Source organism: Strigops habroptila, chromosome 12 (assembly GCF_004027225.2).
Source record: "Strigops habroptila isolate Jane chromosome 12, bStrHab1.2.pri, whole genome shotgun sequence".
NCBI lineage: Eukaryota > Metazoa > Chordata > Aves > Psittaciformes > Psittacidae > Strigops > Strigops habroptila.
In genome coordinates, this window is record NC_044288.2 from 762,658 (window position 1) to 902,727 (window position 140,070).

Sequence of the window (140,070 nt, forward strand, 5' to 3'; positions counted from 1 at the left end):
CCACAAGGGCTGTGCAGAGCCAGCTGCTTCTGCACAGGGCACCATGGTCCTGTCTGAGGAGCTGGGAGCCGGGCAGTTCTATTCCTAAGACAAAATAAACAGTATCTGCATCTTTATATTTAAATGTTATTTTAATGTTTAGCTCTTTTTATGTCATACTTAAAGTTTTCTGAGATGTTTTATCCAGTGCTATGAAAATTAACATCTTCATCTGTTGACCTTCATGAGCAAAGCATTTATCTACTCTAGCTATCTGCTAGGATTTGAGAAGAAGTACACTCCCAAGTTTCTTGTGCACTAAAGCTCCGTTGTGAACTGCCTCAGTGTGGTTGGGGCGCTCAGGAGAAAATTGGATCAGATCCAAGGGAAACATCCAAAATACCTTCCTTTAATGACAGTGCCAGATACTGAAGCAATTACTGTGAAAGCACTGGATTTAAATATGATATTCAAGTGAAAGCAGCTCTGTGGTTATAAAAAGAGAGATAGTAATAGAAAAAAGCCTCCCATGAGTATCCACGAACAATAGAAAGCAGCCCAGGCTCAGATGTTATCCAAGGTATGGTACAAACAGAACACAAAAGCTCAAGAAGTAGCCTGTTGTCCTCATGTCAGCGTTCACCTCACAATAAAAACAACCTGATTGCTTTGGCTGCCTCTTTGTTCAGAGATCTAAAGGAAGCTCTGTCTTCCTCTGGGTGCAAGGGCTCTGCCTACCAGACAGCCCTAGTGGAGTGAGAGGCTGCAGGGTAATGTCACATCTGGAAGCTGCTGCTAGGGCTTTGGAAGCACAGTTGCTGCTGCCAGATGTTGGCCCCATTCTGGCTGGGCATATAGCTTTACTTTGCTTTTGATGGAGTGGACTTTAGAACAACTAGTCAAATTATGGGCACGTTTCTAAGCACATGAACCATTAGCTCACAGCTGGGTCTGAAGTGTGAACTGGAAGAGGAGAGCGGGCTGATGCCCCTTCTTTGTGTTGCATGTTCTTCTATGAGACTTGCCCTTCCCTGGTAGTTTGCTATGAAGGGGTCTTGCCTTGAGCAAGAGGTTGAACTAGAGACCTCCAGGGACTCCTTCCAGTTATTCTGTGATTCAACTTGTTTTTCCTTACACAGGGGCTATTTCAGAGCCTATGACACTTGTGACCATAGCAGCAGAGCTGAGATGCCACCATCACAGCAGACATCTCTGCTTTGTGCTCATGTGCCCTGTCACATTGCCTGGCACAGTCTTGTGTGCTGCAGCTCTTTCTTGGAGGGTAATGGAACATGCCCTTCCCATGGGCTGCTTTTTCTCCCAGCTTTGAATATTTGGATTTCTCTTAGTAAAGCAAACTGTTAGTGATATAACGGGAGTTGACAGGCACAAGTGGTTTTGTAAAGAAAATCAAAGTGTATTGTGCTTCAGTATTCAGGGTTTTCTCTTGCTCTTCTCTCCACACACCTAATTTCATAATAGACAAGGCAAACAACAGACACAGGTCTATCACTTTCAATCAACAGCACAAATATTTAGTCAATAACATTCACATTAATGAGCACCTGGGGCAGAAGCACATTTCAATGTTGACTCAGCCTCTTTATAGCCCTTTGCTTTCTCTGCTGTGACTGATGATTGCTTTCTGTGCTCTGAGCCCAGACCTAGTGTCATGGTTTAAGCCCAGCTGACAGGTAGGTACCACACAGCTGCTCGCTCACTCCCTACATCCCCAGTGGGATGCAGATGAGAATCAGGAAGAAGGTAAAGACCCCTGGGTTGAGAGAAGAACAGTTTAATCATTGAAATACAAGTAAAATATAATAACAATAATAATGACGATGATGATAATAGTGAAATAGAGAGGAACAAACCCCACGAAAGACAAGAGGTGCACAATACAATTGCTCACCAACTGCTGACTGATATCCAGCCTGACCCAAGCAGGTAACTACCCCGGTTTCTATCCCAGCAAGAGGTGCTGTGGGATGGAATACCCCTTTGGCTAGTTTGCGCCAGGTGTCCTGTCTCTGCTCCATCCCAGCTTCTTGTGCCCCTCCTCACTGGCAGAGCATGAGACTGAAAAGTCCTTGATCAGGGTAAGTGCTACTGAGCAACAGCTAAACCATTGGTGTGTTACCAGCATTATTCCCAGAATAAAGCCACAAGACAGCACTGCACCAGATACTGGGAAGAGAATTAACTCTATCCCAGCCAAAACCAGGTCACCCAGCCAGTAACAGATATGGCAATAACATGTTGCACAGGCTCTGGGTACTCCTCTGTGTCAGTTCTCAACATCTCTTTCAGAGACACCGCATGCAATCTCTGTCTCACTGAACGTGGGGTGCAAGGGATGTGCTGCTCTGTTCCTGGACAAGTTTTACCTGAGGGGATTCAGGCATTACAATGACAGCTCATGACAGGTTTAATTTAAAACTATATCAATTCAGTGAATCAGGAGTACTTTGTCCTTGATTCCTGGTGGGCTGCTGCCTTGACCTTTGGCTCTGAGCTGCCAGAACGCAAGAACTCAAGTGCTGTTAACCTAGAAACAGGACCCCATATATCTTGGGAGTTCAGCATGGACACCGAGAGTTGACAGTCCATCTGTGTGAGAGCTGGGGAAGGCTCCCAGGGTACATGACTGCAGAACAGCTCTGCCACAGGCATTTGTCATGGAGAATTAAACTGCTGCGTGCTACTGATGTGCCAGCATCTTTATAGCTGTTCATCATGGCATCCCCCCTGAAGAGTGAAAGAAAGTTTATTTCCCCAAATCTATTTTTCCATGGAGCTTTTTTCCTGGCATTGGGTTGACTGAGTCTCTTTACTGGACCTGTTACAAGGTGAGCATCAGAGCTCCTTTCCAATCCTTTCCAATGTTTAATATCCACTTTTCAAGTGTGAACATGAGAGCACAGAGACTCAGCCAGATGTGTTTGACAGAGCTTGGCATGTATCACTTTGTTCCTGGGACATCAGCCACAGGACAAACAGAAAAGCTTATGTGAATGTCAATAAATGGCCAGGATTAACTGGCCGTTACTGGGGACCCAAGAGAAGGACCCTGTCTGGGAGCTCATGCATGAGTCTGCTCTCATGTCATGAATCATTCAATGCTGTTGCTATGCCAAGTGATGCTTCTGCTCTTCTTCCTCTGACTGCATGCTGCAGCTTTTCACACGGCTGGTTACAGATTAAGGATACTTGCAGCGTGCCTCCAAGTCCAGATACCTGCTTCCATCACTTAATGAGTTGACCTGCACCATTCTGTCCTCACCATACACCCGAGACTTCCCAGAGCTGTAATAAATTCCCACCTTTGATTGTTTTACTCCTTTATGACAACTGGAAGCTTTGCAATGAGATTGTGGGATGGGCAGGAGCTGCCGTTCTCCCTGCATTCTAGTTGGGATTTCCCTTGCTTCATTGTGCGTCTGTTGCCCTTTCACTGTGCACAGCTGAGAAGAGTCTGGCTTCATGTTCTCTATAACCCTGTCAGTTAGCTGAAGACTACACTTAGATCCCTCTTTCCCTTACCTTTTCCAAGATGAGCCCTTCAGCCTCTCCTAAGCAATGTGCTCCAGCGCCCTCATTGCCTTAGTGCCCTCCAGTGGGTTGTCTCCATCCCTGATGCCAGCACCACATGCACTGGCCAGAAAAACACCACCCAACCAGTGGAAGAACAGTGCTGACAGGGGCTTCCTCTCCCCTGCGGGAGGAAATTGCTGCTTACCTGCAACAGAATTATTCTTCTATGTGTCAATAAGACCTGTGACCTCATGGAGCTTCAGTGACTAAACACAGCTTCTTGGAAGCTGGCTGTCCTCCTCAGCCATCTTCTCATTCAGAACGTTCAGACAGGTTCAAGTCACTCTTTGGGAAAGGCATCTCCAGCAAAGCAGCTCCAGGCTCTGGTATGAGTTACCTTAGCAATGATAAGACAGGTTTTGTGTTTTGATACTGGAGAATAAACCTTTGTAAAGGCAAAATAAACCTTCTGTAGAGAAGCGGTGCCTGAAGAACTAACTCTCCATATGCCAGCATCTGCCTGTGGGATTTGGAATGTGACAAAAACGTGGAATTCAGAGGAAAATGACTCATGTGGGAAGAGCAAGTACTGTGAGTTGCCTTCTTTTTTGGAATGTCTGGGTCTTTAATTCCATTTCTAATGTTGAAAGTGAGATGACATCAAATACCAAAGAGCAGAAAGGATTCCTGAGCCAAAAGGAGGGACCTCACTTGATGCATCTGCCTTCCTTAGCCAAAGTGAATTTCTTTGACAAGAAGCCAGTACATTTTGCTGTTGGTTGGTTAACCTCAAAGAAGGATACTGCTAGGCTCAGAGGAAATAGACGTAAATTAGCAATGGGCAAATTTAGGTTGAAAATGAGGAGGGTTCTATCTATTAGTGTTCTGACCATAGCAGTGAGCAAAAGCAGTTTTGAGGTACTTCTTGTACCAGGATGACATCAGCCTCCCCTGTTCTCCTCTAGTCTAGGCTTGGCAAGATTTACAGAGGGAAAAAGCATGTTCCCTGTGCCCTGTCGAAAGAGTAAAAAGATAACATATCTCAGAAAAGAATAGTTACATTCTTTTTCTAAGCAGGACATCCAACACAGGATATTAAATAAAACACTGATTTTGACCTTATAAAGCAGGAGTGAAATGAGCTATATCTGTTATTAAGCAAGAGAGTGTCTGGATGATCAAAGCCAGAGGGAGAACACCCAAAGGCCAGTTTTCATCCCAAAAATTCCCTTTGGTTTTCCCAGTCAGACTAAGGAAAAGCCACCAGGCACTTCATTTCTCTGCATGGAATTCATGTTCCTGAACAGTATCTAGCATTCTAAGGTTCTCCCCCTCTACTTGACCCTGGTGAGGCCACATCTGGAGCACTGTGTCCAGTACAAGAAAGACAAGGAACTACTGGGAGGGGTTCAGCGGAGGCCACAAGGATGCTCAGGGGTCTGGAGCATCTCTCTTATGAGGAGAGACTGCGGGAGCTGGGCCGGGTTAGCCTAGAGAAGAGCAGCCCGAGAGGGGATCCCATCAATGCAGATCAATACCTCAAAGGTGGGTGCCATAAGGATGGTGCCAGATTCTTTCCCTGTGTTGTGAGGGGTCTGTCCTCTGTGTACAGCATGAGGGGTCCCTGCTCCAGCTGAGTGACTGGCCTGGGGTGGCCACAGCCCACAGAGCAGCATCCACTCTGCTGCTGCACTGCAAGATTCCCTTGAGTATCTCTTGCCCCGAGGGTGGAATTCATTCCTCAGCTGGAGATATGAAAAAGCCAACTTCTTCCCTTGCACATTGTATCACACCAAACACATGCTCACCCACGGCACAACACCCACATTGTTTGGAAGGAAAATAAACTAAGAGGCATCTTCTCCAGGCTTTCGAAGAACATCTATTGTAGCTACACTTGTCTCTAGGAAATTCGAGACGCTCAAAAGATTCACCACATCTCCTCTCCCAGCCTGGAAGTGAAGTGAAGCTGCAAGGGATTGGGGGGGGGGGGGGGTTGGTATAAGATGCATACTTTCGTGGTGCACTTTGAAGAGCGCCCGTTTTCCTCTCATTCTGAAGTGACGCTGCAGCTTTATGACCTTCACAATACCTGTGAAGGCCTTCTTTGGCTTCAAAACATCTTCTAAGTCCTAAATGGCATTGGGGAATCGATGAAATGCTGCTGTTCCTGGAAGTAGCTCTTAGAGGTGGTGAAGTTGGGAACAAACCCTCTGAAATATGTGGACAAAACACGACCTCAGGGCAGCTGCAGCAGACTAGTGAGTATGAAGGGCATCCCACTGGTGCAGGGTGGTGCGGGCAGCAAAGCCTGGCTATCCGCAGTAGGAAGTGTGCAGGAATCATGAGAGGATCTAGTGTTTTGAAATGAGTCCAATATGTAAATTGCTGCCAGAGGGATCTGGAGGCAGCTGCTTGGCAATGGCTCATTTAAAACCTGCTGAAGGCCAAATGACAACGCAAAGGTGCCATTGCTTCTTCCAAGACCTTGGCTCTATTGGAATTGCTTCTATAGAAATGTTTTGTGGAGGGTTTGAACAAAGTTATTGCTTCCCTGAAAAAACAAACCCCACCAAACCAGCTTTCGTTTCTCAATAGAGACTAAAACCAGTTAAAACCCACTAACTGCATCTCTCTGAAGAGCTGGAATCAGCACTCGGTGTCTCCTAGGTTTGGATGCAGGAGGTCTGTGCTGCTAGAGGGACTACAAGGCTGCAGTTAGAGGTAAGCTGATGGTCAAGCCCACCCATCCACGCTCTCAGCCCACCTCCATGCCTGACCATCGGTGCTGCCTGCGCGGCCTTTCAGGGCATCACCATTATCTCACTGGCTTATTTGTCTAAAACCCACTAGAAATAACGACCCCGTGGCCCGCCCGGGTGATGTGTCACGGCACCGGGGACACGGCACAGGCGGTGGAGCCCTGTCCCTATCCCTGCGCTCCACTTCTCCCGCCTGTGCCGTATCCCTGGTACCAGGATCACCGAGGGGGGTGAGTGCAGGCTCGATCCCCATCCCCATCCCCGGCCCGGGGCTCCCCTCGCAGGCATCGTGGGCGCCTCCGGTGTCGGTGCCGGTCCCCGGCTTCCCATGGGCAGCGCCGCGGCCGGCCCCGGGGCTGAGCGAGAAGCCGCCGCCGCGCCCGGTGCGGAGCGGAGCGGAGCGGGACGCAGGGGCTGGCGCTGCGAGCCCCGCCGGGGCCGCCGGTATTTAGGGCGGGCGCCGCCAGAGCCGGGCGAGAGCGGGACGGCGGGGACGGCAGGTGAGTGTCGACCGGTGGCTGATGCCGGCTCCGACGGAGCGGGTCCCGGGCGCGGGGTTGGGGGGAGCCCCGGTTGAAGTTGGGTCCCGCGGCCGCCCCGTGCCCCGGCGGCTCCGGGGAGCAGAGAAGCTGCCGCCGCTCCGGAGCCGGTGCCGGAGCCGGGGTGGGGAGAGAGGTGGAGGCCGGGGCCTGCGGCGGCTTCGCTTCGGCTCGGTGGGTGCCGGTGGATGCGGTTCCTCGCCGGCATCGCCCAACCGATCCGCGGCCGGGTGCGCGGAGTCGAGCGGCGCCGGACACGGGCACCCGTCGTGAGAGTTTATCTGCCAGGGAGGCTTCGCTTTCCTGGGCAGTTTAGAGTCTGACATGGGTATTGCGGGTCTGTTCTCCAGGCGTGGGGCGGTTCTGGGTTAATGAAGTGACCACTTTAAAAGTGGGGTTTTATGTGGATTGCCCGGGGGAAGCTCCGGGGCAGCACGGCTCTGAGAGGGGTCTGGCTGCGATTGTCCCAGCATTATTGCACACCGTTGGGGTTTGTTTACCATGAGTGACCCGGCTGCCTGGCTTCACCCTCACTCCTGCTTCAGGTATGATGGTGACCCAGTGTCACCTCCATTCAGGTGCCAGCACAAAGCCAGGTGTCCTCACCAATCCATGCTCATGTACCTGCTTGTATGCAAGCAGGATTCCCAGGGCAAAGCCCACCATTTTCTCCCTTGGAGGCAATGGACTGTCACCATGCCACGTGCCTGCAACAAATGATGAACATGGACCACTTCTGGGATGAGCTTTAGTACTGCAGCAAAGAGAAGGAGCCAGCCAAGGACAAGGACAAGGACAAGGACTGCCAGCATTACCCTGCCATCATGAGATGGTCCTGATTCTTCCAGGATACTGTAGGAAGCAATACATGACAAGGACTTCAAGGAGAATAACGTTTTCCAGAGAGACAGTCCTTTTCCCAGTTGTGAGACTGACATAAACCCCAAGGAAGAAACTTCCTTCACAAAACTAAGTAGCCAACTGACTTGAGAGTGATGGGAATTACTTTACCAGTCATTGTAACTTCCTCATCACAGGAACTGTTGTCAATGGAGTGTTAAACAGATTATTCCAGGAAGCAGTGGCTGGGATCTGTGAGGTTTCTCAAGGCAAATTTACTTTTCTTTTTCATGTTAAGGTGGCATCATAAGAAAGGATTTAGGCTGTACATCACGAATGCTTCTCAAGTATTAAAAGGAACAAACATCAGACAAATTGTCAATCTGTTGTTTTTCATTTTGCCTGTAACATGGTTTCCCATTTACCCCCAAATCCTGACAGTCTTGAGTAGCATCCTCACCAGTCATCCCTCACCTCTGATTGTTCTAGCTCCTTTGCAGCTGATGGCTGCTGCCTTGGTTTCTATAGCTGGAGAAATCCGGATGGGTCCTATGTGGGAATGCTACTTCATAGTGCCTTACAAATATTCAAGAATCAAAGTTACAAGTATTGTATATCAGGGGACCTTGTGTCTGTATCCTAGAAAATGAGTAAGAAGGCAGAGGACTATACCAAAGTTCAGTGCAGTGAGAAAGGAGGGTAGAGAATGAGTAGGGAGCAACACTCAGAAAGCCAGAGACACATGTAAACCACTGCCGAGATTGATGCTGTAGTCTGTCAAGAGAACATTTTGGTACCTTCTGCCTCACACAGTCATGGGGCTTCTTTCCTCCTGTCCGTGCTCTGCAATGGTGGAGGCTAGGGCTCTGGTGCCCCAATGGCAGCCAGTGACAGTTATTATCAGCAACCGTGTACCCTTACCATCTGCAAGCTATTCCTAAAGGCTCAGTCTTCCTTGCTTTGGTTAAATCCCTCTCCTTTCAGAGGTATTAGTCACATCCACGGGGAACGGATATTTCTTCCTGTTCTGCAGCAAGCTTTCATGCATATACTGTTGAGCATCTCCCTCAGCTGTGTCCTTTCTAGCCCAGACATCCCTGTTCATTCTCTTCCCTGCTGAATGCAGAGCTCTCATCTTATTCCTCGTTACACACTTGCCAAGGTCTTTGCCCTTTTGCCAAGGTACAAGATCAATGACACCGCTGACAGTGCAAGCTGGTCCTACGCTACATGGAGCTTTTACCTAGCTGATTATTCTCCATCACACAATAGGGCAGCTGCTCATTCCTACCTGAACTAAATACCTTGTACTTGTTCTTAAACTCGAGTTTAATCTTAATCCTGTTCCCTAGCATGCTGATAGCCCTCCAGTGTCATTTCACTGGATGAAGGATGCCACTGACTTCATCACCCAAACCATTACTGACAGTCTCAGCTACTGGGCCTCCTTGTTCCCATCACGGTAGAATTGCTGTGTGTTTCTTTCTGCATGTGTAGGTTAAATCCCTGTGCGTTCTCTGACACATTTAGCCGCCAGCTTGAGGTCATTCAAGCAAAAGTTGATCCCAGTTTTCTCCTGAATTGCCTTCGGGACAGAGGGTGGATGAGTTCCTTCTTCCAAGAAGTGTAAGACTGTGTTTCAAAGCGCATTCTGAATTTATTTACTAGGTTAGGAAGTGCTGCCTTCTGAAGCTGCTTCATTCTCTGTGTTGGCAATAAGGGGATATGCTCTGATTACATGTCTGCAGAACAATTCTACCACCCTATCTCGTCTTTTTAAGGCTTGGCTGTGTATTTACATGCAAGTATTAGCACCCCAAGCAATGCTTTCCAAGCCCCTCCACAGGCAAAGTTGTAGGATACTTTCTGGGGAAAAAAATGTAATTGTTCTTGACTTCTGGGCTGGAGAAAAGGTCAGGCAAGGAAAAATGGCTACAGCACAAATGTGAAACTTGGTGCTTGTGGATGGCCCTGAGAAATCCTAGTGGACCACTGTGCTCAGAGATGAAGTTGCATGGGAATGCCTGAGCACACTGATACCAAGCTAAACCCAGCTTCAGCAAGGGACCTGCAGAGCACAGTGCGGTGCTGAACTGAGCAGGAATAGTTTGGATGAGACCTGTGAGAACTTTTCCTTCTGTCATCTCTTTCCAGCATTTATGTTTATCTTTACAAGTGCCAAGCTTTGAACACTGAGGACTTTGAATGCGCTGGGCTTGTCCAGAACACTCTGTAGGAGCCTAATTCCCATTGCTCCATTGAATGAACGCTAACATTTTGTCAACTTAAAGAGAAAGGAATTAGAACATCATTAAACACTTGGAAAAATCCCTGAGTCTGAAAACAGCCCAGAGCACTCTGTAGGGAGTTGTAACAGTGATGCCCCACCCTTTTCTAAGTGGGCTCCATGCTTCATGGCAGGTACTCAGGAGACCCCTGCCTGATCTCCCATCTTTGCTCCAGCTCTCCTGCTGTCCTCCACAGACTCCAGGCAAGGCTGGCAGGTTCAAGTTGGACTTTGAAGTGCTGGAATGACTCCAGGTTTCCTTTGCAGGTCATGGAAAGAAGCGAGCACCAGCTAAAACAGGCTTCTAGGACAGAAGGGAAAAAGAATCTCCATAGAGGGAGCCTGAGAGGTTTGACCACTCTTTAGATGTCAGACGTGCCAGGTCAGGCCTTCTGTATCAGACCATCCAGATCAGAGTTAGTGTCACTCTTCTTGTCCCGTATTCCCCCTTGCAGGCATTTGGGCACAGTCTGCATTACAATCTCACATCCCACAGTATTTCATTTGCCCTTACAGTTCCACTTATTATATGACATCAAATTATAGTGGGAAAGGAAACATGAGAAAGAAAAAGCTTGTTGGAGATTTTGCACTGTGCATGTTTGTCATCAGGGAGTTTATGAGAGTTTAGGTAATGCCAGAGCTAAGAGCTCCAGCCCCTGCTCCCTCCAAAGAAATGATCAGTAACGTTGCAGTGTTGTATTTGCCAGCATCACTGCCCACTAAATCCCAACCTTTCTCTTTGATAAGTAATCATAGAATAGTTAGGGCTGGAGAGGACCTGAAGGTCATCTAGTTCCATCACCCCTGCCATATGAGGTGTAACAGCAGTTGTAACTTGGTAGTTAGCAACACGTTGGATAGCTAATGCATATTGGTGTGTATAAACACAAGAGAGAAAAAATATCAATACTTTCTTGAAAGCTGATCAAAACTAGAAGGTGGGAGAAGGGAGAGAAGGAGTTAAACATTGCCAGTATTTGCTTGCCAGTTATCACAGTTGCTTATTTAACATGGGAAATGTTTTATATACAATTTATCATAGAGTACTGTTCTCTGTACCAAAAAATAAACCCAAAGCAGGCATACCTGATTTACTTTGAAATAGTCACTATAAGCCTAGCATTAGAGATTTAGTTGTGCTGCACGAACTATGCTGGAGTGACTGTATGCAGTGTCATGTATACTCTCCTAGAAACATGAACTCTTTTGCACCAGCTCCCCTTACAGTCAGGGAAGAGAGATGCTCAGCCCTACAGGGCTCAGCTGCCTGCCGGGGCTGACCAGCTCACAGTGAGTTTTTACCTGTCTAAATGGACTGTGAAGAATTCACCTTAAGTTTGGCACTTTCTGATGCATCCCGAAGTAGGGGGCAAGGAGAAGAACATTGAAAACACTGCTCATCTTACTGATTTTATAACCAGTGCAAAACGTACATACATACCAAACAGAACTGATGCATCAGTATAGACCTAAGCAAAGCACAGCTGTTTTTTTTCCTAATAAAAAGTTTAGAAAATGTACAGTTCATTGTATCATGACTAACCCCATACAGTGTTATCCGTCAACAGTTGATCTATACTTAGGTTTGAAGTTTGTTGTTTTGATTTGTGATGAGCTGGACAACTCCTGAAGTGCAACAGCCCTGCAGAATTCAGCTATAGTGAGGCAGACAGAGCACAGAAAGGTCAGGAGGGGGCAAACTAGCTATGAGTGGAGTATGACAGCTCTGCTTCTGGAAACACGGTGTAGTATTAAAGAATTGTTTGGTGTTGATGCGAAGTACACCTGAGATCTCAAAAACATCCTGGATAATCAGAATAACCAGTCTAACCAGTTACTTGCTACTGCCTAAACACATGAGAAATTCAGGTGCAAACTCATGCTCATGGTTTCAGGTCAGAGCCTGAATTTTTAATCATTTTTTTCTCCTAACACAGATACCTGCAAAAATCAGGAGATAGGATCCCGTGTAAAATGTCAGGGTGGGATGAGTAAGTGAAAACTAGTCCCCAGGCGCACAGAGGTGTGAGTAGAGCTGGGTATGTGTCTGGACGCACTGCCTGGTGCCTACAGGCATATGCAATACCTGCCTGGCACCAACCCAGGAGGAATTCACCCTTCAGCCTGTGCTGAGAGAGGCACCCACTGAGCAGTGGCCAAATGAGAGCCTGGACTGGGGCAGGACCCTGTGCTCTCAGCCTGAGACTGGGAGCAGTCCCTGTTTCCTCCTGCCAAACAAAGTGGTCCTGAAAAGCTGAACCTTGCTCAGTCCTCCCTGCTTGGAGCAAGAGACAGTGGAGGAGCTGGAGCCAGAGCTGTAGGAAATGTCACTCTGCCATGCACATCACTGGGTGAGAACAGAGGAGCAAAGAAAGACCTTGCATGAGGGCTGCACGTTGCCACTTCCTAGAGATGCTCTGGGCTTCTCCCAAAACCTGTGATGTCCTTCCAGCTCACCGTCCTTGCTCGAGCAGAAAACAGAGGAGCAATTGCAGTAGTGCCCATCCCTCTCTCCCAGGGACCTGGCAGCTTGTCTTAGGGACACTTTGGTAGATTCCCCACATTTTGCTCTGAGTTTAGCTTGTGTGGGCGATGCTGAAATCTCCTCGTCATATGACAACACTCACTTCTATTCTAGATTACTCTGCTGTCTTTTCAAGGAGCTGACTCGAAGTCCAAATGGCACATCAGCTTGTAAGCAAGCTCCCGTTACAGTTCTTAAACCAGTCCACCCAATAACTTCTTTATTTCTGACGGCAATGTGGCAGTCTTTTCAGTACACAGTGCAGCCTACGCCTACTTTATTGTACAGGGGACGTATAGATTTTATTTCCTGTCAGTTTTAGTGTATCTTATTTATAGCTTTTGCAAAATGGCAGGTACTTCAGGCAGCTTAATCCAAAGTCAGAAAATGTGGTTACTTTTGCAGCTCACTGATGCATGCAAACATTGTACAGATTTCACACTATATTTTACAGATTTTCCTCATTTTTTACTTTTACACAGGCTTCATCTTTTCTGCAGATCCTATTTTTCAGTGCAGAACACTCTGTCATTGCTTTGTTTTTGTCCTAGAAGCTGCATCCTGATTTGATTGGGATCTATGGACTGGCAGATTCCTATAGCTTATTCTAAACATATTCCATGATGTTTGAACAGGGTTCTCATCTCCAAGTTGGACTCCACAGATACCCTCATGCTGCATGCTTGAGTCAATTGTCCTAAATACACAAGAACTTGCTTTAAAATCTCCCCCTCTTTTGAGTTCTCCCACGAACTGTCTCTTTCTAGAGTGTGATTCCCGTTTGGACTGCCATCTGGTGTCTGTCAGCTCACTCTGGGAGCAGCTTTATTACTGCTCAAGGTTTCAGCATGAGAGAATAGACCTGTTTTCTTTAGACAAGATAGCGGGTTATACCTCCACATGAAAAATCAGAATCGATTGCAAAAAGATGGGAGAGCAAATGGATTTTCAGTAGTTTGCTGAACTTCAGCTCTCTTCTCAGCCAACCCTTTGCAATTCCCCTGGTTGTTACCCAGCTACAAGGGGAGAGAATGAATTCCCTAATTCCTCTCACTTCAGTGTGACCTTGGAACGTTCCACTTATTAAAAGACATTTCATCTTGTTCTCCATTTTCCATATTCTATTCAGTGAAAGAGCAAATTCTGTATTTTCATTTCAACATACTTATTGGTGTATCCATTACTTACCTCACGCCAGCACAGATCTGCAGGGGTTCACCAAAGCGTTCTCTTACTGTGGAGCCAGCTGCACCATTCCATGCCTGGCTGGATGTGGTTCTGAGCAGCCTGATCTAGGGGAAGATGTTCCTGCTCATTGCAGGGGGGTTGGACTAGATGACCTTTGACGGTCCCTTCCAACCCAAACTATTCTGTGATTCTGTAATTCCATGAAATTGTTGTCTAAAAGACTCACCCCATTCTCCAGAAATGGCATCTGTGTTCCAGAAGGGACAGAAATGGGTCATGACTTCCTTTACTGGACTGGATATCCTTGGCCTCTCTTGGCGCAGAGCTGCAGCTCCATGTCAGCACAGCCCACATGATGGCACTTGGTCGTAACTCAGCCTCCTGCTTTTGAGGTTACCTGCCCTGCTGCAGTTTGGTTTCTCCTCCAACCTAACCAGGCTGGAGACCCTGCCCTGCTGCCTTGCCTTCACTATGTTAGTTTAACTGCAGAGCTGGAACAGCAGACAAAATCAGAAAACAACGGAGAAGATAAAGAAAATGTCTCACAGAGAAATCAGTTGAACTTTACCATCACTGTTCACTAAAGAGAATTTGGAGGATGTTTACAAGTGGAACCTTTATTTCAGGCCAAAGTGAACATCACATCTCCACTGTCAGACAGTGCTCAGCTAAAGAGTTCAATGCAACTCAAGATCCAAAATGCAATGGTATCAGCGAGGGTGTTCAGCCTCCACTTAAAACTCCTTTGGCACCCGTCATCTGCAAGACAGCTTCTGTGGTACCAGTTTCCAAAGAGATCTGGGCAACTGCTTATCCATAGGCCTGATGTCTGTACCTAGCCAGTTTGCAAAGACTAGAATAAACAATAGTATTACTGTACACATAGTAAATATGGTGTTTTGGGGAACAGTAAAAGCTCAGGCTTTTGGAAAGGTAAGTTATACCTCACCAATCTGTTGAAGTAATTACAAAAAGCTGATGTGGACTGAGTAAAGTCCAACTGGTATAATCACTTGGACTCTCAAGAGACTTTAAGTGATCTGGGAAGTACATGAATAGTGAGGTGGTGACATCTGCTGATGAAACAAAGCTCTTCGGGGTAATAAAGACAAGGACTGAATGTGCAGAGCTGCAAAGACCCTTAGTTAAAAGTGTGAGAAGGAATACAAGACAGATAGATGCAAAAAGTGAGCAAAGCAAACAGGAAAAAATGCTGATGTCACCACTCGTGGCTTTGGAATTATATTAATTGGGACTGTTCTGTGGAAATGTCAGATCAGGCTATGGAATGATTAAAAAAAAGGCAAAGTAAATCTCAGAAATCATTAGGCAAGAAATTGAGAAGAGAGCAGAAACTATTATTATGCTGCAGTAAAATCAATGGTGTATCCACATCTTCAACACTTCGTGGTTCTGGTCCCTCTGTCTCAAAAAGAACATATCAGAATTGTGAAAGCATCAGAAAAAGGCAACAGGGTTGAGCCATTGTCAGAGAAAGGTGACTGGATTTGATGGACTTTGGTCAATGTGGTCATTCTTACGTTCAAAAGTTGAACCTTTGCTCAGTGTCACAAAAATGGTCATTAGAAAGCTGGGTTAGCCTTCCTGCTAAAAAATCCAAGGCATTTAGTGTGAAATAGGAGACTCTTCAAGGTCCCTTTATTGGAAAAACACACCTCAGAAGAAAAAGCATCTTTAAAAATGTTTGACTCACAGAAGGTGGTTGCTTATAACAAAATCAAACACTCAAACCTGACAAGTGTTGTTTCTTATGTCAGGATTCAGGAGCTCAAGAAAGGCTGTTTGACACTGAAGTGTTAATGTTTCATGTAAGTATATGATGCTCTTGCTCCACAGATTCCTAACTGAGTGACTCTCAGCTCTGTTTCAGATGTACCAGTTATGAGTTACAGAGGTGTTTCTTCTCGATGGTTCGGAGGAGGCTGGCCTGGTGACTATCTTCGTCGAGAAGTTCAGTGTCTCTCTTTTTAGCCCTCACAGAATGTTTCAAAGCTGTTCAAGGACCATATTCACGATCTCTTTCAAGAAAGCTTGGGCTGGCATAACGTAAGTGACATTCTGGTACTCGTGGGGGGATCTGAGTCAGAGGTCTCAAGGAAATCTGTCTTAGGATGTTTTCTTCAGGTTTGTAAAGATTTCAAGTTACACTAAGTGAATCTAAAGAAACGCATGGAAAGCCTGTAGATTGCAGACTGTGATACCTCAACGACCGCAACTCTTATATCACCATTCTGTACTAAAAAATTTGCTTTCTTTTTCCAGAACCCCTTCACCAGCCTATTCTTCCTCTTTTGAGGGGATCACTACTCCAGAAGTCATTACAGTCATTCACCATGTGCATGATCAGGAGCATCTCAGTTCTTGGAACATGTTGTGAGATTCACTGCCAACGGATTGAGTTCTGGTACCCAACACCTGACTTCAGCATTTGAAGACTGAATGTTGAAGAGAAAACCTCACTGGTCTGCAGGAATAAATGAAAACCGAGCTCTGAGCTTTTCAAAAAGAGGTCTTGATTTACAATTCTGGCAGAAATGATGGTTACAGAAGGAATGCAGACAGTATTGGTTTATATCTTGGGTACTCTACTAATAAAGGGTCCCTTATAAATATCAAAAACGTGACATTCAGCTAACAGAGAGGAAGAGAAAATACTCTTGAGGGTAGCTTTGTCCCAAGCACAGGGGCATCAATTACATGCCCAGATGTTTCTTTTTCGACATCTCACTCTTCAGTATTGATTGATGCAGCTTTGCAGAAGATGAGTTGAGAAAGGAGGTGTGAATAAAAGGTAATAAAGAATGATTTAGTCACCTGCAAGATGAAAATGAAAAACACCTAAGTTCCCACCACTTACAGTACTCATGTTGTGGTAGTGCTTGTATTGTCAGACACCAGAATCATGTCTGGATGATTACGTTAACATTTTGCTTTAACAATGATGTCATTGATGTGATGTGATGGAAAATGTAACTTAGGAGAGTACCTGAAGTTTTCAACAAGTTAATATTTCTTCAGTGTTGGGCTCTAGTATGAAAAGTTCTATTTCAGCAAAAAAATAAGCATCTTCCTTCATCGTCCCAGAAAGATTACACTGGAAGGTGAGAAGTGAAATCAGAGCAGAGGATGACTCAGTATAACCACTCAGCAGAGCTCTCTCTCCAGAGCTCAGCAAATAAGTCATTAAATTTCACTGAAGCGCCACTGGCTTTGGATGAAAGGACACTATTAGGGCTGAAGATTTCCTTGTCAGTCCTTCTGTCTGTTCTAACTTTGGCAACGGTCCTTGCAAATGTTTTTGTTGTTATTACCATTTTTGTGACTCGAAAGCTCCACACACCTGCGAATTACCTCATTGGCTCCTTGGCAGTGACTGATCTTTTAGTGTCTGTCCTAGTAATGCCCATCAGTATTGCTTACACTGTCACCCACACATGGGCCTTTGGCCAAGTGCTGTGTGATATCTGGTTATCGTCAGACATCACATGCTGCACAGCCTCAATCCTACACCTCTGTGTCATTGCACTCGACAGATATTGGGCTATCACAGATGCTTTGGAATATGCCAAACGCCGGACGACTGGCCGAGCAGCGCTCATGATTGCTGTGGTCTGGATGATCTCTATTAGCATTTCTGTGCCACCATTTTTCTGGAGGCAAGTGAAAGCTCCTGAAGAAATTGCAAAGTGTAGTGTGAACACAGATCAAATTTCCTACACAATTTATTCCACTTGTGGAGCTTTTTACATCCCAACTGTGCTCCTCCTCATCTTGTACGGGAGAATCTATATAGCGGCTCGATCCAGGATCCTGAGGCCACCCTCATTATATGGGAAACGTTTTACTACAGCACACCTGATTACTGGCTCTGCTGGGTCTTCCCTCTGCTCCATTAATGCTAGTCTTCATGAAGGGCATTCCCATTCAGGTGGATCCCCAATATTTATCAATAATGTTAAAATAAAGCTTGCAGATAGTGTCCTGGAAAGGAAGAGAATTTCTGCTGCAAGAGAAAGGAAAGCCACCAAAACTTTAGGCATTATTCTGGGAGCTTTCATTTTCTGCTGGCTTCCTTTTTTTGTCATGTCACTAGTCCTGCCAATCTGCCAAGATGCTTGTTGGTTTCATCCCATCCTCCTGGACTTCTTTACATGGTTAGGTTATTTAAACTCACTGATCAATCCAGTCATTTATACAGCTTTTAATGAAGAATTTAAACAGGCTTTCCAAAAACTAATACATTTCAAGAAGTGTTCATCTTGAGCCTCTCTTGTCGTGTTACTGACCCTTGTGCAACCTTGCAACCTACCTGGAACCTTCCTGTGCTTTTATTCCTGAGGCAGAGAGTCATAATTGCCATCTCTGCTGCTACCCTGCGCTGTGCATTTAACTGGGAACTTCCTGCCAATTTGGTACTTTCTGTCTGGAACTCTCTATCCCATAACAGAACGTGTCTGTGGTCTCTGCAGTGATCATCTGTGTATATAAGATCAACACATGAAGTAAGCTTTGCAACAAGTGATGGAGAGTGAACCAGAGAGCTGAGTTTGTGTGACGAAATGACACGTTATCCAATTCTGCCACGCCTTTGTACCCTGATGGGAGGAAAATGTGTGTATAGTTCCAGGACAGTATTCCTGCTGTATTTTATTAACAATTTACGTAGGCTGAGAAAGCATCTGGAGAGCAGGCTCTGATGTCTGCGTTTCCCATGGCATGTACCCTAGCCATTTGCAACTGATCAGACCTGTAACTTGGTGTGATACAGCCTGGCTGTAAGCAGCAGAGCATAGAAGGCATGGCATGTGCGTAAGTTCTGTGGGTATTTGACAAATACTGCATTTTAAGCTCTGCTTTTGGTGAACTGTAGAAAGAAGGTTCATTTATCTGAAATAATTTTGACACCTTTTATCATTAATAAAAGAGCCAGTGCAGAAACACTACAAAATAAATAGCATGAAAATTATGGAAAAGTATTTCAATCTTGTATTTCTGTTACTTAACTTTTTTGCATGCACAAACTGAAACAGGAAAATATATAGTTAGTGCCAATGTGGAATAACTGGGACCTAAAAAAGAGTCGGAAGGTTCACTCCTTGGTGACAAGAAATGGAGAGGTAGAGACGCGAGAATTAAGCGACATGTCCAGGTCCGCCACAGCTCGTCAGCCTCTCATTTGTGTTTGTTGCACAGTCTTGCAGCTTCCTCCTGTTGCTGGTGCCTCTGCTGAGGACTGGACCATGAAGTGCGTGCCCCAGGAACACCCACATGCTGCAGAATCAGGCAGAGCAGTTGTGTAAAAGTCCCAGGATTGTAGTCCTCTCTCTCACAGTACACGCTGAGGGCAGTTGAAGCTGCCCTGTTTGGGACACAGCTGCTCTCCCCTCCTAAGAGAGAGCTGATCTAGCTCAGTCCAGCTCAGAACTTTTGATGGTGGCACTACCTGGCCATGTCCACCCTGTCTGCTTCCAGAGAGGGTCCACAGTTCCCACTGGCAGGGGTGGTTCTCTCACCCATGCTCACTCCTTGTGCGTTGCCTGGGGACACGTGAGCTGACACGCGCCACAGCCGTACTGCGGGCACTGTGGACACTCTCCTCCTTTCAACTCAGGGATTATGGGGTGTTATCTATGTTTCGTAGGAAGATGATCCACTACTATTCTTTGGGCTTTTATTTATAAGACACTGTTCGATTCAAGAGCAAACAGAATTCACAGCTCAATTCAAGAGGCCCTGTCTTTAATTAGATCATAGGCTAATTAAAAAAGGCACATGGTCTAATATTACACCATTCTTAATGCTGGTAAATATTTGATAAAGTGCTTCAGGAACTCATATTGGAAAAAATAGTAACATGGAACTGGCACAGGAAAACATCAGCTAAGGATCATAAATGAAAGATAAATAACACCCAATAATCTCAGAGTTGAAAGGAGGAGGTTATCATGTCCCAGAGATCAATGTCCATATTTATCATGTCATTAATGCTCTGTGGATCGCAGTCAGCAGTACACAAATGTACTTCACAGAAGGCACATGAGGGCTGCATGATTTCTAAGTGCCTCTCTGGTGAAGCTCTTGCAATATTGAGCACGTAGGTAAGTTAAAAGACCTTTTTTTTTCATTTGTATAGACACTATTGTGGTTGTCCCAGCAGAGAGCTATTTCAATGATAATTCAATTCAATGATAATATGGATTTTATTGAAAACACAAGAAATAGCTAAATAAAAGTCAAAGCATGTCTGTGTGTTCACTGCAGCACCCCACAATTACATTTCAGTGCGGGTTATTCCTACAACTGGGGAAGGGGATGAGTGTTAGCAACGAGGAGTCACCATGGCTGAAGGCTGGCAAGACAATGGAAGTGGAAGCTGCTCACTCCTCCTGGGCCAAGCCTGAATCTTGCAATGTGAAGGAAAGATGGCCATGGGAAGTGTGAGGGTTGAAGCAATACTGCCACACTTACCAATCCAGAGATGGAGGAACAAATGTTGTATGTGTAAGACTACTCTCTCTGCAGTAAACCTTAAGAGCCCTTGAAGGAATGCCAGGAGGGGTGGTTGGAGGTATGGATCCCAAGCAATTTCTATTATGACAATCTGGCTACAGGCGCTCAGTAGCTCTTGTCACTCAAAGGTGAGGAATTCCCAATAGCTTTAGCAAAATTCATTTAACTTTTCTGAGTTCTGTTTTAATGCAGCCAAGATGCTTCTGCCAAAAATGCCAATGACCAGGCACATATTCCACACACTTGTCAATAACAGGTTCTGCATTTAGATTTCAGCACCAGCGAAACAGGAGGAGGAAATGTAGGTTACTAGGTAATGAAGTCAAGAGCCCTCTCAACCAGATTTCCTCCAAGCCGCCTTATTCACATACACACCACCTCCAGCTTCTGGTGGCAACAGTCACATTTTCACAGCAGCTGTGTTGCCAGCATCTTGTAACCGAGAGGGAGGCCCCTTTCCTGAAGGATCCCATAGTAACTAATTGCCAGTTGGACTTCATATAGTTGATATGACCCTTCAGCCCAACCATCCACCCAGTTTCTCACTCACTTCACACTCCACTTACCCAGTCCAAATCTCACCAACTTGGCTACAAGTAAACTGCTGAGAGACCATGTCAAAGGCCTTGATAAGTCAAGGCTATTACCAAGCAATACAACACCAAGTGCCCTCCTGTTGTCCACACAGGCTGTTGCCTCATTGTAGAAGGTAATGAGGTTGGTCATTGGTAAATCCCTGATGGCTGCTCCCAGTCCTTCTTGCCCTTCATGTGCTTCGAAATAGCTTCCAGGAGGATGTGCTGTCCACTCTTCCCAGGGACTGAGTTAAGGCTGACCAGCTGGTAGTTGTGTGGATCCTCCTTGCCATTTCTGACAACAGGTATGACATTTGTCCTTTTTCAAATCATCAGGAACTTTTACCAATTACCAGGACCTTTCAAAGATGAGAGAAACCAGTCTTGAGTTTTGGCAAGTATCCTTGGCACCCTCAAATGCATCCCTTCTGGTCCCATGTGTAGGCCTAATTCAGCTGACATTTTTAAGATGTCTGCTGCAGGAAGGAGTGAAACACGCTCTAAACTCAACTGAATTTAATGACAAAAAAAAGCATATGCTTTTTGACCAAGAGGAAGAGAGCAGCAATGTGAACAGAATAAGACAACTACCTGCTTCTGATGTTGCTGCTTGCTCCTGAGTGCCTTTGTTACTAACCTTGAGATGGCTGCAGGATCCTAGGGGTGGTAATAGTAGTAATGGTAATGGTGGTATCTCACTGATCCTAGGAACAAGAAACAGTTACACACACACACACACACACATACAAAAAACAACAAACCAAACAAAACTTATGTTGGTTGCCAAATAGAGTCCTGATAATGATGTGACTAGCAAGCTAGACTGCAGTGCTGCCCACGCAGGCATACATCTATTTCTTCTTCCTGCTTACTGCATTTAGTAATGTTCCTAAACCATGTGTGGCACCTAGCACAGCTAAGGCTTCGGCTCTGTCAGGAGCTTTTAGAAACTAGTTTAATAAATATCAGGATCTTACCATGACTCTGATGTTATAAACACTTAAAGCCTGTATACCTGGGATCACGTAATAACAGAAGAGTCTCCACTTCCATTAAAAAATGATAATAAAAATAAATCTAGTCTTACTCTGTAGAGAGAAGCAAGAGATTTTGATGTGATGGATAGCACTGGCTCAGACAACAGTGGGCTGATTCAGCTCACTAAACTGGCAGAAAAGTATTCACTCTGCCTTAATTTTCTGCCAATTTGATGAACTGAACAGATGCCAGAACTGGTGCAACAGAAGCAGCACAGACACTTCTGTGTCCTGAAACAAGCAGTTTCAGGAGGGAAGCAGCACTGCGTGTATCGTCACCAGCAAGCTGCTAGATTAACTTAGACACCTCATTTAAATTCACCATAGAAACAGCAAGTACAGAATAGCAAGAATATCTGAAGAGTCAGTTCAGGACTTTGTGAACTGGAAGATGACTCAGACAGACATTTTTCATAGCCACTGAGAAATCTGTTCCCCGTGAGCTTGTTTAATCCCTTTTCAACCTCATGCCTCTGGTGTTCATGGCATCCTGCAGCCATCCGCTTCTCACGTTATCAAGCTGTGCACAAACTGCAGGAGATACTTTTGTTTGTTTAAACCTACTACACCTCCATGGGTCCCCTGTTATCATACACGCTGACAGCTTCTGTTGCTTCCCCATATTATTCATGATTTTATGGGTGTTTGTCATCTCTCCTCACCCATCATCTCTGGTCACATCTGCCCATATTACCCACACCCTGCACCCTTGGAAATAAACCACCTTTCTAACAAGTACCATGAGAAGAGGAGGCTGCCACTCCACAGTGATATCTTCCAAGTAAGAAAGAGATTGCTGCTTCCCCCCCCAGCTTCAACCCACCCTGCTATTGCTGTCTGCCCACAAGCAGAGTGGTCCTCTCCAGCCCACCCTACACCAGTGCACCACCTCTGGCACACCTCCTCCTCCACTCCCCCATGCCTCTGCCCCCTCCTCCCCTCCCAGTCCCTGGGTTGTAGTTTTTCCCCCTCCTGGTCCCCTTTACTCTTGAGGGTGAGTTGGGCTCCCCTACTTTGCTCCTATTTGTATGCCTACAAAAGGTACCTCCCAGTCCAGCCAAAAGCTGGATCTGCCTCTTCCCCTTGTTACATCCCCCATTCCACTTGTCCCTTTCTGTCCTTTTGTCTGGTGCTTCCACTGACTGCACTAAGTCCCCATGAAGAAAACCCAAAACACTTGCTCCTTCCCCTCAGAGCAGCCAGAGCTTCCTTCTTTCTCCTCTCTCCATCTAGGTCACGTATCGCGTTTCCTTCCCTGGGACAGAACTTGCCCATTCCCTAACCTCACACCACCGAGTTCCTTTCTCCGGGGTATCTGCCTCGGCAGCTGCAGCCCTGTCGCCACAGCCACTGTATCACCAGATGCAGCCGTGCCACTTCCAACAGCTCCACGTCCCTCTGGTGCTGCTGCCCCACAGCTGGACCAGGACTGCAGGGGGGGAGCATCCCCGCCATGACCTGCTGCTTGAGGAGGAAAGCCGGTAACAAAGGCAGATTCAGTGAAGGCCCTGGAAGACAAACCCCTCTGTGCCACCCCACCTCCGCTTCTCTGCTCTGTCCTCCTGTGCCGGGCAGGGCGGCAGCACCCGCGGAGGCACCAGCCCCTCCAGAGCCCCGAGGCGGCGGCCACCGGTGGGGCTCGTTCGGGGGACACAAACCCACCGCGACAACAGTCCCGCAGCACCCGCTCCCAGCCTCTCAACCGTGTCCCTCCCGCCACCGCTCCCCTCCGGGCAGCCCTCAGAAGGCAGCAGCGAGCGAAACCCAACCCCGCCCCGGTCCCCCCCAAAATGGCCGCCGCGCCCTCCCGTCTCCCCGCGGAGCCGCCCCGCTCCCGCTGACGTCAAAGCACCGCCCGGTACCGCGTCCCTCCCCTCATTGTCAGCGCCCGCACCCGCCGCCGAGCCCGGAGCCCCCCGCGGGCTGCGGCTGCCCAAGCCCGGGCTGCCCCGCCGGCTGCAGCGCGCCGCGGGCGGCAGGGAGGGAGGGAAGGCAGGAAGGAAGGAAGGAGGGAGGCCCGGCCGGCTCCCGCTGCACAGGTAAGCAGAGGTGGGCGACCACGGGGCGGGCGGGGGGTGCCGGAGACCGGCGGGGCGGGGAGGAATTTGAGGCATCCGCTTTGTCTCCGCGGACCCAACGCCGCCTTCCGCGCACGGGCGGGCGCCGCTGGGCCGGGGCTGACCCGGAGGCTCCGCCGCCGCCGCACCGCGGGTCGCCCCGGCCCAGCGGCGCCCGCAAAGGGCCTTTCGGATCCCGCTCGGAAATGGAGCCGCCGTCGGGCTCCTTCCGACGTGACCGGAACAGCCGCTTTCCTGACCGGAGAGCGGCGCGGTCCCCGCCCGGGAAGGTCGCGGTCCTTCGGGGGCTGTTGCGGGCTGCCTTCGGGGGAAGGTCGTAAGCACCGTCGGGGTTTGATGGAGCTGAGATTTTGGAGGTTTACAGGCGCACAAAGCATGTGATTTCTGCGAATAACCTTTTCCATATACTCCTTTTCCTGTTGCTTATTTTTCTCTGAATTCCTCTTTTTTCTTCTCCCCAGCCCACCCACATTTATCATTATAACGTTCTTTTTATTTGCGAGCTTTCCCGATGCGCTGCCTTTGTTAGTTTTTAGCCTTCTTTGGTCGTGTCCCCCCCCCGTCACGAGGGAATTAAATGATGAAGGATCATGAAACCCTTAGTTTTCTCATCATAAAACTGCTTAGAAGTGCCACTTTTGGCTTTGCCGGGTGTCGCACGTGCTGGCACGCAAAGCAAGTGGGATACCAGACCTTTGGTGGTTGTCCTTGGTGACCGCGCTTCCATTGCAAATCTGCGTTTTCTAATGCTACATCTGAAGCCTTTAAACCAATTAAACACAAGTTAAAGCGACCGTCCCAACTAATTGGCACATTCAAGTTAGGCGCAGGGGGATTAGGTTTTAATTCTGTTAAAATCGCCAACAAAAATCACGGGCAGGAGTGCTCAGCGTTGCAGCGTGTGTCAGGGTGGTTTCTTCCTGAGCCGCCTGGGTGGGTGAGCACCTCTCCAAGCGGTGCCACACAGCAATGACAGTGAAAGGGGGAAGTATTTTTACAACCCTGGAGTAGTCTCAGGCATTCAGAGTTTAGGGGAAAAAATGCACTTACTTACCACATCCCTACAGTCTCTTGGCAGCGATACGCATCTCCTGGCCTGCTGGATAGCGAGGAGGGACAGTGTTCCTCAATGTTTCTGCTCTCTATGCAAGTACAAAGCCAACAGCTATGTGCTCTGGTCAGTTACCTGGCCAGCCAGTATGTTTCAGAGGGGCAGCACCTTCCAGGACTTCTCTATGTCCATGGCACTTGCAGAAGCATAATTCCTCCATTGTGTTGACTCTGTGGCAATAAGGACAGCAAAAAACCATCGGCGCTGCCTGTCGTGCTGACCCCCCTCCCAGGGGCTCCGATTCCCAATGGGGAGGGCTGGGGTGCAGGACCCTCCCTGGGCAAGGGACCCCCTTGCTGGGGTTGCATTCTGGCTGCCCCAGCCGGTCCCTTGCACCAGGCCAGCAGGGAGGAGGAGGAGGCCGTGGAGAGTTGGTCGCTGTGTTTCTTTTGGATGTGTGGCTGAAAGTTCTGAAGGGAGTGAATCGGGGTAATGGGGTGTGGGAGAGCAATTCAAGAGTAGGCAGGTCCCCATTAACTAACCTCTGTTCTGCTCTGAGCAGCTCCTCAGCCTCAGCTTCCTCGTAATCCTATAAATGGTATAGTTTCTTCACTCCAGTACAGGGCAGTCTGACCGATTTCTAAGTTTTAGGAAGTTAAGGTAAGTTCTGGCAGCATGGGATCTTTGCTCGCCCTCTGGCTTTGTCGGTGCTCTGAAAACTTAGCCCAACTGAGAATAAGTTACTGAATTTCTTCATTTAACGTGAGTTAAGAAGTGCAGACAATAATAGCTCTCATTAAAAAAGAATACTCTTGGATGTGGCCATTACCAGAAATGGTAATGTTTAAAAGCCCAGTATGCCTTTCAATCTTGACCACATTATTTTGTTTGTTCAGATGGGTTGGTGATTACATCTGTGAGCATGACCTTACCATAGGCACGCTGAGGTTGTGCTCATCCTCTGTGAAACCTTTCCTTCCCACCGAAGGCTGTGGTCTGTGAGGTACCAGATGATATGTGCCTGCTTCCTCATGGAAGCTGTTCAAGAAGTGTGGCTGGTGTGACTGAGCCACATGACAAAATAGGACACTTTTATACAATTGTTACCTGAAAATGAAGCAAATAAGCTTTTTAGGAAGCCATTTGGATTAGAAGATTCACATGATCTAGCAGCAGTAGTATGTTTTGCACTAACTAGTGCAATGAAGGTGATGGGAACCCTTAAAACATTTTGGAAGGGAGAGCACTAGTTGTGGTGGTTATGGCTTTGTTAGCTGTGTCTTCAGTCTCAGTCTTTTTGCCTTGGGTGATGTTTGGATCTGCACATGTGAAGTAGAAAGCACAAGTGTTTTCAAATGCTTGGTGACAGCTGATGAGCAAGTGTTGCTTACCAGCACTTCCCGCATCCCTGCTGCTGGTGGTCTGCTTCATCCTTCCATACTGTTACTCCCTCTGCTTCAGGCAGGTTGCATCTTTGAAGGGCTTTGAGTCCTTTGAATTTGATCTCCTCTTCTCTCCATAGTCACCAAAGGAGGGATTCATCTCCCTGTCCAAGCTTAGCGGTCTGCCAGGGTAAGAGGGGAAGGCAGCCTTCTGCTGGTGGTGACTGTGGCCACCCACTGCAGACGCTGTGGACAGTCACATCCCTCTGGATTTGAGGCTTTAGAGCTGGTGACAGAATCAGTTTGGTGGAAAACCCACAAACCATTTGCCTTAAATTGTCCAGGTCTAGGAGCCTTCATAACCACCCTGACGTGGAGAGGGCCTGTGGGTGTGCCTTTCCCATGGACCCAGTGGGGTTTGGGTTGATTCAGCAGCCTGAAAATCCAAGTGCTTTTTGATATGATCAAATATGAGGCGTGGCATTGCATGTCAGCCACCAAAACGCGGCGGTTTAGGCCTTAATCTTTTTGTGTCTCTGGCTTTGTCTTTTTAGGTTTTGACAGTGATGTTCCCCTGCCGAGGTCCTAATCTTGGCAGATAAAGGGTTATAAGGCACCGTTCAGCCTCGTGTTCTTTAACCTCACCAGGGTGGAGTAAGATACGCAGGTGCAACAACCAGCCTTACCCAAGCGCATCAGCTGTGTGCACGCAGGGGCATAAACACTATGCACAGGCAGTTCATGTTTCCTTCTCTGTAAAACAGAGCTGAGGCTATTTTGGTGCTTTCCCACAATGGCTTGTGTAGCAAATTGAACATTTGCATTCCTGAGCATTTGAGATTCTTGTAGGAGCACAATCCAGAAAGGTGAATGCACGATTACAGTAAAGGGCTGAAAGGGGAGAGGGTGTTTAGAAAAAATGAGTTTTCATGTTATACGTAGTGATCAGCCTCCTCTGCGGCCTTTTGCTGTAAGAGCTGGGTAAGCTCTGCCAATGGTGGAACCCGCTAGGATCCACACTGAGAGTCCCAGGAGTGAAATGGGTCATTTATTCGCTTAGGAACAAAGTTGCCAAAATAGACAGCTATAAAGTGCAAGGAAACATCAGCTGATAAGTTCGTTTCTATGTGACAGTGAGCAGATGAGTGCTGCTGCTTCCTGCTGCAACCGTCAACTTGGAGGAGAGACAGGGATTTTCACATCCTCTCAGTCATGGTTTTGGGAAGCACTGCATCTGTGAGGGTGGGCACTGTGGCTGGAGGAGGTGGGTTTGTCTTTCCCCTCATCCTGGCTGCTTCTCATAGAATCACAGAGTGGTTTGGCTTGAAGGAGACCTTAAGATCATCCAGTTCCAACCCCTGCCACGGGCAGGGACACCTTCCACTAGAGCAGGTTGCTCCAAGCCCCTGTGTCCAAGCTGGCCTTGAACGCTGCCAGGGATGGGGCAGCCACAGCTTCTCTGGGCACCCTGTGCCAGCGCCTCAGCACCCTCACAGGGAAGAGCTTCTGCCTAAGAGCTCATCTCAATCTCCCCTCTGGCAGATTAAAGCCATTCCCCTTGTCCTGTCCCTACAGGCCCTTGTCCAAAGCCCCTCTCCAGGTTTCCTGGAGCCCCTTTAGGCACTGGAGCTGCTCTAAGGTCTCCCCTTCAGGAGCCTTCTCTTCTCCAGGCTGCCCCAGCCCAGCTCTCTCAGCCTGGCTCCAGAGCAGAGCTGCTCCAGCCCTCGCAGCAGCTCCGGGGCCTCCTCTGGACTCGCTCCAACAGCTCCATGTCCCTCTTGTGCTGTTGCCCCAGAGCTGGATCAGGACTGCAGGGGGGGTCTCCCCAGAGCACAGCAGAGGGGCAGAATCCCCTCCCTGGACCTGCTGCTCACGCTCTGGGGGTGCAGCCCAGCACACGGGGGGGTTCTGGGCTCAAGCACACACTGAAGCCGGGTCATGGAGAGCTTCTCATTGACCAACACCCCCAGGTCCTTCTCCTCCTTGTGCCCTTTCCAGCCCTGCCCCAGCCAACACAAAGTCTGTGGTCATGTGGAGGGAGCTGATCTGGGTGAAAATTAACCATCAGCCTCCCCTTGCCCCCCACCCTCTTTAACCCTGCCCAATTCCCAGCCTGGTTGCAGGGTTGCTTTTGTGTGGCCAGGAGAGAGGAGCACAGGGCTAGGAGGGGGCAGGTGCAGTGCAGGGCCACCTAAAATGACCATAAACTTCAGTTTGAGGATCTGGTCCAAAGTCTGTGAGGTTACTTGTGCAGTGCTAGCATCCCCTGAGCACATTAAGTATCGCCACCTGTGTTTTTATCTCTCCACCAACTTGCTTTCATGGTGATTTTGGACATGCTGCCTTTGCAAACTTCCTTCTCACACAAAGCGCTGCCCAGGTTTGGGCAGCAGGAGTAGACACCGAGTTTAGGGGACTTGAGTGGAAATGTTTCTGTATTTATTAAGTCCCAATAATTTTGGCACTTTTGGTCCAGAGCTTCACTGGATTGGGCAAACCTCAAGTATCTTCTTCTCAAAGGTACTTCAGAGCGGTATTATCCGGGCTCTGATCAACTGTACTCGACTTGGGGCAGCAAAGTTCACTGCACTTGCGTGTGTCAATACGTTGTGTGAGCTGGATGCTTCTGTGTTGCTGCTTCTTGGCCTGCCACGGCATAACACCACGAGCCACCTCATCCCCTGTGCTGCCCTGGCCCTTGGGGAGCCACTTGTCCGCAGCTCAGGTTTGTGATTTCAGATTGCAAACTTGATGGCTGGGGGAGTGTTGGTGAATATAAATAAGATTTATATTAACTCCTGTTCCTTGCATGGATTTGTGATTGTTTGGCTCAGAAGTAGCAGGACAGATTTCGTTTGGGCACCTTGCAAACAGCGCTGTGGCCAAGACTGGACATGCATCCTGGAGTGTGAACTGCACAGCTCTGAGAAAGAAGGAGATGAAAACTTCTTAGCTCTGGGAGGAGTTGGCTCTGATGGTTAATGTTACAAACCCCCTGAAGCTTGGGGCTCATGTGTCAGGCTGCATGGTAGGAGAGAAAAGCATCTGCTCCTGCAGGCAGGTGATGTGAGAGGGCTGCACCATGCAGAGTGGTCCTCCTGGGCAGCCAGGGGCATGTCACCTTTGCTGCAGGACAGCAGCTCTGCCACTCTGGGAGCCAGCAGGCAGCAGGTCATCCCACCACTGCTCATATCTGCTCCAGGGGTGGAGGAACAGGCAACAGCAAGGGCACTGCGCACAGTAGGAAAAAGATGGAGTTAGGGACAAAAGAGTGAGCATGTTGCTGTGACATGGTCGGACCTGTGTCTGTGCTTATGGAATCAGAGAATGGTTTGGATTGGAAGGCACTATAAAGATCATCTAGTTCCAACCCCTGCCACAGGCTGGGACATGATCATATTGGGTTCAAACTTAAACAGGGGAAGTTTAGGTTAGATATAAGGAAGAAGTTCTTTACTGTGAGGGCAGTGAGGCACCGGAATGGGTTGCCCAGGGAAGTTGTGAATGCTCCATCCTTGGTGGTGTTCAAGGCCAGGTTGGATGGAGTCTTGGGTGACATGATTTAGTGCGAGGTGTCCCTGCCCATGGGAGGGGGCTTGGAACTGAATGATCTTAAGGTCCTTTCCAACCCTAACTATTCTATGATTCTATATAAACGTTGCAGTGTTCTAACTGACCTCTGAAGTGGTAGCTTCATCCTAAGCTGAAAATGTGCCTTTTTATGAGACTGGTTATGATGAACATAAGCTCAGGCAACTTTTTAATTAGCTTGACCACGTTTCTCTTTACCTCGAACATTTACTTTTCACGTTCTCCTCTGTTTTCTCATGAGATCCAGATGCTTGCATGAAGGTAAAACAGCTTGAGGCTGCAGAGTGTGGGCTCCTGGATCACGGGTCTCTATGCTTCCTGGTGTCATCAGCTCTGCCACTCCGTGCTGCATGCAGCACAGCATCGGACAGCCGGGAATGACAGATTTTGCTGCAGTGCTACACCCTCATTACGTGCTGCAGCAGGATCTGTCAGACTTCGTTTTCACGGTCATTCTCAAAATTGCTTTCATAGAGATTACTTGTTATATGCATTTTCTGGGGGTTGAGCTACAGCACTGGCCTGTGGCTTCCTGGTTGGGTTGGTTTGAAAATCAGAGGATATGTTTCCAAAGCTGAAAGGAGGCTGCAGAGGTTCCAAGCTTGCACTGATCATCTGATTCCACTGCAGCACTTTCAGCTGCTTGTGCCTTTGAGGTGCCTGTACCTCACGTGGGAGTGCAGTGGGTTACCTTAAAGGGAAAATCTGATGAAACTGCTTCAAGAACTTGTTGTTACATGTGATATCTTAGTGGAATTTACCAGAATAGAAAGGAGATTCCTGACCTAGGATCTGGAACATTGCTGCAAAAACGTTAATTCCTCAGGTAGTGTGAATCATTTGGAAATACGTCTGTTTTTACTGGAGAACAATAATTCCTGTGTGATAATAAATGTTAGTACTGCATTGTGGTGAGAATTTGAACTTGGCACAATGAGAAGTCCTAATGAATCTTCTCCCTCCATTGTTTGTATACCATTCTGTGTAGCTACTGTTTGGGATTGTTTTTGGTGGTGTTGAATGTGATTAATGTCTTAGCATAAAGGTATCCTGTGCAACACGTGGGTGTTGATGTTTCTATGCGAAATTTTGCTGTAGTATATTATAAACTGCCTGCATATGCTCTTAAATCCGCTGGATGTTGCCTTCAGATAGCTTTTTGCATTGGGCAGAGCATAGCAACGAGCATCACAGTTTGGAATAGGGCGTTTCTTTTTGTCTGAAATGAACTGTCACAGAGGTACTGTGAAGGGGAGGGTGAATATCCTCAGTGTTTTGGGAAAACTATGGAACTGTGTGTGAAGGTGAATGTGGGAGCGATGCTGTGGAGGTGGAGAGACGGCTCTTTGGGTGCTGAGTCTCTGCAGAGCGTAGACGGCAGATGAGCTCCTGAGAACTGAGTGTGAAATAGCTGTGATGGATGAATGTGAAATGGAGGTGAGGCTGGCAAAACAGCAGCTGCTGAGTGCAGAAAAGCAGTCATGCCCTGTTGACTGCCTTGATTGCTGTGTGGCACTCCTTGAGCCTGGGTCGCTTTCCCTGCATCTCCCCCCAGCAGCAGTAGTGGCAAGCCCCAACTCTCTAGCTTGCTTTCGCAGACTGCCTCACAAAAGGAACATGCTCCCAAGCCCTTACCAACAGATCATCTCTATTCTCATTTTCCTCATTGAGCTGATTTGCAGAGTGGGGCTGTCTTCCTCCACCCCTCTCTTTCTTCTTTTTTTAGAGATCTCTGGCCTGGGTGCCTCCAGTGGCTGCTGCAGCATCTAGCTGAGAGTGCTCAGCACGTTCCTTGCCTCAGAGCCCAGCTGTGCTGTGTGAGCTGGTGGGACACAGAGGGCACCCCTCCTGTGCAAAAGCAGGTCTGGTGGCAACAAGCTGGACAGGGTCAGCAAAGTTTTGGTGGTCTGGCAGTGCCTGCATCTGGGGCTGCGTGAGTGGCAGCACAGTGGGCAGATCAAGGGGGAAGGTTGGTCTCTTCTGCTCAGTAGTGGTGAGGTGGTATCTGAAGTGCCATGAGAGGTAGATCTTCCGCTAGCGCAGGTTGCTCCAAGCCCCTGTGTCCAACCTGGCCTTGAACACTGCCAGGGATGCGGCAGCCACAGCTTCTCTGGGCACCCTGTGCCAGCGCCTCAGCACCCTCACAGTGAAAAATATGTCTTTATGTCCAACCTAAGTCTGCCGTGTTTCAGTTTAAAACAATTGTCCCTTGAACTGTCACTACAGGCTGTAGTGAAAAGTCTCTTTATATCTTTCTTATAACCCCTCCTTTATATATTGAAAGGCCACAAGAAGGTCTCCCCAGACCCTTCTCTTTTCCAGGCTGCACAACCCCAACTGTCTTAGTCTTTCTTCATAGGAGAGATGTTCCAGACCTCAGACCACTTCTGTGGCCTCCTGTAGACCTGCTCTAGTCTTTCCGTGGACCCCATAGCTGGATGCAGTACTCCAGGTGGGGTCTCATGAGAGCAGAGTAGAATGGAAGATTCACCTCCCTTGACCTGATGGCCACACTTCTTCACACTAATGCAGCCCAGGACACAGTTGGCTTTCTGGGCTGCAAGCGCGTGTAGCTGGTTCATGTCTAATTTCTTATCCACCAGGACCCCCATCTCCTCCTCTGCAGGGCTGCTCTCGATCCATCCGTGCCCCAGTCAATACTGATGCTGGGGATGGCCCCGACCAAGGTGCAGCAAGTTGAAACATGGTAAATTCTGACTGCACATAAAGGAAAATAATCTTCACTTCAAGCTTGGTCTGACCTGGGAGCAGGGCTCCAGGGCTTGTGGTATCTCTGACCTTGGAGATATTCAGAACTTGATGCAGTCCTGAGCTACCTGCTCCAGCTTTTGATGTTAACCCCACTTGGAGTGGGAGCTGGGTGAGGTTCTGTGACACTTGTGGTTAATTTCCCCCCCGCCCTTACTAGCAATGGAGATAGAAAATGTGGATTTCCCACTCCTTCCCTCCTCTGTAGAAAGGAACAGTGTGTTGGGGGAAGCGGTGTGGTCCTGTCTCAGAACAGCCAAGCCAGTCCTTCCTTCCTGTGAAACATCCTTCCTTTCTTCAGGGAGTACAAGGGGGAAAAGGACACATAAATAACAGCATGAGGGAGTGAGGTTAGCCAGCCATGCTTGGAAAAGGACTGGAGGGAGACCCTCTGTTGCTATTTGTGACTTATGCTCTATTTTTGCACTCTTCACTTGTTAAACATGTTGTGAGAAAAGCATATGCCCTCTTTGCTCTGATTTTCATTTAGGATGGGATTCAGATAAATTAATGCTTGGCATTAAGCCTGCAGGTTTCCTCATTAGCATCTTGTGTAATGCTTGCAGGAGTACACGTGCTCCAAGAGCAATAGCATTTGTCTGTTTTCTGTCCAGAGTACCTGTGGTCCGTTAGATACCAGCAGACTTAAAAGCAAATGCAGGCTGCCCGGCAGAACTGCCTCTTTCTTGTTAATAAGGGTATTTCAAGATATTGGACTTCTAGCAGTGTGTAACTGAGAATTTGGAACAAAGTTCTCCCATGATAGTCATGAGTTGGTTGGCATCTTTAACCCTTTCATGCCCTAAGGGCAAGAGGCTGGTAGGAGCTGGATGAACTGAAGTTGGTGAAGAGGACAAGGAGTAACGGATTCAAACTTAAACAGGGGAGATTTAGGTTAAACATAAGGAAGAAGCTCTTCCCTGTGAGGGTGCTGAGGCGCTGGCACAGGCTGCCCAGAGAAGCTGTGGCTGCCCCATCCCTGGCAGTGTTCAAGGCCAGGTTGGACACAGGGGCTTGGAGCAACCTGCTCTAATGGAAGGTGTCGCGGCCCGTGGCAGGGGGTTGGAGCTGGATGATCTTAAGGTTCTTTCCAACCCAAACCGTTCTATGATTCAGCCCTGTCTGTGGGAGAAGTACGGATCAGCACCTTCCTTACGGAAATCCTGTCCCACACTTCTTAGTCCCCAAACAGCTTCTTAGTTGCATAATGAAGGAGGCAGCTGGATGCTCAGGATGATTTTCTCCCTTGGATATTATGGCTATTCTTCTCCTGTGTCAGTGCCCACCATAGTCAAAAGAGTCACTTTAGGCAAGCAAATGGGGAATAACTTCATCCCATTTCTGGGAAGAGGGAGCAGAAGCCGGGTATCCCTCTGCAATCTGCGTTAAGGAGAATAGCAATAGTGGCTACTGGATTCCCTGGCCAGTCATCAGACCTTGGACCTCCAACTTCTGGAGGGCACCCAGTGTTTAAGTCCCCACAGCTACAAGTGTGCTCTCACAAAGGCAGCACGTTCCTTAAAAGATCCAAGCTGTGATCTGTTTGTCAATGTTTTATTTACTTTTTTGATACCTGAGGGTATTGTCAGCAATAAATTGAACACAAAAGACTCCTGTTAGAGTCTTCCAATCCACCCAGCTCTCTTCATTGAATAAATCACATTTAAGAGAGTGACATAAGCTCCTGAATACCTCCTTTCATTTGACTTTGCACTTACCAGTGAACAAAAAGGATAGATTCTGAAGCCGCAGGGTGGGGGCCCGGAGGGGAAAAAACCGCCTGTTGTTATAAGGGAGTTGAAGATCACAGTGAATATTTGTGTCACAGCCAGGGGACAGGGAGAGTTTGTGTTGGGAGGCTCTGGAGGGTAGTGGCAGTGGGTTAGCCAGCCAGCCTGCAGTTACCTGTACCTGTGAAACGCTGTAGCTGAGGTCCAGCTCGTTCCGATGGCTTTGGGGAGCAATCACCATGTGAGTCAGTGCGGGTGGGTGGGGTGGCTGCTAGCACAGGGCTCCGCACTGTGGCATCGTGCCTCATCTTGCCTGCCTGCTGCCTGCAGAGCATCCTGAGCACCCATGGAAGGGACCCCGAGCTGGCAACAGAGCCTCAGTTTAGTAACAACACCCAAGGCCTTGCTCTAGAGCAGAGTGTGAATTTCATGGATTGCAAAAGAAGCGGACAGGAGATGGTCTTCTCCCTGCAGCAAAGGGTTCGCTTGGAGCCCTCAAGGATGATTCTGCTGGTGCAGGGGCTGCATGGTGTAACCCAAGCCACCAGCCTTCATACCAGAGGCATTTCAAATGGCTGATTCCTCCTGGGCTCTTCCTGCCAGTAGCGTTAATCCCTGATGTTCCCCAGCCGGCTGAGCAGAGGGATGCTGTTAGCCACAGAATCAAAGAATGTTAAGGGTTAGAAGGGACCGTAGAGATCATCTCATCTCTCCCCTCTGTGACAAATGCTTGTCCAAGAGCTGCAGTTGCACAGCTGCTGGGCTCCAGCACACATGCGAGCTGCTGCAGTGCTGCCACTGCCTGCATGTGTGCATGTGTGCGCTGCAGGATCCCATAAAGACACAGCCCTGCCACTGGAAGTGTACAGTTCAAGTCTAAACCATGGTTTGCTCCGGGAGCAACAGCAGTGGCACCTGTAACCTGATTCATCTTCCCTGGCTTCCTTGGGGGCCCTTCCACAAGTCTGAATTGCTACTAATTGCAGCCTTCCTTCAGTCCCGTGCGTGTTGGCTGCAAGCGCAGGGCAGGGTGGGCTGCTGGGCGCGCCTGTGAACCCATACACCCAGTGCAGTGTCCTGCAACAGGGCAGCAGTTCCATCTTCTGCATCTGTACGAAGCAGGGCAAGTGCCGAATTTGCATCGGGGAGGCTTCAGATGTCAGCTTCTCACAGCTGAGCCAAGGGAAGCAGCAGCAGCAGCAGCGTACCCTACCCTGAAGAGGGGTCACTCAAGCAAGAACCATCCAGAGCCTTGGGGTAAAACTCTTACTGATTTTGAGGGTTTTGATGAGTGTGTTTGTTCCTAGTGTCAGGGTTGTTCTGTTCAGTGGGTGGGTAGAATGCGAATGGTTTATAAAGTAGACCTACAAGAGAGCAGTTAAAGCAACGCCTGTGCTTGACTATTGAATTTTATCAGAGTAATTAGTCCTAGATATCTGCTGAGGGTTATTAAGTTAAAGAGCTATTAGTAAAGATTAATGAAAAGTTAAAATTTAGACATTTATTTGAATCTGAATGATCATTTTGAATTCAGGTCCCAGTTTATTTCCTCGTGCTGCTGGGCCTGTTAAGGACGAGTTCCTGCATGCACGGAGCGGAAGGAAGTACAGAGTGAAGTATGCAGAGAGGACAGGGCGCCTTTCCCGGAATGGAGCTAACAGTTGGCTGTTTGTTTAAGCTGTTCCCAGATCCAAAAGATTTTCCTTACTTAGTGCTAAGAAGTCCTAGAGGACAATCCTGAGCCATGGATCACCATCATCCATGCAGCTTTATGTTTCTATGGTTCTTGGCGTGGCTTGGGCTGGACCTTCCTGGACAGCTCCTGGAGATGGCTCATGAGTTAGCAAGGACTGTCTCATTTGGAGGCAGAGCAGGTTTAAGAGGGCAAGGGGGGCTTGTTCCATTCTAGTTGGCCTCGGTGCAGAGGACAGACCTAAGCAAGGCTCACATATTGATAGAGGTGTACCCCTAAGTGCTGTCTTTGGTCAGCAGGATGGCAATGCAGTCTCCAAGGGCCCATTCCTCCACCCACCCTTAGGCAGCAAACTGCGATCAGGGTGAAGGATTAGACCTTTAAGACCATCAAGTCCAACCATTTCCCCAGGACTTCCAAGTCCGCCACTAAACCGTGTCACTTCCAGGGCAGCCTGTTCCATTGCCTGAGCACCCTTTGGGGAAGGAATTGTTCCTAATCTTCATCTAAACCTCCCCTGGTGCAGCTTGAGGCCGTTTCCTCTTGTCCCATCCCTTGTTCCGTGGGAGCAGAGACCAGCCCCCTCCTGGCTCCATCCTCCTGTCAGGCAGTTGGAGAGAGCGATCAGGTCCCCCCTGAGCCTTCTCCAGACTAAACCCCCCCAGGTCCCTCAGCCGTTCCTCATCACACTTGTGCTCCAGGCCCTGCACCAGCTCCGGTGCCCTTCTCTGGCCCCGCTCCAGCACCTCAATGTCTCTCTTGTAGTGAGAGGCCCAGAACTGAACACAGGATTAGCTGACAGTGCTGCCTACTTTCTTCTTTTTATCTGTGGAGTATGCCTGGACCCTCTTATAGCAAATGCACAGATTTAGGAGGCTGAATTTTGGGGGCACTGGTACTGTCCAAGGAGGTGGACCATTCAAACAGAGAGCTAAGCCAGTTCTTTCCTCAAACCAAATAAAGGTAGGGCTGAGTAGGACCTTGAGGTCAGGCAGTTGGATTTCCCAGTGTCGAAGAGCGGGGAGGGATGCCAGAGGGCTGCCCTGCTCACCTGCAGTGTTCAGCAGCCCCTTGGCTACCTGTGATGTTGGCACTGCAGCTGAGCTGGGTGCTGAGGTTTTGCTCCCTGCTGTGGTGGAATGAGCCAGCACAGGCAGCTTCTGAGGAGCCTGCTGTCCCTGGCCAATTCCTTGATACCATGGCAGTGCTCCACTGATCCCTCCCTTTGTGTGGCTGGGTACTTCAGTCCTGGAGCTGAGCCCTGAAGGCAGTATAGTGTCTCAGGCCCCAAAGTCCTCAGAAAAACTACTTCACCTGCTGTATGTACAGCTCTTGTCTTAATGTGTCCAGAGCATGACTTGCCTTTTTCACTAAAGATGGCCTTGTAGATAAGTGGAAGCTCACTTTTACCCCTCTGTATTTGCTTTCTGCTGCGAGTCCACCCATTCTCTGTGTAGGTGGTTCACTGGCTTGTTCTGCAGGACTTGGCCTGGGGTCAGTTTTGGTCTGGATTCTGAAGTATTTTTCCTGTGTGTCAGGATTGTTTTGGGCTTGCCGTTGCTCTCAGCTTGGTGGCATCTGCATTGTCTTGGACTCCTTTCTGCTCCATTACCCATGCTGCTCAACAGGCCCAATGGAGGGGTTGTGCTAAGATAGCGTAGGAGAGGAAAGATCGCTGGCTGTCGTGTTTATTCTATGCTTCCCAACAACCATTGCTAGCGGTGTCCAGTGACAGATTTTGGGCTACGCAGGCCTTTGTCTGACTTCCCATAGGAGTTCTTACCATCTCTTTATTACTGAAAAGGCTTCTCATTTTTACACTGAACCAGGGGACAATTTCAGCCAGTTGTGGTTTCATGTAGCCATGTGTTTCCCTACTCTGCTTATTGGAATCCATGTGTGAGGCAGTGTCAAAAGTGTTAATAAAGTCAAGGTACCTTAGGTCTGCTGCTTCTTCAGCTATTCAGTGTGGCTTTATCCAGTTTAACAAGGGTTAAAGTAGTTACCAGCACAGCTATGAATTTCAATATCCCAGTTCTTTTTCCATTTTCACACACTTCTGTTCTTCATGCTTCAGACTCTGCCTTCAGCTTGGTTTTAGAGATGAGAACCCTCCTAACCTGGTATCGGTCTCCTTTATCAGAGTTTAGGCTAGCTAGCAGGATTATGTGTTGCTCTTGGTGTTGAGCAGAGTCTTGTTCAATTGAGGCTGGTACAAAACTACCTACTTAAAAAACAAAACCGAACCAAACCAGATTGTTAAATAATCTGTTGACAGCTCTGTGTTGGGTTGTGACATGAGACCAGAACACTCCCTCTGTGAAATCACGTGTGGCTGCCTCTTTGCAGAGCCTCCGCCTCTGGGCAAGTGTGGAGCCAAAGCCCTTCTTAAACATCAGATGCTGAACAACACGGAAGTGAGCATGGAGCTACCCGTGTCCAGCCCCAGACCATGCATTTGAGATGTCTAGCCGTGCATAGTCCTCTTGGGATTTAAAACGCCAAGGACAGGAGCAGGGCAGCTGTGTGTCAGCTTCAGGATCGTAGGATTTACCAGCAGACTTGGATGCTGGGTTTGCTTGGCTTCACCTTGTGGCTCTGCCCACCTCCAGGAGTGTGCTGAAGGCTGATGTGTGGGTGAGATGAACCCGTTCCTTACCCTTTTGGTTAAGCCATGCTGTTGTGCAGTGTGGGATCCAAGGTTTTTACATCTGGTTGAAGACATAAGGCAGAGACCTGTCAATGAAGAGTCTATCCGTGGTTTCCATTTGGGCCATAATTCTTGTTTCACCCAGTTCCTGATGGAAATCTAGCAGGACAGCTCTTTTCCTTCTGTTGTGATTATAAGCTGGGCTTGACTTTCCTGCCCAAGGCCATTACGTTTGTCCTGCATCAGGCCACTAGTGTCTCCAGCTCAGGATTTTTGCAGTCACTGCTGTGGCAACAGATTTATCAAATGCTGCTTTATTTCTAAATAAAACAACTAAATAAAAATATCTCTAAACAACTAAATAAAAATATTTCTAAATCAAAACTTTGTATAAAACAAAGTTGAACACAGGCCATGGGACTAGCTGTGCAGCAGAGCATCAACAGACCAGTCAGGACTGCTGAGGAAGCTCAGTAGCAGTGAGTTTGCATTCAGCGTGATGCCCCAGAGAATCAAACCACTGGGCTGCCAGGTCTTGGCAGCAGCAGGCAGCCAGGGACTTGCACTTGAGGATGATGAGCAGAGCTACTGAATCCTTCTGAAAACACTTCAAACTATGAGGACAGCAGCTCTGCTGGCCCTAGAGGAGAAAAAAAAGTGGGGGGGATGCTTTGCCCTACAGCCACATTGCTGCATTGGCCTCCAAACACTGGTGCGGGCTTGGAGTGTAGCCTTGTTGGGGTCTATATGCTTCCTTTTTTCTTCAACTCTGCTCTGTCCCAGCTTTTGAGATCTGCTGAGAGGTTGCTGACTTCTCTGCTAAGGCTGAGCAGGCACCCACACACAGGCTGCTTGCCTGCCTGATCTTTCAGTTCTGTCCAAGGCAGAAAACAGATGGTTCAGTAGCTGTAGTAGTTGAGGGCAGTCAGTAGCTATGGCAGCTCCCCAAGCTGCTCTTGTGATGGGTGTGAGTGAGCTGAAAAGCTTTCATTTTAGCACTTCCAAACTTCATTGACTGAGTTCTTCCAGGAAGAAAGTCACAAAAATAACCAGTTTTCTGTGCTACTGGGTCCATGAGCTCATTTTTTTTATGGTTTGTAGGAATCCATGTGGAAACATCAGCATGGCTGAGCCAGACTTTTGGCCAGCAAAGTTCACAGCAGTCAAAGGAGTGCTCCTGTGAAGGAGCTGGCTTGGATGTTAGGAGCATGGAGTACACCCTGTGTCAAACGGGGTGCAGAAACATACAATACCCTATAATTTTCATGCCAACAGGGGTGTATCCAAGCCAGTGTGGCTCTCGGGTGTAATGGTAGGAAGGATGTGCAGGTTAAAGCTGCCTACACCTGATGTGCAAAAGGATTCATGGGCAGGTAAGAGTATTTGAAGCTGATCTTATTAGGTGTGTTGTACCAGGCATGCCTTTCCCAGCTCTGTTGATGTTCCTGGACAATAAATTTTGTGGCTTTATGCTTTTGGGTACTTAGCCCATTTGTAGTGTGACACTTGTCAGATGTGCAGTGTTAGTCCAGTCTGACCTGGATAGGTGTTTGGGACAGGACGATACAAGAGCCCAAGAAGATGAGAAGAGCTCTAGTGGATGACAGCAAAGATTTACCTGCCCCATATGCCATCTAGAAATGAGCTTCCAGGAAGGAAGATGGGGACGAGGGAAGAGTGCACTGATGCAGGCCAGAGGGTTCTTCCAACCTCCAAGTTTTGGCTCAGAGACTTGCTGAGCTAGGAGTGGGTCCTTGTCCCTGTATGTATGACCTTGAGGAATTTTTCATCCGTGAATTTGTCTAGTTGCTGCTTTATGAACCCATGAGGACTTCTAGGTTCCCCGACATCCTGCATCATGGAGTTCCCCAGCATAACACAAGCAGAAGCAGAGCGCTGAAGAGAGTGAGCCCAACCAGTGAGCGAAGGCAGCAGGATGGAAAGAAGGAGTGAAAACACCAGCAGGAACTAAGGGGACATTACTGTCCCAGCCCTCAGTACAAGCATGACAGAAGAGGGTGGAGAGAATAGAGCTGCGCTTGAAGGGTAAGATTTGTGATGGCCAGATGAAGAGGTTATAAGAGCAAGTGTAGAAGGCAAGCTTGCTGTGACAGTGTGGAAGATAGGTGTGAAAAGAGCTTTTACCGTATGCTAAATCCCTGGGTAAAATGAAAGGTTGAGAAGCAGAGAGAGGCAGACTGAAGTGATGCAGGAGAGAAAAAACAGGAACAGAGAGGGCACTGTAGGTGAGACCAAGGTGCCTGTCTCCTCAGCATCCTAGCTGCAGCAGTGGCCAAAAGCAGATGTTGGGGAGGAGCATGAGAATAGCTAATATACGATATGATTCCCCCCCGCCCGCTTCCAGGGACCTCCTGAGTCATAGGGCTTTGTGTTCTTTGCATTCAGTAATCTCCTTACATGTAGCCTTTCTGAGATGGACAAGCCAGAAGCCCACAGCACTTGAGACTAAGCAGTAGTTTTCCCTCTGGGTTCACATTCCTCCTCTAATACTCTAGTTTTTGTACTACTCTTAACATTGAACCAATGTCTTCATCAATACTGCAGTATCCCTGGGGAGGCCAAGGCCCCTTTCCTCAACAGGCGCAATGCTGGAGAAGTACGGGTAAAACCCAGTGAGAACTGGGTACAAAGTCGACAGCATTAACACACAAAATGCTGGCCTCATGACAGGACAGTTGGGAAACTTCAGCTGGTCTGAGGCATTCCTGAAGTTTGGATCCTGTGGCATTCAGCCAGCTCATGAGTGGTTCAGCTCAGGCAGCACCTTGATGATAGCAGGTGTTATGGGGGGTGAAGAGAAGTGATGGTGACAGCCATGGTCCCTGAAGCCCTTGCAGTGCTGAGCCTGACAGAGGTGGCACGGAGGGGTGAAGGACGTGGAATACCTCCATGTCCAACAAATATTACAAAGGCACCACTGAGCTGGGGCTGCTTTTTCCCATGCTGTCCGCAAGATGCTGCCAAGTTTGTGACTTGCTGGAGAGATGCCTGCATAGTGTTTGTGAAATCAAATGTGACAGTAAAATCTGCTTCTGAGGACAGTACAAGTAGCAGCATGGGACAACATGGGAGTGAAAGAAGGAAAACATCTTCCTGAGCTTTGATTCTAGTGCAGGATGGGGCATTTTTCTTGAAACAGCATGAAGAAGGCAGGAAGGTAATTCTTGAGCTCTGTGATGTGATGAGGTGCCGAGCTGTCCCGCCAACTCCTCTGCTTGCCTACAATACATAAAAATGTGTCACTGAATTCAAATATAAGGCAAATGTAGAGCTTGTCAAAAGAGGTGACGTGTCTGTTGCATGTACCAAGCATTTTTTGATACCTGACAGATAAGAGCAGCACTCTGAGAGGCTTTGAAAGTATCAATCCATTTTTGATCAAGAGCTCCAGAGCACAGGTAACATCCTCCTTGCTATGGGGTTCTCAGGGCAAGGATGCCACCAGCCCCAGGGTTCTATTTGGCACTTGTGCAGGTGAACACCATTGTGCATTGCTGGAAAGTGCTGCGCCTAGTCATCAAATGCTCAGACCTGGTCTCAGTGAGCCTTTACTTGCGACTCTTTCCAGTGCAAGCCAAGCAGCGATGTTAAAGGGGAGCCAGAGGAGAGTGGTAGCAGCTTTGTAGAGAAAACCATAATCTCTGCTGTGCACAAGTAAAGCATCAGCGACTGCCTCTGCTCAAACCCTAGTGCTCAGGGCATCTGCTGTGAGCAACCAGGGGTGGCTTTTTATGTTCTGCTGCTTTTACACTGGCACTGCCAGCTCTGTCTGGAGAAGTTCCTTTTATAATGCTGGGAGCAGAGCAGCACTGGGGAGTTTGGTGCGCGATCAGAGTTGGCGTAGGGTCCGTGTGAGTTGGTGATGTGCCAGATCCTCTCCAGCATCTGCAGAGCCTGCTGCAGTCTCCCACACTTGCCCTAGATGCTGTTTGGTGTCTTTGTTTTAGTCTCCTTGATCGTTGTGGTCGCTGTGGTTATTTTTGGCTGCTGTCTCATTATTTCACATGTCTCTAGACTAGCATTGTATTAGTCAATATTCAAACCACTTCCAGATTGTTTAGCTTGTTCTGACTTTGAGAATTTCCTCTCCCTCTGGATGCAGACATTTCTGAGACGGTTCATCCTTCAACATACAGACACCCCAACAAGTCACTTGGCATTTTGTCTTTGTGTTCAGCCCCTTACCCCACCCCGTGTAAAACAACACATTGTCTGCCTATCTTCAGCTGCCCCAGGAGGTTGTTAGGCATCTGTGGGTTTTGTGTGGGGTTGATGACACACAGTGGGCTGTGGCTCTTATTTAGTCTGAATATCTTGGTTTATTTCCTTTTTCTTCTGGAATATTTTCCTCCTGTTCCCATGACTATATATCACTGTGTGCAGTCAAGAACCAGGAGCTGGAAGGAGCTTATAAAAGGCAAAATCAAAGTAAGAAAGATTTTCCTTTCTTTTCTTTTTAACTGACTGAAGGCTCTGGCCACAGTTTCCTCATCTGCTGCAATTTGTGACACCCATGTCCTTTTTCTACATAAATGGCAGAGAAATTTTGCTTTACAAATGAAGAATGACATGCTGGACTCCTCCCAGCTCATTCCACCTTGGGGTAGGGAAGAAAAATCCCACTGTTGTTCTCACCATGTTGAGCTGTGATACAGGCATGAATCGTCAGCAGCATTACTGTGTTTGAGCATGACACGTTCACACTCCCTTGCATACGTATGCAACACCAGAAGCCTTTTAATTAAAACTGCAGATGTATATGCACACGGGGCAGAACCCAACCAATACACCTAACCTATACTTCAGGTGGAAGAGTATGTATTGGAACCAGAGCGTCGTCTAGTCAACTCTCCCCTGATCTGCTTGGCCATCTGGGACTGGTACGAGGAATATCCTTGTTACCCCAGGTTGTGCTGGTGTACGTGTCCAGAGCTGATCAAGTGACTGTCAGCCTCCTAATGCCATCTGAATACAGTCTGGAGACCCGTGTTGCCCAAGGCTCACTTTCCCCAGGTGTGTGCAAACACTCCCAGCGTTGTGCTCCACGCAAAAATCCAGTTCCCACGGGTATTCTGAGTAATAACTTAGCAGAAAACAGAACAGGGAGGATCTAAGCTCACCCCAGCATTGGGGGAGGTCGAGGGAGTAGTACCAGGTGTACGCCCCATCCACAAGAACATGGACAATAGCCCCATTCTGCTCCTCCCCTGAAACCAGGTCACCTGGCAGCTGAGGAATGCAAAACTCAGCCTGTGTGGATCTGACAGTGTGGAGGATCTCTAGGGCTCCAACCACAATGGGGCAAATGGCTATTCTTATCTCTGTGTTTAGCTGTGTTTGAATCTATTGATTTTCTGTTGCCTGTGATGAGTGCTGCTCTCTAGGGTCTACTGGAAACCCATACAGCTTCAGGAGCAAAAGAAGAAATTAATAAAAAGTGGCTGTAGGCCAAGGCATTAATAATTCTCATTCATCTTTAGGACTGGGTTGAGACTGAAACTTAACATATATGATGTGACATTGCCCTTTTGATGATGGGTACTGTGGAAGACCAGCAATGCTGTCACTGGGGGCCCAGGCTCCCCCAACCATAGTGAGGGCTGTTGCATTATCAGTATAAAAGCACATGTAAAAAGATTTAAAAACCCCAAAGATTAAGTGCAGAACGTGCTCGTGAGATAGCAGAGTCTTCTAGTTCTCGACAGACACATATGGCATCTGGCAGCATTTTTATCTTGGTGTAGCAGAGAGCGCAGTAGGAGTGGGTGCCAAAAGTTATTCCCACATGGGCATGTTGGGGACATCCTGAAACCCAGAGCAGTAGGTGCTGGTGGGACTCTTACCAACAACCAGATCAGAGCAAGGAACACAACATGTGGGGTAAGATGCTTCTGTGCATCTCTAGAGGAATAGCATCATGGTCCTAAGGACTTCTGGCAGAGTTTATCTGCGTAGGTCTCAAGTAGTAGTCACTTAATTGCTGTTCCTGAAATAGCAGATGGTTAGCTGCCAATTCATAAAGTGTCTCAGCTAGCACAAATGTTTCTAGCTAGAGGGTTTTTGCCTCCATGCACAGCTGTGAACTGACTCTGTTTTGTGCAGAAAGGTAATATAGTCCCAGGGGAAGGTTTTATCTAATGATGCTGCTGAAAAAGTGTTCTCATAAAATCGTAGATAATGATGAGCAAAACTGAGTGTGCAGGAAACTTAAATTTAAGACTATGAAGGGTAACTGAGAGTTATGAAAGTATTCTAGGAAATGTCCCAAATAGTGAATTCTCACAGCTGTTTTACAGGATGCTGTGGCCAAAACCACACAGAGTCTGAACAGCCTTGAAAGACAATGTGTGCTAAACAGGAGGAGAATGGAATTGATGATAGCAAATATTTGCTCAGGACATACATGCACTTGTGAGGAAGACCAGCAAACCCAATGAAAAGTCCATGGGGAAAAAGTAGAATCAGAACGAGTCATTAAAATAGTGAATCCTGGTAAATTCACTGCAGTGTTAGTAAGTTACCACTTTGAATTGGTTGTGTGCCGCATTTCTCTTGTGAAATTGGGTTTGGCTTCATGTGCTACAGTAAAGAACCTTTTAGATCAGACAACATCTTCTTTCCCTGTAGGTATTTACTGGCCACACATTTTGCCTTGATATTTGCTTTGTAAAATAGATAGTTTGAGATTCCCCAAGCTTCCTACATGTCTCATCAGAAGCATTTTTTTCAAGAACTCAAATCCAAAGGGATGTGACTGTGGCTCTTGGCTTAATGCAGGATTGCCCTTGTTGTTCAGGTGAAATTAGTGGTTTCTTTGTGTTTTAAAGGGTAAAAAAGGATTCATGACCACTTTTCTGAGCTTTCCCAAAACCTTTCTGAGCTTTTACCAAATTCTGTGGTTTTGATGGCCCCTGGAGAGAGCAGGGCATCATTCCTAGGTGAGACAACTGCCATCCAGGTATCTGTGCCTGAGCCCACATCTAGTTTCCCTTCATCATCAGTGGGCAGAGTATGATCCCTCAAAGAGTGATTGCTCTCCTGTGGAAAGTTCTGTCTCCCTGGGAAGGTCAGATGAAGAAGATGCTTAAACATTCTGTAGGTGTCTCCCTTGCTCCGTGTCACTAGTTAAGCACAGTGAGATGTGTCAGACTTGGGTGTGTAAATACACAGCCCAGCACTGCGTACAAAATAATGTCATTTCTCCTGTGACACTTCTGCTCAGTATTTCCTGCTGATACAGCCAAGAGGCTCTGCCTGTGAGCTGCAGCAGGACGTCAGCTGCTGCTGTAGATAAGATTGCTGCTGTGTCCATTTAAGCTTTTTCAGTGTTTCCAGGATACAGGCCTTCAGAGTCTTTGATCACACTTTATCAGTGACTCAGATGGCTCTGTTTAACCAAGCTCTCCTTATTACATTTGCCATTGTCACAGGTTTGGTTTGGTTTTTTGCTATTTGTGAAAATTATCATCCTCTTTTCTTCCTGGTTTTTTTTTTCTTTTTCTAAAAATGTAAAATAGAGCTGGGGTGAGAACTGCTCACTTTCCAAAAAGAGAGAGGGAAATCTGCAGTCCATACATCCCCTGTCAGATTGTTCAGTACCTTTACAAGCTGAGCAAATTATTGCCTTATCAGGTTTAGCAAGTCCCATTTAAACATCCCCCAGCAATATCAATTAGTATTACTAACAGTCCCAGTGTTTGCATCCTGCACCATTCCTTCTGATACTTTGATACCAGTGGCAGACTGGTATTACATCTGGCATGAACAGCCAGAGTAATTTAGGTTGGAAGTACCCCTAGAAGCCTCTGGTTGAACCTCTCACTCAGAAGCATGACAGCCTTAAAGCAGACGCTACATCCAAGGTCATGTTTTATATTGGCCAATTCACCTCAATCTTGAATAGATGCGCTTTATTTTTAATACTAATGTGTTCAGGTTCTGTTGCCAAGCATTGGGGTTAATTCTGGCTATGCCACGAATTCAAAGGGCCTTCTGCTAGGAGACTTCTCGTGGATGCTTCCTCTGGACATACTTGTTTGTAGAAGATGTTGCTGTATGTCTCCTTCTTCTCCTTAGATTAGATCGAGCCTCTTTCATCTCTTGCAGTAAATTATGTCAGCTGGGGAGGTACTGGGAAGTTCCAGGGCTCCCTCTGGTAGGTCTTTGAGTACCTCCATGGACGGAGGTCCCACAGCTTCTCTGGGACCCTGTGCCAGTGTTTGACCACTCTCACGGGGATGGGGGAAGAGTCCTAATATCTACTTGGAAGATTTCTTCTTGCAGCTTTTGCTTCTTGTATCTTTTGCTTCTTTCATTGTGTGCCTCTGTCTTTTCTGCACCCTCCTGTTCAGCAGCTGCAGGCAGCGAAAGGTCTTTGCCTTCTCTTCTACAGGCTGAGTAAACCCAATTCCTTTAGTGTCTCCTTGTATGTCCGTATGGTCATTGTAGTGGCATCCGCTGCATGCCCAGTCTGTCTGTGTCTTTCTTGTGATGGGCAGTCCCAAACTAGATGCTGCATTTGAGATGTGGCTTCACAAGAGCCGAACAGAGAGAAAGGATCACCTCCCTCAGCCTGCTGGCTGCACACTTGCTGACACAGCCCAGCCTGTGGTTGGCCTTCTTAGCCAGAAGGGCACACTGCTGACCTCTGTTCAACTCTTCATCCTCCTGGACTCCCCAAATCATCTTCTGTGAAGCTGCTTTGTAGCCAGCATCCCTAACCTGTCCTGATGACACACGAGCAAGACTCAGACTCATTTTTGCTGGGGCTGCTGTCTACCCCTTCCTCCAGCTTTTCAAGGTCCCCCTGAATTGCAGCCATGCCCTCCAGTGTATCAGCCATGCTTCAGCCATTCTGAAGAAGAGGAAGGAAAGGGAAGAGCAGCCCCTCTGCCTACCTGGCTGTGGAGGTAGCTCTCCATTCCCCACCTCTTCCCACGGAAGCGGGCTGTGGAGCTTTCTGAGCAAATTGGTCTCTCTGCGGTGAAGAGCCTGCCCCCAGGAAGCCAGAGCTACCCCCTTCCCACTGACACAATGCTCAGGGCCACACATAACTTTCTGCCCTGAGCTCTGTCGGAGCTCACCAGCCCTGGTGTGTGCCTGCCCTGGGATGAGGCCAGCCAGCAAAGCAGGGTTAACCATTAACTCCCTATGCACGGCGGAGCTGCTCGCTTTGGCCTTCCCAGGGACACCCTGGTGATGTTGTGACCTACGGGCAACACAAGGGAGGGTGGCCCAGGAGCGGGGTGTGGTGATGGTGCTGAGGGAGGGACGGGCACATGGCGAAGGCCAGGCACAGCGCCGCTGGTGCTCCTCTTGGTGTGGGGACCAAGCAAATAGGTTGTCACTCTGCCGAGGGAGATCCTTCAAGAGAGGTGGCGGGGCACCCAGTGTGTGCTGTGTTGCCCGCTGGCAGCCGGCACTGTCTCCTCCCCACATCCTGCTCTTTGCTTTTTGGTGCTATGAAATGGGAAACTCCTAAGAGTTTCCTCTGCAGAGAGCTCCACAAAAATGCTGTTTCCTCCTTCCCCTCAAGTTTGTTGTAGCCCTTGCATACATTGGGACATGCCTCAGGCCCAGGATGATGCTAATTCTGAGCACCAGAGAGGGACTCCCAGCAGCCATTCTGCCATCCCTGGAGACATCCAAGGCCAGGCTGGATGTGGTTCTGAGCAACCTGATCTAAATGAAGGTGTCCCTGCTCATTGCAGGAGGTTTGGACTAGATAGCCTGTGTAGGTATCTTCCAACACAAACCATTCTATGATTCTGGTCCACTCAGGTCTCCTCCCAGATGCTCCCTGCCAAGCACAGAGGGGCTTTTTACTCCATGGAGCGTGTCAGAGCGTGCCTGGGTGTTACAATCACTGCTCACTGTCAGTGGCAGCAAGGAGTAATGGTGTAACCATTCGCAACTGCTCATCTCCGGGGTGGGCAAGTGGGTGGCAGCCACGGGTGACAACAGCTTTTGAAACAGGAGGGAGAACCTTGAAACTCTACTGGCACTGGTGCATGTGAGGACAAACCAGGCAAAGAGCTTTGCTGAGCAGCCTGTGCTGCAGGAGGAATGTTGGCAGCAATGAACAGTGCCGACTGGCATGGCTCTCACACCCGCCGTCTGTGAGCTAGGGATGAGGGGGCTTGCCCCCATCTCAGTGGCTACCAAATGGAGGGGGGTCGCATTTTCTATTTTCCAGGTCTTGTTTATGGTTTCTGAATCTTCATCTCTAAGGCATCTTCAGGAGACAGTGCTGAATAGAGAGGTGTCTGCTGCACAGGCTTGTCTGTCTGCAGGGACCTGAGTCTTGCACGTGCATCAACTTCCACAACCCAAAACCTGCATGTGGGCAGCATGTGCTGCCTGCTGAGCGCTGGGGTGAGGGTCTGCTGTTTGCTGTGCACACGCTGCCTGTGGAGGGCACTTCCTTCCCTCAGCGACTGGGAACGGGCTATTTTTGGAAACCCTGTATAAGCAAATTAAATGGACTGTGGCTCTTCTATGCAGTTTCTTTTCCCCTAATTTAGCACTCAGAAATGTATTTAATTAAAAAGTTATTTATAGAAACATTTATAGTTAACTTATCCAGTGAGAACATTTATATTCTGAGCTCTTACCATGATTTTAAATATTTCTTCTTTCAGGGTGAGATTGCCTCTGTCCAAAGAAACGGGAACATACCAGGAATATACAAGGTGTTCAAGACCACACCATTCACCCAGACAAAGCAAAGCTTTCACCTAAAAGGAATAAAAAAGAAACATGGCAGAATTCACAGGTTACAAGGAAACCTCGAATCGGCACCTGCGATTCAAATTGCAGAGTCTTAGTCGCCGCCTTGATGAACTGGAGGAAGCAACCAAAAATCTGCAGAAAGCAGAGGATGAGCTGCTTGACCTCCAGGACAAAGTTATCCAGGCAGAAGGCAGCAACTCCAGCATGCTGGCTGATGTTGAAGCCCTGCGGAAAAGGGTGCTGAAGATTGAAGGCAAGGATGAAGAAATTAGGAAGGCTGAAGAGCTTTGCCGGTTAATGAAAGAAAAACTTGAGCAGGAAGAGAGCCTCACCCGAGAGCTGAAGTCAGAAATTGAACACCTGCAGAGGAGAATGGCAGAGCTGGAGAAGCTGGAGGAGGCCTTCGGCAGGAGCAAGAATGACTGTACGCAGCTGTGTCTTAGCCTCAATGAAGAAAAGAACTTGACCAAGAAGATATCGACAGAACTAGAAGTACTTCGAGTGAAAGTGAAAGAACTGGAAGCATCTGAGGACAGGCTGGATAAGACCGAGCAGAGTTTAACGGGCGAGTTAGAAAAACTGAAATCCTTAGCGCTGAGCTTTATCACGGAAAGAAAACACTTTAATGAAAGAGAAAAGCAGAATGAAAAAATCATCCAGGAGCTAACACAGAAACTAGAACAAAACAATAAACTAAATAGGGCAGATCAAACTAGGAATGCATCCAACTTGCTAGAAAGGTCATCAAATAATCTTCTAGACAGAAATGATTTGAGAATTGAAGATGACTTGACTTCCGCATTGCCCTCGAAGGAGACCAGGAGGAAGGGAAGTGTGGATTACCTGAAACATGTAGAAAATGAAACCAGGAATAAGTCAGAAAACCAAAAGAATAAAAATCAGGAAGACAACAAAGTGAAAGATCTCACCCAAGAAATTGAGAAACTTAAAACTCAGATAAAACGTTTTGAATCTTTAGAAGAAGAACTTAAAAAAATGAGAGCCAAAAATAATGACCTCCAGGACAGTTACTTGAGTGAACAGAATAAAAACAAACTCTTAGCGGGTCAGCTAGAAGAAATAAAAATGCAAATAAAGAAACAGAAAGATCTGGAGAATGGAGAGGTTGAAAATGAAGATACAGGCTTTGCTAGCAGGGGAAAACATGACAGACCTAAATATAGGGGTGTCATAGCTGATTTGACAGCTGCCAAGCACAAGCCAAGGGAGCTCTCACCGCAGCAGCGCCGGGAAAGAGCAAGGAACAGAGATTTCTCTGTCAGCAATGACAGCTATACCCACGGTGGTAAGCAGGTGCCCAGTCCAAGCTTAACAAGCAGAAAAGCAGGAAAAGCATCTGGTGCATCTGCCCTTTCAGACACTGCCGTGACAGATACAAAAAGACTGGAAGAGAAATCTTCAGTTTCCACTTTTTCTTCTGTTCAGAGGGAAGGCTGCGTCCCTCAGAATGAGGGGAAGAGATCAAAAGAGCAGCCATCTGTCCTGAGCCGATACCCTCCTGCTGCACAGGAGCAGAAATCTTGGAAAGCACCTTCCAAACCTGTTGGTGACACAGGCCTGAGATCCAAAACTGAGAAGCCATCTCAGGTGCTCCGTGGCAATGGAGCTGAGGCACGGGATGAGAAGTCAAACAAAGGAGAATCAGTGGCTTCTTTGGCCGAGAAGCTGAAAACAAGTCAGGCAGAAGTCAGTGACTGCTCGGGGGACGCACTGCTCACCAGGGGTAACCACACTTCTTCCAATGGCACAGCTTCAGCATACAAGTACCAGCTCTCCTCCCATGTGTCAGCATCTGACTCTAAAGTAGAAGCAGTGAACACTTCTGCTGCATCACATAGACAGCCTTCGGAGGGGAGGGCTAAAAGAGCAATCATCTCCCAGGAAAAAGAATTTGCAGACACATCACTTGAATGTGCGAAGCCGTCGACACTAACAAAGCGTTCCCATCACTCCAGGAGTCAGGAGGACATGCTGCAGGTTGTCACAGGTCTCGATAAAGAAGACACGGAGCAGTCTTCAACTTCAGTGACGGATCGTGTAAATGCTGGTTTAAAAATGGACTCCAAAACCATCCAGAGTAACCAAGAAAAGCTTAATTCAGACGAAGAATCGGGAAGAAGCAAAAAACCAACCACTCAATCAGATTTTGAAACAAGAAGGAAAGTAAGTTCCAAGCAGTTCTCCAATTCCAGGGGAGTTTTTAGAGCATCACTTTTTGAAAATGACGAAAACACTGTAAATGATGAAGACCCCACCAAGTGTATAAAACCTTCCGATGCCAGCACTGGAGGACTTAAATCTAGAAGGTCATTCAGCCCAAGAGAAGCTCTGAGATCAAAAGCTGTCATTAAACCTGCAATTGTTGAAAAGGATATGAAGGCAGTCATGGGAGGAACTGTTTCTGAGGCTGAGTCAGAAAAACAAAAGTCCGTTTTTAAAACAGTAACAAATAAAATGACAAGCAGCATCACAATCTTCCCTTCTGAGCCAACAGCTCCAAGAACCAGTGCAGATACAGCAGCAAAGGAAAGACATGTTACCACCAGCAACATCAGGGTTGCTCCAAATGAACCTTCACCAGTAACAAACAATATCCCCACGCCAGTTGAGATATCGATTAATAAAAGTGCTCTGAAATCATCTGAGACAGACAGAACTGGAGAGACAGCGCCGAGAAGTAAAGCAGAAACAGTGGTCTCCAGGAGCAGCATTATGATAAAGACTTCTGAGCTCACCGAGAAGAACAGTGAGCCACCTTCAGAGACAATCAGCTGGAAGAGCCATGGCTCTTCGGATGCAGTTTCATGCGAAACAAAACATGTCACTGTGAGAAGTTCCTGGAGAACAAGACAAGGCTTACATTCCCTGGAGCACGCTCAGCCCAAAGTGGAGAGAAGTGCAGCTTCCAGTACTACAAACAGGTGTATGTCCTCAGTGGACCTCTCAGAAATGGAAGGGAACAATGCAAGAACAAACTCCCTGGAGCAGACCTCAGCAAGGACCAATGCCACGGCTGACTCCTGGAGTGTCCCTGAACTGGGATCCCGAAGGACCAAAAGTAACTTAAGTGCATCTGAGCTGCTAACACGCAGGAGCTGCGCGAGTGATCCTCCAGCAGCTTCTGCTTGGCACCGGACCACACTACCTGTAAGTATCCTGTGTTAAACGCTCTTGTCTGTCAGTTGATGAGGTTTTCCAAGCTGCCTGTTAGTTGTAGGGTGCCTGATTTGAAATTCTTACAGCTTATTTCCTGAAGTGCTTCCATCTTCCAGCTCCTGCTATCTTCAGTGGAGTATTTCATCTGTGAAGTACCTGATTTAGACTTCTTGAAATTAGATCCATCTGTTTGGGTCTTGTAATGCCATATGAATAACTATATAGTAGCATTTGGTCTTGCCAGAAAACACAGTTACATGCAGGACATGGTCTGCTTTTCAGAGTGGCTTTGCATGGCACTTTCAACTTGTAGTAGTAGTGAAAAGATTATGAAAAAGAGCAGATTTTAATAGGGTTGTGCCTCAGGCAGAGCTGTAGCTGTGACGACAGCTGTAGACATACAGCTCCTTTTGGTAAGAGCTGCATGGTTTCTCCATGTGAAACCAGACTCCGGTCTGGAAATGCTTCCCAGGCATCTCCTAAACAGATGAGTGCTGGCTGGTTACACAGGGCTGCTCCCTCCTTGATCCGTGTCAACATGCCACCTGAAAAGCAGCAAGAGACATGGGGATGGCTGTGCTCTTTTCCTGTTCCTTTGGCTGGTACCAGTGAGGGGAGTCCCTCAAAGCAGGGCTGACACACACAGATGGTTGGAGCTATGATTGCCACTGGAGCTGCAGGCTCAAGCTTATTTCAAGTGAGCTCATGGGCACCAAGTGCCCCTTCAGGCCATTAAGCCACATGCCAGTTCCTGCTGCAACTCCTGCCTCTGCTCTTCACTTAGAGCTGCTCTAAGCAGCTGCTGCCATCGCCAGTCTGCAGGAGGAGCCCAGCTAAGCAACCTGAAAGGGCTGGTGATAGAGGGGACGGATTCGTAACTGAGTGACTCTGGCATTGACAAAGAGGAGGTGGTGGAGATGTGAAAGAAGTTTTACATTTGCCAAACTTCTCTTCCACTTCTTTGGCAATGAGAAGCACAGAAGAATTTGCTCCATTGCTTTGCTTTGTAGAGAGTCTATTGCCTGGGGTGTTACAAGGCACAGGTTGGCCTTCCAGCTACATTTGGACACAGAACACATCATCTCTCTGGCCAGGGTCACTCGTGGTCACAGCCAGTGTGTAATTCTTTCATGAATCCAGGCAGAACTGGCATGGCTGAGGTTGTCCTTTTGCCTAACAGCAGCTTATGTGTTTGGGAAATGGGAGATCCATCCCTGGGCCTCCCTTTATCCCAGGAGTTTAAATTCCCAGCACCCACAGCATTGAGACTCACAGAGGACACCACTTGCAGCAGAGCTCATGTAGGGTCGGTCATGGAGCCTGACAGCGTGGCACTCACATATTTCTTTCCTGTGTTCCCCCTAGCAGCCCACCCAGGGCTGAGTGTAGCTCTGCAGTATGTTCTACAGGTGGTCTTGAGGTAACTGTCATGTGAAATGTGCCTACAGCAGCAGCTGAAGGGTACCTGGCAGGGCAGCCTGATCTCTGTGTGGTCATCCTGGGTATCAGGGTTAGCTGGCTTCCAGCCTTGCCCCTGTCTGCAGCGACAAGCAGTCAGGAAGGTGACTGTGTGGTTAGTTCATGCAGGGCTGGCGAGTACCGAGTTGGGTATCTCTCTGTATCATCCTTTCAAATAAAATAACCCTGACACCGTAGTCACAAATTTGAATTCTTGGTCATAAATTAAGTATATTTTTAACTTGTAAATAAGGAGCACAAAATTACCCTGAAAGACTGCAGATACACAGATAGACCAGATATACCAAATTTTATGTGTTTGGGCAGCTCAAATTATTGCATATGGCCTTGTAAAAAAACCCAAAGCATCTGCATTTGAAGAGCATCTTCAGGCTTACAGTATGCCTCATATCACAAGCAGCTAGTTTCTGCTGGGATCTGTGTTTCAGTTAAAGACGTAGCTATTGCTCTGGCAGAAGGCTTGGCACTGATCTATGCTGACTTTGCACATTTGGCTTTCCTGTAAAGGCGTCACTTGTCGCCTCTTCCCAGCTCCACTGTCCAAAGTCTGAGATTGCCTTAAGAATCCTATCTGGAAACTAACTGTGCTGGTTTTGCCAAAATACATCTTCCTCTCCTCCACGAAACACAATATCTGATAGCAGGAGGTATCAGCAGCTCTTAACAGCACTTGGGCTACGGAAGCAGCAGCTCTTCGGAGCACTGCTTTGGGAGACCCAGAAGGCAGTAGTTGCTGATGGATGGATGCTGCAGGCTGAGGACCAGCTCCCTCTAGTGCCTGCAGGCAGGCTCTCAAAGAAGACTGGAGGAAATGCAAGACCTCAAGCTGCACAAATTAGCTAGAACCCTAAAGGCAGGCTTATCTTCAAGCGAGGCTATGCTTACCTGCTTGGGCTGGGTGGGTCTCATGGAAAAGTCTCCCTGACAGTATCCTGCTATGTGCTGCCTCTTGCCCCTTCTCTCCTCTGCTTTAGGGACTAATGTAAAGTGCATCCATCACCATTTTTTCACCCTTGCTGACTCCACATAAGCATCTACTTAAGCAGCTAGCCACACACTCTGTCAGAGCAGCTTCCCATGGGCCTGTCAGTGACCAGCTGATTGTTCTTTGTGGTGCCATGAAGCACCCCCAAGCTCCATGATGACCTGGCTCTGGGGCAGTACCTGGAGGTGCTGGCCTGCATCAGCAACACGTGGAGGGTGGCCAGCCTGATGGCCCTGGCTCAACTCTTTACCTATGAAACTCTCTGAGACCAGTGTTTCTGAGTTGACAGTCACAAAGTCAGGCTGCCTGACAGCTGAGATGGACTGACACTGTGAGATGCCCAGGGGCATGGAACTCATATATGCTCAACCAGTGGCCTCACCTCTAAAGACAACTGCTGTATCAGAAATACAGCAGTGCCTAGCATTTGCTAAGATGTCCAGGTCCATCAATCATAGAATCACAGCCTGGTTTGGGTTGGAAGGGACCTTAAAGCTCATTCAGCTCCAACCCCCTGCCACGGGCAGGGACACCTTCCACTAGAGCAGGTTGCTCCAAGCCCCTGTGTCCAACCTGGCCTTGAACACTGCCAGGGATGGGGCAGCCACAGCTTCTCTGGGCACCCTGTGCCAGCGCCTCAGCACCCTCCCAGGGAAGAGCTTCTGCCTCAGAGCTCATCTCAATCTCCCCTCTGGCAGGTTAAAGCCGTTCCCCTTGTCCTGTCCCTACAGGCCCTTGTCCAAAGCCCCTCTCCGGGTTTCCTGGAGCCCCTTTAGGCACTGGAGCTGCTCTAAGGTCTCCCCTTAAGGAGCCTTCTCTTCTCCAGGCTGAACAAGCTCAACTCTCACCAACCAGATCCCTAAAGAGGCCAAAGTCTGATCTCTTGCAGTCCAGGGTAGTGACCTTGCTGCACACCCTTCTTGCTGCCCTAAGAATCTCAAACTCCACCATTTCATGGTCACTCCAGGCAAGGCTGCCCTCCAGCTTCACACTCCCCACCAGCCCCTCCCCGTTGGTGAGGACAAGGTCCAACATAGCCCTTCTCCCTGATGGTTCCTCTATTGCTTGGAGATCAAAGTTATCATCAACAATTCCAGCAACCTCCTGGTTTGCTTGTGCAGTGCTGTGGTGTCCCTCCAACAGAAATTGGGGTGGATGAAGTCCTCCTTGAGGACCAGGGCTTGTGAATGTGAGGCTGCATCTATCTATCTACCATCAAGATGAATGCCATTCATTAAATTACAATTATCACCCCACTTTTACAAGCAGACTGTCTCGTCATGGTTACCTCTGGCCCGTGGTTGGTTGGAAGTCCCTGTGGGACCTGTCCCTGTGCTGTGCCTATTCACCAAGGTGCTACTGCTGCTCACATCTCACTTCTGTTGTAGGGCTTGGATCACAAGGGGAGGGGTCGGATCCAGCATTTGCTGGATGTCATCCACAACAGGGCCAGCTCAGGGCAGATGTTTGTCCAACCAGACCCATCAGCTGCCTCAGCTTCTTTCTGAGAGCCCACCAAAGCCTGGTGTCCATCTCAGAGATGCTTTTGTGCCAGCCACCTCTCCCTTGCCTGCTGTCCCTTTTGCCACAGGGCAGGGACTAAATCTGTCCTGCCACTGCCCACATCCCCTTCACAGGGTTGTGCACTGCGTGGTTCAGCAGACACGATGCCAGAGCGTCGGGGCTTCAGGAGTGCAGTGCAGCCACTGGGCTTTGCCCAGTTCACCAGTATAATGATTTGTTCTGCTTCCCCAACCAGCCATAAGGCAGACTGTAGGCATCTGAATCCCAGGGTGTGATCCCATAAGTGTCTCTACAGACATTCAGGAAAACATTAGTGAGTTTAAAAGTGCCATTTAGATGCCTCTAGCAGGAAAACAGTGCAGAACTGTTTAACTGATAACTCCCACATCATGTTCTCATTGACAAGAAAATGGGAGATTCAGGTTGCTGACCACTCTTCACTCATGGTAGTTAAAACTCAGAGTTAATAGTTAAAAGAAACTCCTTCAGTCACTAAACCGTGGGGGTTTCTGCTGATAGTCCCTCATGGATACAAGCACTGTATCCATGCAGTGAGCCATGCAGACTGAACACAGGTTTGTGCACAGGGCACTCAGCTCACCAGAAGACTCTGCATCTACAACTTGGGTTAAAATTACTGGAGAGTTTAAAAAGAAATAGCACATAAGTGAGGACATGCCAGAGCTGGGCTGGTGCCTCCAGTCCCTCCTTGCCAAAGGGACTCAAGCCAGCAGCTCGCACTGATAACCTTGGACCAGGAACCCAATGCTATTCCCCTTCCCAGTCCCCCAGTTCCAACCCTCTTTGTTTTCCTTCACACAGGATGAAAGCAAAGATTTTGTGCTCAGTTCCAGAAGAAGACAGTATGGCTCTTCTGAGTATCTCTCACAGGTTGACACAGCAGGGAAAAGGCCAACCACCAAGATGGAGCTGCAGGACCCTGAATCCAACCCCCACGCACCACTGAGTCTCCAAGGAGAGGAGCAGGTATGTGAGTTGAAGGACCATCCAGAAAAGAGAGTTACAAGGCAAGAAGCCAATATCTGAACTGACTTCCCAGTAACATAACTTAGAGAACTTGTCCAAAATGAATGTAAACCTTTTAGGAGAAATCCAGTCTGAAATTAGCACTGCTGAGAGGTGGGGTGTCTCCTGCATGGTTTCCATCAATTATTCTTCTCATTCCCTGTAACATTAAAAATTACTGCCTTATTTTTTTGTTCTAAACTTGTTTCAGCTAGTTTTATGGCTAAAAATAGTCTCTAGGGAATAAGAGGCACTGCTTCTAGTCATCCTCTGGCACACACTGGACAATCAGGGATGGGAAGAACAACCCATTTGGAGAGACAAAATCAGAGCCCCTGACTTACCTGCTTCAGCTGGCTGCTGTGCCACTAGGGTGCTTGGCTGCTGCTACATACCTGCTGCTCTGCCTCCTGAGACACATCTTTCTGGAGACATGAAGAAGTGGAAAATGGGCCACATTATAGTGACTGTGACTTATTGCATGAAATAAGCTCCCTTCAGAACAGACAGGGATCTAGGACTTTCATTCCTAGGTGCACAGCCATGCTTATGTCTGTACAAAAGACTTTGTCTCCTGGAATTCCCTATTGGCCTGTGCAGCTGCCCAGAGCAGAGTGCATCTTTCCATTTATGGATCAGCCACAGCAGGAAATACCTTAAGACCTCAAACCTGTTGTCAGTGTATCTTACTGGATGTGCACAGGAGTTGCTGAGTCTTGCTGTGAGAGCAGCAGAACTGCAGTGAGGCAGCCCTGTATAGTCATACCTCTGGGTGAAGCTACAGAAAACAAAGAGCCCAGAGGGATGTGGTCCCAGCTGAGGTTTGCAGACTGCCATTTACAGACAGGTAATGTTTGCAATAGAGAGTAGTGAACTTACACTGTCCTTGTTGGTAGCCAAGGAAACGGACACCATAGTGATGCTCTCTGTGGTCACTGAGAAGTGTTACCCAGATGCAGACTCCTGTACCTGAGGCTGTGCTGTGCTTGCTTTGTCTGCACAGGCTGGGTCAACAACAAATAGAAACTGGGCTAAAGTCAGGTCCCCATAACACACACACTGTCATTTTGAGCTTCTGTCTTTGCCCAGACCTCCACCAACTGTAACAGGATCCTGAACACCTTGCACATGGAAGATGTGCTCTGACATTAGATCAGCTCCATCTCCTCTGTGTTGTCAGGTGTTGTGCATCTTACTTGTAAGAACCACACGCTGGGTGTGAAGTGGGTACACTGTATGCTACAGCATTAAAAAAGCTAATAGGTCCTGCCTGTGCAGGGCAGGGCTGGGTCATTCTGCTTTGGGCTTACTGCTCTGTAAACACTGACAGGACCTGTATCTTCCAAACTGATCGTGCCACTGCCCTCCCCTGCCCCAGCACTGGGCTAGGATCCTGATGGGCTTTGGGATGGCTGCCTATGGGCTATCACGATACTCTTCCCCAGAGCAAAATTGCTGCCAGAGGCAGCTGCAGGTCCTGGCCAGTCTGTGATGCTGCAGGGTTGTGTCTTACAGGGTGCTTCCCGTGCCTGCCGGACAACATCCCGGAGATGAGCTGTATTCCCTTCCACCCAAAGAACACGCTGCACAGTGGAGCAAGAGGCAGGACAGTACCAAGCTCATGGGTGTCCCACCTATTTGTAACCTCTGCACAGGCTTCAGCAAGCCTGAAACCAGTTTTCTAATGCGATTTGCAAGGTACAGGAGCTTTACCAGTGAATTCATTTTCTTCTTTGCTGAAGAGGCAGCTGCAGAGACTTTGCTCAGGGGACTCCCACTTCTCATCTCTGTACCTGCAATCTTACGTCTTCTCCATAGGATGATAGGTCTGTCTCCATATGGAAGTCTCGACTGCACAGCCACTCTGAACGATGGTACTCCCTGGACAAGAGAAAACTTCTTAATCATTTGCATTTAGACAAGATCCCAGAAGTATCCCTGTGGCTACAGTCCACCAGCCCATGACAGCTGTCCTGCATGGCTCTACATCCAAAAGCTTTCTGTTTCTAGGGAGAGTCTGCATTCTCCTAATACACCCTTGTTGGCTTGGGTTGTGGTCACCTCAGTACCTGTGTTCCCAGCACCCTGTCATAAGGCAGGAGGAAACCATTCCCCACTGGTTGCTTTACACATTAAGAGTGAAGGACAGCAGAAAATATTGTTTAGAAGCAGTTTCTTCCCTATTGCTGTCAGTCTCTGCAACAAGCTTTGCATGACCTACTCATCACAAGCTGAGATCTTGCACCAAGAAGTCAACCACTGAGCCAAACCAGCATCAATTCGAGCAGCAGTGAAACTCCCTCACGACTTGGACTTGGATGCTTTTTTACCTGAAGCTTTATGTCTCTTGTGCTCTGCAGGCAACAGCTCTGCTGCACTTTCTCAGCAGTTGCACTCTAAGGGAAAAAAGAAACACAGACAAGCAGAATGTCCTTGTTCCTTTCAAAAACAGGGTGGAGACAGTGGGATCGGAACCTAAGGTGAGCCCCAGTAAGGCTATCTAGCCAGCTTCGGTCAGTGCACCTCTTCAGGACCACCCCATCTGCCGTGTCTGGGACTCGGGTATGGTCAGAGACTGCTTCAAATAGAGGTACGTTACCCTGCCAGTGCCCACGGGCCACTGAGTGCAGATGATGTTGCTGTTGGGGGAGACACCGACCCCACAGCTCCAGGAGATGCTCAGGTGTTGGAGCAGCATCTGCCCTGAGCAAGGCAATTGCATCTGGCTCACACAGCCAGAGCTCTGCCGGCCCTTCCTTCACATCCCGCCACCCCGCTGCAGGACCGGCCCATGGTTCTCCTGTCCTGTGCCCAACCACCACCGACCTCCCCCGGTGCTGCCTGTTGGGAACAGCCACCCCTCTTTGCTGAGGGACAAGGACAACTCTGCAGAAGGGAAAAGGTCCCTTGTTTGGTTTGGAGGTGCTGCAGGAATAGCTGTGCCCCAGCAGCTCCCATGTGCGCCCTGCTCTCATTCCTACAGCTCGCCTTCCAGACGAGCAGCTACCACAGCAGTGGCACAGGCACATCTGTGCCACTTCTCCTCCCCGTCCCTTTGAATTATGCCTCAATTCTGAGAGGCAAATGAATTAAGAAAACCAGAGCTGGTTGGAAAATGTCTATGAAAGCATTTATACAAAAAAGGAAAGTGCTTCAATGACATGACTTTTCTTCTAACAAAGATTGTTTGGAGGAAGGGAAAAATTATTTTTGGAAAAAAAAAAGAAGTTTCATTTTGCAATTTTTAAATGGTTTCCCAAATTTATATTTTTAACCCTTTAGTTTTTATTTCATGACATGTCCAAGTGTCAAATTAACAAGACAAAGAGATAATGCTATCTCCTACCATTTCATGTCATGGCAGTGCTTGTAGAGAAGGGGATAAATAGATCGTCATCTATAATGGGAAAGAATTTTCAACTCAAAATCCAAACTGAAAGTAACTGAAGTTCTGAAGTTCAATTCAGATTTCTGCACTGCCTCCCCCTGCTCCATGTTTCTGGGAAGTGACAAATCAGTGCAGATCTGGCAAACTGAAACCACAAGGGGTTGGGCTTTATTTTTCAACTAGCCTGTGGAATTGCAATCTCCACCCTGAGCACCCTGCTCTGCTCAGAGGTTTCTGTATGGCAGGATCACCACCACCACACAAAAAGACATCACTGAGATCGATGGCTTGAACAGCATCAGCTTCCCTCAGCTTCTCATGCATCCCTGCAGACTTTCCAGAGAAACAGAACTGCAGCCTGACCAGAAGTGCTACATCTCAGCAGTGCTCTCAGGACTGGCTTGCTACCCTCTGCCAGCCTCAAGATGCCACCTTCTGACTCTTTCATGTTAAAGAAAATATTTCCCTTCAAACTAAATGTGCTGTCTCAGGGCCTCTTCCACCCGTTGCATGGGAGATGCTGCTGCAAACCCCTTCCAAGTCAGTGGAGCTGTTCTGCACCAAGTGGCCCAACTGCCTCCTGCATCACCTGCTTGCTTAACCTGGGAGGTCACATCTTGATGTGTACGTGCCTCTTCAGACATCACAGCAATCATTTACCTCCATTTACACTCCCAAACCTGCTGCTAAGCAGCTCTCCAGCCATATAACATATACCCAGTTAGTCACTGTGGAAGAGCCGCCGCTGAAGACCTGCTTGGCATTGCAGTTCAGTCCCACAGAGCATATTTCAGATCTCCCCCCTGCCCCGTGTCACTGCTGCCCAGGACTTCCAGCTTAGTCCTACAAACATCTGGACAGCACACTGAAGAACAAGAGTTGCTTTGAGCAGTGACTTCCAGTGACGAGCCCCGTCCTGCTGCAGGACAGTGGTCCACATCCTGTGTGCCTGCACACATCCAGCAGCCCTCTCCTCCTCAAGTTCATGGATCTGGCTTAGCATGGTGCTTCCAAAGCTCCTTCCAAGGGAACTGGCTTCAGTTCTGTCCAGGAATGCTCTGCATCTCTATGACATTACATGCTGGGTTAACACAGGCTTCCCTGTACTTCTCCACAAAACTCTGCTTCTCCATCAGCTTTTCACCCCCACAGCTCATCCCAACAACACAATCCCCTGTCTAAAGTGCAAGGGAAAAACCACCAGCAGCAAGAGCTGTTGGTTTTCCCCTTCTGTCAGCCAGGACCAGGTTTTTCCTTACCCATGGGCAAGTGGAGGGCTTCACACTGCTCTTGACTGGCTCAAGGCACGCAGCAGGAGCCCCAGCTGCTGTCCCAGGCCTGGCACTGTGCTCTCCTCAGTTGCTGCTCACAGGTAATGTCTCTCCTTTCTCTAGCTGCATCAGTCATTGGGTCAATATTTTACAGCACATACCTTGAACTCCTGCTCTAGACTCAGTCTCACTGCTTGTAAATAGTGAACACAGATGTCACTCAGTAACTGTACACCAGGTTGGTTTTACCACAACCGAGATTAAATCTAAGAAAGAAAAACCCTCTTTAAAATGGAAAGGGGCCATGCCCTGTAATCTTGAGTGCAATAGGAGCTGATTGTAACTTATAGCAATGACTTCAGGAAACACAATGTGTTTTACTCAAATTGCACACTTTTTTTGAACAGCTGTAAAATAGAGTATATGTGTAAATATTGCCATCACTGAAGAAGTATTTGTAATTTTAGCATATAAATATAACAGGCTTTTCAGTGGGCTTGATGATGCCACAGGGCCGCGCATCAAGCTCTCGGGTAATTCCAAAGTTGTAAATGTATTTGCTGTACAGAGGAAGTGTGTCAGTGCTCGCTTCTCCCAAGGGAATGGAGGCACTGGTCCCTTTTGGAGGGCCATCGGCTCTTCCCGGAATGGCTGGCACCAGCCCGAGGGCTCAGCAGCTTCCTTTGTGCCCAGTGACACCCCTGCAGCGCGCAGCACAACGCTCCCGCAGTGCAGCCACCGGTGCCATGCGCTGACAGACACAGCCACGAGGAGACCTGTGGGCCTCCTGCACACCGGACCTCCAGGAAAGGGAAAGGGCGGGAAGCAGTGGGCAGGGTGGCACACCTTGGTGCTTCAAGAGACACTTGACATGAGCAATTTTCTAGCTACAGATCAAAGCAATAGTCACACTGATGTCATCTCTAATATAGTAGACCTCATCTGCCATCCTTGCACATCATTGGAGTGGTCAAAGCACTGCTCCAAGGCCAGCCTCCAGTGGACTGCACTGTATGTGATGAATGAAGCCATTGTTTGCAGATGCCTCTGATGGTCAGTAACCCACGGACCCAAAGGATCATCTCCCTGGGCTGCCCAGCATCCAGTGCAGGTTCCTGCCTTGGAGAAGCAGCATTCCAGGCTGCATGGAATGTATTTTTAAGAAAATAAATCTATTTTTTTGTATTTGCAGACATATATTTGGGCTGGGGCAGCTTAGTTAGAAGACAAATAATGCAAGAAATCTTTTCATAATCACAGACTCATCCAAGTTAAGCAAATTTTCCAGGGTTACAGTATTGCCTATTTCCCTAAACAGACTGTGTCCAATAGCTCTATCAGCACTGTTTCACCCTCTCACAACTCCCTGTCTCAGCATGCTCAGAAGAGGGAAGCCAGCTCTTTCCTCCCCAGGCTGCCCATGCAGTGGATACAGATGGTGCTCACCTCCTTCCAGTTACACAGTGCTCTTTGCATGCCAAATGTAAACACACACTTTATCTGCATGTCTCTCCTGACTCAAACACAGTCAGCTCTACAGTATATAACCAATAAAACTCTTCTCTTTTTACACCTTTGTGATGTGGTGTTTATAGCTCTGGCTGAATCCCTGCACAGGGGCCATTACTGAGAGGTACTGATGCCCCTTGGTGAAGTGCTGCAGCAGCTTCAGGCTGCAGCAGCGTGTTGGTGCTGAGTCTGCCTGCCTTGTGCTTAGGTTTTTGCCTGTATCCAGGCAGATCTCACTCATCCATTCCTAGGCTGCAGTTAATTCATGGGCAGTGCACACACATGACACATCAAGCTGAACACAGCCACTCTCTGCTTACATGACCTGGATTCGGCATTGGTGAGAGCAGGTTGGAGGGTGATCCTTCAGAGGGAAACAAGTCACCCTTTCATTTCCTCCATAGAATCACAGAATGGTTTGGGTTGGAAAGGACATTAAGATGACCCAGTTCCAGCCCCCTGCCACAGGCAGGGACACCTCACACCAGACCATGTCACCCAAGGCTCTGTCCAACCTGGCCTTGAACACTGCCAGGGATGGGGCAGCCGCAGTTTCTCTGGGCACCCTGTGCCAGCACCTCAGCACCCTCACAGGGAAGAGCTTCTACCTTATATTCACCCTGAACTACTCTGTTTAAGTTTGAACCCATCACCCCTTGTCCTATCGCTACAGTCCCTGATGAAGAGTCCCTCTCCAGCATCCTTGTAGCCCCCTTCAGACACTGGAAGCTGCTCTGAGGTCTCCACGTAGCTTCTCTTCTCCAGGCTCAACAGCCCCAATGTTCTCAGCCTGGCTCCATGCGGGAGGTGCTCCAGCCCCTGCTTGTCCTTGTGGCCTCCTCTGGACTTGCTCCAGCAGCTCCATGTCCTTCTTACGTCAAGGACACCAGCACTGCACACAGTGCTGCGAGTGGGGTCATTGGATCCAAGATCCATTGGCCATTTCCTGGAAGAATCACAGGCTGGTTTGGGTTGGAAGGGACCTTAAAGCTCATCCAGTTCCAAGCCCCTGCCACAGGGGGCACTAGAACAGGTTGCTCCAAGCCCCTGTGTCCAACCTGGCCTTGGAACACTGCCAGGGATGGGAAGGAACTTCCAAGGGGACAGAGCAAGTGGTCAGCTGCTCTGCCTGTATCTATGTGTGTATCTAAGAATGTGATGGTGCTGCACACCCAGAAGGGCAGATCTGTGAAGCCTGGGCTGCGTTCCTGATGTGAATATTTACAGTGGATATTTTATTGCATTTGCCAGCCTCTGTGATGTTTTCCAGGGAACTTCTAACCACAACATTGACTTGATGCCTATTAGCACCTACAGGTAATGGACAGACTCCATTACTTTGTATAGAATCATAGAATCCTAGAATGGTTTGGGTTGGAAAGGACAAGATCATCCAGTTCCAACCCCCCTGCCATGGGCAGGGACACCTCGCACTAAACCATGTCACCCAAGGCTCTGTCCATCCTGGCCTTGAACACTGCCAGGGATGGAGCATTCACAACATCCTTGGGCAACCTGTGCCAGGGCCTCACCGCCACAATGCCACCAGCATTGCTCTCCGTCCTTGCTTTCCCACCTAAAACTCCGTGTACTGCCTGCATAAACCAGGTCCCTAAGTGCAAATGTCCGGACCCTGTACTTAAATGTTCTGCTGACAGGCAGGGTACGCCACAAAGTGACCACACACTAGCTGTGTAACATGCAGAGTTTATTAAACAAGCACACTAAAGCCAATAAGCACACTAAAGTGAGCACACTGATGTGGATTAGGTAAATACATATATATAGCAAATAAGTACAATAAAGCAAATCAGAGATACAGGTATATAAGTAAAGTACCGAAGAAAGTTATCAATGCATTGTCATTACTGTATAGAGAGAACAGAGATTAAGAAGAAATACATCACCAATTACCACTGAATCACCCTCCAGGCCCACACTTCAGCTGGGAAGCCCCATTGCAGCCGATGCCGGGAGTCTCAGGTAACTGGGAAAATACCTACGCTGCGCATCCACCCATAGGTGAGGCTTCTCTCATGGCCACAAGAGGGTCCCGCTTTCATACCCTTATCAAAACAACCAGCTTTATGCCAGATCTCTGACCGTTTGCTCGTGGGACTGTGCAGTTTCTCATGATCTCACTGTTGTCCGCTCTGAGAGCATTGGGCAGGCGCCCCAGTGCGGCCACGTACAGAACAGCTGCACCCTCATGTTAGGATTCCTGTCTCTTTCCAACAGTCACCATGAACATACACATATATACTCTACCCAATACACTGTGACACAAAAACATCCTGTGCTATGTCTCTCATGAGAGGGAATCAACTCTCAGCTAGGTTCCCATCCATTACACTCAACCTAATGTGTTAGGACAAAAACAAATAGCTGGGCATGTTCTACTCAGGGTGCCCTCCGGAATAGTGCCACTAACATAGATATCCTCCCTTACTCAGCCACCTAAAACTCCATCTGTGTAAAGCCTCGCTGGACAGAACTCTTCGCTGACCACAAACCAGCTCCCAAAGTGCAAACATCCAGACCCTGATGCTAAGCCTAATGTGTCAGGAGAGAAACCAGGAGCTGGGCATCACCTACACATGGTGCCCTCTGGAATAGTGCCACCAACATGGATATCCTCACTTACTTACCCACCTAAGACTCCATCTGTGTGTGACCGTGCAGGGCAGCACTCTCAGATGCCCCATAAACCAGGTCCCTAAGTGCCAATGTCCAGACCCTGTTCCTAAACCTAATGTGTTAGGACAAAAACAAATAGCTGGGCATGTTCTACAGAGGGTGCCCTCCGGAACAGTGCCACCAACATGGATATCCTCACTTACTCACCCACCTAAAACTCCATCTGTGTAAAGCCTCACTGGACAGCACTCTACAGTGACTGAGATACTACCTCCCTAAGTACTAATGTCCAGACCCAGCTCCTAAGCCTAATGCATTAGGGTACAAGCCAGGAGCTGGGCATGTCCTACACATAGTGCCCTTCGGAATAGTGCCACCCATATGGATATCCTCACTTCCTTACCCATCCAAAACTCATCTGTGTAAAGGCTCACTGGACAGTGCTCTCAGGCATCCCAGAACCCAGCTCTCAGAGTGCACACTTCCAGCCCCTCTCACCCTTCCTATACAACCAGTGCTAAACTGCTAACCTGAAATTAAAATGTTTCATATAGACATACTCTCTGTTATGTATGTTGCTGAGATTAAAGTCTTCCAGAAACAATCTCTGGAGAAACCTCAGCTGCTGTAAAAGTGAAAACTCTAACCAAAAAGCTGAGAGAGCTCAAACCACCTAAAAAGTAAAGGAACGGCACAGAACTAACTGCAGAACAGCCCAAGAGCTAAATGAGGGCCCTAACAACCAAAGTCCAAACGTCCAGCCCGTGTTCCCACACATAATGAGCCAGGACAGGAAACTGGTGCTGGGCATCTTCCACACACAGAGAGTTCCGCAATGGTGCCACCAGCATCGCTCTCACTCCTCGCTTTCCCACATACAACTCCATCTGCGTACTATCTCTTCTGCCTGGTGCCCACTCTCGGACATCCTGGAGAATGGATCATAGAGTGCCAATGTCCGGCCCCTACTCCCACAGCCAAAGAGCTAGGACAGAAAACTGATGCTGGGCGTCTTCTACATATGGTAGCGCCGCAACGGTGCCAACAGCATTGCTCTTGCTCCTCGCTTGTCCTCCTAAAACTACATCTGTGCACTGCCTCTCTGGTGCCCCTTCTTGAGCGTCCTTGAGCATGGCTCACAGAGTGCGAACATCTTGCATCTGCTCCCTCAGCCGAAGACACAGGACAGAGAGTTGGTGCTGGGCATCTTCTACACATGGTGAGCTCTGCAATGGTGCCACCAGCATTGCTGTCGCTCCTTGCTTTGCCAACTAAGATTAAAACTCCATCTGCGTACTGCCTCTCCTCTCAAGTGCCCACTCTTGGGTGTAAAGGAGCACAGCTCCCACAGTGCTAACATCTGGCCCCTGATCCCACAGCCAAAGAGCCAGGACAGAGATCTGGTGCCGGGCATCCTCTACATGCGGTGAGCCCCGCAATGTTGCCACCAGCATTGCTCTCACTCCTCGCTTTCCCACCTAAAACTAAAACTCAATATGCCTACTGCCTCTCTGGTGTCCGCTCTCAGGCACCCCGGAACACAGCTCACAGAGTGCCAACGTCCAGCCCCTACTCCCACAGCCGAAGAGCCAGGACAGAAAGCTGGTGCTGGGCATCTTCTACACGTGCAGAGCTCCGCAACGGTGCCACCAGCGTTGCTCCCACTCCTCTCTTTACCACCTAAAACTCCATCTGCATACTGCCTCGCCTCTCTAGTGCCTGCTCTCAGGCATCCTAGAGCACGGCTCACAGAGTGCGAACGTCCGGCCCCTGCTCCCAGAGCTGAAGAGCCACAACAGAAAGCTGGTGCTGGGCATCTTTCACACGTGGTGAGCTCTGCAATGCTGCCACCAGCATTGCTCTCGCTCCTCGCTTTCCCACACAAAACTAAAACTCCATCTGTGTACTGCCTCTGTTCCCTAGTGCCCGCTCTCAGGCGTGCTGGAGCACAGTTCAGAGTGTGAACATCCGGCCCCTGCTCCCACAGCTGAAAAGCCAGGACAGAGATCTGGTTCTGGGCATCTTCTACATGTAGTGAGCTCCGTAACGGTGCCACCAGCATTGTTCTTGCTCCTCGCTTTCCCACCTCAAACTAAAACTCCATCTGCGTACTGCCTCTAGTGCCCGCTGTCGGACATTCTGGAGCAAAGCTCACAGAGCGCGAACATCCGGCCCCTGCTCCCGCAGCCAAAGAGCCAGGACAGAAAGCTGGTGCTGGGCATCTTCTGCACATGGTGAGTTCTGCAACGGTGCCACCGGCATGGCTCTCGCTCCTCACTTTCCCACCTCAAACTAAAACTCCACTGCGTACTGCTTCTGTTGTCTGGTGCCTGCTCTCGTGCCTCGGAGCACAGCCCACAGCGTGCGAACGTCCAGCCCCTGCTCTAACAGCCGACAAGCCAGGACAGAAAGCTGGTGCTGGGCATCTTCTAGACACAGCGAGCTCTGCAACAGTGCCACCAGCATCGCTCTCGCTCCTCGCTTTCCCACCTAAAACTCCAACCGCGTACTGCCTCTCTTCCCCAGTGCCTGCTCTCAGGCGTCCTGGAGCACAGACTGGTTTTTTTATTGAAGAATCAGTTTCTCTTCTTGACCCTTTCTGTGCTACAGACATCAGACAGAAAATATAATGGACTATTGTTTGTCCTGCCTCTTCTATCCCAGCTGGTGGTTTTCCCCACCCCTGCCCCAGGGCATTGAGGGAGGGGTTGTGGGTGTTGCCTGGGGTACATAAGGCACAGTGTTTCACTAGGGAGTTCATTCAGCTCTTGGGCTTTAGCAAGGGGAGTGTTCTGGTGTTTGTTTTGTCTTTTGTAGGTTTTTAATCTTGTCCTGTTTTGTGTTGTTGTGCTTTGATATTTACTGAAATGGAATCAGCTAAGTGCATAGTATCAGGACTTGTCAAGCTTTACCAGTGTATGCATTAATAAGTATTTCTGTAAACTTTTCTTTTTAAGGTCTTATAGAAAGTGTTTAGGTTTCTTAATATGGTTTATGAGTATGCCCTATTATTTTTGTTACTGGGTGCTTAATGTTTTTTTCACTCAAGACAGAGTGAGATTACTTTTTACTGCTTTTGTTCTGTACTGGATTATTAGTTGCAGTATTTACTGTTAAGAGAACCCAAGTAGACCAGTGACAAAAAGGTGGAATGAGTCATTTTTCAGGTGTTAGTAGCTTGGTGAAGGAAGAACCATGCCTGATTGTTGTTGCTCATCACCTATATGTGGCGATCTCTTGAACAGCTCCCCCAACATGGCGATTCATCCATGCTTTGCCACCTAAAACTCTTATCTCTGTACTACTTCTCCTTAAAGCACAGTCAGGTGCCCTGGAGCACGGCTTACAGAGTGCAAATATTCAGTCCCTGCTCCTAAACCTGAGGTGCCAGTATGGAAAGCTGCTGCTGGTTAGCCCTTACACCTGGACACCTCTAGAACGGTGCCATCAACAAGGCAGTTCACCCTAGCTTAAACTGTAACAGCACGTAAAGCTCTGTTTGTTTGTATACTGCCCTTGTGTTGAGTGCTCTCAAGTGTCCTGGAGCACACAATGCAGATTGCAAACGTTCCGTCCCTGCTCCCACAGCCGAGGAGCCAGAACACAAAGCTGGTGCTGGGCATCACCTACACATGGAGACTTCCACAGCGGTGCCACCAACATGGCAACCAAATTTGTGTACAAGATGCCCAGCAGCAGCTTTCTCTCCTGGCTCTCGGGCTGTGGGAGCAGGGCCCGGACGTTCGCACTCTGTGAGCCATGCTCCAGGACGCTGGAGTGCGGGCACTGGAGAGGAGAGGCGGTACGCAGACGAGTTTTAGGTGGGAAAGTGAGGGTGGATTGCCGTCCTGCGTGTGACACTGAAGCGGCCGCCGCCATGGCTGGCGAAGCAAGGTCGCCCCCATTGCTCCTGTGGCAATGCAGCCGACGTATTTTCCATCGCGACGCCACCGCCGTCATTGTTACCGAGGCATGTCGCCGCTTTTGCTGCTGAGGGAACGTGCCCGCCCCAATTACAATATCGCCGCCATTATTAGCGTGGCAATGTAGCCGCCATAACTACCAAGCACGTCGCCGCCATTGTTACCGAGGCAACGTCCCCGCCATTGTTACCGAGGCAGCTTGGCCGCCATAATTAGCGAGGCAACGTCGCCGCCATTGCTGCCGAGGCAGGGGTTGCTTTTTCGCAGGTATCGTGCCGCCGAAACTATCGGAGCAACGCCGGAACCGTAGTTATCGTGGCAAGCCGCCGCCATGGGTACCGAGCAACATCCCCGCCTCCATGTGTCCTACGGAGCACCGCCCGCTGAGCGCAGCGGCGCTGCTGGGCCGTGTTTGCGCTTGTCCCGGCGAGGCCGTGCCCTGTGAGCTGTCCTGCGGGAGACACGCCCCTGCTCGCTCCTGTGTGGTGAGGCGGGCTGAGGGCGGAAGTGGCTTCCCTGCTGATCGGATTTGAAACAGGCATGTTGTTGAAACGGGCTGAAGGTTCCTGCAGGCTTTGTGACTCAGTGCTGGTGTGGGTTTGAACAGGGAGCTGTGGGACAGAAAAGGGGCAGGGTGTGACTCGGCAGTCATGCCTAGATGTGTTTTATTGACACAAGGTTAGGGCATCAGCTGCTGTGAGGCTGCTTCAGCACAAGCCCTTTAACACCCCCCCACGCCCCCCATAAGGCTCAGGGCTTTGGTGGCTGCTCCTCAATCAGCTCTGTGTGTGTCCATCCATGTGTTTTCACTCTTGGTGCTAAGTCTGTTGTGTTCTGTACGTACATCCATACCCGAAGGTGCATGCTGTGATCATGCACAGGAGGTATGTGCTCACAGACATTCCTAAGCATGGGACTGGCTCCAGCAGTGCAGAGGAGCAAAATCTCATTCTGGAGATGATCCAACTCAGGTCCTGGTGGACACTCACCTAATTCATAACTACAGCTTATACAGAAAGTATCTTCATGTCATGCTTCTGCTTTATTTAACAACAAAGTTGTAAGGAGCTTTAAGCAGCTACAGTCCATAGTTGTATTGGACTGCTGGGGTGTTTGCTTTGTACCTCTTCTTTAGTTACTCTGGAGAGATTCAACTATCCCCCTGGTAGATCACTGCTGTTCCCATAGGTCACTGCTGCGAATTTCCTGAGCTTTATTTGATTGAGAAACAGGAGTCCTCTGCCAGACAGAATAAAGGATATTGTAAATGTTACTGTATACTTAATCCTTTTGTGCAGATTTTTTTAGAAAATACAAACTCAACATATTTCCCACCTAAGGAAAACCCAGGTAGACTGTTAGCCCGGTTAATGTTTGGCTCAGCTAGAAATATCTAACTAGTTTTAGGTGTGTCATGGGACTCAGTAACCCCAAGGTGTTTACTTTTTATGGCTCAAAGTCATGTACCAGTAGAAGCTTGTCACCTGTGGAATAAAACTGGGCAATGGTTCACTATTGACTTAATGGACAACTCATCTGTGCTGCTCACTTCCTGCAGCACCCACCAGTGGGTAGTTCCACTAAAATGCTCTGGCATGGAGATGTGCATGGATAGAGCTATATCAGTCACAGCTGGAAGCATTTCACTTTGGGGCTAACAAAGCTCTGGGGCCTTTGTCTTCACTGGAATGCCTGTGGAAATTGCTGGTTGTTGCAGTGCCAGCACAGATGGAGCCAATTCCCCAAGCTGGTGTTAACACTGGCTTTGGGAGAGAATGGAGATGTAGTGTGGAAAACAATAGTGGCTCAGGAAAACCTGGAGTTGTTGGCACTGTGGCAGCACAAGGTGGAGGGCTGAGAGGAGGATTTCAGCAATGTAGATCCTACTGAAGAAACTGCCTCCCTGAGAACGTGAGGAAACTGTAGTTATTGCAATCAGCCTCAGATTACCTGGAGGAAGCAGAATAATCCAGCCTGAGCAGACAGTTGCACAACAGAAAACACATACACTAGGTTATAGGAGCACATAGCAAAGGTATAGTGGAGCTGAGGTCACTGAGTCTGTGTCACCATGTGGCAATGCCCAGCACAGTCAGAGTGGAGGTGCTCCCCTGTTCAAGCAGTGTGCTTGAGGGGCATGGCCTCTTGGACCTTGTCTTCAGCAGATGAAGGGCTGCCTGGCACAAAGGGTGGGATGAGCTGCTCCTTGGAGGCATCTTGCTGCAGCCCAGGCAGTGCCTGTCAGTACCTTAGATGGATATAGGGCCACAGGCTCTGGATCAAGAAATCTTGTGTTGAGGCCACTGAAAAGAAAGAGGGCTTAAAAAGCACATTTGAGGGACTGAAGTAGCTTCTATGAAAGGAGTCTCAGATCTTGATGAGGAGGGGTCAAGAATGAACCCTGGGACTGTCTGTGCTGCAGCTTCAGGACATGGCAGGCACTTGAGTGCTGCTGTGCATGTCAGAGTTACTGTGGGTCTGTGAAGATGCATCTCCTTTTCCTCCAGGAGAGGAAACCTGACCAAGGTTTTAGCTGCTGAAGCATGAAGTGTGGGTAACTTCCTCTTTGCTTCCAATGTGGGCATTGTGGAGTTTGGATATTCTGAACTGCCTGCCCTTTGGTTTAAAAAATACCCCGTGTTCCTAAGTTTGAACTCCAAATGACACAATTTACTGTAGCATTCAACTGTGTTCCTGGTGTTTCAGTGGAACAGTCTGCACGAATACAGGAGTGGCTTATCGCTGACATCTTTGGCTCCCCTCTGGCTAAACGTGTCAGCCTGAGCCTAAAACCAGCTGTGAAAGACAAGATGTTTTGTGAAATAGCTAAGATAGTGAGGAAAACCTACAAGGCCTTGTGTCATCCTTAATTTGAATTGGAAGTACGAGGCTGTTCTGCTCCCCAGATGTGAGAGCACATTGGCAGCCAGTAAAATGCTGTTTAGAAATCTCAGTGCTATGTCCTGACTTAAGAACATCTGCACCCTGAGCTGATCTTTAAGGTCCCTTCCAACCCAAACCACTCTATGAGATGATGTTTTAGCAGATATAAACACACTAAAAAAAGAACCAAAGCAAAAAAATCTGATTTGTTTGAAGTAACTAGTGTAATTTCAAGGCTTAAATGGTTACAGCAGATACTGTTATCTAAATGAAAGCTACTGTAAGGATCTTAGCCATAACACTGTACCAAGAAATACAGAGCAAAGGGAGGAAAACACATCAATCTCAGCATGCTTGTACAAACACGCAATAAAGAACATGAACAAATGCCTGGGCTTGGTATGTCAACACACCTTGTGTATTAAAACATACCTCATCTTTTTGAATAACACTGCATCATAAAATAAACTTCTTAAAGACGCAGCTTCTCTCTGGAGTCCTTCCCTCTGCCCTGGTGGTGCCTGAAGACCCGGGGCCGGGGCAGAGCCCTAAAGACCATACGCTGGTCAGTCATTAATTTAAGTAAGCGCAGGTCTGGGGTAATTAACAAATTTCAATAGCGCAGGTGTGGGGATTGGGCTCGACACGCTCCATCTGGCGATCCGAGAGCTGCGGGGGATCTCCGCGGGGCCGAGTTTGCTTTTTGTTCGGTGAATCCCCGCTCCCAAGGACGCTCTTTGGGACTGGAGGGGTTTGGGTTAGTTGTTAATTCTTTTACCCGCTGTGAAGCCGCAGCAGCAGCTGGCGTGGCCTCCCCCTTACCCTGACCTTTTGTTATGTTGATTCCCGAACGGGGCGGGTGGGAGCCGGCCAGCGGGGGCGCTGCCCGGGGACCCTCGGGCGCTGCTCCGGCTGGGGCCGCTCGCCGGGGCTCTTTGTCCGCCGCGGCCGCCCTCCCGGCCCGCCCTCCGCTGAGGAGATTCAAACGGCGGCCCCGCCCGCCCAGTCTGCCCTGGCCCCTCCCAGCAACAGGCGGGACCCCGCTCGGATTGGCGGAGGGAGCAGGCAGCGCGCTGCTATTGGCTGAGAGAGGCGGTCTGGGGCGGGGGAGGAGGAGGCCGAGGGTGTTATACGGCGTAGGGAAGCGGCCGCCATTTTGTGTGGGAGAGAGAGGGGTAGCGGTGGGTGCTAGTGGAGTGCTCTGGGCTGTGCGTTGCGGGGGGTGCCGGAGACTGGTGGCGGCGGAGCTGCGGGGCCGGTTTCTAAAGTAACGCGTGTGTGTCTGTGCTTGTGGGCGAACGAAACGGACAGAAGTCGGTAAGGGAGGAGCGGTGCGGGCCGGGCCGGGCGCTGTCGCCGCCATGTTGTGCTCGCTTGGCGGCCCCATTGTTGGGGAAGCGGGGCCGGGGGTTCGGGCTCCCCGCGGGGCAGGGGGGCGTAAGGGATAGAGGAAGGGAGAAAGGTTGGAGACGAACAGATGGGAGCGATGAGGGCCGCTCCGGTGGGGTAATGCCATTACCGCGGCCCTTGGCTTGAGTCGCAACAAGGCGAAGGGTTTTGGAGAGCTGGCCGGGGGTGCCGTCGCTGAAGTGACACACGGGTTAGAGGACGCGAAAACATTGGGGTGGCTTAAGTTTTCAAAAGAAAAGGAGAGAATGAGCCATGGGCTAAACAGGAAATGACTGTAAATTGGTGAGGAGTTACTGTGCTAAGGAAGGTGAAAAGGCAGCTGACGGATTAGAGGAGCACTGTGCAGCGCTTGGGGAGGGTGTGGGGCGCGGTCGGTTCGTGGGGGGCAGGCGAGATCTTGGGGGGTGGTTTGTGCTCAGGGGTAATGCCCTCAAGAGTTCATCTCAAAGCGTTTTCCATTGCGTTTTTTTCCTTCCCCCCCCCCCCCAAAGTTAAGGTTCTTACTTGCTTATTAGAATTCTTAGGATGTATACAGAGAGCATGAAAAAAGTGCTTCTCTTTGTGATATGCCGGGTATGAGGGTGAAGTTTATCTAAGTAGAGTAAGATAAATATTGCTCTTTTTTGTTTGAAGTATATTGTCATCTTTCACAAACAAGAGACACAACTGACTTTATGAAGTTTCTGAATTATTTTAGCTTTTTGTTTCCTCTTCACATTTGAAAGGGAAAGAGTTTTCCTTAATCTGAACTCAAACTTTATTCTCATTTATGCAGTGGGACTTCTCCCTTGGAGCTTCTGTGCCGAGAATCCGATGTTGGGCTTGGCTCCCTGGCTGAATACAGCGGATCAGCCCATGAACACTTCTGTCCCGAGCCAAAGGAAGGAGTCCAGCAAAAGGCAGCACCTCCGCTTTCAGGCTTGGAAGCAAGAAAGGGGGCAAGACTTGGAGAGTGGGGAATCGGAGAAGACAACTGAAAGGTAAATGCGGGAGAGGAACAGTGCTGTAGGAGAGTCAGGAAGAAGGTGCCAAGTACCCTGTGATAATATCTAGCCATCTGCTTTGCAAGTTCAGTTGCAAATAAATGGCTGCTTTCCGTTTGAGGTGGTTTTCAGTTCAGTTTGGGTTTATCTCAGTAACTCCTGCGCTTACTGGAAAGACTGGGAGTGGCTTTATCAGCGCGAACTCTGCCCAGATCTTTAGGTGTAAAGATCTTGATTAAATGTCTTCAGGACTAAACATCAACACCTTGAATTTGGCACTGTATTTTGTAAGCAGTGCATCTTCCACATTCTTCCAGTAACTCCTTTACCTGAGAACAGAAGCAGCTGGGCTGCCTGGAGCAGCGGCACTTTGCCAGCCAGGCAGACAAAGCTCTGGTTGCTGGTGGGGGGACAGGGATGCAGCTCCTCGAGGGATGGTCCGATGCGTGATGTGCTGGTCAGCCCTCTGCACCAGGAGTGCTAAGCCACTGTAGAGTTAGCAATTTCCCACTTGGAAGGTGACATGGTATTGTAATTCAGTTCTCCTGAGTGTGGCAGCTATGTTCTTAGGTATCCAGTAATGAAGAAAAAACCCCACTGCTTTCAGTTGATAGAAGTCTTGATTAGATTGATTCCAACCCCCTTGCTTAGAATCTAAACATTCTCCAACATACTTAAAAATATCATGCAAACTCCACTGACTTCCTCCTCTGTTTGTACAGGTGACATTTAAGTTGAAGATGGGCGGTGGAGAAAGATTCAACATTCCAGTTCCCCAATCTAGAAATCCCACCAAGAACCATCAACAACTTAAAAACAGGCAGAAGAATAAAGATCAGAATTCGCAGATGAAGACCTACATGAAGAAAGAAAGAGGACACGGATGCAACTCATCAGCTGGTGCATGGCAGGCCATGCAGAAAGGGGGGAAGAACAATGTTCATTTCCCCAAGAATCAGAATTGGAGCCCGACTTTATCAAATCACAACCTGTTCTTCACACCTCAGCCCAACCAGAACTACGCCGGAGCGAAATTCAGCGAGCCACCCTCGCCCAGTGTCCTTCCCAAGCCACCGAGCCACTGGGTACCTGTTTCTTTTAAACCTTCGGATAAAGAAATGATGACATTTCAGCTTAAAACATTACTTAAGGTCCAGGCTTGAGATGTAATTTTTCATAGTTGTAAAGTTATTTAAATTTACAGGATTTAAAATTTGAGAATTGTTAGTCCTCATTCTAGGTGTTCAGGTGTACAGAACCAGATGTTCTTGCTGCATATAGTTAGTCACTTGGACAAAAGGGGTGGAAGTTTACATTCCCCTCACATTTTACCTCAAGTTGTGTGCTGTGTTCACTGTGAAATAGGAATTTTCTCTATAGTCAATTTAATCAAATCTGCACAGTCACCATTTATTGTATTTATTGTAAGAGTAAATGGGACTGTCTCCCCCAATTGGCATTGTGACAACTTTTTGGTATGACAGAAAACCAGCTTTTGCCTAACTTAATGCAGCATTAACTGGAAAAAAAATGCACTGAAAGCTTTAGTCAGGTACTTTGCTGCTTTTCAAACTTGCATAAAACTTGCTAGTGAAATAAAACCTCTGCCAAGGCACCAGGACAAACAGAGACCCGTTCTTGTTTGCACTGGTGAGCTTTGTTTGGCAGCCTGGAATTGGCAGAGAAGCGCTTCAAGCCTGTGACTAAAACCGAGGGAACTCTGGTGCGTGTTGGTGAAGGGACAAGCAGAACACATCAGCAAACATGGAATTGCCTCCCCAGCTGAGCAGAAGAGGAATCTGCACTGGAACCCCAGCAAATGATCCTGCAGTGCCGGGTGACTGCCTGAAACCTAAACTCTGTTGTGTTCCCACTGCACCGAGGGGTTCCGAAATACCTGCTGGATCAGTTTTTAAATCCAAGAACGGTGGTGTAGTTACTTAGACCAGTCTTAAATGTGTGACCCTGTAACGAGGCAGTTGCAGCAGCTACTGGCAGCATTTACATGTGCCATAGGGAAGACAGAGCCATGTAAATACATGTAAAAGTTTGTAGCATATGTAAATTCCTGCTGGGCTTTCCTGCACAGAATATTTTTAGTACAAAACTGCTGAATGTAAGATGGCCATGTGGAGTATGTGGCCTGATTTAAAAGATATTTTGTTTTACAAAAAAAAAAAAAAAGGAAAAAAAAAAAACCCACCCCAAGCCCTTTGTGTGCCCTTGCACTTGACATGCAGTGAAAATGCACGAGCTCATTTTTAAAGTAAATCAGTGCAAAAAAGGCTTATTTAGATTTTTTTTTTTTTTAAATAAAACCCAAAAGCTAATCAAACCTGAACCTCTAAAGAGCTGCTGCAGTTGAGGATCCTGGTGTTCTGAACGTGTAGCACACCTTAAGGGATGGAAAACACGAGGTGTCCCACATCATGTGGGATTGCAACAGTTTTCCATTGTTAAGCCCCACCAATGCTACACCAGTGCTTTGCACCAGAGGTGCTGGCTGTACCAACCAACCCCACTGCAGCAGCAGAACCCAAACATGATTCAAAGTATAGTTATTAATAAAGTGCTTTAAGCTGGCAGGGAGCTTTGTGGATCATGAAATGCGATTTCTCTGTTCACTCAGAACAGCCTTTACAAATCTATTGCTCCACGTAAGAGGGAATTGGCAGTTGCTAAATTTGTTTTGAACTCTGTGACCTCCACCAGCAAACAAGCTGTGTCCCAGTTACAATCATGTATCCTCAGCCTCAAATTGTCAGTTACTAATGGTGTATGTACAAATTGGAAATAAATTCAAATAAAGTAATATTTTCACCCCCTAAAAGACTCTTGCTTACTTCAAGACAGTAACAGAAAAGCAGGTTCACATAGGTTTGGTAGCTCAAGTTCTGTAGAGCTTTGACACTTCAGAATGCAGATTAACATATTTCAGTGCCCCTTTTTATATCCTCAACTATCAGACTCTAGGATTATCTTATCTTTGGTGAGAAGCAGCAACCTGAGGCCCCTGGTTCCACACACACAAACAGGCTGCAAATGACAAGGGAAGAGATTTCTTCACGGCAGCCTTCTCCTTTGCACCTCCCAGTGCCAGGTGAGCAGTGGGTTGGATAATAAACACTGACCTTACCCCCAGGCCCACATGAAGCCTGCTGGGGCCATCAGCTCTGCTCAGGAAGGCCAGGCATGGAAGCCCAGACAAGGACCCAGGGCTGGGGCAGCATCCCTGGGTGGTCCATCCCCAACAGCCCCTGCTGTGTTAATTAAGTCAGAAGTTGCTCTCAAGATATAGTCAAAACGTGTACATTTTATTCCCAGTTCACAGGGTTGTTTGCACAGATGGAACACAAAACTCAAGAAAAAAGGATGTGTAGGAATAAAACATCAGCATCTTTTGATCAAACACACTACAGGGTACACAGTCTCCCCTTCCTAGTCTCGCCAGTAAGAGCATCTTTAGACAAATACTACAGCAATGGACTACAGACTCTTTAAGCAACTTACACAAGATAAATGGAGAAAACCAGCAGTTATTAATGGGTGATTATGTCCTAAAAATGTGTGAATTCATCCCTTTGTACTTCAGAATGTTACATCCCTGCCAGAACCCCAGTGGCCGTGCTGTGAGGCATCGACCCAACTGCCCTTCTCTGAACATACTCCAAGCTGTTACCCCAGACGAAACAGCAAGAGAAAAAAAAGAAGCAGGTGCTCTTTCCAAGAGCTCAAACCAACATTGAAATCGAGTTTCCACTTTGAGTGAGTAAAGCCGTTATACTGTACATTGAACATCTTTAAAAGACACAGGAAGGATAACATTGAGCTGTCAGAGACCAGTCTATCGCAGTCCCTAGTTTAAACACCCAGCTACTCAAACACTACATGTAGAATTTGTAATTAACCACTTGGGTGCATGGACTTTAGGTGAAAAAGAAGTTCCAATCGAGCCTTCTATTACTGCCGAGGTAAATGGACATGCTGCAGATGCTTTGAGCACAGCCGTGGCTGTCAGCAGAATTTTTACAGACTACTTCAATTCTACACATTTTTTTTTTTTTTTTTTTTTTTTTTTTTTTTGCAGGAATGACAAAAATAATAATAATAAAAAAAAAAAAATCTATAGTTTACCACAGGAAAAAACAACCCCACACCCAGAATCCCCACCGTTCTTGAGACTCCAAAAGAAAGATGCCTACACACGATCTTTTGTAGCCTGCGTTATGTTCTTGCATTCCAGCTGTGCATAACCTGCGGGTAGCTTGCACGAGACAGGCTACTGCTTTGTTAGAGCAGGACTAGACCCCTGTGCCAAGGGAGGAGGTGTTATCTAGCGGGGCTGTGGCTGGACTGGCGCCAATGCGTGAACATTCCCTGCCCTTTGGCCACATCCTGCTAACTCGTCCCCAACTGAAAGGCCCACAGAACAGCTTCTTCACAATTTTTCCATGGGAGCAAGAACTAGGACAACATCTTTATTCATGCACTCTTGAAACATCGTGGGTTTGTGTTCGGCTTTTCTGGCTTGTTCATATACACAAGTCAAGTCAAAGTTTAGTCCTACCTCTGGGAGAGAAAGAAAGAACCATCAGAACTGTCAGATACTGCATTATACTTGCAATGAACTGGATTTGCAAAACAAAAGTAATTTAAACTGTGCTATACATCACTGTCGAGGCACACAACATAAGGACATGCTGACAAAACAGTCACGGTACAGTTAGTGTTACTCTGCAGTATGGAATCAGCAGCTCAGCCTGGACACAGACGTTATCCTCCCTCCCTCCCCCCCACCGGCCCAGCTCTAGCTCCAGGAGAGTTCATTCCAGCAATCCCTTGCAGGGTGCGGACAGAACCAGACCCATGGTTGCCCACCACAGCCAGGTGCACCGCTTCTATGTGGGATTTTAAGTCTTGAAGACAATATTAATGCAAGAGCACTGAAAAAGGGCAGGCTTTTCTGCTGTTACAAGCAGAAAGCTACATGATAATCACAGCTCGACTTAAGAAGCCCAAGAGTGGGTTTATCAATGCAATTAAGTGCTTTTCAGAGTTGTTTTCCCTCAGTGGCCTAAGAACCACCAGTTGCACAAACGCCAGGAGGCAGCCCGCGTTCTGAACATCCTCAGCAAAGCTTTACCACCTTCTAGAGCGGCGCCAGTTTTGATACAGCAAATATAAATTAACAAGAAATTTGGTTCTATATGAATCCTAACTGTTGATAGTTCATCACCTGGCTAATAGTATCTGAACTGTAACCACAGGGCAATCCAGCCAGCAATAATGAAAGTCAATGGAAAAGAAAGTTCAATACATTAGACTAGAACGTCTGCTTTCTTAGTTTGGCTAGTACCCCTTCAGAAAAAGTGAAACCATCTTTGTTCAGACACCAAATGATAAATTCCTGACTTTACTGAAATACCATAGGAAGGAATTTACTCCGTAAGGGATGCACAGCTCTGCTCCTAACCATGCTCTGGAGTCAAATTCTAAAGCTACAATAATTCCAGTGGATCAGTATTTCCTTCATTTTTTTATTACAGCATGTTTGCTAAATTTACAGCAAGCAGAAAATAAGCTGGGTCTTTACTTATTTTGATCAAAACATCGATGTTTTAAAGGTAGTACACAATATTTGTTAAAAAGAACATATAAAAATACCTTTTTAGAAGCCTCTATAAGAAAGGAAATACAAAGTTTAATCCCACAACTTTCCTCTGCTAGAGCTGCACACTACTGCTACAGTTTTAAATAGACTTTTTGCTGTTTTTAAACTATACATCCAGGAAAGTCTACAAAATTAAAGGAACGTGCATATAAATGATTGCATAGCAGAACATGAACATTAACTGCAAACAGTAAAGGAAGAGTTAGAAATACTATCAAATGTACAAAGGTTCTAAGATCAGCCCCTACGCACGTTCCGCTGCCGGTATTTCAAAGCCGTCTGCGTTTCTGGAAAGGCCCCGCTGAAAACACTAAACCCAAACCTACACCATTTCTCTAAAAAGGAACTTGTTGAAACCAACAGCTTTATATGCTACTTAGTAAGACAGTGAGGAACACTAGGTGTCTGGTGCTGGCTTTTGAAGGTGAATAGAAAAAACGATGCCAAAAGCCATTTTCATAACAAAGTATCTTGCCTTCTAGAGAAATACTGGTAAGATGATACACGGGTTTTCTTATTTTTCACATTCAATTTACTAAATATACTGTATTAGTGATAAACTAAATAGCTAGAGATGCAGCTCTTGTTCATATCCAACTGCAAACATTTGTTCTTAAGGAAAAGGAAATCTTGGAACCAAACCACTATCCGTTCTGAGGAAGAAGTGACCCAGACTCGCTTGACCAAGTACTTTTTGATGTGTGCAAGCCAGCCTGTGTTACTCAGGAAGAGATGGCTACGGATTATACCTAGGAATACACCAACTAACCACAGGAGTCATTGGCAGAAAAGTTTAGTTCTTATATACTGTACACACACAACTCGAAACAATCTACTGGTATCTAACAGCAGGAAAACTAAGCAATTTCATGGTTAACTGCTCACTAAAATTTAGGATACAAAAACTGCATAAAATGTACACACAACCTAGTATTTAGTTGCTCTGCCGTTTGCTGAAATCTGAATTTAATTTCCCAATGCAAGGTGGTTTTTCCCCCCCTCACACGTTTCGTACTAGCTGCCAGGCCAAAGCAGCGATGCCTCTATCCTGACAAGTCACAGCACTCCACAAACTCTGAATGAGCTTCCAAGACCCACTCTCTCCCCACATAGCCCACGCAATGTTAGTACCATCTCCCCAGACAGCAGGGTTAAGGAGGAGTCTTAAACCGCTCCACTCACTGACCTGCTCAAGCCAGTGGGCATGGAGAACACAGAAACCTGCCTCTGAGCAACGGAAACATGAACCTGCCAGTCTGCATGTCACAGCGGTCAGTGTTGTGCTACAGCTGTCCAGTTTTCCGTGTTATCACAAAGTTTAGCATTAAAGAACAAGTTAAACAGTTAGTTTAACTGTTCAGCACAAACTGGTACCAAATTTCTCTATGGGTATGACATTTTTAATAGGACAATGTTGCAAGTTACGATCAATCAAGTCATCACCAATATCTAAGCATTAAAAATGCAAATCTTTACAAAAATATACATAGAGACACCACAACCAAATCAGTAGCTGCCCGAGACATTTAACCAAGTGGACACTCTCTCTCCCTCTCTCTTTCTCGCTCTCTCAGTGGCTTCTCAACATTGTCTTAATTTTAACCATTGTCGGCTACAGGGAAAACTGACAAAGAAAATATTTTTTAGCACTGTTGCAACATCATATTCCTGATAATTTAAGTAAACTGAACTGTGTGTAAATGAATCTTACATGCCTAAACCCAACATGGATACACTGTTAGTGGCCACTGGACTTGGGACTAGTCCATGACCTTGATCTGGATTTTGACCTAGATCTAGAATGTGATCTTGACTGTGATTTGGATCTAGTGGGTTCTTTTTTTCTCGACTCCTTTTCATATCTTGAGCTGGACTTATAGTGTGTTTTAGAATCTGTTTTAGAAGTGCCTCTAGATTTGGTGTGAGATGCAGACCTAGACCGTGATTTAGCCTTCATTTCTTTCTTGGGCTGTGACTTGGATCGTGATCTTGAATTGGACTTAGATCTTGAAAAAGATCGATTGCGGTGTTTGAACCTATCAGAATAAAGGGGAGAGAGGAGATTTGAATGTAAAAACACTATTCTTAGACATCTAGTACATTAAAAATTGTTTACCATTTTTGCAGGAGAAACTTTTTTTTTTAAACCCTATAGTTAAAGGAATACAGTGATCTAGTTTTCAATTTAAAGGATGTAAAAAGTACTTTACCTATCATTGTCCGAATGGCTTCTGCTACGACGAGGTCTTCCAGTAGGTCTACTGCTAAAAAGGTACATCAGAAAAAGTAAACGGTGACAAATACCTATGTATATGTACAAACGCTTAATAAATTATATCTCAAGCTGTGCATTTGCTTTTACTTATTCTGCACTGAAGCACAGAATCATTTCATTCAGTATTTCTGATTTATGTAGCATGCAAAATATGCAACTCCCACAAGTTACTCCCACAATAGAAAAAGATTATTCAAGACTTTAACAATTAGCTAGGCAACGTGGTGTCTCTCTTCCAGCAGACTGCTGTGCAGCTGAAGCTGAACACACACTACACTTACTTTCTGGGACTATAGGATCTTCTATAGCTGTAATCAAAAGAACGACTTCTAGACCGTCTCCTTTCATAACTCCGACTTCTAGATCGCCTGTATCTGTCATAGTCATCGTAACGAGAAGAGCTGTACAGGTTTCTCCCTTCCTTGGCTTTCATTTGATTTGGTGCTGTAAAAAATAGCAATATTTAGCATTTTAAGTCAAAAAGTTCCCTTTAGTGACACTACTAATCTATATATTGGGTATTTAGACCGCTGTATGGCACTTGCCTTTAGCTGCTTTAACCACCAGACAAAAATTAATGCATCTATGTGGGCATTACAGATCTAGGGGGGAAAAAAAAGACCCCAACCAAACCAAACCCCCAAAACCAGTAAGAAAGGACTAATGCTCCATTACTGAAGTAATTAAGAATGAACTTGCTAGTCTTCTGCTGTGTCTCTCTAAGCAGCACAGCTCTTTCCTTCGTATTAAACCCCATTCTCATTCAAACCAGAAGACCACGCTCAAAGTGTTTTAAACACATCATGCTCTAGATAATGAACACTACCTGTACTCAATGGCTACAATTTTTACTTTTTAAGTGCTGCTGTTTACAATGCTAAGGTAAATACAGTTAATTTTTGTTCAAAACCTGATCAGAAATCCCAATGTTTATGTACAGGACAGAAACTCGTCCTTCAGAGTGTGTAATTCCCATTAATTTCAATACAAGTTAATCGTGTGCATTCGAGGGAAACCTGGACAGTTGGGATGTTCTCTGACAGCTTGAACTGACAGGCCTTTAAGATGCTTTTATTCCCAGGCTGCACGTGAGTATTATAGTTCTAGTTTAGACCAACAGGTATGTGTTTGGTTTACCAACAGCATGGGGGTTTTTATATCATACCTGTTTATTAAGAATATGTATATGAATAACAAATTTAAAAGACAATCTCTCTTTACAATTATCTGTTCAGAAAATACAAATTCTGTTCCATGCTGAATTGAGATACCTTGACATTTACTTTTATCCTGAGGCAAAATGAAATGAACCTATTTCCTCAGCCCTGGAAATCCAACTGCACTGGGAAGCATCAACACAGCATCACTAACACGCTTCAACGCAATATAAACACCACAACACACTCAAACTGGGCTGCTGCTCATTTTGGCAGTTCCCAGCAGTCAGACTTCCCTTCAGGAGCACACAGAGTTGCACAGAAAGTGCTTCAGGACTAGCAGCTCGCAGATTGTGTTAAGTGACTGCTGTACTTAATTATCTGGTTTTAATTAAAATGAGTCATGAATAGTTACTGGATAAAAAGCAAAACATCCACATCCTATTCATACACAAGCAAGAACATACCACAACAATTAATAACACACGTAATGGTGCCTGACACTAAACTTGAAGGCTAAAATTCTGAAATACATGCAAGGCACTTACTCTTCCGATCCCCCTGTGCAAACTGGATTTCTATTTGGCGACCACAAATCCACTTTCGATCCAAATTATGGAGAGCATCTTCCGCATCACGGACATCTTCAAATGTGGCGAGTGTTAAGGTACTTGGGAATTTGAGCAGTTTACAGATTTGGTATTTAAAACGAAATAAAAAAATCCGTTATTTTCTAATTTTCCAGGGGGTTTTGTTTGTCTGTTTGTTTTAAAGCTCTTTTGGTCATACTACAGTACACACTAGGAATTTCTTTTATTTATTAACCGCCAGCTATCTGAGAACTCCTTTAATAAAATTAAAGTCTTATAATATGACCGTGAACTTTTCCATCAGCAAGCAGTTGCTATGTGATACTGTAAGGTTTTTCTTCTCCCACTTGTACTTATGCAAGGAAAAAAACCCTGGCATCCTTTTCAAAATACACTGTTAATGGTCATTTAGTTCTCTCCACTATTTAAATTGACTTTAATAAAATTAAACCCTAGTTCTTAAATTACATTAGGCAACCAACAGTAGTAATTAACAAGTGCCTACTAATTTTAGAATTGGGATAAAGCTTTCCCTTTTTTTCCCCAACTAACTTTAGTTTGAATTATGTAGCACCACGGACACATATGCAGATCTCCTGCAGTCTGGGACACATGAAACCCTGCACTGCCAGTCAGGTCAGACGGTCAGCAACAGACATTACTGATTTTAATCCACGGGTCTGACCACTGCAGTAACTTACACACCTTCTTCCAGCTATGTGACCTGAAAGAACAAATTGCCTTTCTCCTCGTAGCAACTCAGTTCACCATCAGCACCATCTACGCAGAACATGAACTCTCATGCTGTTGGCATGTATCTTGATAAACCAGGAGGAATGCACTTTCATTCAAGACCACAGTTACAGCAGCACTCACAAGAGAAATATTACAGGTTTTGTCAATGGACTAAACCAGAATTATTCATCAAATTACTGCTTACGTGACAAACAGAAGAACAACTGTTACTCTGTAGGATACATCAGGTATGACTCCTTTAATCTTGGCCACCATTCAACTTCATCTTGACCTTTAACTCTTTAAGTGCTTGTCAGAAGGACTTGTCATGAGATGCTTGGCCAAAAATGACAGAAGGCTTTATCTTTTACTTTGAAAAACAACCTTTTCCCCCTTTTGTGGATAAAGCGAAGCTTTGTCTCCCATTATGGCTTGTCCTTCTTCCAGCTTTTCTTTACTTTTTCTTTTCCCAAACTCTCCCTTCTCTTCAAGCCTGATCCTTAAGAGGTCTTTGGCTTGTCTACTTGCCTTAATTGTTGAACTCTACTCTAACGGTTCTTTCATGCTTTCTCTTTGGGGTCGCCATTACTGTACAGCTTTACATTCTGAGGCAACAACAGAGGACAGTAAATTAGGGGACAATATTAAAGAAAGAAGTTCACCTCATTTTTTATACAATCTGATTTTGATCAAGTGATTCCAGTTCCCATTTGTTAAATTAACAATGAATACCAGCCACAGTTGCTAAGCACAAGTTTACTTGCATACCAGTGATAATAAAAATGTGCTAAACAATTTTGAGTCAGTGATAAATTTTCATTTAAATCATATAGTATTAATTTCAGTGACATAAGCAAGCTTTTATATTACTGGACTTAAGCTTTGCAAAAAGGCAAAGAGCAACTGAGAGAAGTTAATCTTCAAAAATAACAAAACACCACAACATAAGACACTTATTAGATACAACACAAAAGTAAACTGCTTTTTCATTTGTTACCTCTTACACAAACTTGAATTTCAAACTCCAACACCCCTCACTACTCAGCCATCTGAAGAAAGGATATTGAACATAAGCAAATCCTCTGGGACGACGAGTGTAGAAGTCAAGTGGAACGTACACATCAACTATAGGCCCATAACGACCAAATTCACGGCGCAAGTCTTCAGACCTAGAACATCACAAATATTTTATATGGGTTTTGTTCACTATTTAAGGCATTACAAAACATCCACCAAATTAAAAAAATAGGCATTTTATTTTATTTCAATCTACACTCAATACAACCACCATCTTTTTGGAAGCAGTTGACAGAGAAGAAAGCAGCAAAACATTTTTCGGGACAAGTGTCTGAGCAGCTCAGTTACACATCAGGCTTTTCGGAACCACTCAGGACTCAGGATGCTGAGGATACACCTCAGCATTTTGAAACCAGTTCAGTATAACTCTAACTGAAGTGTAAACCAAGAAGTGACAAGTGAATCAACATTAGTTGATTCAATGCAGGATGGACTAGCAAAGGATGGCAGGAAGTAAAAAGCAGGACCCAAGAATTATTGTTATTCAAGTACCTCATGTAAATCTTGACAATGATTTTGCAATATGCAAACACCAACTGTAAGATCCACATAAAGAGTATGAGAACAAGTCAGTCACACAAACTCATTTCCATAGAATAATCAATACTTAAAACCACATCAAACAGAACAAAACTTGAGTGAGCAACTACTCATGCCCTTAGGATAGCTTTTCCAAATAACCAAGCACAAAACTGTTCAGCAGATCTGCAACTACACTGGGAACAACCACCATCTCCTCAGAGAGGTTTCTAAGTCACATCACCTTCTTTAGATGTACTTTTTTGTGTGTCATTTAATGACAATAGCCCATATGAGAAAGATTGATGTAATACTACATTTATGTAGTACGAAAGAGTGGCTACTACTCGCTTCTCTTTCTCATCATCTGGGAAAGAATCTACAGCACATATAGTCAATGATGGCAGAAGGGAACTACAATAACCAACACTGAGATCTCACAATGAAACTATCTCCAAGCATGCACCATCTAAACACAAGCTAATGGAGAAAGCCTTAGAAGGACCTTTTATTACAAACTTTTTATTTTAAAAAGTTTGGAAGCAATAGTCTTCCTTGACTGTTCTTACAGTGAAATAAATACTGGAAAGAGGAAAGAAAAATCACACCCACGAAAAAATTGAAGCTATTTACACTTTTGATCACAATAATGTTCTTGATTCACCCCATTCCATCGTGCCCATGCTACTGTTATTTGCTGAACAACTTCAGCGCAAGCTGCACAGGCAGCAAGTTTAGGAACTCCCACTTGTGTTTTACACTTCTCGACCTCACAGGGACTCCCAGACAAGTTCCACAGTGATTAACAACCTAAGAGGGCTCCAACTCACACATGCATTTTATACTAATGCACTCTATAAACGTTTCACAGGTGACAACAGACACAAAAGGGACACGATAAACTGCCACAGAGAAATGGAGGAATCAGCAGTTTACTACAAATAAGCAATAAATACGAACTTCTGCAATGCACTTTTGATTTAATTGCCTAGGAACAGTTATTGCACTAAGCGGCTGCAGATATTTACCCCGTATGGACTCTTCTTACAACGCAATTATGTCCCCCCCGCTCCTGAGCGCCGTACAGAACAATTAACGCGGTAGCGTTCCGCCTGCACTGGCAGCGTTCCCCACAGTAACGGGACCGGCTACGCCGTGAATTCCCGGGGACACCCCGGGGCAACGGCACCGTGTTCCCCCCATCCCGTCCCAACCGCCGCGTTTCCAACTCCGGCGCCGCCGAAGCCGCGCTTCCCTCCGGCCCAGCTTTGTTCTCTCTGGACGCTATTTTGAAACCGGCCCTTGTAGGGAAGAGGCGGCCGGAGCAGCACCGCAGGGAGGGCAATGGCGAGCAGCGCGGAAGGCGAGGCGGGAGCGCGGCACCGCGGGCCAGGGCCTCCCCCTCCCCGCGCCCCTCCGGCGGCGGCCGCCCGCGCGGCCTAGCGAGCCCGCCAAAGCCTACAGCAGCCCCCGCGCCTCGCTGGCGCCGCCCCCACTCACCGGGTGTCGTCGGCCACGTTCCGCACGAAGAGCGAGGTGTTGGGGGGGCGCAGGTAGCGGGACATGGCGGCGGGGAGCGCGGGGGGCACAGCGAGCGCGCGGCGGGGCCCAGGCGCTGCGGAGCCGAGCGCTGAGGCGACCCTGCGAGCTGCGCGCAGCGCCACCGCCACCCGCGCGCCGCCTCTCGCGAGACTTCCCACGGGGCTTCCGGCGGGAGGGAAGAGAAACGCAAGGCAGAGAGGCGCCAAAACCGAGCCCCGCCCTCACTGCGCATGCGCAGAGCGCGCCCCGCCGCCGTCACTCACCGCCCGAGCGGGAGCGTGTCCCGTCCCCTCCCGCCCTCCGGTGCCGCCCGCGCATGCGCACTGCCCCGGCCCGGGTGCCCCTCGCTTTTCCCGCCGAAAGAAGGAGGGGCGCGCGGGGCTGGCTGCTCGCGCGGGTAAAATGGCGGCGGCGTGAGGCGGCTCCCCCCGGCTCCCGATGTCGGGCTGCGGGGCCCCTGTGCAGGGCCCTTCCCTGAGCCTGGAGGCATTTCTGCAGCCCCGTCACTGACAGCGTTGTTGTGCTCCTGGATTTGTCGCCGGACAGTTGTAGAGCAGTGTTATATGCAAAAGGACAAGCTCTTCCTTTTTTTACTAAAGCCATTTGTGTGGTGAGAGCAATAAAGTAGGTGGGTAGAGAGATTGTTTCTTGACACCTCAGTATCTGATTACCATAGGTGTTAAATGGCGGGTAAACAGTCACAGCTTGATGTGATGCAGGGTTCAGTAAAGCAAGGTGTCTCCACCTTTGTTGGTGTGAGGAATATTCCCCAACCTCCAGAAGAGAGAGAAAAGAGAAAGACTTAATGCAGCTGTGATGTGTCTGTCACTAATGTATTTCAACTTTTTTCTGTGTAATGGCTTAATATGAAGGAAAACTCCAGTGGGTGGACACTGCTGCTCGTATCCTGGCAATCTCACACTAAGAATTGCCTGACATTCCTATAGGTTTTGAGTGACAGGTGAAGTTTGATCACTGACACATGTATGCCAAATATATATTCTGCTTTTTGAAGAAAGAAAATGATGGTGCTTGTGTGCTCAGTGGTCTCTGTTCGGGACTGCAGAAGAGAGATGGGTGTTTCAATGCTTTCTGCGTTTTATTTTACAGTTAACGTTATTCTGCACTAAGTATGCTGGCAGCATGCTGAGTCTGCTACCTTGTGTGATATAGGCACAGATCTGCTTACACAAGTCATCAAAAGAATGTGAAAAATCAAGCCAAGAAAGCCCATTAGAGACTGAAGTTGTAGTGGGAGTGTGTGACACAAAGCAGAAAGAATTTATTCTGTAGAGACATTCTGAAAAACAATGGAACCACCAAGGAGTGGAGTTTGGTGATGGGGAGAAACACTTCCTGCCAGGATTACCCTTCCAGAGCTTATCAAAGTGGAAATGAGCAGTTTTGAACAGCATCCAAATAACATTATAAATACTCCCATGAAGTTCTTTGCGAAAAATGTCCTTGGTTTTGTGGAAGAGTGGATCCACTTCTATTGTCCGAACTCATAAGAGATTGTCATCCAGAAATAATGTATGACTTTGGGCAGTGGGGCAAGATTCCCAATCTGATCAAAATCCTTTAAGGAGCTGCACTGAATATTTCACCTAAATCTGGGATGTCCTGTGACAGTATATTGCCATTGGATTGAGAAGATTGACCTGGTTCTCAGAAATGCTGTATCACCACAATTGAGAAGTAAGGGAGGTAAAGTATTAAGAATTTGTAGTGCTTTCAAATTAAAGTGGTTTACCATCAGTTTCAGTTCTATATAGGTTAATGCGATTTTAATATGCAGTATCTACAATCTATAACTTAAACTGCCTCTGTATACCAGTTGTGTATGGAGTTTGAGCATTGATAAGGAGTTGAATAGGGAGGGAGTGAGTTTGCAAGGCAGATTATTTATCAGGTGAGCTGGGAATATTTGAGTAGCTATTGAATCAAAATAAGACTTTCATGTTTCTTTTTAAAGCAGATACGTTTTGCTTTAACATCATTCCCATTTTATTCCCGTCATAATGCATCAAAGCAAATACTTGTTGTTTTGTAACAGGCTTTACAAGTGTGGTGTTCAGGGTAATGAATTGTCTCTGTGTTGGTTTAGAAATAAACCTGGGTGTCTTGTACTTTGTCTCCTACACTTACTGACACAGGATTTGATAATTGAAGACTTGCAGTGTTCTCGGGGTTTGCTGTTGGACAACTGTGCTCTGTTTTGTCGTGTTTCAGTGTGTAGTTAGCAGTTACCAAGCAACTGCCAAACAGAGGCGTTTCAAGCTCTTATATGGCTTTCTGCATACAGTGCTTTAAAGCAGCCTTCTCCTGAGTTTTACCAGTGGCTTGGCTTCTGTTCTGTTGATCTTGTTATGTGTAACTCCATGGAATTTAATTTATTCTGCAAATTGGAAGAGTGTTTAATTCCCTTTGCTCTTGTAGTGCCTCATTTTTGTTTAATTGTACTCTGGTATACTTCAGTTTAAGAGCAGTCATTCCTATTAGTACTTTTATGACTGTTAAATACTTCATAGCTTTTAAAATATTACTGTTTCTATTCCTGTTACAGATCAGCTAAACCAATGTCTAATTGTTCCTTGCTGGCTAGATACAGAGAAAGGATTTTAATAGAAGATGAAACTTTATTAGACAAAGGAACTAAAGCTAAATGTGTTCATTGAGCGTGTAAAAAATCAAGAAGCATTTCTATCAGCTTTTGTCCACTCCCAAGGATCATTCTGATAAATCACAATGTTCCAGTTAATGTCCAGGTTTGGTTGTCTGGGAGGCAGACTTCTGGCACTTGGACTGAAGTGTACTCAGGGGGAAAACAGAGTCTCACAATTATGGGCAGTGATGTGTGTGTGAAAGGAGAGTAGAAATCACGCTTGTTTTCTGTTCTATTCTTTCACATAATGAAGATCACACCGTGTGGAAACTGCACTTTATTTTAGGCATGTAAGGATGTCACAAAGAAGGTGATCTGCCTTTAAACTTTCTTGCTTCTTCTGATGAGTGTTACTCCACCAACAGTTATAGTCTGTAGAAGACAAATATGCATCACTTGTTTTTAATTTAGACTTTAGGAAATCTAATTTTAGTTAAGTGGTTGGAAGTTTCTGTAATTTATGTTTAAATCCATCTTATTCCACAAGCAAATACATTTACAGCACCTGCCTATAAATATGTGTATAACATTCATACCAAGGAAAGTATTTTTACAGAACCAGCTCTGGAGACTGAAAATCTAAATAAAAATGTCACCATCAACTACATTTTTTCACTCTGTTTTAAGAGGTATTGTAGATGATACTTCCTGTAAAAGAAATCCACTGTCCCAAATAGCAATGGGTTCTTTTGCCTGGTTTTGTGCTTCCTTAATGTTAGAAAAGTAGTTGGAGGTACTCAAAATGATCTTAAGGAATTGTACGTCCAAAACATAGGACTTTAGTGCACTTAGCTGTAGTAGTTCTTGTAGCAGTCTTTACCCAAGTGGGTGCTTCTGAGAAGCCAAATGAGCTTAACTACAGAGAAAAGCTCTTTGTCATTACCGAACAGTTTAGAACTAACCAAAGAACTTTGAAGAATTATAGGTGGAATGAGTGTATTGTACATTTTCAGGTTTGACTCAGCCTTTACTTTCTTTTCAGCAGGAATGCTGTGGAAAGGTAAGGGTGGAAACGCTGCTGTAGTAATTTAGAGGAATTTATGAGGAGTCTTTCTGCACCATGCTCAGCCCTTCACGCTAGAATTGGCCCCAGGGTGGTGATTAATAAAAAGATTTGTTGAGCAGCTTGCATTAAATATATGAGCAGTGTTGAAAGAGGAGTCATCTAAGGCAGTTGGTTTTAGTAAGAAACAGGAATAATAAAGATACTACTAGTATTTTCCACTAACTGTGGTTAGTCTGAAATACTGCATCTGAATTCTGTATCTGCAGATTGAAGCACCTGTAAGGAATTCTGCAAGTAATGTGGTAGTTTTGGGGCCAGGATTTGTTTAAGGTATTGAGCTTACACTAAAAAACTAATCAACACAGAACACGTTTCCCTTCAGCATTTTTCTTAATATGCCATTATTTTCTAACACTTACCTCCACCATTTCATTTCCTTTAATTTCTTGCTCATGAGAGAATTTGTCTGATTTGCACACGAGCTTCCCATTTACCATGTTCACAGTGCACTGTTGAAGCAGATTTAAAAATTGTAGAACATTTAGAGTTTGGAACTCGATTAGAATACACAGATGACTATAGAAAATAAATGATGTCAGTGTTTCATTATCACATCTGCAAAGCTCAACTGCAGACCACAGCATTTGAACAGGAGTTTTAGAAGAAACACGTCTGTTGCAATGATAGAATTGGTACTGACAGAAATGTGTGCTAACAGAAATGGTACCAGCAAGTTTCACTCAGACACAGAAACTGAAGTATAAGGATGAACAAATTGGCGCAGCCATTCCTGAAATGCAGTACCTTTAGTTTTTTGCCATCCATGGTAGTAATATCAGCCTCTTTTCCAAGTGTAAATGAGTTAGTTACAGATTGCTTGGGTGTCTTTGATGTCACAACAAAGTCCTCTCCTTTTTGTTGTATTTCAATAACAGGCTTAACGTCTTTGGCGAGTTTGATAAGATCATCCGGCAGTGCTGTAAGAAAGGAAAAAAAGGACTTTTTCTGTTATGAAGAAGTGTGTTAATGTGAAATAGCAAATTCTTTTCTCCAAAGAGAAAAGAAATAGAAAGTGATGTCCAGATTAAAAGGCAAATCCTGCTTTGAATTCCTCGCTTCTCTGGGGGCGTGTTGTTCCTTTCCATCTAGTCCGTGTAGCTTTTGATACTGTATTTGTTACTCTTGTGTCAGAATGTGCATCCTTTCATTCAGTTGTGGTTTGCCATGTGATGGTGTTTCTCCATGACAAAAACTTGTTTCCCTCACCTCTTCCCAGAGGGACTGGAGGTGCTGGTGTCTAGCTAGTCAGAGCTGCAGCAGTGCACGTAGCCTCAAACTACTGTATCGGGGTGTCTCTGGCATGTTGTGAGAGTATCACCCTTAGCAAGAGAGGGACTGGTTCAGGAATCGTACTGTCGGAGTACGTTTGTCAACTGTAACTGCATCTTATTCTACTGAATAGCTCTTACATACTCTTAAAACCCCTTAAACTCTTAAAAATACTCTTAAAAACTCATAAAATGTGAGTGTTTTATCAAGATTATCAAGAGGATAAGTGCATTTGTATTAACGTAGGCACCTACAAAATCATAACCACCAAGTCTGTTCCTTACAGATCACTACACACCAGTCACATACATTAATCACTCGTGCATCTGCATGTTGTCGATAGTTTGTTTCTAGTTAAATGTATTTCTAAAGCTATGTGTTAATCAAAACAAGTTGATTTTTGTTACGCCTCTTCTTTCATGAGGGACTCATGTAATGTTGAGAAAGGGATTTGGGGGTTATCTGTAACCTTTCTACACTGATTTGTACAATATTCAGTTTCTTTTCATTTCCGAATTAGGCCCAACAGCCTCACCTGGCAGGGGGTAGTTTGTCATCCAAACAAAAGGAAGAAAACATAGAAATACAGTGATGGCAGATGTCATGCAAAGTGACAGTCTGAGCAAAGGGTTTCAGAAGTAACCAGACACTTACCAAGAGCTTTCAGAAACTCTTCAGAGTTCTCTTGAGCGTAGACCTGCCAGGTTCCACTGAATGCCATTGTGGATGTATGACACAGCTTGGGGTGGTGGTGCTGGCGGGAAAGTGAGGGCTCTCCCTGGTCATCCAGTTGCTATTTATGGAAAGGGGTCACAAGCCCAAACTGTGAGATGACTGGTGAATTATTAACTGTAGAGGAACAATTATTAATCATTTATTTGTTCCTAATGATCATAACCTCTCGTTCATGACCAGCTGGCTTGGGATGGTTTGTTTATTGTGGGTTACTGAACCCGGGTGTTCATAATTGTTGTAAAGTGTTGCATAGATTAATTTGTTTTCGTTCTGTTCACAACTTCAATGGTTAGTACATTTCTGTGGTGTGGATAGAATGCCTCAGATAAAATGGCATCATTTGCAATGGATGTAAGGTAATTACTGTCTTAAGTAGGAGCTTCCTAATTATCACAATGTTCTCTACTATGGGCACTTGAACCTTAAATGGTGGGAATAAAATCCACAGCTATTCCTTCCAGGATTGTGGGCCTGCAATTGCTTGAGGATCGGGAAAATGGTGTTGGAGTGGAACACTCAGTTACGAGTTTATCCAGCAGGTGTCAGTGATGCACATCTAAATCTGGTTTAATTCAGTTTATTATTACTTGTTTTAGTACTCACTGCATACATAGAGGATTAAAGGTAAAATAAAACATGGAACATTGCTTGGAGGCTGAGCTGAGAGAAGTAAATGGGATGTATTATTTTTCTTCTCACCAATTGCACCAAGAATTCCTCACTCACTGTAGCTGTTGAGTGATATTCCTCGCTGTCTGTGCAAGCATGACTGTTGATTTTGGAAGACATTCATTAGATTTTGTGCCTTGCACTTATATTGCTTAATTCAAATAGAGTCTGTATCCCAGAGGTAGGTGACCTGTCGAAGTTAATTTTTATTACTCCACACCGGTCAGCAGTTCTTCTATTTAAATAGAAAACTAATGCTGAACTTTTTCTTACAAATTCACAACAACTTTTTGGGTTTTTAGTATGTAATTTAAAAAAAACTTCACACACAAAGAGCCAATTCTGTAATTACATTTCCATATGGTAATCCCCGAGTAGCAAGAATGAAGTGATGATAATGGACAAAGCCATATTTTTTGGCGGGTGGGGGCGTGTGGGTCTTAGAAGTGCGTGTTTCTGTTGGAGTTACTCTAGGTCACAGTTCACCTGGTTTACCAGAGTGATGTTACTGACAGAAGGGCCTGCTTTTCTTATTCACTCTTAAGGTAAATCTATGCAATTAGCTAAGCTCTCACTTTTATTACATTTAATAATTATATACATTTAATTTAATCTAAAGTAATGTCTGAAATGTAACTGCCTTTGGTCAAAGGATTTGTAGCCCTGTAGAGGACTGCTGGGCTCATTTACATTGATACTGGAACAGCAGCATCTCTCAAATAACCAGGAAAAATACTGCTATTGTGAGGACAGTTTATACTAGTTTGTGGAGCAAGGTAAGGTGCTGTTTTGCTGGATCAATGTGCTTAGCTGGATGGCTGTATCAGGAATGCAATCCCTTTTTTATCACTCACTGACAGGGTTTTACTGGTGCAGGCTGGGAGTGTAGCTGTGGCTTCAGAGCAGTTGAGAGGCCACGCTTTATTCTACATCCAGAATAATCTAATGTAAGAGTGTATATATGGAAGCTGAATTTACTCCTCTGTAAAAACCAAACGTGTTCTTCTTGTGGGGCTTAAGTTTGTAAAGGAGCATGCTTTAAGGCCCGGATTCAGCAGCGCACTTGAGAAAACTCCTTACTTCCCATACACACACGGGCCAACTGATTTCAGGATGGATGTACTGGACAACAGTGCTGAGATGTCACCAAGGGTATAGGTTTAATAACACGTACACACAAGCATTTGTCAGCTACAAGGTAATCAGTCACACATATTGATTTAATACAAAAAGCCTCCACTGAACACCTCATTCTCATATGTGAACCCTCTGGTACTGCCCAAACGGGTTTACTAGGAAAGAGTTTCTCTGTAAGGTGAGCATCCATGTGTACACACACGTGTGCGCACTCACACACATGTGAGAATTGTTCTCTAACAACTACCAAAATACTATTACTAAAATAGAGAAATGAGCCTGAATTTTAGGGCAGAGACACTGAAAGGAATCCGAAGGAGTTAAATTCCTTTTAAATGCATAATTGACTAATTCATTTAGGCTTTTTCGTGACAATCCCACCTGTGATTTCCTTTTCTTCCATCCCTATTGGTATCTCTCCATGCTTATAAACACTGATAGTAACCTGCCCTGTTTCAGAACCATACTTATTCTTGACGTAGATGCTGTATTTTCCTGTGTCTTCATTGCAGACTTTCTCGATGGTAATTGTGACAACTGCCCCCTTCACATCCATTTTGTAGCGATCTTTGAAGACAATCACTTTCTCGTTTTTGAACCAAGTGATTTCTGGGTAAGGATCTCCAGATACACAGCAAGTTAAACACAGGGTCTGTTGTAAAAACAGATAGCAGAAATAGATGATGAAGATATAAATGAGTGAGGAAATTCCGTTGATGAGAAATTAAGAAAAATAAAAATCAAGTCTCTTGGATTTTCAGTAGGTGAGATTCCGGGACTGTCCACTCCTTTTCCTGATATCCTCCAGTGTAACCAGGATTAACCTGGTTGAATTCCCTGGGTCTGACTCATATTTGTGCTATTGTCCTTTTATAGCTTTCTTACACTGTGCAGTGACACTTAGCTGTGCAGTGACACTTAGGCACATGGTGAATTTGCAGTTACTTGACAGGATTTTTATTCTGCCTGTGTACCAGTAAAGGGGAATGTAACTCAGAATTGTCAGCGGCAAGTTGGTATGTGATGGATGGGAAAATCAGGTCCAGCATTTAAAAGGCCTTAGTCTAATTCTATGGAATGGGATGACAACAGAAAGGATCTGGCAGTGAAACAGACCTAGGAAGCAGTGACACCCAGAATCTGTGAGAAGGAGGTTCTGTGCCACAAAGAGCACCTGTCTGTGCAGAAGCACGTGCGTGTCTGGAAGCACCATTGGCAACACAGGCGCTGACCCAAGTATTGTGGAGGTACCGCTCCCCACTGCCAGCAGCTGCTGGGAGCACACAGGAGGGGAAAACAAGTAGTTCTCTCCTGTCAGTTATTCTTCCATGCCTGTGCAGGGGCCAATTATATGAACAGTTACCCAACATTACCTTGTCCTCCATGATAGTGGCAACATCTGGCAGACCTTGAACAACTCTGGCACGACCTGGGAATGAACAAATATGACCTTTTAGTTCTACTTGTCAGCATACCCCTTGGCTTTGCTTCACAGGAGAAAGGAAATTAATTTACTTACACTTTTCTGCTACTGCTGCTTCCCTGAAAGTGAGAGATAAAATTGTAGGGGTTTTATTTATTAGACATTGTATTCTCAATACAAAATATGACACTCAAAATAGATTTAGCTGTGAAAATATTTAGGGAGGAACTTACTTTAGCCTTTTGTGCTCAGCCAGGGCGTCGTCAAAGGCTGCAAGGAATGAAAGATTATAGGGAAAGTTGCCATTTGTTTCATCTGACTTAGTGGATTTAATATAATGCGTGACTGTTGGAATTACAGGTATTTGTGCACACAGGTATGTGTAATTATCATCTAGACAGTATTTCTATCTGCCCTAAAGAATTATGACTCTATTTATATACTACTGAAATAAGTGGGATCAGGTACTCCCTTTCCAAAGAGAAGTTCAGACGAGGAAAAACCCCAACTTTGAGCAGTTTGGAGACACCTTTATAAGCCTGAAGCCACACACTCTTTTCCAAGATGCCACCCATGAGCTGTGGGTGGAATTGGACACATCCTGGCCTGTGGAGGAATTGGACGCATCCAGGAGCAGCTGCTCCCCTGCTCATCCTATCCCCAGGAATGCCTCACGCTATGGCTTCTGCTCCTTCCTGCTGCACGCTTCTCCTTTCCCTGTGCTTCCTCTGACTTCTGGGGGCACTTCACTGTCCTTAACCCGGTTTCAGAGCGTGCTGGTGTGGAGCTCCGGCTCCAGCTCACATACGGAGCTGCCCGTGATTTGAAGGGATCTTGGCAGGCAGCGCCGGTGAACTCATTCCTGTGGCAGAGTTCTTTGACTCGCCTTACCTTGTCCAGACAAGTCAGTTGACAGTTTGTGAGATTTGTTCCCGTCAAATAACTCCAGGGTGTATTTTCCCTTATCTGCATCTGTAGGGTTCAGTATGTGAAGCCAGACCTGATTCATTGTGCTCCCAGCTTTCAGCCTGTCACGGCTTTCCAGTTGTTTCTCCCTGGGTAAACAAGTGATATCATTTCAGTAGTACTGGGCAGAGCTGTATGAATTAGAGCACTAACTGCATTTAGAGCTATTCTGGTTAGAGTAAGAGTGTGAGTCAGGATCTCGGGGTTAATTTCGTGGAGAGTTACATGCTCAGTCACCTTTGAAAACCTCCTGGGGCACCTAGCTCTGCTTTTAGGCACTTTGCCAAAGCTCTACAAACTCTACAAAAGACCTCTTAGTTCTGATTTAGGAGATTAAATAGGATTAAACATTGAGTATTCGTAAGCGTTTAAGCCCTTAAATGTTACTAAAAATTGGCCTCCTTATATACATGTGTAGGTGGTATCTAATAAAACACCACTTCTCTATGAAGACATCAGGAGGCTAAATTAGGGAGTGTTTGGAAAGAGTTTTATAATGTTTGGGAATATTAGTTATTCAGAGTGGGAGAACAGAGTGGTTTTGGAAAGTGCAAAGTAGTAGAAATAAAGAATTTGAAACAAACCAACTCCTTTTCCAGTCTGTACCCAAAGTGGCTGTAAGCGAGCAGTACCTTCAAAACATCATTATTACTCTAGGAAAGATGATCACTTATAAATATTTCTGCAGTGCTAAGATAAAAATAACATGACTGCTTAGTTTGGAATTCCCAGATGTGTTTCAGGATGCAGAGCAAATTGTGATTTTCAGCCCTTGCTCTGACAGATCTACCACTGCCTTAAGCTATGGCTCAGGCGCAATGTGTTTAATTTTGATGATAAACAGTTACAAGCAGCAGCATGGCAGAAGCCTTGTGAATATATCTGGGGACTTACTTGTGATACCAGGTTGTTTTCATGTAGTCTGTGTAGTACTTCACATTTGTGTAGATTTTGATGCCTTCTGCAGTAGGCTGAATCTTGAGAGGTGTAGCAGAAAGAGCTAGAAGTGTAATTGCAAGACTGTAATTGAGGAGGATGCCGAAGAATGCACAATTTTACATGTTAGGCAAGAAAAATCCCAAGCAACCTGTTAACATTTCTCTCTGGAGAATGTGGCTAGCTGAAGGTAGGATGGTAGTCTACCTCTTGGAGACCCTGGATCTTTTAGCAGCGTCCCTTCTAGAGATTTGGGTCTGGAACACACATCTTGTAGATGGAAATAGTACAACTTGGCCAAATTCACATCACAAGAGATGTGGCAAGGAGCAGGCTGCAGCACGTAAAGCTCACAGAATTAATCTGTAAGTGCAGAGGGGTTTATGTCCCTGGGTTTATTTACTGACCACCCTCCTTGATGGTTCAAAGGTGCTTCTAACACTAGAGCAATGGGAATTGGGTGGTGGTGTACCCGATCCAAACCCAGGGACAGCTCCTGAGCAGTCAGCTCTGACGGTGACACCCCACCTTTTCCCTTTCCACTATTACTGAGGCAGCTGGTGAGCAAGTGACATACCACTGATCCTGCACAGCTCCTTGAGAAGGTCTTCAAATGCTGCAAAGACATGAAGATTTAAGTGTCTACAAGTACAGTTTTTAGCAGATCTTGATCTACCAACTTAATTTAATTATGTTTAGGATGTATTACATCTAGTAGTTACTTGCCTTTTCTGTGGCAAAACTTACTAGGAATGGAGCTTTTCCCACAGACTCATTTATTTTTAGATGCTGGGCATTTCTTACTGAATTTAGATGCTTTTCTCTTTCTTCCCACTCAACAGACTGCCTTGCAGAAAGCAGATTTATGTATTGGGTTCAAGTGACAGATTCAAGGGTAAGAAGCAGGGTAAGATTTAGTCTTGGAAAGCAGAATCTTCTGATTGATGCCGAGTTGAAGTGACTACAACATTACTGACTGGGGTGCTTGGCAGAATGTATAACACAGTCATAGTCTGGTAAATGCCAACGTGTGTAAATGCCATTAGGGTGTCAGAACTGCCTAGTTATGTTTCAATTTCCAGAGCAGATCCAGCACACTGAGAAGTGCAGCAGGAATCTGCAGTAACGTGGTTGTTCGTCCACTGGATGTTGTCTCTAGCAACTATTCTGCTGTTGGAACTCAGCCCAGAATTTCTTTGACTTGTGGGGGATGTTGAGTGGAAGTTTGTGCTCCTGGTGCTTTGGAGGAGTGGCTGAACTTCCAGGAGGGAAAAGCTCTCTGTGGATTATCAAATGAAGTACAGTATGGGCAGATGCAAAAACCCTCTGAGGTCACATACAAAGGAAGCTGTTGTTCTGTTCACTGGGCTCTGTATAACTTCCAGAATAAGAGGCTGGTTTACACAGTGCATTTTATGACTCCAGTCACAAGTGAAATACTTGTGATTTTTAAAATGTTCAGCACACACACACATAGATAGATAGAGATATGCTATAGTAGATCAGGAAACTTTAAATTTCACCAGTAACTTTTAAGGCAGGTTTTCACCCCTGTAACAGCATGTAGGTACTATGGTAAGTAACAGTGTGGTAGAAAGCTACGAAATTTGGTTTTAAATCACAGCTGAATCCCAGGCAGGGTGTGAATGTGCATTATTGCCTGGTACAAGGTTCTCTTACCTCCTTTTGTGAGATCAAGTTGGGTGTAGTCCTCTCCTCGGTTATCTGAAACAACTGCTTTGTATTGGCCCTCATCTGCTTTGGTTATCTAGCAAATACATATGTGCATATGGCATATTTATTAAAACAAAACAAACCAAACTCCACCCCCCCAAAAAAAACCCCAAACAACCAAACACCAAAACACCCCCAAAACCAAAACCCCCCAAAACCCCAAACCAAACCCACACCCAAAACCCCACCAGAAATTTCACGTATCGTTGAAATAGGACAGGATTTGGAAAAGGGGGGGAGGCTGAGATTTTCTTTTTCCCTCCGAATGAATTTGGCTGGACTGGTCAGAAATGAGGGCAAAAAAAGGCAATTTGCCCCAGAACCACTTTGGAGGGCTGGAGAGGGCTCTGGTTCATTACAAACCAAGATGCTGTCAGTTAAGGGGAGTCGGTGTCTCCACTTGTGCCCTAGGTTGCTGTGCAGCACCCCTGGGTGCCCGCGGTGATGTGAGGTATGTCTGGGATTGGTGATGCTGAATTTGCCTCGTGTGGCTTTGCCAATGCTCTTGGCTTCCAGCCTGCAGTGACCTGCTGGCTCTCAGACCATGTGAGCAGAGATTCCCCTTCACATACATTAAGCTACTTGTTTCCTATAGGTGATGTGGCTGTTTAAAATCAAGATGAAAAATCAAACCCAAACAAGATTCACATTGAGCCACGCAGAGATTGCACTAAAACTGACTGCACCCTCCAGCTCCTTTCCTCAGCTATGTCTTCTCTGGAGCAGAGTTAAGATTAGAACCTGTTAAAAACATCTTATTTCCAATTCAGATCTATCTGACTATAATTTAAAATGGTTTATTCTTTTGTGCTTTTCTCAGCATTTGCTCAGTTTCTTTCATGTAGCGGGCACTACCCAAACCACACATGGAATACGTATTTTTCGCATTCTCATGTGATCACCAAAGCCTCTCAGTTGTTTTGTGGTTTTTACCTTTTTAATACAAAGTGTTCCTATCCCAGTCTGCGGATCAAACGTGCCACCTGCCCGTGCTTTCTTATTGAAGAACCACTGGAAGCTGGTGTCCTTGCTCAGGTTTGCTGCCTGTTTGAAGTCAACATTTACAAGTCAGCGTCCCAAACACATTTTATTTCTGCCTGCCTGGATCTCCTTCTGATATGGAACATTACTCGCATTAGAGGATTGCTCCAGAATCTTAGAAACTTCCTTCTCTATTAACATTTCTGTCCAAGATTTTCTCTCTCAACTTTCATTTGTCTGCAGATCAGCATTTGGATGGGCACTGTTCATACCCTGCCCTTAAAATTCACATCTCAAATTTAACGTTAAAGCAGTTAGTCTGCAGTACCTTGCACGTCAGGAGTACTTCGCAGCTCTCGGTAACCTTCCATTTCAAGTCCTCGATGAAATGCGGGCCTGTAAAAGAAAGGCGATGTCTTTCCAGTGGATTTCGCCGCTCCCCAGGGTTGCCTGTGGAGATGCTCCCATCTAGCGGTGGGTGCCCGCGGTGCCGTGTGTCTGAAACGCTTCACACAGCGGAGTGAATGCAGCGCCCACCGCAGTTAGAACATGTAAGTATTGCTGGGGTTTAATGTCCTCAGGTAGCGCATCTTTGTTGGGGAATCCTGTCTCACATTGTAGTTAACGGTGCTGCCTAAGCAGTCCTTTTGACTCTGCATCAGGTCAGTGTAGAAGTTGATAGGCATTTCCCAGGGGAATCCCAACAGAATAGAAAAGCCATCTACTTTCTGTTTTTCTTCCCGATTCTGGGGGACAGATTACTTTATATACACTTTCATCTTACACTAAACATCTCTGGAGACAGGAAACTGGACCTATAGTCTGGTATCACAGTTGTTATTAAGTGAATATTTTTATCCCTGCTGGAAGGGGATCACCTTTCCAATTGTAGGATTTTTTTCTCTGAACTGTTTTATAAACTGCCTTATTCATGGATATAAGATGGGGGATAAAATGGAAGTGGAATGTATTCTAGAGAATCCTGTTTTTTACAAGGCAAATGAGTGGACCTGAATTCCATGGTATATATTCACACTGGACAGTTTCCAGAGTTCAAAAATGATCAGTCTTGCAGCACTGCTGGGGAAGCTCTATACTGAGGATTGTGGCTCACATGGTTTAAATACATCATTTTGATTTTTAAGATCTGGGCAGAGTATTTTAAGATAAGGAATCTTATCCTAATGTGTTAATCAGCTTAAATAATACACTTCAAAAAAGATGACAAAGTATTTGAAGCTCTCAGTGGAGTTGCTCAGGTTCTGCTAACCTACAGCTCATCTTACCCTGCTTTTTCTTCCATTGTCGTCGTTTTGCATCAGCCTCCTCTGCAACTTTAGCAAAACCTGTGAGAACAGCAGTGGTCAGAGTTAACAACTCCCGCTATTTCTCAGTGTAACACTTCAGAAACTTAATGATCATGAAAAGTATTATCCTGAGAGCTGTGATATTTGGCCGTAGGGCATCTCCAGTGCATGAGCTGCCCCTGGTCCCCACTGAGAACCCCTGCATTTAGCACGTGAAGCATGAGTTTTGGCCATACAGAAAGGTAGGCTAGAAACCCTGAAATCAAAATGCTTAAAAAGAAACACAGAAGGCACAGAGAGCACAGAATTTACCTCTGCTTTAGACAATCTCTCCTTCCTTCATTGTCAGTAAAGGAAAATGGGCACTTTTGGAGCACAATTCATCAAACTTATTTTACATCCTGAACTTAGCATATGCTGAATCCCTCTAAAACTGCCACTTGCTCTCCAGCAGCTGTAAAGGGAGCCAAGTAGATTTGACATTTTATAGACACTTTCCATTCAGAAAGTTTGGAAGCTTTAGAAGGTCACTTGAAAGCAAACTGTTTGCAAGAACTGAAAATAGAGATAGACACTTTATGGGGAAGTATCTGAATGAGAATCTTGTTACTTGCTATTTTTAATGAATTTAAGAAAGGCTCTCTGCACTAGGATATAGAAGGACCCTGTCTGCTTTGTGTTCGGCTTGCTTTGGTGCTTGGACTCCTCCTTGAGTACAGTGGATGCTGGTTTCTTCATTGCATTCAGTTTAATGCAGTTAAGCAGCTGCTAAATACACTGAATAGTCAACCTGTGTCCTGTGATAAATGCGTACAGGTAATAACATATCATAGAGTTTACTGCCAAGGTATGGTTTGCCATAGCAAGATAATATGTAAAACATTTGGAAAAATAACTGAGCATTCCACTGGATGTTTTGCTTTAACAGACCATTTTTATCATCAAGGACCCTGTTTATAAGACCAAACGCTTCAATTTCTGTTAAAGAGAAATTCAGATAATTTCTTACATGATTCCTGGGCTTCAAATGTGTGCTAAAATAAATACTTGGTCTCCCCATTTATAACCATTATAACAGTCGGAAATACTTCAGCGCCTTAAGTGCCTAGAAAAGTTTCCACTGAGCATGGCAGGTTATATTTGATCCTGAATTTCCACTTACATTCATCCACAAGAGCAAGGGTGAATTGATTTTTAGCTTTTCCATCTTGCAGCTGGGCTGTGTACATCCCTTTATCATCATCACAGAAGTTCTGGATTATCAGTTCTACGAGACCTTTCTCTTTGACAAAGTTGATTTTATGTGTCTGTGTAAAACAAAGGAAATAGGAGAAACTGAATAGCTTTTCCACAGCAGAACTGTTCCAAGGTCAGATCCTGACACAGCATTTTCTTCAACACTCAGACACTACAATCCTTTTGTATGCATATCCTTATGTATACATATCCTCATCTTAGAGGAGTGGTGGAGCCAATGCCCTCTGATGTTCTCTGTTCTGAGGTTCATCTCCTCTTTGGTCATGTGGAGGGGTAGAGTACAATTGCTTACAGCAGAACTTTTCTCTGGGAGAAAGTTTCTGTTAAAACCACATGACACAATATGTTCTTCCATGCTGGATACTCCAGACTTCTCAGCTTACCAGAGTCTGCATGATTTTTAGTATAACGGAAGTATTGCCCTCAGTTACATGTCTGTGGCATTTAATTGCATATTTGGGCAATGATGAGTAATATTGCCACCCTTTGACATTGTGCAAGCACTGTTGAACCCTTTATGCATACACCCTGAAACCTGCCACATGCTTGAGCACAAATACCAGGGCCTTGCCTTACCATAAAGCCTCACTGCCTTGTTTGCTTTCAGCAAATATTATCATTACAAAGAGCTCGACAAATACCTTGATTGTGCATAACCATGTCGGCTCTCCAGTGCAGAAAAGACAGTTCCTAGAATAGATAAAGCCTTCAATAAACTTGCTCCCTGTTGCTTTAAAAACCCCAAAGTGGCACTAACAGCTCTGAAATCCTCTGGCCTTGTCCCATCCCTTTGTTACATCTGCTCTGTTTGTTGTCTTGGCAATGCTCCACCGTGTTTAACCACAGGCGAATGATTTATACTGCTCTTCATTCTCAACTGTTCTCCCCTCTGGTTCTGTCATTCCAAATGCTTTTTAAATGTTACAATATTAACTTGATATGGGAAAACAAGGGAGGGGCTCGGGCAATTTTTAAAATGTACTGGAAGGTTGGGGTGCACTGTTACACATGAGGAGTGTTATTTCCAGGGCCTCAGACTGCCAAATAAATCACTTTTGTCTGCTCTTGGAGCTCAGGAGGTTTATCCGTGTTCAGTTCAAGCAGACAGGGTGGAAGCTTGCAGCTTTGCTTGGTAAAGCAGAAGAAAAATATTCGGCCTCATTATGAGAGATGGTGTTTCTTTAGCACCCGCTGAAATGAGATGAGTTTGTTCATCCAAGACAAGGCTCTGAGCAGCACGGGTGCATTTGTGGTGTCAGATGAATTACACATGGCTGAGGTTTGTTGTCAGAAAATTCCCTTAGAAAAGGGCAGTGTCTGCTGTGGCAGCATTGCCAGAGGCAGCCTCTAGGGAGGGGGTGGATACCAGGGAAGCAGTGTAAGGAGGGATGTTCTCTGAGTGTTACCGCCAAAGGTTTTGCTGGCCTTAGCATTGAGGAATACTGCACTAACAGCAGTTAGTCAGTGTTGCAGCCTTGCTTGATGCTAGGACTAGGCAGCTAGAATCAGACTCTTGGCTTTCTGTTTATGCACAGTGGCAAACCAAGCTCCCCCAAAGCCACACATTAAAGCATCTGATAGGAGTTCAGAGAACTGGGAATGTACCCGTTTGCTCTACCTCCCTGTTCAGCAGGGGGGGAGTCAGCCAGAACTATGGACAATCGGAACACACCGGAGTACTTTTGAGCTCCTTGTCATTGAAGATTAAATGCAGCTCTGCATTTGGCGACAGCTTTTCAACCTCCAGCCACAGCCGCACTTCTCCTTTCTCCAGAACATCGATGTTCCATCCAGATATCAGCTTGATCACTGGAAAACAGAGAGAACCATGGAGGAGAATTCACAGGCAAAGCACAGGATTTGGCTCAGCCAGGGTCACGCCAGGGTTTCCCTGTCAGCCCGTCCGTATGGGAGCGGCTTCTTCCTGGTTCAACTTACGTGGGTTCCTGATTTCATGGCTGCGTTTCAACAACTTGTCCAGATCTGAAATGCAAAGTATAACAAGATTAGTACAACCAGGCCAAACCAAATGCATTGTATCAATTTAATGTAATTTGCTCATTAGCTTTATTTATGTCAAGAAGAAGGTAAGTACAAAACATTCAGTAGCGGGGAAGACTAGAAAAGGTTCTGAAAGATTCTTAGTTATGTCTGAGTAAAATGTTGGTTGTATCAATTCAGAAAGCACAGAAGTTTTAAATCGCTGTGATAGTGTATCTGTGTGTGAAATCTGAACTGTGATGGAAAAACAACCTTCCAGCAGCATGGAATCTTTCTCAGGGGACTGTAAAAGAAACTGCCCTTGAGCCTTCAAGGAATGAGAAACATCTTTCTAATGATGCCACTATCACTAAGTGATGTCAGTCACTTACTATTCCTCTACAAGAAACTTTCCTCTCGACATCTAATATTAGAAAATTATGGCTCATCAGATTTTTGCTCTTGTCATTTATTAGTTTTTACCTTCTTTCGTTAAAGTGCAGCTGGCCGAGATATCATCATCCACATCCGTGACCTCCACGGAATACACGCCCAGATCCTTTTCTGATGGCTCTTTCAGTATAAGCTTAGATCTTTGGAATAAAAATAATAACAATAAAAATTACAATTTCCTCAGAAATCATTCTGTGACAGAATGCAACACATTTGGTACACCCGGAACACTGAAGGTAGTGCTTGTTGTCGTTTGTATATGACACTGAGGAGCAAGGCAAGCCCGTCAGCAACATGATGGCTGATGCTTCCCTTCTGTGACCTGGAGATTGCGCTGAATGCCCCATTTCATGGACACCAGAGTTGAGATCAGGGTCAGAGATATGCAGTTTAATAGTGTTTATGTATTTTGGCTGAACACTGGGAGGAGAGAGAACCATTTGGCTTCTCCTTTTTCTCAGTGTTAGTATGTTCTTTGCAGTTAGTTTTCTTAGGATATGTTATATACTCACTTATTGCCTTTCTCTTCCATCCGAACCCTGTCAGCATCTGGTGGTCCTTCATAGTCCTTTGTCCAGACAAATTCAGAGGAGTCATTCTTTTCAGGAGCTTCAAATGCCATATAAATGAAACCCTCCTCGTCAACTCCAAGTTCAATTTCATTTGTGCCTGTATAAGCAAAAAACCCACAAGACATTCCTTAGCAAAAAAGATCAGGGCTTAGCTTCTGGTCATTTAACTAGCGCATACAGCTAGGATGGATTTATATGAGCAGTTTGATTTGCTAGTCTTCATTTTGTCTGAGGTTCATTCTTGCTATGAAACATGAAGCTGATGTTTCATAAAGCAGGTTTTTACTGGAGTCATCGTAGTATTTACAGACTTGCACAATCTCACCACTTTTAGTTTTATACCAGGTTTGGTTTTAGCCACCACAGGATCTGAGGGGAGTGAAGGGGGTCCAATTCCAGCTTTGTTCTGTGCTCTTACTCGGAAAATGTAGCATTTCCCTGTCTCCAGATCTGAAACCTGCAGGAAACAATGATGGGAATTATCATAAGACTAAATGAGAAATTACGTGTAGGTACTAAGCAAATGTACAGACCTTCATATGGGTGGTGGCTGTGGGCTGCTTATTCAGTTGTTTCCAGTCCTCTGACCCTGCTTCACACATGTCCACATAGTAGCCCGTGACTGGAGAGGCTCCTGTGTACAGTGGAGCCTCCCAACGGAGCTGCAGGGATGTGTCTCTTACTTCAAAGCACCGCACATCATAAGGGGGCCCTGTTCAAAGAAAGGCAGGCTGTCAAATGGTGACATTAGAAATGCAACCGGCTGCGTTTTGTTTGAGTTTGAGATCAGAAAGCAGAGGTTTATGGTAGCAAGAGAGTAGTGGTTCCATAGGAGATGCTTTCTGTGCAGAAATAATAGCCTGTGTCTGAATCCAAACTTCCCTGGAAGTGTCAGTGCTTTCTGTGCTGGGAGCACCCTCATACAGACCTGTAGTTCTCAGAAGTCCCTTGGATTCACAGGAGGGTGAGGACGTAACTAGTACACCCCGTAATAATTTTCTCTCTGTTTTTGCAGGAGAGGTACCTGGTTCTCGCATGGTCCATTCCTCACATTTGAACACGTCGCTGGGTTCAGATACTTCCCCAACACCAGCCATGTTCACAGCAGAGGCACGGAATTGGTACAGGTGACCTTCCTCAAGGTTGCTCACCTTTGGGTTCAGAAGTACAAACACATTCTTAGCACATCCCTGCGTGGTTGTCGTCTCGTGAGGGGAGGAGGAGAGCTCTAGACTAGAGGAACTAGAGGAAAACCTCCTCAACCCTCGTTACAGCTCCATTTCCCACTGTGCTTAAAGAAGGACGCTGTTATATCTTAAGTGAATACCGTGTAAACTCGTTGAGGAATGGGCTGAATGTTGACTTCATGCCAGTCCAGTTCAGCCGTATCATGCTGATCTAGGAAATAACCCAGGATCTTTGCTCCTCCCTTACGCTTTGGGGGCTTCCAGGCGATGGTCATGTTGGTCTTCCCGCAGTGCAGGAGAACAAACCCGCGTGGTGCTGATGGACAAGCTGCACAGCAAAGGGAGAGAGAGGACAGGCTGTTCAGTGCAGGTTTGGGATCTAGGGATTGGGAAAAGAGGTGCAGGTTTGGGATGAACTGGGCTGAGGACATCTCTGCTTACTCCAGATGCGATTCTGTTTGTGTTAAGGTCCCCTAATACTACTTTTGCAGTGTAAAAGTATTTGAAAATGACCAGATTCGTATTGGAAGTCACAGCAAAAGTCACAGATGTGTCTCAGGATGTTCCTTGCATGTCGCTTTATGGTTTGTCTGGCAGAAAACAGGAAGCACAGGGTCGATAAAATGGAGAAGATAGAGGGTTAGATGCTGGCTAATGTGTTTGGCTGGGTTTGGTAACTGCCCCGGAGGAATTCACTGTGCTGGTTTCAGATACCAGCACAATTGAGCACTTACTGTGGTCACTTGTACCAGTGCCAAATCCTGAGAACGTAACACGCTGCTAAGCCAAACGGTGCTTAACTGCCCACCCTTGGTGAGTGCCATCCATGGCAGAAGCTGCAGGTTGCAAGAAACTCAGTTCCCTGTTGCTTCACTTACCTGCTCAGCATTACCATTCTGTGTAATAATAGCTCTGCATGTAGATCCATGATTTGAGGGACTGGATTTCGGTGTGTATGCACACGTGGATGTTCGTGCTTACCAATAGCTGGCCGTACAATGATGGGATCTGTTTCTGGTGAGCTTTCACTGAGTCCTGCCTCGCTGACAGACTTCACACAGAAGACATATTCTTTTCCAGGCTGCAGCCCAGGAACAGTAAATCTGGGAGACAAAATTAATCTGTTAGTGTTTGACTAACAGATTACAGGTAAACAGTCGTTTGAACAAACAGCAGGGCGTTTCAGTGAGGCATTATTACCGACAAAACCATTACTTGCCATTCCATGTTAAAGTGCACTGTGTCATGTAAAGTGGCATCAATAAACCCAGGTATCTCTGCCTGGGTTGGCTGGTGTTGTCGGTAGAATAAATAGGAATTTTTAATGGACTTTTTCTGCTTGCTGTGTCACCCCCTCAGCTAGAGAGGTATTCTCCATCCTAAGTGTGAGTGATACCAACCCACTCTATGGGAAAGCAAGCAGAAAACTGGGATGTGGTTCTGCTGGTGCCACAAGATCCATGCACCCTCTGCAGAGCCCGAGTCTCTGAAGATGGGCACAGACTTTGCTGTTAGCCTGGCTTTGGGTGTAAAAGTGAGACTGTGAGCAAGACTTCATGCTAACAGAGGCCGCGGTGGCTGTGGGCGTGCAAGCCTCTGTGTGTGCAGAGAAAGTTCTTTTTTTAGCTGAAATATGACTCCAGCCATAAAGAGAAGCAGCCAGGCTGACACCCTGTCTGCTCCCAATGGGGTATAATAGCTGAACTCACTCGTTGCATGTCACAGGCTTATTATTGACAGTTTGCCATTCTTCTGTCCCGGTCTCCCGACAGTATATGTAGTAGCCAAGGGGCTCCAGACCATCCTTTAGCTTATCCCACTGCAAAACAACAGATGTCTTGGTGTCTCTGAAAGCTAAAACCTGGGATGGTGGAGGCAGAGGAGCTAAAAAAAAAAAGCACAGAGAAAGATAGGGGGGGTCAAAATTTATAAATTAAACCAAAAAACTATCAGTGAGTTGGCCTGTTTGAGTTATTCACCTTTTCCACAGCACCATTTTAAATCAGAGCGAATACCACAGGCATCATCCCAGCCTATAGCCTGTATTTTTGTGTTTGGGTTTGGTGTATCTCATATTCCTCTCCCATACAGCCCACTGATTCCTGCAGTTACACCTACTCAGCCTGCTCTGAGGCGGAGGAGGAACAACGCTCACGTAGTAACTCTGGTTAACTGCTGTGAAACAGGCACAGGCCAAGCTGCCTCCACAGCCGCATCATTCCCTCCTACCCCGGTCCCTGTCACCTCTTACACAGAGCTGGAAGCAGGCACGGATTAAACACAGGCTTCCACTGTTTCTTATTTTATTAAATGTAATTCCCCATCATTGCTTGCTTAGATTTACACTGCACTGACCAACTGCAAAGCAATTAAACAAGGATTTAAGGCTTTGAGAGATTTCCTGGTGGCAAAGCGACTGCTGTGTAATCATATACCATGAGGTTTAATGGAAAGGGGGGGTGCGGGAGCCCACACGTTACTTTCAGAGTACCTCTCCTTTTCTGTACCAGCAGTGTAGAGCACACTAATGACACAATTACCCAGTTTTGCTCCAGCAGTGACAGGCTCGCTGGGCAGGGATGGCTCACTGAGTCCATACTTGTTCACAGATCGCACACGGAAGCAGTATGATTTTCCTTTAACAAGATCAAAGAGTGCAAATCTTGGGGCATTAGCTGGCATGTCCAGATTAACCATTTGCCAGGAGTTGCTGCCTACAAGCGACTGTAACGAGAAAGGTGATGATTTACAACTCAGGCTTAAAACCCTCCTGAGCAATAACAAAGCTGATCTTTACAGGACAGTAGTTTAAAAAGACAACCAAACAATGAATGATGTATTTCTTGTTGATAAACCCAAACTTTCTTTCCTTGGTAATAGAGGGCCCCTCTGCAGCAAAAATGGTACAGCAGGTGGAAAGTGAGTATGTATGAAGTAGCAGATACAAACTAGCTGGCAAAATGATGAGTGGGGAACAGGAAAGTGAGCCATTGTGCCATTCTGCACAGCTCTTCCACACTTAGGGGCCCTATGGGCAGGAGCAGGCTGCCTGTTAAAACTCTACCACTATTCTGTGGTGTAAAACTTGTTTATTTTTTGTTAATCATTACTACTTGAATTGGTATCGGGAGTGTGGATCGTAGCTCAAGTGAGCTGTGGAGCTGGAGAGAGGCTGAGCGAGCCATTTGTGAGGCTGTAGGTCTCTAGTTACGACCCAAGGAACAGCCTTGTCTGTGCTACAAACCTCAGAAATAAGTGATCCTGTTCTGCAGTTTCTCTCCTATGTGATGTTATTTTCTTACCTTTTCCACATAATATTGCAGTGGCTCTTTGCCTCTTGGATCTGGTTCATCCCACTCCAAAGCCACATAATCTTCTCTGACCTCACTTGCATGAACATTGGTGGGTGGCAGGGGAACTTTAATATGTCCTGTGGGAAGTCAGAATAGGCTTTACTTTAGTTATAGCCTTGTAGAAACAAAGAGTTCTTTTACAATGCTTTATGTTTCCCCACTATAAAGTGAGATTCTTCAATATAAAGGAGGAATCTTAAACCCTTTGGGGACATAAAGGCAAACCAAGATTATTATAAAAAGCTGTGCTGTAAGGTTCTGATCCTTGCACCCCTTACAATGATGTTTTATGTATCTATGTTCCTAAGTGTGTTTTCTCCAGGGTCAGGTTATTACAGACCTCATGACTGTAGAACAATCATTCCTCTCTGAGAGAACGGCTCAGGAGAGATTTGAACTTACCTTCCAGGTCATCCTTCAGGATTTCTATTGTCCGGCCTTCGTCGTATTGAATAACTGTAACATCAAACAGGGCAATGTTAGCCCCCGAGAGGAGATGCTTGGGGTTTGTCAGGAGAGGCAGAGCCCAGGACTGTGTCACTTCACTATACATGATTATATCCATTTCATTACACATACAGCGAAATGTCATAATGGGTATTTTGGTCTTTCTCTGTTCACAGTAGCACTGAGGTGGGTTCAGCATGGCAGCACCGCAGTGATATTTGTGAGCATGGGGAGAACCCGGGCAAACCCCCTTCACTTATACCTGCAGCCTCACACTGTACTTAAGGAGCACATTTTCCTGGTTTTAGTACAAACCTGTCACTCTCTTGTCCTTGCTGGGGTCATATGTTGTAACTGGATCACTGGGTTTTGAAGGATGACTTACGCCCTGTTTATTGACAGCCTTTACGCGGAACTGGTATGTCTGTCCTTCAGCAAGGCCCAGGACAGGGTGTCTGCAGGTCTTCACAGGCTTCTCATTGCATGGGACCCAATCCTCTGACCCAGCAACACACCTGAGGTGAAACACAGCCCATGGACTTCCTGCCTGGGTTTTCCACACCACCATCATGAGCTTTTCTTGCTCAAAGGTGATGAACATACCAACCTTTCAATATAGTATCCCAGGACCGGACTTCCTCCATGGTCACTGGGTGCCACCCAGGAGAGGGTCAGGCAGTCTTTATGGACATCATGGCATTTCACGTTGAGTGGGGACCCGGGTGCACCGGCTGTTTCTGCTGCAGCATCTATGGAAACACCAAGGGACAGTGCTTAGGGGTTTTTACTCTCTGTACCCAAATTTTCACTCAGTAGCTTAATTTTAAGTGTCTAAGGGCCTATGTCCCGTAACACAAGTCATATTTTCTAATACCTCAGTCACTACTGAAAGTAAGATTTGGACATTTTGATAACTGTATCCATGCGCAAAATCGGGAGATACCTTCTTGTGTGTGAGGTTGTGAATTCCTTTGTGCCAAGCTATTAGGAAAGCAGCTTTTGTTCTAAGTAAGATAGAATCCTTATACCTCTAACAAACACGTAAGTGGTCTGCTCTTTATAGCCATCCAGCGAGGGCACGTGGATAGTGTAGAATCCCTCATCTTCTTTGTGAGCACATGCCACGGTCAGAGAAGCCTCCCGGTCTTGGTACTTTAGTTCCCGGCATTCAGAGTTCTGCAGCAACTCTCCTGTGAAGCACGAGAAGGGGTGAAGGACTCCCCCAGCACTGCGTGATTCAAGGGCAGAAAAAACCACCCAGCAAGACGAGGGAGCTGTAAAACACTCCTGATATTATTGTGCCTCTGAGTTATAGCTATGGACTCTGACCCTAATTTGTTGCTGTGCCTCTCTGTTCCCTTTGTGCACAAATACAGAGCAAAAAGCATGGTCCTTGTCCTGAAGAGCTTGCAGTCCAGTGAAGGCTTCAGATGAATTAGTGAGTAAAAACTATTCATACAGGGCAATGGATATAAATGTAGTTGTTGCATACAAACCATCTCTGAACCAGGTAATGTTTTGCTGGTGTTCAGGTAAATCAGAAGAGAAGTAACAGGAGAGGGTGAAAGGCTCCTTTTCTCTTGCAAATAAGGGTTTTAGTGGAAAAGCAAAATCTGCCTCTCTGGCCATGAGGGATCCTGTGAAATAAGAGTAGAAATCCGGATGATAAAGAGACTCCTGAGAGCCTTCCTCCTTGTAGTGTTTTTATTATCATGTATTTAGAGTGGTACCTAAGCCTTGCACCTCTCATGTGCAGTCAGGCCAGTAGGGAAAGCTATAGCTCAGATTCAAAAAGAATCAAATTGCTTCAGGCTATAAAAAGAAAAGAAATAATAATAACAACAATCATTTACTCACTTCTGTATATTTCCGAATCAAATCCTGACTCCGTTCCATAATACTCTGTAAGACAAGGGAAAACACATTTAGCAAATCTCCTGCCAGTGTTTATCTTCCCCTCAAAAACATATAATGACACTCAGCAAACTGGGGTTTTCCCTCAAACCAGCTCCTACTGTGAACCTTCGGAGTGTCGTCATGGGATAACACATTCATTCATTTGGCAGCTGATGACTGTCACGAACAACTAAGGGTGCAGCTATCCAGGAAACGGTTCATACGACACAAGTGTAAGGAGTACTGCTTTAAATGCTCCTAAGTTACTCAGAGCTGAGGGAGGGTTTTCAGTTGGGCTTCTGTCTTTAACAAGACTGTACTGGGGACGTTTTACTGGATCAAAGCCTGTGTGCAGGGAGCTACAGTTTCTGGCATGAGTGTACCGGTATGGTAGTGTCCCCTAGGATCACCCATAACTGCAGTGCCTCAGTGATGTCCCTGTTTGGAGGCCGAGCAGGACAGTGACTCGTTGGCACATACAGCACAGAAAAGGGGTCATAAACATTACTGGAAGTGGGATTTGGCCAAACCCCTGGATTTAAGCAGCATTCCCAAAGGATGATGTGGGATTCTTGAAGACTACCAGGGACTGGGACTTCAAGCTTTAACTGAAATAAAGGATATCTCTCCTGAGACATTGAGGTAACTCCTGGAGCCAAGGGAGGTGTGTTTCCTACCAAATCACTTGCTTCAACAGCCATGGGTTCTTCGGAGGCGTTGTACCCAAGTGCTTCGCTGATCTAGCTTGTGAGCACTGCTCATGGCAGCACAAAATGAATTGTTTGGAGCTGAAATCTAAGAACTGATGTACTTAACACAGGGTGCAGTTGAGACACTTTCCTTGCCTGTCTTTATAAGCCTCAAGAAACACACATAAAATAATGGCTCTTTTTTCAGTGAGTGAAGCTTGGCAGTAGCAGAGCTCACTCATAAGCAAAGATGAGGACTGAGTGTTAACAGCTGAAGAGGAAGGAAATAGAAGCATGAGAGGTGCAGCCTCATCCCAGGTCCTGTGAGACCCTTGGCAGTGTCTTTAGGGAAGGTGAACAACTGCTGCAGGAATCACTGATCCCAGAGACCCTCCCCTGGCATCAAGGGTATTCCAGGCAGCATGGGGCTGGGAAGAGAGATGCCATCGGCCTGCCTGGAGGATAAGGAATGTTTCCAGTGGAGGCAGGATTAAGGCCTTGGTGTAGTCTCTATTTTCAGAATGCTAAATGCAAATAGCAAAAGGAAGACTCATGTTACTGGGGTGGCATTAGGCAGGGTGAAGGCAGAAGGAACAGTGCAGGCCTCTCACCTGCAGTCACAAGGAACAGTGTTTGCGAGGGGTTTGAAATGTGGGTCAGGCTGATGCAGGGCAGTTCAGTCACGCATTAAAGGTGAAGAGAACAGCCCTCTCCAAGGTTTTTTGGGGCAGATCACAGCCCTTACCCTTATCATCTGCCTGCTCTGACCCTAAAGATTCTGACTGGAATTGGGAGGAGTATGTTATTATTGCTATGGATTTTACTGTTGAGACAGCTGTCTGTGCTTTATGGCAAAGGCCCTGTTCCTGGGGCCTGGACATACCATAAGAACTTTAACAGCAGAGAGGTGTTGCACGCCTGGTGGCTTTTGCTGGGTACAGGGAATAGGAACCTGGGCAGACTTGCAAGTGAAAGTTTTCTGGGCTATTCACATGTCCCTTTACAATTGGTAAATGTGTGCTGCATATTTCCAGATATGCTGAATTTGACGCTGTTTAATTAAAGGATCTGGAAGCTGCCACAAACAACACACTTCGTACCGATTCTGGAGCCACATTCTTCTGTACGTGTATGTATCCCCAAACGGCATTCATGCAAAGAATAAGTGTGGTAATAACATAAGCCATGACAGAGCCAAGAATATATTAAAGCACTAACAATAAAAATACTGTCTAAACCAAAGAAGACCCCTTCTGTCTGAAGAAATAGTTTAAGCTGGCTTTGCAGTTCAATCAGTCAAAGAAACCCATCTTTTCGTGACCAGTGAGGCCCAAAGCAAACCTGTTCCCTTCCTTGTCATCTGTTACCACTTGAATTACTCCCTGGACTCGCTCAGTCCCACTGAGGCATTTAGTTCTCTGCAGTTCTGTCAGTCTATTCCGTTCAGGCTTTTTATGACAAAATTGGGTTTTTTTAATATATATGCCTATATATATATGAAATGTGAACATCAAAACTATTATCCTGTGAGACTACACTGCATATTTCTTAACGCTTGATATAGCTTCCCTTTTGAAGTACTGGTAGTTTACTTCCTTCACCATATGTCTGGATTTGGCTTGTGCAGAATGTGCATCTATGAGTCTACATCAGTTATTTTAAGAACAGCAGAGATCAAAGAAGAAGATCTTGTATTTGGTCTTGGTAGTTACTGATTTGAGAGAGAAATACAGCATTCTGTGCAACATCTCACTGCAATGTCCCTCTGAAGCCGCATGCCTGTCATTAGAAATGCAGCAGATTCTTTCTAAGCCTGTTACATGTTTAACTTATGGCTGATTCGTATCAGTCCAGAGGAAGTAAGTACCTAAATTTAGTACAGTTTTAACACATAAAGACAGCTGTGTCCTTATGGAATCTGAAAGATTTTGCCTCAGTCCAGAAGCGACTGAGAAAGAAGAGCTGTTGTATCAGCCACATACATACTAGCTAGTGGTAGCTAAGGATTATATTAGCCAGTTGGGCTTTCTCCTCACTAATAGCTGAGAGAAGTTCTCTCCTATTAACAGAGTGCTCGCCTATTTCTCTGTTTTTTCCCAGAGTTCTTGTATGTTCCTCTGATATAATGTATAGCGTTGAAAATAGTTTTAGGAATCTGAGGAATCTGAAAGTTTAAAACCAAAGGGGCATTTTCTACTTACTCCTGACAAGCACCGTAGCAAAGGAATAAGCCTCGCCATACTGATTCTTAACTTCTACACTGTATTCAGCAGAATCTTCCATGGAGCATCTGGAAAAAAAACCATTTCCCCTCCTTTTTAGCTTTCAGTTATTGTTCAGCCTTGTCACAGGACAAATTCGAGGGGGTTCCCCTTTAATCCCAGAAGTCAGAAGTAGATAGTGGCTTTTTAGCAAGAAGCTGCTTTTTCTTTCTCTTACAAAGATTTCTTATACTTGTGGCCAATTTTTTCTCTTGGTACCCAGAAGCAAAACATCTCAAATGATGAACAGGCAAAAGACCTGTGGAACACTTTGTTCCACTGAAGACTCGAATGTATCTTTAGCACATGTATAATTTGCAGATCTGAACTAATCAATTACATTGATGCTAAATCACAGCGGTACATGTGCTCGTGAAGTGCTCTTAATGGGCACAGCCTTACCCTGAATGAGGACATTTTCGCCATGCCTGGAAAGATGAGTAGAGGCAAAAAGGCTCTAAATGTTTTGTTAGATTTTTTAAGCCTCATGAACTGCTGCTGAGATCGCTTCCTGATGGCAGAGGTTTGGCTCCAGCACACTACAGTCAAGCAGGTCAGGCTCCAGAGAATTACGTTTTTCTATTTAGCATCCACAAAGTGAGGCTTTAGAGAGAGCAAGTCTTATTGAACTGAAAAAACCAGCTCGGACAGGAGCACACACGTTACCTGCTGATGTGCAGGGTCAGCATCCCAAACTTGTTTTTTATCTTGTATTTTCCTGCTGGGGCCAGGCGAGGGTCGATGCGCACTCCGTTCTTGTACCTGCGTGAGCACAAAGGAGACGTGCTGAGAGGCAGAGAAATCCACTGGTAAAACCCCCACTTTATTCTGAAATTAACCATGTCAAGCACAACAGAGGCACCACAGTGAGGAGCAGCAGACACCATTCCCTCTCCCAGGGGTCTCCCCTGTCAGTCGAGCAGAGCCCTGCAAGCAACCAGACTCCCCCCCCGCCTGTCCGTGCCCCTTCCCCAGGGCTGCTGCAGGCTGCGGAGGCAGCTTCGTGTTGGCTCAGTGCTTCCTCCCCAGTGTATGCTCCCTTCACTGCAGCCGGTGCAAGGGACTCGAAGCAGATGGCTCCTGCTTTTCTGTCCCCACTGGGGATCTGTGGGAGGTTCATACTCTCTTTGCTCTTTGAATAATCCAAAGAGGTTGCTCCGGAAGGGCAGAGGACATCAGGAGCTCTGACAATAGCAGAGTTAGCTGCCTACGAAGTCATTAGCAATCCAAATGTTTGCATACTTCACACCTTCCATGGGAGCAATAGTTAATCGCTTCAATAAACTGATCCAAGCACACTTTGCAAACTGTTTTTGAGCTGATCTTTCATTTGTTTCCATCCCTTTGTTATTAATGGTAAATGCTGCAGTCAGGCCTGGTACATCACACTTCCTCTCCTGTGGTTTGGGAAATACACAAAGCTGAGTAAATGGAAGAGTTGCTTTATATTTTACAAATTGTCGAGGCAGTAGAAGCGCCACGACTTGCATGGTACCCACGGTAACCAAGCCTTGGTGGTGCTGTATGTATGCAGTGATTTAGTGCTGGCAGTAAGTTCTGGTTTCTGAGACTTAAATTCTGAGACTTAAAGTTTGCACTCAGGCTGGAGGTCAACACCTGGGAAGCAGGAAAATCTACGTGAATATCAGCCCTATTCCAGAAGGAGCCTCATGGGACTGTCCACTGCCTCTGCAGCCCACTGAATACTTCATGTCTTTGCTGGTCCTAACAGTGGAACTGGAGAATTGAAGTGTTTTCTGTGGTTTCCGAAGCTCTCCCTTCCTCTTCCTAGCAGGACACACGCCGCTGTAACTCCCCTGCCTGCTTCCCCAAACACACACATGCTGTGAGTAGCAGCAGGAGTCATGGCTGGGGCTGACGTACCACGTAACCTGCGGCGGGGGGGAAGCCAGGACCGTGCACGCCAGTGTCACCTCCATCCTCTCCCAGACAGTGTGGACTCTGAGCGGGACCCAGAACATCGGCGCTCGCCCCGAACGCAGCTCAATGTATTCCTTCTCCACACGCGCCTTTTCTATGGCCTGTGACAAGGACAGACTAAATAAAGGCAATAGTGACACGGACTCTTTTACAAAAGGGACATGTGTGATGATGCTTCAGTGGCAGGAGTGTCAGCCCTTATCCCCATTGCTAATGGTTTTGAGGTTGTCCCAACACCTGATCAGGTTTAGGAGCCTCTCCAGAATTCTACTTAGTCTTGGCGTTTCTGCTAGAATAGAGATGACTGATCTGACCTTTCTCCGGAGGGCCTTCCGGTCAGCTCTCACACGCAGCAGTCTGCAGTTCCAAATAACCTCCTTTTCCAACTTCTCCATGTCATTCCCAAACCGAATTCTCTTTTGCCCCCTCTGTTCTAGCTCTAGGATGTCAGCTTCTCTTCTTGTCTTGTAATCCCTGGAACACAGGATGATGAAAGCCAACAGAAGTTAGGGTAATGCTTTTTATTTTGTTTTGGTCTTTTTGGTTGTTGTTTTGCAGCACACATTTTTGGTTAAATCAGAATAAGTGTTCAGGACAGAAACATCAGCTTGCATGTGGTGTGAGTATGAACATCCGGCCAGTGGGCCTCGTAGGAACCAGCAATTCTGCCCTGAGAAACAGTACCTTAGTGGCAGAAGAAGGGACCCACTATTTGACCACTTTTAATCCCAGGCAGGGAACTGGGAGAAAGATTAAAGGGAGGAGGGCTGTTGCTAACTACTGGGGTTGTTCAGCCATGACAGAAGGATGGGCAAGAGGGTCATTGCCAAGATTTTCTAGGAAAGAAAGGGAGTTCCATCTGTTACCATTTAATCTGACTGTATTTCCCATTTATTCCTATAAAATCTGTTTTCCCTTACACCCTCGCTTGTGAGCAGGGTGAGTGCTCACTGTCACAGGTACCAGGGTGCTGCAGTTTCATTTCCTGCATTGTAGTTAAGTTGGGTAGTTTTCTTTTTAAAGGAAGAACCTCTTGGTTGAACCTGAATGAAACGAGTTGGAAATATATATCCAAATGTATGCGATGGTGCATATAATGGCTGTATGTGAGTTCTGATTTCTGACTTACAGTGGGATTTCGGAGGTCAAGGCAAGAGCAGCTGCTATCGATAACTCTGAAGGGCTGAAAGTCTCCTCTTCCTCACTTCCAGAGGCAGACACATGTAAAAGAATCCAGACAAGGTTTCGCGATCTCATAAATTCAAAATTCAACGGGTCAGAATGCTCAGCGTGGAGTGCAGAGCATCCTGCTGGACCTGGCTCGCTCAGCCTGGCCCCAGCTCTGCAGCTCACCTGGTTTTGAACTTTTTCTTCCTAGTGGTGGAGGTCATCTGCAGGCTGTGTTGCCTCTCTTCCTTGTGCTCCTCCTCTCTCTGGTGGAATAGCGTTCGGGTTCCCATGCTGGGAAGTCAGAAATGAATTTTCTTGCTGGAATAGAATAAAACATAAAGTGTTTTGTAAATAAGACACCTTAACAGAATCTCTTCAGGTTATCCTAAGTCCTTGCTTTGCTTTGACGTTCAAGGGCTGTGAATAAAAGTTCATAGGATATTGTCTTGTGGCATTCATACTGTGAAAGGGGTTTGTTTCGAGATGCGGCTGGGAAAAATGGAATCAGATGAAGAAATCAGTAAGTCTTCAAAAGCAGCTGAAGCTGCATCACAGCAGTAAGCAGCCAGCATTTTGTAGGTAGGTTTGTTTTCCTGGGACTGATGTTATGCTCTAAATCTGGTGGATATTCTCCCAGGGAGTTCCATTAGATCAGAGCCCCAATATAGCTTGCAGATGGATGAGGAGGGATTGGAGGGACACAGGTTAGGGACAAAATAAGGATCACCAGATGGTGAGATATGGAGGAGGAGTTTAGAGAATAAGCAGATTTTTAGTCTGGAAATGCTACTGCAGGGGTAGGTGTGATGCCAAACAGCCCATGAGCAGGTAGTGATGGCACTGTGTGCTGGCACGGCCTGGGGTGTGGGGTTAGGTGGGCAATGCTGCTGGGCAGAAACCACTGGGAGTCTGTGGCAGCTGGAAAATCCAAGTGGGTTTTCTGGAACTAACCAGCTCCAGTTGCCGAGGTAGAGCACTTCTTCAACCTGTATTCCTGCCTGTCTGTCTAGGCTGCTGACAAGGTACAGTTCAGTACTTTAAGAGGATAATGCTTTATCCGATCCTTTGGGTGGATCTGGAGAGATCAGGTGTTTCTTCCTAGGTCTTATAGAAGGTTGATAAATCCTGGAGAAAGCTTAGCATCCTTCAGCAAGTTTGCTTCAAAGGAGTTGCTCAGTGAACAGAGCAGCATTCCCAGAGCAATCCCTCTCCTGCAGGTGAACCCCAGGGAGCAGCATCGGTGTTCCTGGCTCCCATCCCTCTCCTGCAGTTGCTGCTGAAGAGCTGGGCTGTTGCTGCAGCCTTTTCTCGGGAAATAAGGAGTGCTGCTTTCAACCACTGAGTAAGGAGGGGGCATTACACAAAATAAAGGTGTCCTTCCTTACCTCATTCTGTGCTGCAGCAGGCTCACAAACATACAGCACAGCCCTTAACTCGTTCTGAGAGCTCAGGTTACTTTATAAAAGCAGCTTTGGAAATGTAATTGTTGCTGACTAGTATTTGTTCAGACACACTTGCGAAGATTTCCCTAGCTCATGTTCCAGAATTGAATTTTTCCCTTGGCAAATTCTGCACCCAGATTTTACCTTTCTAATCCTAACAGGATAAACAGCACAGACCGCTCAGCTTTTACAGCACTTCAACTTGCTGGTAGCGGAAACACATTCCTTAAAAGCAGTCCATGGAAAAGCACGGTTGTATGCAAAAATAGAGCTGTGGTAAATGCAAATATGCCCAAATGCAAATGAAAATACAGAATTATCATAGTAATATATCCTCAGCAGACATTAACTTTGGAAGAAACAAAGAAATGTTGGCAAGTATAAGAAAGAGAAAATAAAACAGGCTGTTATGGAAAAAATATCTGTGTAATGTCATAGGATACTCCTCTCCTCAGGACTGTTTCAGCTACAGAATGGCCACTGGGCATCAGATCTTTGTTTCCATGTTCAGGAATAGTTATCGACCTGGGTTAATATTTTCTATATAATGTTTTTTATGTTTCCTTGAAAAATTGTCAGTGCTTTATAATCTGGTGGTTAATTAAAGATGCAGAGTTTGGGTCTGTTAGTGATCTGCCCTATGCTTTTCAATCCAAGTATATATTTTTTTCCTAAACAGACCAGTAAACCAGCACAGATTCTTGTGAGAAAACATGAATTAAAACAGTATTTTCATAAGAACAACACTGGGAAAACACAGTTACACTTTAAAGCAGATACAGTCACAAAGCAATCTATTTCTGAAGCGCAATTCAAATACAGTGATCATAAAAATAACTGATGCAATATGAAGATCTTATAAAATCTTACTATAAACAGTAGTTTATTTACAGACAAACCAAACTCACCCTGTGAAGGCAACAGTGCGAGTGCCTGTCCTCGGGGAGGAGAAGGGACAACGGAGCGGTTCCTTCTCCCTCTTGATGACACTAAGAATGACTCTCCCCAGAAGAATGTTCCCCATGTTTGAGTGCCCATCCTGGAGTCTTAAATATAGCGTCCGGCCGTGCCACCGCGGGGACAATGGGGAGACCCGGCGGGGCTGCTGCAGTGGCCACTAACCACAGGCTCCTGTTCGGATCAGGCAAAGCACTGCCTTTGCCAAAAGATGTAAGGAAAGACAGGTGTCTCCAAAATTCAGGCATCAGGGTATTGGATTCTCATCTGCTCATTTAGGATAGAAGCTCACAAAGCATCTAAAATGAATTATGAATATTTTAATCTCCTCTAGGAATTTCCCTGATGTTAACGTTACTATTGCTGCTATTGAGTGAAATCATTTGCTTTGACATCTCTAGTGAATGCCAACTCCAGCCAAATCATGTCAGTGTATAATGAGATGGGGAGCTCACAGCAGCTCTCACATCTTGGTTGGCTGGAACTGTTGCACTTCCCTTACTGCAGGTGACGAAGCCTTGCTGCTGCCGGAGCATGGAGCACCCAGGTCCAGCTGCCCATGGTGGTATCTGAGTCTCTACAGTGGGGTAAAACACGAGTGGCTGCTGGTTTTCCATTTGTTTGAGGTAGGTTTGTGGTTTTGGCATTCAGGATAAACATGAACCCTTCCCAGCAATGTGAGAAGCGGGGGCTGCTTTTTGTGGCATTAGAAGGAGAAATGAAGGTTTGAAAGTAGTGAAGCTCTGAGGCTGCAATACCAGTTCGTGAGCCAGATATTTTCCTGCTACATGTTATTAGAGGATCAGCACATCAGTTGTGGGCTTCTCAGAGCTGCTGGATGTCTGAAAGAGGATGCGTACAAACAGAAGATTGCCATGCTGTATGAAGCTGAAGGTCTGTTCAGCTCAGTGTCCTGTCTCGAGAGTGGCCTGTAGCTTGTCCTGAGCTGCAGTCAGTGCTTTATTGTTACTAACACTCCTATCCCTTTCTGAACACGCTCTGGTTCTGGCCTCCACAGGGCCCTGTGGAAGTGAATTCCACCACCAAATCTGGCACAGTTTGAGTCACCCTACCTGTATCAGTAGGATCCATTCCTAAGAACTTACGTTTGCTTCACCATCAAAATAAAACCAAGATGAAACCCAACAGGATCATTCCCCCCTCAAGCCCTGTGTGTATGTGAAGCCCTGCTGCTTCACACACAAGGGCTTCTGTGTGAAGTTGATTTAGTGGCTCTGTGTCAGATATTCCTGAGAAAGCCATGAAGAGGAGCTGCTGGGCAGGCATGGCTGAGTACGATCTGGTATAAACTGAGCTGTCAAGGTGAAGGAGCACATTTCCTTTATTGCTTTTGAACATTTGCATGACCACTTGAGTGCTTTCCTGAACTTGTATTATGAGAAGAAATGAGTAATTATCATCTATTCTGCTTAATATTAATAATTTCCTTAATCTCTTGTCACATCAACCCTCTGTTGTATGTTTTAAGGAGAAGAATCTTAACTTCTCTCTCCATCTGAATGGTGACCGCTTTTGTCACCTTTTTCTTACAAAAATATCCTATAATCACGCCTCACAGCTCTCATTATCTCAGTCTGAGAAGGAAGAAGGTGTACATGGACAGTTTAAAACCTCTGAAGCAGCAAGTGTGAGGCCACTGCTCAGGAGCTGCAGTTCTGCTGCAGTGAACCTCCCGTCACTAACAGCAGTACTGTTAGGCCAGCATGGTGCCAGAGCTGAGGTATAAACTCTGCTTTATCAGGGTCCCCAGGACTTTCAGAGCTGCCCCTCAGCTCTGCTTCATTCTGCCTCCAGAATTTAGCACTTTTAGTTTGTTCCTGAGTAAGATTTTCCTCAAAGGACGTGATTTTTTTTATAGTCCTCAAACAGGGCACCCTTCAATGGCAGAACAAAGGAGGGACGGTGTGAGCCCCAGCAGTGTGTGCAGCCCTGTGCAGGGCGCGGGGTAGCGGAGCAGGGACAGCCACTGGAGTTAGCCGAGAGGACAAAGGGTTAATGCTGGCGATTGGGTGACAGCTGCCACATGCTATGCTGATACCCCGGTGACAACTGGGACTGCAATGCTCACCTGTCATCGGGCTGGCATCGGCCTGGGAATTAGCATGGCCTTTGTGCGAGGCACTTGGAGCTTTTATCATCTAGAGCTCTTGAAACTGTTATCTGGAAAAGTCAGGATAACTAGGAGCAGGCTGTTGTTAGGTATAGATGCCTGACACAGGAAGACCTTTGAACAAGTGTGGAATCCTGAATCTCCTTACACAGAATGAGAATGAGACAGTCGAGTCCTGTATCTGTTTGCTGCGATGCATTTTGACACAAACAAGGCTGTCAGTTTGGTTCTGAAAGCCATGAAACAAAGGCACGTGGTGATGGGGGTGGACGAGCACTTTCCTCACACAGCCACGATAAAGTTCAGTGCTGGCAACATCTCTTTCCAAGCTTGTCCAAAGAGGAATAGTTTTAGAAGGGATGGTCTTCCTGTTAAGTTTAAGAGGTGACTCATGAGACAAGAATCGAACTCCTGCTTAGTATATCAAGGCCTAAAAGATAAACAATAACTCATCCATGATCAGAGCAGGCAGGTGGGAATATTGCTGTCAATCACCTCACATGCATTCTAAAAATCTGGTCCCAGGCTTTCTGTGCCTTGGTTCCCATCTCCCCTCCTGGGGCATCAAATGAGACATTTATTACGGGCTGGATGTGATCAGACTGTGTGATAGGGGCTCTGCTGAGGGACTTGAAAAGGCTTTTAAATGGAAAATGTATTTTCTGGCAGTATCTTCAAATGCTCTCCTAAGGCCCCCTTCCCTTCCACACTATGCTGCCCATACTAATCCGGTGCTGAGGGTTGTGTTTCACAACAGAGGCCAAAATGTTGACATTGTGGCATTTGATTATTCCCTGAGTAGCGTCCCTGGGAATGCTGTTGACACAAGATATGCAGCCCACAGGCAACTCTGACTAAGGTAATTGGCATCACTGGCTTGTCGTGCAGCCGCTCCGGGGGGAGCTGGAGGGTGGAATGTTACCCGGGCTCTCGCACCGTTTGGGAACAGCACAGCTGGGCTGCTGCGCCGGAGCGGCGTTGCTGGGTGCCATGCGTTTGGTGCTGTGCTTTGGACACAGGACACAAAACAGCTCAAACAACATTCCACGAAACCTTTGATACTGAATGGTATGAGGTAAAGCTGACGCAATGGAAATGGCCTTCCAGTTGTTGCCCGGACCATGCACATCCTCAGACCAGTTATACCCTGTGCCATGACAGCTCTTCACCGCATCTGGCATTTTGACTGTTTGGCCTCATCAGCTTTTTTTGTTACCAGTGCTGGACTCAGGAGCTGAACGTTTGCCTGTAAAGTTTCTAAGACTAATCCTTTAATGTTGGGTTGAATCATCAGAAACCTTTCCTTCATAAGGCTACGGTTTATGTGCAAAATCACACCAAAGCAAGTGGAATTTGGCCTTTAGCCTCAGCTCCCCTGGGCTGTGAGAACACTTGAGTGGCTTATGGTGAGAGTAGGTGAGTTCTGCTCTGTCGGCCTTTCCCTGGGCATGCCCTTCAGGCGAGTGCTTCTCATGCCACTCAGTCGTGCTCATCCTACAGTTTCAGTTCTCTACAATGGGTGTCATCAGACACTCACACTTTTTCACCACAGCAGGGGAAATCAGCAGGCTGAACTATGCTTTCCTCTTAATGAAACAATTGCCTCGTCCATCCCCTTATAAATACCGTTTCACTTGCTTTTGGTAAAGGTGCAGTGCTAAAGGAATTTGGCTCTCAATTTACACTGGGTTTGGTTCATTCCAGCCCTGGAGGTGGGTGTGCTGGTAACACACCAGGGGAGGGCTCAGCAATCCTTTGCCATGCAAAGGGAGCACGTTCCTCATCCACAGTGTCAGTGAAGGGTGGGAGGAAGCAGCTCAAGACCTTCCTAGTTTTCCTCATAGATTACTGAGTGCATGAATTGAGGTTGGTGTAAATTGAGATTGAGGGATGAACTGAGAGTCATGTAAATCCCCACATTCCTGCCTCTGTGGGATGTGATCCTGGCTGCTTCGTCCCCAGGGATTTCAGGGGAAGACAAGAACGTGTGGCTGTTTCAGAGAAAGAAATGAGCAGCAGCTGAGAAATAAGTCTAAGCAGGGCCCAGACTGCACTAATCTATGGCAGAGATGAGAATGGCTTTATCTGCCCACAGGTGTTAACGAGGACAGCACGTGAGACATGGGCTCACAGAACTGCTGCACCAGGATCTATTTGTACAGTTTCAGTGGCTGCTTTAAAGGCAAAGTCCACTTCATGGAAGTAGCCTGTTGTTTTACACAAATCATATATCCAAGAGTAGAACACCAATGGATATTTAATTCTTTTACTGTACCATGACACATTTAATGCTTTTAGGTTTGCATACCTCTGCGCCTGAATTCAAAGGCATCTTGGACCTGGATCCTTGGTGTTGGTAAAGAGCAAATACAGTTCCTGTCGTGAATTTTGCTAAATTTTCAGTAAACTGGAATTTGAACTTGAATCTTATCTCAGCTTTTAAAGTAGTCCAATTCATAATAAACTTGAAGAGTATGCAAGAAATAAAGGCCTGTTATTTAAGTGCAAAGATACAGTATTGCAGCGTGCCAAGAAGGATTTAAATCAGCAAAGGTACCATCTCCACGACAGAACAAGGGGGACTGTCTGACAGCTCTGGGCCAGTAATACAGCCAAGGTAGGCTGTGTTTATTTACATTGCATGGCTTGCAGGGTAGGCTGCCATTCCATGCAAGCAAAGTAATCTGGAATTTAGTATCATTAAGGTAGCCTAATAAAATTCCATGTTTTCATCCTGATCCCACATTACTTTTAAGTCCAGGTCTTTGAACAGCATAGTGAGAGGAGTGCCGCTGTCCCGGCCTGCGGCAGTGTCTTGGGGCACGCTCAGTTTTGTGCAGCTGAGCTCCTTTATTGCTGTTAACATTTCCATTTCTTGAGTCTCTGGGAACTGCAGTTTATTTGCAGGATGTGAGAATGAACCTGGCAATACCCACCGCTCCGGGGTGTTTTCTTCAAGGAAGCTGTTGCCAGAATTGACTGAGAAAAGGAGAGCTGCTGACAGAGGTGACAACAACTTGTCCTCCGGAGCACAGTCTGTGTCAGCTCTCACTGCAGGCAGGTCTGTCTGTTGTCTGTAGCATCCTCCTTGTTCCAGCAAAGGCAGTGGCAGCCAGGATACAGGCACTTTCCTTCCCATCCCGTCAGTCTGCAGCAGCAGCTGCTGTGTTTGCTCAGGGCTCCCCTCTAAGAGAACTGTCTCCCCTGTGTCACTGCTGTTCCACAGTGCCAGGTTTGGCCCCTGTTCTTTGTAATTCCAATGGTTGTGGCTCTCGCCCAGCACCTGTGTTATGAGCTTCCCACCAGCATAACAGTCTGGAGGGACTTCCTTCAGCATTTGGTCTGGCTGCAAATTCTCCTTGTCCTCATGGTGTGTGCTGTCAACACACACACCATAGGTGAGGGGCAGGACTTTGCTGGATGTGGCAGTGGGAATGCCCTGCAGGACTTTGCTGGATGTGGCAGTGGGAATGCTCTGCAGGACTTTGCTGGATGTGGCAGTGGGAATGCTCTGCAGGACCTTGCTGGATGTGGCAGTGGGAATGCTCTGCTGGTCTCCGGGAGGAGTGTAACCCCTGGGAGCTGCAGTGGCCACGCAGGGCGGCCGTGCGGGCAGCTGGAGTGTCGGCACATCCGACTGCTGCCGATAGGCAGTCTCTGGTGGACGGGAAGACCACGGTGGCTCCGGTGCTGTGTCCAAATATTGGCTGATCTGTGGTAGCTGCCCTTCAGTGATGAGAAGTGAAGGTTTGGATAAATTAATGGGCTTTATAATATGTTCCATTGTCAGTGGAAGAGACTGCAACGGTGAAATCCCTCTGAAGTCCTGTTGAAATAAATAGACAGACATGAGTTATTAACAAGAAGCTGTGACTTTTAGAAGTTTGCTTTAGATTCTTTAAAATTTTCTTTGATGAAATGTCAGTAAAAGCCAGGAACAACCACCAAGGATCTGCTCTGCTGACAGAAGGATTCTGGGGTTTTTTCCTGTGGAATGACCCTTCAGAGGAACACAGACACCTCTCACTATGCATCAAGGCAACTCTGCAATCCTAAAATATGAGGAAGAAAAAATCCTGCTTTAATTTTTGCAAAATTTGGCCTAAGCCCCGAATACATTGCCCTTAAGCTCACTTAGCATGGGGAGCCAACGCTTGCTATGGGGGATGCAGGAGAGGAGAGAAGGCCCAGGGCTTCCAGAGGAGCTGGTGGTGGAGGACACCTCCGGTTCTAGCTGCCTGACCTGATACCGCCTTTAGAGGGGGTAAAACCAAATAAACGTGAGGGAAGTTCTGAGCACACACAGCCTGCAGCGATTGCCAGACAGTGCCCTTGCACTCTCCTCGGGCAGCAGTGCTGTGTGAGTGCCTGCACAACGTCCCCCGTGTTCCAGAGCTTTGCTGCAGTGCTTCGGAGCACTTACCAGAGACCTGGGCTGTGTGCCCTGCTGCTTGACGTACTTGTAGATCCCAAAGCTAACGGCAGCAAACACCAGTCCGGCGCAGAGGGCGAGTGCCACGGAGCAGTACAGGAGCCACGTGTGGTCTGGTTAGTGGGGCAGAGAACAAGTGGGAAAGGTAGCTTCAGAGAGTTGGATTAGAAAACCATGAGACGAGCTAAGTGATGTTCTAGGTCTAGGCTCATAGGACTAGGTTTTAAATTAGAGAAGTGTTGCTTCACTATCTTTAGCAAGGCCATGTTATCTTAAACCAGCTGAAAATCAGTCCCTTTTGTGTATCCAGTATCCCAGCTGGATTTTTAAGTTAGCAGAGTCAACAGCCTCACCTGCTAGTGTTTTAACCCAAAATACTTGAGATTTGCTGCTTCTCTGGAGGAGAGACATATATACTGTTCCGTTATAGTCAGTGTCTGGGTCCAAGTTGGAAACTTCAAATTCTTTGTTGTGCTCATTCTTTGTCCACTATTTAAAATAAAAGCAGATTCTGTATTTTAGGAAGATTAAATACATACATTTTCTTCAACTCAGAATGCAAAATTCAGCATAAAATTTTGTTTACTAATAACATGTTACAGGACTATAATTCTGTATATACAGAATCCTAAATATATAACTTGCTTTCACCTGTTACTGTATTGAATTTTTACATTTGAGTTCCTTAAGAATTGAACTACTTCAGTGGTTCTTTGGTTTAGTCCCAGTAGCCTGGGAATCTCCAGTTTCTTTTCCAGAATTTTAGAGGAATGCTTAAAGTTCCTCTTGTCTACTGTGAGTCAAAGACTCCGACACTTTCCCTCGCACATGCGAAATCCATCCATCCCGTGTAAGCTCTGAGGGTCTTATGCGAAATGTGACTTAGAAAAGTCAGTGGCTCATGGCCAGAGGTTGTGCTTTACCTTTTGGTGTGTCCTTTGGTTGAATATTGTTAAGTGATACTCCACAGCACCAAATTTGCTATAAACATCCTCTATGGTTAGCTGCCGCTCATCCTCGCCTCTCAGTGGAGTGTAGGGGGGCTGGATAAGGAACTTTATGGAGCGTACATAAGGAATGTACTCCACTGTTGGTGCTCCAATAACAGCTAGAAAAGATAGAACAGGCAGTTGAAATTAAAGCTGATACGTTATCAGATCATCCTGCGTACATCTTAGACACCTCCTCAGGCTCACTGCCCATACCAGCCCTGCTCAGGGCTTCCCGCCCTTCCTAGCCAGCGCAGAGTCCTGCAGTGCTGAAGTGAGAGGAGATGCTGTCCTGACCATCAGCGAGGCTCGGAATGAGCCCCTTGCAAGCGGGATGATAGCTTTCGGCAGCGGTACGTACTCTCTTTCCTGGGTTCAAATCTTTCTGAGCGCACCCAGCTGGAGGAGCAGTGGTTCTGGGCAGTGGCCCTCACCCTGGCGTAGTAGTGCTCCGTGAAGTTTTCTGTTTCACGAGTGAGGTTGCAGAAGGGCTGTGTGATGCTCTGGCACTCGGGCTTGTTCAGCCAGGATTTTTCTCCATACCTTAGGACAAAAAAAGCTGTTAGTTTTGTAGAAAAGAAGCAATTCAACCCTCCTCTAGAATGACCCAAACAGGCTGTTTTGCCAACTCTTAGTGATTCTTAAATTCATTATTGCGATCAGCAAGTGGCAGGGGATGGATGGGCAGAGGAACAGAGGAACCCCCCCTGGGCTACAGCCTGTTCTGGTTGGTGGCTCGTATGTGGCGATTGCCTCGAGGAAGTGCAGCTTATTGCAAGGCACGCACAGGAGTGTCCTGCGAGTCAGTGACTCTGGTGCTCTCTGCCCAGCTCTGACACTGGATCATTACGTGTGGGTTTGCTGCAGAGTTTGCAGACTTCCCCAAAGGACAAGCTATTGTGTAGCAATGGTCTGATTTCTCTTAATTTATGGACTGAACCAGAGGAAGACAATTGCTACTGCTGTATTTACAGGAAACTGCAGGAGAGAGAGAAGGAAGTTGCTGAAGGCAAAGAGTAGCTCAGTAATGGAGCAAAGTTGGCAACCCAAGATGTGAAACTATTTGCTTAACTGGACACCATCCACCCAGTTTAAATAACTGTATAAAATAAATAACTATTAAATTATTATAAACATTATATATTTAAATTAATAATTAAATATTATAGTTATAAATATAACTATTATTATAAACAAATAACTATTATAAAATAAATAACCATCTACCAGTTTAAATAACCCTGTCTTGTATTGAGTTCCTGTCTGAGCAGAACCATCTCCATAACAGTAAAACAGGTGGCAGGAGCAGCACAATCTGCTTTTCTTTCTTGGCCCTTCTCTCTCTGAGAACAGTGTCCCCAGGAGCAACAGAACTTCAGAGAGAAGCAAACTTCACATACTGCTTATACTGGACATCAAATGTGGTGCCAGGGGGAATCTCTGCTTCTGTTTCCCATGTCAGAATGTTCTCAAAGTTTGTAGAAGAAAATGCTGCATGTTTCAGACATGATGACCTCTCTGTAGTCACAATGCCTAGGGGAGCAAAGAAACTAGTGTTAAAATGCGTATTGTGGCATCTCAGCCCTAAGCTGAATTTGGGCCTGGTGCTGCTCGGCCTCTTAGCTAACAGGAGTACCAGGCACAGCACCTCCAGTTTGCTAAAGGTGGCTGCAGAGCAGAAGCTTGAACGGGACAGGACTTGAAACCCTGCACACAGCACGATAGGTACCTTGCAGATTGTTGATTCATCACAAGGAAATGTAAGTCAGGAATTGTTACAGAACCTCAAAACCTCAGGAGTCAGAAAGAGAATCCTTGAGTTCCTCATCAGCTTTCTTTTAAAGTGATTAAATAGCTGGAAACCCAAAAACAGTAACCTGTTTTCAGGGCTAGATTCGTGTCTGTGAATGTCTCTGCTTTCTGCCCATACTCAGGGAAGTAGCATGCTGCGATGAGTCTCACATCACTGAAGATGTGACTGCCACTAACCTCCATGCTCGTGTTTGCTTGGATGGAGCCTGCCTGCACAGAGTGACGTGCAAGGACCCAATGCCCGGACTCTGATCTGGGTGTGCCGGCATGAAGGCAAACAACTCCCTCAGCTCCCAGCGTGCAGAGCCCTCTGCCTCTTCCCTACGGAGGATGGGTCCTGGCTCTAGTAAGCAGAGATGTCACTTGCCTCTGACAAACATGTCCCTGGTCTGAGCTGCCTCTGTAGACCAGAATAGCCCACGATCCACCTGCAGCAAACCAGCTCTGAGCAGGCGCCGCGGAAGAGTGTCCTGGAGGCTTATGGCTCTCTCCTGTCAGGAGGATGCACAGTGCAGAAGTTTCTCAAGGCTGATTCTCAAGACCATCTAACTTGCAGAGTAACCTTCAGAAGTTATAAGCTGTTTAAATTCGAATTGCATGCGCATCCTCAAAGGGAAATACTTTGGACATTACTCAGCTCTTGGTTTGCAGCATTGATAAACACCTTGAACATGCCTGGGCTTCAGCCTGCCCTTGCTGAAGATGAACAGTCCCATTGTGGTGCTGGTAAATGGACACTCCAAATCAGTGAGTCCCTCCATGAAAAAGTGGTATGATAAGTAAGTAAAAGTAGCATCATTTTACAGATGGGAGGACTGAGGTCTTGAATGGAGGTGACTTGGACAAGATCACATGGAGCAGTTGTGGTAGAGCAGGGACTAAAGCCCATCAGTTGCTGGATCCTCACTCCATGCTTCCCCTCCAACTGCCTCCCTAAAGGAGGAGAGAATTAGGCTGAACATCATAGACCCCATTCTCAGTCCTGTGTCTGGCATTTGGGCAGGGAAGCAACACTGAAATGGGTTGCTGTCTAGTCTGGCTTTTGTCCTGACCTCATCTGCAGTTCAGCCCTTGCCGCTGCTCATGGAAGGCTCAGCACAGGCTTCCTGGCAAGGCTGAAATGCAGCAGTCAGACCAAAGCGGGTGGGTTTCCCTGTCTGAGCTCCATGAAAACTGAGTCACCAATGCCCTCATTGTCTTCCCACATTTATCCATGCTAAAACACAGTTATGCAAAGCAGCGTAACACAAGCACAGCCAAGTGCAGGCAGGGAAAACCCGGGATATTCCCCAGCATGAAAGTCCCTCTGGCTTAGAAGTTTTGTAAGGTGCCCTCCCTCCAGTACAAGATCACCAACACAAGAGCAGATGAATTATAGGGTTTCTTGCTGTAAAGCTGGCATTTGAAAACATAGCAAGTTTATCCTTGATTCACTCAGTTTGCCACATGTGGAGTAGGATTAAATGGCTTTTAGGGATACATTGTATCTCTTTTAAAATTTGGCCTGTTCTTTTATTCGTTTATGTCTCTGCTTAAGACTCAGGGGGATTGATCCAAAACCCCCAAAGTCAGTGAATACCCTTTACTCCTGCAGGATTTGGGTTGTAACATCAGTGGCAAACACTTTGAAGTTAAGGAATCTTTTCTTCTCCCTATTAATCCTTAGAATATGGAGCACACCAACAGTAATTTGAAGATATTAAAAGGAGAGAGCAAAGCAGAAGAGAGCTTTTGAACGACCTCAGGCAACAGCTTGTTCTTATTTCAGTAAGCACTACTGGGCTACTTCCCATGCTACAGGATCAAACTGAGACAACCATCATCAGTGACAGAAAGAAGTCAGGACTTACCGACCACTGAAAGTGCAGCTAAGATTATCAGGAACTGCTTCATGAATAGCTGTGTGAGCTGGGCTGGGGAGCAGGGAGCTGATCCTGTGTGCAGGTGAATCACCTTTTACAGGAGCTAATCTTGTTTTCTGAGGCTGGGCTGGATTTGTTGCTCAGTAACAGGCTGCAGAGCTGCTGTCCTGCCTCCACGCAGACCTGAGATCAGCAGCTACAGATCTGTGCGCATGTGTGCGAGCGAACTGAGAGTGACAAGAGGAGCACCTCTCCTTCCTGGGCGCGCACACCTCTCTGTATAAAGGTGCACAGGCCAGAGGCTTAGAAAATCCTGAGCTTTTGAAAGAGAGCCAAATGCCATTTTGCTGATAGCGTCCTGCCTGAGCGCCCTCACGGAGGTTTCTCAGGTTTGGGGCTTGCTTTTCTGATCGGGTAACTGCAACTCACTAAACTCCAGAAATTCAGCCTTAGTGCTGGGCTCCTCTTGGTTTTAAACTGCTGGGAGCAAACCCCCTATTTCCTTAAGAAACACCCTCGAATATTTTCTTTAAAGGAAGGTCAGAGGACCACTGGTTTTAAGCTCTCCCACTGTCCTCGTTGCTCTCCTCAAGCCCAGAGGTTCTCTCACTTGGCATGGGAAAATGTCACCTTCCCGCAGGAAGAGCCCGTGCTGTCCATGGCTTTTCTCAGAGGCCACTGTAGACCTACAGTCCATTCTTGTGGCTGCATACAATACAAAGCTCTGCTCTGAGTGTCATAAGTGCCATACGCTAAGAACTGTAGGGTTGTATGAAATCTAAATGAGAGATGCAGTTCCTTTTCCATAGCAGGCTTAGTTTTTCAGGGTGATAAGTTACATTTTCAGGCTTTTCTCAGAAGAGGGAGAGACATTTCCTTCTTTGGTGAGAAGTGAAAGCTAATTGCCTGTCCCCAGATGTGGATCTGGAACCATCAGATGTGTGTAACCTCTGAACAGCAGCTTCTTCTTCCCAGGATGGCTGAGGTGGAGAAAGCCTCACACGTGCAGCCTGCATTTGAGGCTTGGGAAACTCCCATTGCCACTGCTTCTCAATTTTTATGGTATAGCTGTTCTTATGACACAAACTGGGTTACCTCCTCCCTGGCTTACTTCTCTGGTTTACTCTTACCCCATGGTCATAACTGCTCACTAAATGGGGAGGTCCTGTCCTCAGTCCTCTGTTTTGCCTAGGATTAACCAGACCACTGCATAAAGCTGAGGTTCCACCAACACAAATCCAACTGGGCTGTCTTTCTGAGCACTGAGAATGTTCACACTGTGATTGCTTCAGCCCTAGAAAAGCTTTAACAGTAATACCTGCTCTAAACCACAGAGGCCAACTGCGCACTAAACAAATTCTGCTGTCACTGTTCTAGCCTTATGGCCAAATATGATAGAAATTACAGCCCCTTCTGCTTACCTCTTCATCTCATGGATTTTCTGTCCCTGAAGTTCCCTGTCTGCTCCAGGATTAACAGGGCTGCGCTCTTCCAGCCATGCCACTGGTGCATGGCTGTCAGTTTGCCTTTCTCCTCTCACTTGGACAAGTGCAGAAGCTTCACAGGTTTATTAAACAGGACACACCTACCCACCAGCATGGCCAACATCTCCTTAGGTACAATGCTTCATCAGGATGTTCCTGCTTGCTAAAGAAATTCCATTCTTTCCTTCCCTCACGCCACTGCCTCATGTTTCTGCTGTGTGATGACCCAAGAGAGGGCAGAGGTGCAGTGCACCTGAGACTTTAGTTTTAAGACTGTAACTTAAAACCTTATTTCTGCCCTTACTTATCTACATACCTCTGAATCTTTTGGTACCTGAACATCTCCAAAAGATCCCGGTGAAAGAAGGCATGGAGCAGCAGGATGCAGCTCATCTGGCCCCAGCCTTTCCTGCACTTCCATCCTGAGAAAACCTGGACAAGACAAAGAGCTGATCCCAGGCCCTGTTTGCAGAGCTGTGACATGCCAAAATAATTTTGTAGAGGTTACACAACTTCGGAGCTTCCTGTAACTCAAAGCCTGGAGGTTTTTCCTTGATTGCACAAGAAGATGGGTGGTGACTATATTTGGATGATCCGTATCTTTCTAAAGGAGCTGGAGGGATTGCAGTGCAGGATGTACCCAGGACACTTTGTGGAGGACAGATAAGAAAGAAAAGCAAAATTCTAGTTGATGAATCTTTTCTCCCACCTCCCTTTTTTACTTTACCTCAGGACCTTCATTTGTACATCTCCCTTCCCAACCCCTCCTACCATCCCTGCCTCTCTCTAACATTGTTCTCTGGATTCCCTGAGGATGTCAGCTTCCATACCCACCCTCAACACCCTTCCCTCATCCAACTCTGAATACAGAGAATGGCTGTTGTGTGTCTCCTTCTTGCTTTTAACCCTTTGCTTTTCTGTCTGTCCTTTTACTGGAACAAAATGGGAGAGTTTGTTTCTGTGAGATGGGAAATACACTGAAAAGGTTGGTATTGCTCATGCAGGGGAGGCCTTGCCTCCCCTGTGCCTTTTGCTGGGGGACTTCTGATCGGATTCTTTGCTCAGAGAACTGGTCACAGTCCTGGGCTTCCAGTGACCCAGAGTGATCCGGCTGAGAAGTTCCTGGGATTCCACTTCCATTAGAAAGCCCATGATGGGGTCCTGATTTAAAATGAAATGTTTTTCAGGATGAGCTGCCCTCACCCTCTGTAGTTCTGGGAAACAGAAAACCACGCACACATGGAGTTATATATCAAAATATTATTGCCTCTGCATCAAGCAGCTCTCAGGTTCTGCACCACAGGGGAATTCCACCTTCAGAAAGTGTATTTTTAGAACCCCAAAACAAATAAACACACACACATGCTGCACGCTTCTCGCTGTGACTTCACTCTCCTGAAACAGAGAGTACCCTGGGGAGGTGTCACTGCGTGCTCCACTGCTGGTGGGTTCACCAGAGCCATCACACCTTACCACAGCTGGGTGGTACAGAGCGATGGTGAACATCACTTGTTACTTAGCACCAAAAAGAACCCTTTTGTCTCCCTAAAGTCATATGCCTTGATAGGCCAGACATCAGTAGAAACTCTGGGTGAATAAATACAAAAAGCACCTCTGTCTGTCCTTGCTCTGGTTTGGGTATCCGTGCCTGGATACCTGGAGCTCTCCAGCACCTGCCTGCCTCACCGCAGAGCTGCTGGGGCACTCTAGCTCCTTCCCATGTAATGTGCGTGCTCGTAGCCTTTGAATTTAAACTTGTGATCATATTTTTCCTCCATATTTGAAGTTTCAAATGCATCACTGAGCACCGTGGGTGTGGGGGGTGTCCCTTCCAGAAAACACTCGCTATCACAGTCACTTGCAATGCCTTCATCTTCTGCCACCTGTAATGTCTGGAAGGAAATGAGCAGCTCTGTGCTGGGATCCACGCTGAGCCAGGAGATCTCGCCGAGCTGGGCCTGCAGATCAGCTGCTGATTGCTGGTAACACTGGGGGCAATGATAACCCTGCCTGTGCAGGCAGTGCTCACCAGCTGGGAGGCTGAAACAAGTACTCTTCATCAGTGTTTGCAAAGGAGCCATTCCCAGGCATTCATCCCTGGCTGTATCCTGCTGTCCCTCTTCCCTGTTCCCTGGGAATCTCACATCACTGAGCGATATTCTTCCCAAAGAGGAACTGTGAGAAAGGGATGCCGTCTCATTCGCTTGGGATCCTGAGGTGTCCACCTCATTCTTTCTCATTGGAAAGAAAGAGAAACCCAAGGTGCTTAGGTCAAGCAGAGATTCACTCTCCACGGAGAGGCCTCTAGATCCGGAGTCCAAGCTGGATTCCCCCTGAGCTGTTCTGGATGCTTGACAGCTGAGATATCTGTTTGGAAACTGCATTTCAGTGTACGGAGTGAAAGTACTGCTGTCTTCTTCCTCCTCCTCTTTCTCCAGTGATGATGATGATGATGATGATGATGATGATGATGATGATGATGATAGGAAAGAAGCCACCCATGGTAGGTTGTTTCTTGCTAAAGCTTTGTTTGTCTTCCTTTGTGATACTGGCTTCTCAGTGCAGACGAGACAGTCCCTGAAGAACTCCTCTGTACTGAGCTCACAGTGGAAGGCTGCTGCAGCAGCTTTTAACTGGGATAAATCCTACCAGGGAAAAGCAGCAAGACACACATAGTGAGTTAGTGATGCCTTTTAAAGAAAAGTTTGGATAGAGGAAAGCTTACTTACAAAGGGACTAATGAACACAAACTGGGAAGTGCAGAACTCCCAGTTACCCTCTGACAATCAGCAAGACCTGGAGTCAGGAGGGGACCTGGCAGTTGGGCCGTACCAGAGCGTGAGGCATCTTCTTTCCCTTAACGTCTTGTGTCAGCAAGCAGGCGATGAAGGCACTTGTCAGAAAGATGGGGAGGACAAACACGGGGATCGTGGCAGAAAATGGGAACTTCCATTCCACTGCTGAAAAAGACAAAAATAATGTCCTGCTGATGTTACTATTTCATAGTAACAACAGGCTCTATACTCAGCTTTTCTTTCCAAAATCTCAATGATTTTTAGGCTCAAGATCCATGTTCTACAGATGGAGAGAGAGGAAAATAGTTGTCTGAGATCAAATTCTAGTGAGAGGCACAGCCAAAAAGGAATGTTGGTACCACCAGTGCCTTACTTGGAGCAGGTGAAAAACGAGGCTTTATTCGCATATTTTTCAGGATAAGTATTCCTGAAATTTCAGTGTGAGCCTCACTCAAGTACAATATTTCAGGATTATCAGAAGATACTTCAGGGTTTGATTATTTTAATTCAACTGTTTCTACAGAAAGCAGGAACCTTTCAGTAGAAGCTCCGGCCAGTCAATTTCACAGGAAGCCCTTTTTTGTTTTGGCTGAAAGGCTAATTTGGGTGGAAATCTTTGCCTTGCCCTTCAATGTGCCATTTGATGTCTCACCACGTCCTGTCCTCAGCAGGGCCATACCTTTGTGGTTCAGCAGCACACACACTGGTTGGGAGAATTTGCTGTGCTTGAAGTCGATGTTCTGGAAGGAAGATCTGGCACTTAAGCAGTAGTTGCCTCTAAGCGCAGTGGTATCGATGCTCACTATATTCTTCATA

General features: G+C 46.5%; 8 protein-coding genes and 3 long non-coding RNA genes across 21 annotated transcripts in view; 4 read left to right on the forward strand and 7 right to left on the reverse strand.

Annotated features, from left to right (window-relative positions):
- The first annotated feature begins 16,368 nt into the window (after window positions 1-16,368).
- Window positions 16,369-19,056, forward strand: HTR1D (5-hydroxytryptamine receptor 1D). The gene has a single exon (XM_030504673.1). It carries the CDS (start codon window positions 16,804-16,806, stop codon window positions 17,938-17,940), a length of 1,137 nt encoding a protein of 378 aa, XP_030360533.1. The 5' UTR covers window positions 16,369-16,803; the 3' UTR covers window positions 17,941-19,056.
- An 802-nt stretch (window positions 19,057-19,858) lies between these two features.
- Window positions 19,859-23,532, reverse strand: LOC115615944. The gene is made up of 3 exons (XR_003994187.1): window positions 23,083-23,532; window positions 21,400-21,466; window positions 19,859-21,121 (listed from the first exon to the last, which is right to left on the reverse strand). It is a non-coding gene; the product is annotated as an uncharacterized LOC115615944 (long non-coding RNA).
- Window positions 23,533-23,657: 125 nt separating this feature from the next.
- On the forward strand, window positions 23,658-63,915 carry LUZP1 (leucine zipper protein 1). Of its 4 annotated transcripts, XM_030504672.1 has the most exons (4): window positions 23,658-23,838; window positions 49,405-52,663; window positions 57,483-57,647; window positions 59,202-63,915. In XM_030504672.1, exons 2-4 carry the CDS (start codon window positions 49,523-49,525, stop codon window positions 59,238-59,240), a joined length of 3,345 nt encoding a protein of 1,114 aa, XP_030360532.1. In that variant the 5' UTR covers window positions 23,658-23,838; window positions 49,405-49,522; the 3' UTR covers window positions 59,241-63,915. The 4 variants fall into 4 exon arrangements, with proteins under 4 accessions (XP_030360532.1, XP_030360529.1, XP_030360530.1 ...); XM_030504669.1 differs by having other exon boundaries at window positions 57,483-63,915; XM_030504670.1 differs by lacking the exon at window positions 23,658-23,838 and adding an exon at window positions 30,700-30,727 and having other exon boundaries at window positions 57,483-63,915.
- Window positions 63,916-66,470: 2,555 nt separating this feature from the next.
- Window positions 66,471-66,736, reverse strand: LOC115615945. The gene is made up of 2 exons (XR_003994188.1): window positions 66,703-66,736; window positions 66,471-66,506 (listed from the first exon to the last, which is right to left on the reverse strand). It is a non-coding gene; the product is annotated as an uncharacterized LOC115615945 (long non-coding RNA).
- A 4,701-nt stretch (window positions 66,737-71,437) lies between these two features.
- LOC115615949 lies at window positions 71,438-74,247 on the reverse strand. Its single transcript, XR_003994190.1, has 2 exons — window positions 74,126-74,247; window positions 71,438-71,653 (listed from the first exon to the last, which is right to left on the reverse strand). It is a non-coding gene; the product is annotated as an uncharacterized LOC115615949 (long non-coding RNA).
- A 208-nt stretch (window positions 74,248-74,455) lies between these two features.
- PNRC2 (proline rich nuclear receptor coactivator 2) lies at window positions 74,456-78,520 on the forward strand. Its single transcript, XM_030504683.1, has 3 exons — window positions 74,456-74,614; window positions 75,483-75,687; window positions 76,413-78,520. The coding sequence occupies exon 3, from the start codon at window positions 76,431-76,433 to the stop codon at window positions 76,851-76,853; it is 423 nt and encodes a 140-aa protein (XP_030360543.1). The 5' UTR covers window positions 74,456-74,614; window positions 75,483-75,687; window positions 76,413-76,430; the 3' UTR covers window positions 76,854-78,520.
- A 463-nt stretch (window positions 78,521-78,983) lies between these two features.
- On the reverse strand, window positions 78,984-89,491 carry SRSF10 (serine and arginine rich splicing factor 10). Of its 8 annotated transcripts, XM_030504679.1 has the most exons (8): window positions 89,215-89,413; window positions 87,116-87,287; window positions 86,324-86,723; window positions 85,342-85,463; window positions 83,918-84,080; window positions 83,572-83,622; window positions 83,296-83,397; window positions 78,984-80,259 (listed from the first exon to the last, which is right to left on the reverse strand). In XM_030504679.1, the coding sequence occupies exons 3-8, from the start codon at window positions 86,392-86,394 to the stop codon at window positions 80,241-80,243; spliced, it is 528 nt and encodes a 175-aa protein (XP_030360539.1). In that variant the 5' UTR covers window positions 86,395-86,723; window positions 87,116-87,287; window positions 89,215-89,413; the 3' UTR covers window positions 78,984-80,240. The 8 variants fall into 8 exon arrangements, 7 of the variants coding, with proteins under 7 accessions (XP_030360539.1, XP_030360538.1, XP_030360537.1 ...); XR_003994189.1 differs by having other exon boundaries at window positions 78,984-83,397; window positions 83,572-83,625; window positions 85,342-85,437; window positions 86,362-86,723; window positions 89,215-89,444; XM_030504678.1 differs by lacking the exon at window positions 86,324-86,723 and having other exon boundaries at window positions 83,572-83,625; window positions 85,342-85,445; window positions 87,183-87,287; window positions 89,215-89,491.
- A 1,019-nt stretch (window positions 89,492-90,510) lies between these two features.
- LOC115615948 (fatty acid-binding protein, liver) lies at window positions 90,511-95,038 on the reverse strand. Its single transcript, XM_030504684.1, has 4 exons — window positions 94,911-95,038; window positions 93,732-93,904; window positions 93,347-93,436; window positions 90,511-92,293 (listed from the first exon to the last, which is right to left on the reverse strand). Exons 1-4 carry the CDS (start codon window positions 94,975-94,977, stop codon window positions 92,243-92,245), a joined length of 381 nt encoding a protein of 126 aa, XP_030360544.1. The 5' UTR covers window positions 94,978-95,038; the 3' UTR covers window positions 90,511-92,242.
- Window positions 95,039-96,796: 1,758 nt separating this feature from the next.
- Window positions 96,797-109,443, reverse strand: MYOM3 (myomesin 3). The gene is made up of 17 exons (XM_030504838.1): window positions 109,431-109,443; window positions 108,347-108,503; window positions 107,865-107,974; window positions 107,340-107,384; window positions 107,074-107,210; window positions 105,307-105,451; window positions 104,124-104,183; window positions 103,166-103,335; window positions 102,790-102,900; window positions 101,803-101,890; window positions 100,700-100,738; window positions 100,081-100,186; window positions 99,112-99,275; window positions 98,454-98,490; window positions 98,317-98,339; window positions 98,171-98,226; window positions 96,797-97,449 (listed from the first exon to the last, which is right to left on the reverse strand). Exons 1-17 carry the CDS (start codon window positions 109,441-109,443, stop codon window positions 97,150-97,152), a joined length of 1,761 nt encoding a protein of 586 aa, XP_030360698.1. The 3' UTR covers window positions 96,797-97,149.
- GRHL3 (grainyhead like transcription factor 3) overlaps window positions 109,442-140,070 on the forward strand; it is an 89,277-nt gene continuing 58,648 nt past the window's right edge. Inside the window, exon 1 of the mRNA XM_030504686.1 lies at window positions 109,442-109,533. Within this exon, the coding sequence (XP_030360546.1) occupies window positions 109,442-109,533 (92 nt within the window). The remainder of the gene's footprint in view (window positions 109,534-140,070) is intronic.
- IFNLR1 (interferon lambda receptor 1) overlaps window positions 137,719-140,070 on the reverse strand; it is a 5,007-nt gene continuing 2,655 nt past the window's right edge. Inside the window, exons 5-7 of the mRNA XM_030504688.1 lie at window positions 139,934-140,070; window positions 139,292-139,419; window positions 137,719-139,104 (exon numbers count right to left, since the gene is read on the reverse strand). The exon at window positions 139,934-140,070 is cut by the window's right edge and continues 20 nt beyond it. Of these exons, the coding sequence (XP_030360548.1) occupies window positions 138,166-139,104; window positions 139,292-139,419; window positions 139,934-140,070 (1,204 nt within the window). The 3' untranslated portion in view covers window positions 137,719-138,165. The remainder of the gene's footprint in view (window positions 139,105-139,291; window positions 139,420-139,933) is intronic.

Coding starts and splice junctions, on each gene's coding strand:
- SRSF10 (XM_030504674.1), bottom strand. CDS start 89,279: ATGTCCCGCTACCTGCGCCCCCCCAACACCTCGCTCTTCGTGCGGAAC. Junction 84,081..85,341: donor TGCACAGGGGGATCGGAAGA/GTAAGTGCCTTG, acceptor TATTTTTTACAG/CACCAAATCAAATGAAAGCC. Junction 83,398..83,571: donor AGCCATTCGGACAATGATAG/GTAAAGTACTTT, acceptor TTATTCTGATAG/GTTCAAACACCGCAATCGAT.
- LUZP1 (XM_030504669.1), top strand. CDS start 49,523: ATGGCAGAATTCACAGGTTACAAGGAAACCTCGAATCGGCACCTGCGA. Junction 52,664..57,482: donor GGCACCGGACCACACTACCT/GTAAGTATCCTG, acceptor TCCTTCACACAG/GATGAAAGCAAAGATTTTGT.
- LOC115615948 (XM_030504684.1), bottom strand. CDS start 94,977: ATGGCATTCAGTGGAACCTGGCAGGTCTACGCTCAAGAGAACTCTGAA. Junction 93,437..93,731: donor TGGATGGCAAAAAACTAAAG/GTACTGCATTTC, acceptor CTGCTTCAACAG/TGCACTGTGAACATGGTAAA. Junction 92,294..93,346: donor AAGGAAATGAAATGGTGGAG/GTAAGTGTTAGA, acceptor TGTCTTCTACAG/ACTATAACTGTTGGTGGAGT.
- HTR1D (XM_030504673.1), top strand. CDS start 16,804: ATGACTCAGTATAACCACTCAGCAGAGCTCTCTCTCCAGAGCTCAGCA.
- PNRC2 (XM_030504683.1), top strand. CDS start 76,431: ATGGGCGGTGGAGAAAGATTCAACATTCCAGTTCCCCAATCTAGAAAT.
- MYOM3 (XM_030504838.1), bottom strand. Junction 101,891..102,789: donor GAACACTTTGTATTAAAAAG/GTAAAAACCACA, acceptor TGTATTTGCTAG/ATAACCAAAGCAGATGAGGG. Junction 99,276..100,080: donor AAAACAACCTGGTATCACAA/GTAAGTCCCCAG, acceptor TTGTTTACCCAG/GGAGAAACAACTGGAAAGCC.